This window comes from Python bivittatus, unplaced genomic scaffold (genome assembly GCF_059951505.1).
Source record: "Python bivittatus isolate LINGU-HERP-01145 unplaced genomic scaffold, Pbiv_v1 ctg000220_np1212, whole genome shotgun sequence".
NCBI classification, from domain to species: Eukaryota; Metazoa; Chordata; class Lepidosauria; order Squamata; family Pythonidae; genus Python; species Python bivittatus.
The window spans coordinates 33,381,755-33,504,297 of NW_028277048.1; the positions used below are offsets into that span (position 1 = coordinate 33,381,755).

The window sequence follows — 122,543 nt, forward strand, 5'->3', positions numbered from 1 at the left end:
CATTCAGTTTATGGAATTCATTGCTACATAGATTCAGAAAGTTTATTTATTTATTTATGTTGCACCTATATTTAGTATAATTCCAGATGGTATGTATGTGTGTGTGTATCCCTTCTTCTATTTTCCCTTCAACTAGAGCCCTATGAAGTGGGTTGGGCTGAGAGAGAGTGACTGGCCCAAAGTCATCCAGCTGGCTTTCATGCCTAAGGCAGGGCTAGAACTCAGGGTCTCCCACTTTTTAGTCCAGCAGCTTAACTGCTACACCAAACCAGCTTTTGAGAGCTCTCATATCTCACAGTCAAATTATGTACATCAAAATAACTCTTTAACAACTACACCAAAATAATTCAGTAGCTCAATTTCTATGAAATAGGCATGGGCTTCACATCAGCCTTACAGTAGGTCTGAGCTCTTTTGGTAACCTTCTCCCGCTGGACTGTTGGAAACTTTACCACAATTGTGCAACATGGCTTCTTGCTTGCCATAGCCACCAACTCCAATCCTTGGGTCTTTGTTCTTCAGAACTTTCTTGTGCTTTCTGCTCTTTTTCCTTTCAGGTTGGGTCTTTCCCTAGCTTTCGCTAACTACATTATTTCCCATTCAACTTTTTAATAGTCAAACTGAAGACTCCTTTCCATTGTAAGTGTAACTGGTACAGACAGCTCTCTTGCACCCAGTGCCCAATAGCAAAGCCATGTTTCTAATCTCCCTGGTTATAGTATAATATTGTACACTCATGAGATATAAGAAATAATAAATAGCATTACTATTGGTATAGCACTGTCACTAATCTTTCAGAAGAAGCTCTAGCATACATAATGCATAAATGGAGGTTATGTCAACATTTTTTTTAAAAATCCATGATTTTAATGCTTTTCACTGCAGCAAATTGCCTGGGGAGAACATAACACATAATGCTTCCATTGTCTTTTAGCATGACTGCTAACAACAACCTACTCCAAGTTAGATAGCAAAATGTGTAACAGAAAATAAAGCCTTAATATACTGGCAACACTGACAATACCAAGATCTTTGTGACAAGGAGCCTGACAACCTTCCTCAACTCTCCTATTGATAGAGATTTGTTTTTCTTTTTTAGAATCACCAGATGCCCAGTAGTTGTCGATCTGACTACAGCATTTACAAATCATTTCAAATATTTTAAATGGAAGAATTGGAGAATGTATGTTAAATATGTTTTCTAAAATTTCTTCTATAGATGAGAATAATATGTATGCATGCATGTATTTAGAAGCATACAACATGTTTCATTCAGTAGCTCAAGGCAACACACTTAGTACTCCCTCCTCCTATTTTTCCCCATAGCAACAACCCTGTGAAATAGGTTTGTACACTTTTCCATTAATCTCTGAAATGCATCAGAAGCATTTATGAACTCAAATGGGATCCTAACCCATTCTTGTAGTCTCCAAAATATAATAAACTGTGAGAGAATTAATTACAGTATTCACAAATCTGTGTCAATATTCCTGACAACGATACAAAACAAAGAATGGTGGATTTCCCACAAGTCCATTTAACACACCTTCAACACAAGAGAATGATTATCTGATATAGCATTTTGGTTAAATCCACAATATAAAGCTGTAAATTACCACTCTGCTTCCCTACACAAAGCAGTGGTGATAAATAAAAGAAATGACACCTACTGATCGTTTCGGTGTTCTGGACTAACGTTAAAGGACAGAGAGAAGTCAAAAGAAGTGTCTACTAAGAAGCTATTAAAAAAGTGTTAGGCCTACCATATCTGGGGTGTAAAACTCCAGACCATATCTGGATGATAGCCAAAAGATACAGAAAACCCAGATTTTGGTGGCCCAGATATGGCAGTCCTAAACAGTCCATACATGACACCACCAGGACGTAAATAAATAGCTTATCTGTCTTGGGAGTCAGGAATTAATGGATCCAGCAGATCCTCATCAGATGAAAATGACTTGTGTTGGCCACAGGTTTAATAAATAGCCTGAAAATTAGGTAGAACTCCCAGATCCCAAATTGGATTTGGATCTGGAGACACTTGGTAGCCATGCGTGATAAGAGTTGGACCAGGAAGTAGTTATGAGAGGTGATCTGATTGAAGAATCAAGTTCGCATATTCATATTCAACTTCAAATGGTGGCTGGACATACCTGGAGTCACCTTTAAGGTATTACAACATGGAAGCCCAAACTTCTTCCGAACAAAAAAAAGATAGGCTAAATGTCTTACCAGCTACTGGAACAATGTAGAAAGAGAAGAAAAAAAACCATCCCTGTGGCACATTCATGGTGAGGGGAAAGGATAAGAGCCATGAAGAAACAACTATGGCCACCAAAGAACAGCAAGACGGAAAAAGGAAAAAAGACAAAAGACAAAAAACAGAACCAGAAATTCCCAGAGATGCCAAGCAAAGCAGGACAATTTGGTAATCAAGGGTATAAATACTACAGAAAGATACGGCAGCAGCCCCAAAAAGACTCTGGTCAATGCATTTTATCCAATACTTTCTCTGCATGTTATGAAATAATTACAATTGGATCCACCTTAGCGTTATTTAAAGCTACAAGGTTGGCTAATAATCCCAAATTGTCAGCTAATCCTATACAACTTCTTCAACCTCCTGATAAAATGGAGGCTCTGCACATGGTCATGCATGTCTTAGTCACTTCCTGTCCAACTGGATTACTGCGACGCACTCCCCATGGAGCTGCTCTGAAAAGTATTGAGAAGCTTCAATCTGTCTCGAATGCAGTGGCGTGTGCGGCACTGAGCGTGTGTGGATTTGCCATTCAACACTATTGTTGCGTGAGCTGCACTAGCACCCAGGAGGCTTCAAGTAGGCTTCAGTTCAAGGTGCTGATTATCACCTATAAAACTCCACATGGCACAGGGCCAGGTTACTTGCGGGATTGCCTTTCTCCAGTGTTTTCAGCTCAACCTTTCTGTCATGCCCCTGAAATCCAGATGGCCCTAACCCTGCTGGCCTTCTGGAAGATCTGGGTTTTCCCTCAGGCACTAGGGCCAGGTTAGTAGAGCCTAATATGCATGCTTTGGAGGGCCTGAGTCATTTGTGAGATGCCTCAGCTGTTGTCTTTTATTACAACTGCTTCTAATAGTATTTTTCTGTTGTTTTTATATTGGTTTTTGTATTGTTGTTAGCTGCCCAGTTATTCGTTTAAATTGGGAGGCCATAAAAAAATTCTAAACAAACAAACAAGAGGCCTTGGGATTGTTGCTTTTGTACAAAATTGGGATGATTGTGTTTGTCATGCATATTCAGTTCCTCAACATAGCTGTTACTCTATTGTTTTAGCATAAAATAGGCTAATGAAAATGTTGCTATCTGTTGTTGGCATAGCATGTTCTAAGTCCACTTAGAATTAATATCCAATTAAAGTAATTTAAATGATTTCCCCCAGCTCTGGTATGGCAGCCCACAATTTCCATTGGAAAGGCTACTGAGAAATGCCTATCAAGGACTGAAGGAAATGCACCGATTGATTTCCTCATGACATACAACTACAGTAATAATATCTATAAAATTATGCCTAATAATAGCATATTATTCACTTATGAATAATGACTGATCCATGAATAGTAACTGAGTATTGATCCTTTGTCCTGAGAGAACCTGGACTTCAGTCTATCATAAATAGGAACAGTAGTACAGCTAGCAGCTTTAAGCAGTGAAGTAACTTATTTATTTCAGTACATTTTCCTTAGGAATATTTCAGGAAGGGTAATAATAATTACCAATTACAAATGGTACCTCGGTTCACAAACTTAATTCGTTCCACGATACTGGTCGCGACCCGAATCAAATTTTCCCATAAGGTTCAATGTAAATATGGTTAATCCATTCTGAACCATATGTATTTTTTTTTAAACCACAAAAATATGAAACAAAGTACAGTACAGTACAGTATGAAGAGAGAGAACACTAACCTTGCTTGAGGCGACACCAAAAAGCTTCACAGCAAGTGTCTGTCTGTGACCGCGATCTCGCCTAGAGGAAGCCACGACTACGTGTCAGAGCAGGGAAGATGGCTGAGGGTTGTGTTCATCACCCGATGTGGAGTTCGCGAACAGAAGCAAAATTTTGCGAACACTGCTGTTCGCAAACCGAATTGTTCGAGAACAGAAGCGTTCGTGAACCGAGGTATTACTGTAACTGATTTGGTAATTTGCACAGCTGTAGCCCAGTATCCCTTAAAGCAGTGATTCTCAACCTTTTTGAAGCTGCTGCCCCCCTAAGGAGCGGAAAATTTTTCAACGCCCCCCTTTGTGAAAATCCTGTAATTTAGGGTATGGGGGGGGAGTTACTGAATTATAAAAGGCAAAAATTTTAAGTAATTTTTTTCAGTATACTTACACACCAAATTTGTTCAATTTAACTCAATACTTTTGCCCTGGAAGGTAATTGTATTCCTTTTATTAAAATTAAAATGACTAATGCAAAAAAAAATGCTTAAATGCTCTTTTATGTAAATATGTTTATTTCAAAATGCTGTAAATACATTTATTTTTTTGATGCTCGTTTTTTTAATTTTTTAATTTTTAATTTTATTTTTTTATTTTTTTTGCAAATGCTTTTTTAATGTTTAAAAATTCTTTATTCTTAATTAGATAATTAAAAAAACAGCAAAAAAATATGCTAAAAAGTTTTTTGATGATAGTCCACAGTCCTGGGTAGAGGCGATTGATGTTACTTTGAAGCCAAAATTCTGTGAGATGATCACCATTCTGGAAGCTGGTTTTCAAAGTTTCATTAGTTTCTCAAAATTAATCATTCACGACCACGATAAAGAACTAATAAGCGCACTTACCTAGCCAACTGGCCAAATAAACAATGAAAGTAACTCGAAACTGAGGGGAAAAAACAGAAATGAAGCGAACGAAAAACAACTCAAGAAACACGGGTCAAATCAAACATTCATATTGAAAGGACGCTCAATGCATGCACTGCGATTAATCGCGCAGGAAGACAGCTGACACACGCGCTGCGATTAATCGCGCGGGAAAACAGCTGACGCATGCGCTGTGCTGGTTGGGATCGGAGAAGAATCATAGTGTCGAGTTCTTCAAGGTCATCCTACCTAGAATACAAATTCGTCTCACCATTCTTAGAAGTGTGTGAGGGCAGCCGTCGCGTAAGTTTGTTTTGTTGCTGGTAAATGGTGTAAACCGGATAATCGATTTAATAAATTTTTGGGGAAGTTTTAAAATTAAGTTCGAATGCCAAAACATGCTCATCACTCCTCTACCGCCCAAAGCATGCCCACCGCCCCCCTACCGCCCAAAACAAGTTCACCGCCCCTCAGCATCCTCCCACTGCCCCTGTTGCGAACCAATGCCTTAAAGTCTTCATATCTACATCTTTTTTTTTTTAAGTCTTAAACTATGCACCCCACTTTTATCAGTTTCCTTTACATGTTACACATATGTCAATGAGCAATGGAATTATCACATCATGTGGCCCAGAGAAATAAGTAATTCCATGTCCCCTTTTTATGACCTTCAGATTCCCCACTGACTATGATTGGTGAAAACTGACAGCACAGTACTGTATAGTATTTGAGGTGGGAAATGCAAAAAAAAAAAGTAATATAAACTGTATCTTACTGCAGTTTTAAAAACAAAGAAATCAGCTATCTGCCTTTGTACTTAGACACCGACCCAGTCTGCAGACTATCAGTTCCCCAGAAAAATGATAAGTGCAACTCAGCCACCAAAAGATGGCTTTTCGTTTCATACATTAACAAGCACCATTTTCCTGATAAATTACTATTTAGTCTACCACTATTTTGATTAATAGATGCTCTGCCCTTCCCCTATTTCTGGATCTCTTCAGAGTGTGTGGTTGTGTCCACAGCTGTTAAACTCCTCCACCAAGAGAGACATCTGGTCTGATGATGCTCCCCATTCCCATACAGGTAAAAAGAGTTGTGATTGCAAACATCTAGCTTCATTGTTGTTCCTGCCCCCGCCCCAACACCCTTTTGTAATTTTTTTTCTTTTTTTTTTTGGACAATGTTGGTTTCATCTCTGTCTCCTCAAATGCACTCCTTTGAGAGTATCCTTGACAGCAGCAAATTTGCCTGAAAATCAGTCATTTCTGCAAAGTTTATCTTGGTTTCTCCAGTGTCTTCTATTAGACTAGCTTGCATTCTTTCTTCTTCATGTTGCTCACTACTTCAGGAATTCTCACGGCATCATGTAATACGTACAGCTAGTCAATATTCCCTTATATTTTCATGCTTATTTTTTGCTGTTTTTCTCCTTTCCCAGTTCGTAATAGTAGTGAGGGCTTCATCTTTGAGTTAATCACCTTTCAAGCAAAGCTATCCAATGTATGAATAAAGTCATCATGCATTTCCATGGAAACAGAATAAAGAAATAAAAATGTAGAATCTCTCTTCAGTCAAGCTCAGTTCCTGTTGACTACATGGAGAGGTCCATGTTGCATTTGTAGCAACGATATAAAAGGAACTTGCTATGGCTTTCTTCTGGAATGCTTAATGATCCCACTGTCTATCCTTCAGCCTTGGGATTTCCAGGTTTTAACCACGTCTGATACTACCTTTCTTTCTCAAGATCAGCCAAAGTTATGTCGATGCTGCTATGTGCTCTGATGCTAGACAGGGTTGATAATTGAAAGAGGAATTTTCCTCCTGCAAGCAGGGTCTCTCAAGTCTACATTCATCAACAAGAAATCTTGAGGGTTCCCTAGAACTCAACAAACAGGATGGTATGCCACTCTATGGCATTCTTCTTTTCATCATAAGTTCATAGAATCCTTCTTTATTTAGGCAGGCCCACTGTGCAATTTCACACAATGTACATTTTCAGACCAGTTTGCGGGGAATTGCTTCAACTGCCGGATTCATTGCCACCATCTAATTTATAAGACCAAAAAATTTTATTCCCTCAGTTTTACTCAGGGGCCCAAGATAATCTTAAGTTTCTTCCTAACAGATATCACCAGGAAAGCCTTAGCTTTTGTTAGTTGCCACAGCTTCCAACTTAACACTCAAATTCCCCACTGTGATGCTGTGGACTTACACATACAGTATGTCTCTCAGTAGCTGCCCAATTCCTTGCTCTATTATTATTATTATTATTATTATTATTATTATTATTATTATTATTATTATTTCCTAAATATTATTTTCTCACTTGTTGCTACTGTGACCAAACTGCAACATTAGGAATAGGCAGTACCACTCTGGGTACATTCTGGGTTGCTTTTCCTGCTCTTCCTTATGGTAGCAGAATTAACTATGGTCTTAGCTACTACCAAGACTTTACATAATCAATTTGTAATATGTAGGTACCCTTTGCACATCCAAATTCAATGCCCAGATTAAATTGAACCTCTCATGGGCACAATGCATTCTATGACATGGCCAGGACATATATGGAATTTGTTTGTTTGTTTGTTTATAGTCACCCATCTCACACAAGTGACTCTAGGTAGCTTACAAGATTAAAACAAACAACGCCCCCCAAGCATTACTCCCCAGTTCCCAAAGATAAATTGTTAACTGTTAACCATCAATAGTAGCAGAGTTCATCTACCCCTAACTCAAATGCCGGGGAAAACAGCCAGGTCTTCAGTGCCTTACAAAATGCTAACAGGGTTGGGGTCACCTGAATTTTCAGGTGAGATGCTGTCCACAGGGCAGGTGCTGCCACTGAGAAGGCACAACTCAGGGGTCCAGCAAGATGACATTGTTTCATAGAAGGGACCTGGAGCATGCCCTCTCTACTAGAACTGGTGGAATGAGTAGCAACAATAGGAGAAAGGCAGTCCTGCAAGTAGCCTGGCTGTAAGCTATAGGTGATAACCAGCACCTTGAATTGCAGCCAGAAGCTCATTCACCATGAGCAAGGCCTCCCAGTCCAGGAATGGATGTAATTGGTACACAAGACAAACCTGTGGAAAAACTCCCCTGGCCATGGCTCTTTGAGCAGAAGCCAAAAGTCCAGAAGGACCCATAAATTCCTCTGATTGAGGAAGTGCACCCCCCATGCAGAGTTAAAGATGGAAAATCCATGGAACTAGGGGGCCTTAAAAACCATCTTGCCAGGGTTGAGCCAAAGCCTGTTCTCCCCATCCAGACCTTCACAGCCTGAGGCACTGGGAAAGGACCTTGACAGCATTGTTTGGTTGGCCTAGGGAGGAGATGCACAACTGGGTATCTCAGCATACTGATGATGCCACACCCCATGCTGATAACGACCTCACTCAACAGCTTCATGTAGATGTTATATAGGAGTGGGGAAAGGGTAGAGCCCTGAGGCACCGTGCTTGACCTCTCCCCTCCTACCTACACTGACTGGAATGAGCCTGGAAAAAGGAGTAGAACCACCATAACATGGTGCCTTCTACTCCCAATTCCCTGAGCTGGTCCAGAAGAATATCATCATCAATGGTACTGAAAACTACTGAAAGATCAAAGAGGGCCAGGATGGATGCAATGGAATCCCAACTGAATATAGATAAATTTGCTTCTCCCAGGTCCCTCTGTAGCTGTAAGCTAACCGCCTTCTTAACAACCTTCCCTAAAAAGGTAAGGTTGAAGACTGGATGGAAATTGTCCAGTTCTGTTGGGTCCAGTGATGGTCTCTTGAGGACGGGGCAGGCAATCATCTCTTTCAAATCAGATGAAACCACCCCTTCCTGGTTGATTTACTGATTAATTGCCATCAAGTTAGTGTCAACTCTTAACAACCACAAAAATTTTTCTTCAGGGGGATCTGTCTCCAACTAAGTTATTCAGGTCTTCCAACATAATTGAGTCCATCCACCTTGCTGCTGGTCATCCTCTTCTCTTTCCTTCCACTTTTCCCAACATTATAGACTTCTCCAGAGAGCTAGCTCTTCACATTATGTGTCCCAACATACACATTTGATAACCAGGTCATTTCTGCCTCAAGTGGGAACTCTAGGTTGATTTGTTCGATGATTAATTTCTTTGTTTTCTTGGTTATCCATGGTTTCTTAGGAGTGTTCTTCAACAATCAAATGCAAAACATCAATACCCTTTTTGTCCTGCTTCTTCAAAGTTCAACTTTCACTTCCACAGAAAAACTATTTCCTACACAATTCTGACCCTTGTAGGTATAGACACATCTGAGCATCTGAATATCTTTTCCAAGGTTTTCGTGGCAACTCTACCAAGTGAAGGCTAGTGCTAGTCTGCAGTGTATTTCTTGACTGCTGGTATTTTAATGGTTAATAATTGATCCTAAAAGGCAGAAGCTATCCACCATTTCAATATCTTCACTGTCAATTTTAAGGCTGACTCTTGTACCTGTTGTCATTAGTTTGGTCTTCTTTATATTTAATATTAGTCCCATTTTTTTCATTGTCTTCCTTGACTTTCATTACTAGAGCTTGGAGATCATTTATATTTTCAGCTGTCAGTAGTGGCTAGCACATCTTTTTCCATGTAGAGCTCTAATTTGTTTGGGATGCATTATTTTGCTAGCATGTGAAATTAAGGATATTGTATGATAGTTCACACACATTGTTAAGTCTCCTTTCTTTAGTACTGGTATAAAGATTGACCTCTTCTAATCTGTTGGCCACTATGTCATTCTCCAGGCATGGCTTGGTTAGAACTTCTTCTGTTGCTTGCCATGTTTCTGTAAATATTCCATTAATTCCTGTAGCCTTCCAACTTGGTAATGATTGGAGTGCTGATCTAACTTTATCTTTTAACCCTAGAGATTCTTGGAGTCCTTTAGCATCCCAATTCGAGATTGGAACCTCCTTATTTTGGAGAACTTTTGGAAGATTTTCCCTGTTTTTCCATGTTTGTTTACATCTTTGATATACATCTTAGATATTATTGTAATGTGTTTATGTGTGTGCCTTCGAGTCAATCTTGACTTCTAGTAGTTGCCTTCTTTTCTCTTCTAACAATTCTCTGAAATTCTTTGTTAAGTTCTTTCCTGAGGTATTTGTCTTTTTTGGCTTTGGCTTCTCTTCTTGGCAATTTCCACCATTTGCTTTCTTCTGTTTCTTCGTCTCTAGCAATCTCCTTTCACACTTATCCTTAGTTCATTCCAGAGTTTCTCTGGTTCACAATCAACAATGTCCCAGACTTCAAAGCAATTCTTGATGTTCTCCATGAAGATGGTGGATTTATGCTTCAGATCGTATTGTGGGAAGCTTACTTTTGCTTTAACTTAACTTGGAACTTGCACATGAGCAATTTGTGATTTGTTGCATATTCAACTACTGGCCATATCTTTGCTGTTATAACTGTTCCATCTCCTTCTACCAACAATATTGTCTATTTGATTTCTGTGTAATGTACCTGGTGATGTCCATGTATATATTGTAGGCATTGGTCTGGTTGTTTGAAGACTGTGTTAGCAATAGAAAAATTGTTGGATTGGCAGAAACGAGTAAGTCATTCTCTGCTTCATTTCACTCTCCTATGCTATACAATCCAACTATATTTTGCTCCTTAATATTTCCAACTTTGGCATTCCAGTCTGCATGCACAAGAAGCAGATTTTGCTTGCATGTTCTGTCAATTTCAAATTGAACTTGATCATAAAACTTGTCAACTTGCTCTTTTTCTAGGTCGGTAGTTATAGCATAAATCTGGATAATCATCATATTATAGGGTTATCCACAAAGTCTATTTGATATTATACCCTGCATAACTATTTTACCCTTCGTACCTATGAAACAAGGTTCCTTGTTTTTCGTGCCCTGAGTAGGAAACAATGTGATCTTCTGACTGAAAGTGTTCAATTCCAGTCCATCTCAATTCTCTGATGTCTAAAATGTCAATGTGTAATTGATTCATTTCATCTTTCACTATGCTGACCTTTCCAATATTTATGCTTCTTGCATTCCATGTTCCCACTGTAATTCTCTCTACATTTTCGGGTTTTCTTTTCCTGCAGCATGGCAACATCAGCAACTAGACATCCCAAAGGCTTTAATCTAGCCATGTTATAAACATCATTAGCACTCCAAAAGTTCCTCACCACTTCCTCAGTAGCATGCTAAGTGCCATCTGATCTGAGGGGCCCATCATCCAGCACTATGTCATCAATCATTTTATATTTTCTATCCATGTGGGTTTCTCTGTAAAATACAGGAGTGGTTTCCATTGCCTTCTCCCACACAGTGTAAAATAATGCCTATGCCATTGTCATTAAAGCGATCTTCCACCTCCAACATCTTCCTATAAGCACTGCTGCCCAGTATGTAGGTGCCTGCTTGCTTTAGCTGGACAGCTGGGATGATCTTCATGCCTTGGGTGACCCTGATGGGATAATATATTCTTGACGTAAACTCCCAGCATTCTCCACTCATCCCTCCCAGGAACACCCCACCATCACTACAATGAGGCAGCACAGCAAGACTTGAGGGACACGTATATAGATACAGGCTGTTAAAAGCTACTTGATTTTAAAGTTGCCAATGAAACTATGCTCACCTCATTCCTGTACTTCAGATAAGATTGGTTGCTTCTCCAAGGCAGTTACATTTCTACTTGCTATTTGACTTTTATCGTTTTTATTGAAAATAGCTGTCTGGGGGGGTGGGAAGAGTGTAATGCATTTCGTCAGAGAGGAAGGAATGCCTACATGATCACCCAATTTCTACTCCACGCTTTTGAAATCACGTTGCCCAGTTGAAATCTCAAATGATGTCTTTGTGCAGCTCTCCACCTGCACTATTGATATATAATATTGACTCACTTTACTAGGCTGCCATAATGATTATAGAGATAAATTGTACATAAAGTGCTTTGAAGTTTGTAAAAAGCAATATAAACACAAAGTATTTTTATGGCTAATATTAATACCTGCATTTGTTATCAGGATTTACATCATCCATAAAAAGCATTGTTTTTCTCCAGTTTTTAAATTTCCCCCCAATATTTTTGCACATTCTGGTAAATGTTTCTTCCAGCCAGAGTGAAGAAGAAGCACAACTAAAAGAAAATGAAGTTTTTCTTTAAAAACAAAATCTCTAAATCATTTTGCCAGTGACACACAAATATTTATGATCAGAATACTTGCATCTGAACCAAGGCCTTCAGCAAGCACTCTGGGCAATACTTACCAAGTCTGTGTATTATATGAGTGTTTCTGAAAGATAATCTGAAGTGGGTTAGAATTATAAACAGTGGTTTCAACCTCCAATCAAGTATTCTGTGTCATGCTCTCCTTTTTAAGATTAAACTGGTTGATTTCAAACACTATTTGTGACTTTCTGACCTTCTCTTCCCCAGTCTTTCTATCTACCCTTCTCTCTATCTGAGTCTATATGTGTTTGTCCTCCTGTCCTCCATAGCCCCATTTTATGTCTACCCAGTGCCTGCCTTCCTCTTTCTGTATCTTTCTTTTCTATTTCTGGATGTGCATATCTGTCTCCTATTTAATAGGTATTCATCTTTGCTCACCTGCCTGTATGTCTTTTCCTAGTGACCTATGTGTCTATGTGTGTGCTCTGACCTCATGTCTGTTTTCTTTCTGAAAGTAGAGACAAACCATATAGAGTAGATTTTGTGAACTTTTTGTGATTAGCCATATCACCCAGGACAGTCAATATGTATTTAGCCATGTCCCCACAAAAGGATTTGCACCTGCAACACTTCTGTAAAATGCCAGTTAAGTCCATGGACCCCAAAGATTGGGAGCTTGTCCCTTAATGTAAAATTACTCCAATGATGACAGGCTAACCAAGGATACAGTGGAACCAAGCCTTGATGAAATTGGAACAGGCCTGGGCCAGAACCATTGTGGGAGGCAGTTAATTCAAAGAGACAATTTGATCACAGATCAAGATATTCAAGTGTGGATTTTGTGGGCATGGGATTATACCTGGTGCTACCCCTTTTATCCCCTCGAAAAACAACGATCCTAGTTTTCTTGTGAAATAAGACAAAACTAACATTTACTCACATGAAGTATTTTTCAGAACAGCAGTTACAGTAGCAACTATTAAATGGCAAATTTAAAGTATTAAGTAAATTACAAAATTAGGCCATAATTAGTCTCTGAGCTGAATAGCTCAGACATGTGCTTTCGCCTTGAGAGCACAGTGGAGGAGGAAGCGGAAGTGACCTCACAGAGTCTCCGCCTCCTTCCATGTGTCTGTCTAGGAATACAGGAGCTGTGGGTTTTTGACTGCATTATCCTATAGATTTCAGTAAACAATCTATCTGGGGGCAGAGAGCTGGTGTGAGAACCGTACATTAGGCCCATTTGGCCATTCAGCCCAGTATTACCTGGTCTGAATTCTAGCAATTTCTCAGGCAAGAAATCTTCCTCATACTATTTGCTATCAGATCCTTGTAACTGGAGGTACCAGAGATGCAGCCCTTCTCTTCTGCAAAGTGAAATTCTGCCTGTCAACTTTTCAAAATTGTCTGAGAATATCAACAGCATAATAGTCATTATGTACTTACATAATCATTATGTATTCTCACTGAACATAATTGTACCTCATCAAAGCTGCTGAGAAAGCCTAGTAATATAAGGAGTTATCATCATCATCATCATCACCACCACCACTACCATCTGGCAGCAAGCAAGCATTAATTTTTAAGCACTATTTAATTTTTGAAAAATAAGCTGAACTGTGCAGCAAGGAAGGAAGACTGTTTACACACTAAGCATTAGTGTGGAATTGCCACACCTCATTTTCCAGTCAGGTCCCCATGATGGCATCATCCATGATTTTTCAAGTCTTTTCTTCAATATTTTCCATTATTCTTTCAGTCTGTACAGGCCTGGGCTTATTTAATATTTCTGTCTTATCTTTTACTATTGCAGTCCAAAACGTGTGGAGGAAACCAGGTTGCCTACTATATGTTAACAGCTCAGTCCTGCACTTGTTTACATGGGAATGTGAACAAAGCCTTCCCTACATTTTCAGCAACAAATTGTTTTATAAAGGCTTAATGGATGGATGAAAAAAAAAAATTGCTCATTTTGAAGAGTTTATGCAATCTATTTGAGATACGTACCAGCTGACTAGTTCTGATTAGTTCTTTTGTTGTTATCTTTTTCTCTAGACTCCAAGTCCTCCTTTCTCAAGTTTTAGCTCTAATGTTGGTATAAGGGATGAGACAAGAATTCTGCCAGTACAACCCAATGGAATTCTTGTCTGAGGGTTTTGTGAGGGTCGGGAAGAGAGTTCCACGCTACCCTATGACCAATCCCTTCTTTTATTCATTCCAGCAGCCCTGGAGAGAATCCTAGATACAACCAAAAACTCATAAAATCAAATGCATGCAGCCTATTCTCAAATTCCATCGGACCTGAACCTTATTTTTTGACTTGAGGGGCTTCAGAAAAATCAACATGGATGTTAGATTTGTTTTAATGGCCAAGACAGCTGCCTTCATATTATTAAACAGGAATCTCTCAAGTACTAATTATGTAAAATGAAACAAGCAAAACATTCTATAGCCATCATGGATGGCCTCTTTTTCATATTCTAATTTTGTTGAGGGCAAGAATGCTATCATTTTTGTTTTTTATTTTGTTCATTTTTTTTTCTACTGCAGTTCCTTACACGTTCTTTCTCTCTCACACACACATCAAGTATTGTAAGGAGAAAAAAGGGACCACCCAAGTGACTGAGCTGAGAAAAATGGAATGGCTTGAAAATTATTCTCTTTTTAGTGGTTTCCAGTGAGAATTGCACAGTATTGTCTTATATAAAATGAGTTTCTAATGAGGAAATCTTGTAGCAGATACACCATTTGCTAATTATAGCTAAGCAGACAGCATAAAGTCACACTTTATGGAGCTTTTCCAAAAGGGAAGGTGGGCTTAACTCAGCCCACAATATAAAATACAGATGCTCACTTGAGAGATACTAAACATACCATATTACATGCAAATTCAGCTTCCAATGTTCTGAACCATGACAAGGGGCAAAGGACCAAATTTAATCAGCCATTATCTAATAACTCAGAAAGGTATCAGTAAGATACATTATTTAACATGATGGTATTGTATGGAGAATTAAATTTATAACAGGAATTTCCCAATTGTTAAAATCCTTTTATTATTAAAAGAGTCAAGCTCCTGGAATGAACAACTCAGGTGATTTATCCAGACAAAATCCTGTTAAATCCAATGGAGTTGTGGGTAATTCATGTGATTAAAATTCTAACTTAGTCCAAAGGCTGTTAATTGTATGGGGACCCATGCAGTTTAATATTCCAGTCAGTTCCCTTCAGGGTTTTAAACATACTGGCTGTTTATTTGAAGTTGTATTCAAATATTATTGTAGCAATTTGCACTCCACATATTCTCATAGAATTCAAATATTTTTGGTGAAGTAGGAAAAATCTGTTGTCAGATGTGACTAGATTGATGTTCCCAAATATTATTAAAGACCATATTGAAATAGTGGTACAATGGCAACTGCAATCAGTATAAATTGTATGACTTAAGGCTCTGACAATATCAGGTTTGGCTTGGTTCGTGGTTCTGACATTCCCTCATCAAACTTTGCTTTTGCCCCTGGGTAGATGAGCAGTTGGGCATCTTTTGTCTTTAATTCAACAAATCAAAAGCACCAGGGCCATTTGTGTTTGTCCTCTTCTCCAGTAGCTCATTGGATACCTTCCAATCTAAGGGTCTTGTCATCCTGTATTGTGTTAACATTATCTTGGTTGTGGATGTCCATTTGGTTTTCTTGGCAGAATGTTGGAGTGGGTTGCCAGTTCATTCTCTAGTGGATCATAGTTAGTCTGATCCCTGGTCTGTGACTTGTCCATCATGGAAGACCCTTCTAGGAGTGTACACCTTAACTGAATCGTTCATTGCACCTGATTTGGGAGCTATAGACCTAGTAAGACACTGTAATTCTCTGTACTCATTTGAAGCAGTTTTCCCCAACCTGGGGATATATATTGAATTTTAATTTGCATAATTCCCTGCCACCTTGGCTAAGCAATGTGGTATAGAAATTATACAAGCTAAATGATTGCAGAAGGTAACATTGTAGCTATGTGTTATCCAAATGGCTTTATCATAGAAGCTAACGTAAAATTGAAAGAATTTTTACATCTCATTTTTAAGTACATAAAAGGGAAAAGAGGTCTTTATTACTTTTATAGATTTTTCATTTCTATTAGCTTTGATGCAGATTGACTACAACCAATATAAATAAAAATTTGTTAAGGTTTATTTAGTTATTGTACCATCTTTGGCAAATAGCATTCAGCTTGGATGGTACCTCCATGGGAAAAAATGTATGCAGCGGGCAATGAAATAAGATTATATTCTAGCACACTTCCTATTCACTATATATGTTAATATAATACTTCACAAGATGGAACTTTCCTCATTCTTTCCATTTTGTGAACTGTACAGTTGTGGTTCTACCAATGACACGGCATGGCATAATGACAAGGTTTGATAACCCAAAATAGGGTAGGAGAGCATCCTGAACATGTTAACTAGTTAAGCACTTTTGCAGAAAAGAAAAACTATTTCTCAACTATTCCAAAACCAAAAGAATGTTATTTTGGAAAACAACCCAGAATTTTAGATGGCTACTAGTCAGTCAGTCTCAGGAACAATTTTATTTCTTTAGATATGTGGGGTTCAGTGTTGATGCCATTTTTTCTTGGAAAAATCTACTAGCTCTAATCTTTTTTTTTTTTTTAATCAGAAAGATGGTCAGTCCTTTCAGTGAAGGCTATTTCTTAGATGTGGTATGGGGCAGACATTTTGGATGATCGGTCTTCCAAAGCTATAATTGCCAGACTTTAATACATGTTAACTATGGGATTGCATTGTTTGTCCAATCTGTAGCAAACCTTCAAAATCAATTTTTTAATCATTTTAAAGAGTTATAGGTGTTATATTTTTATTTACTGTTTATTTCATTCATCTGGATTTTAAATACTATGTAACAAGTGAATGTGTTTGCTTCAGAGAAGGGTTTCCACAGAATAGCTGTGGCTGGGCCTTTCCATAATTTGAATTGACTGCTTGGAGGAGGATGTTGTAAACAGTAACACAAAACACTTTTACTGCCAGTTAACAGAAAAACATGTTTGCTCCCTGTTCTCCCTATACTTGGAAGACAGTAGTGTTAAGTTTACAGTCCATTACAGTGATAAATCTCGTGATAGCAAAAGAGCCCAGGGTCTGCTTTCAGCAGAAACAGTGGATTTATTAGAAACTGAATGATTTTCCACTTTGTTCCTTTCCATCCACTTCTAACTTCACTACAGCAAGATAAAAATATGTCAGCAATAAGGGCAGTTGTGTTATCTTAGCACAAGGCTGACTGTACAGTATATTTAGTACTAAACCTTCTCAAACAGAATAATCTGTTGGGCAATTGGGATATGCACAGGAGAAACAGTCCTTGGAAATCTGCTTTGACTACTTAGCCTCAGAGCTCAGACCACAACGTGCAAAAGATCATTAGGACCAGCTGTGCTGAATAGGGCCAAGGCCCATCAGATTCCAGCATTTTGTTCCTTATGGTAGTCTACCAGATGTCTCTGAGGTGCTCACTAGTGGGAGATGGTGATCTAGCTGGCTCCTGCCATTGTACCCCTGCAACTAGTATTTGGAGGCATGCAGTCCCTGACCTGGAATGAACATCGAACCTTTGAGACTTTGGCAGACTTGTCTTCCATGAATTTATATAATTTATTTTAAAACCATTCAGATTAGTGGCCATCCGCACATCCTGAGGTAATGAATTCCACAGGTTAATTATGTACAGCATGAAGAACTTCCTTTTGTTTCTTCTAAACCTCGTTCCAATAAACTTCACTGGTGGCTCCTGGTCCTTGTGTTTTGAGAGAGGGAAAAACTTCTGTGTCCAGTTTATCCATGCCATGCATGATTTTGATCATGTCCCCCTCAGACAGTTTTTTCCCCCTAAGCATGGCAGAAATTGGGTAAATAAGGGCACTTGGGAAACAGCAAAATACCTACAAAATCTAACTTTCCCCAAGCTGAGGATAGCATTTTTCAAAGCCAGGCTTAACATCTTACCATCCGCACTGCTGCAAGGCAGATCCTTCCAAACCCCATTAACTGAGCATACAGCCCATGTGGTGACAAGGAGATCAAAACCATTTTGCATGTATTATCACACTGTAAATTCTACAGGGGTATTAGGTCTGTTTATATTCTGCCCCTAATATGTAAATTCCCAGGAAGGCCAGACAATTTCTATGTGAACTATCTTCTAGAAGATTCAAAACCCTTTATCACTTGTGGAGTAGCCAAATTCTGTGTTGCTGCGATGAAAATAAGGTATAACTGGTCACAGGAATAATCACTTCTGCTTCATCAGTTCAGGTTTATTACATGTTAGCTATCTTGTTTTAGGTTATATGTATTTTTACTTCATAGATTGAAATATTTTATATTTATACTTGCACAGGTAATTAACATACCATCATAGTAGCTTATGTTACATTTTTATTATAGAGACTCCTTATTATGCTAGTATTTTATCTCATCCATTTGATTTTACTTTGTGTTGTATACTTTCAAATCTTGCTGGTCACTGACCGAATAAACATCATTTCAATAAATGTACTTGTTTTTCTTATAAGGGAAGTATTCAAGCCCCTTGATCATTTTGCTCACCCTCTTCAACACTTTGTTCAGCTCTGTTATAACTTTTCTCAAATGGAACAAGGAGAACCATACCCAGCATTCCAGATGTCGATGTGTAGATTTGTATAAGAGTATTACAAGGTGGGTAATTTTACTTTCACTCCCTCTCCTTATGATCCCTCATACAGAATTTGTTTTTTTCACATTGAGTTGATGCTTTCATTGACCTAGTCAGCTTATGATCCCAAGAACCCAAGATCTTTTTCCTGGTTAATTACAGACTGCTCAGCCTCCGTTAGTGTACATGTGATTTTTGGGCAGCGGGGGTGGGGTGACCAAAGTGTCAACTAACCTGCATTTCCTACATGGATGCCCATTTTTCACAATGGCATACCTAGTGTATTTGATACTCAGAGCAGATCATTTTTTAACATCCCCCTCCTCCATTGTGGCTGCACCACATCAACCACCAAACAATTGATCGGCCTGATTCAATAACCACCACCAACCCTCTGGATAGCCTCCTCATTGTCCCCAAGTTGTCAGACAATGCATTCCCTTATTGCCTGCATCCAGGGCAGATTGCCCCCTCTGCCCTGCCCTACCTTGGTAAGATCCTTCTTCACCTCTTAATTATCACTTTTGGCTTTCATCACCTTGAATATTTGGATGTTGTGGACAAACCTGGCTGGCTCACTGCTTATCCCTTAATCAAGATTATTTATGGACAAGCTGGAAAGCATTGACCATGACACATTTCCTTGCAGGACTCTACTTCTTACTTCTCTCCATTGAGAAAATTGTCCATTTATTCCTCCTCTTTGCTTTCTGTTTTTTAACCAGTTAGTAACTCATAAAAGGACAGATGCAACATGAGAGAAAAGCAAGAGCGCACATGAAAGCACAGGCCCTTTTTTCTCATGGCTGCTAGCTTCGCTGAAAAGCCTTTGATGAAAAACTTTGTCAAAGGCATTCTGAAAGTCTAAAAGCTGCTCTGAGCTCTACTTTGCTAAAAAGTTGAGGCAACACCTTATTTCAATCTGCCACAGCTTCAGAGATCTTTCTACAGAGTATAATGGGAAAATTAATATACAGATAGCACCTTTACAGATTACATTGTTGGATGAAACTTGCACAGCTATTGGCCAATTGGCCAATTCAGAGAGGACAAAGCTTAGCAGACCTTTAATAAGTTCTGGGGAAGCGGGAGGAGAAATGACTTGCCATCTTGATAATTGTTTGCAGGAAGAATGGATCTTGCCATTTCTGCCCACCCCCTCCTCCTAGAAACTCTCGGGAATAGACCATGAGAGAAGAGCTGGAGCACACACTCAAACACATACAAAGAAACAACGCATTATTCATAACACAGAAGAAAAGCCATATGCCTCTTACAGAGGATAGAAAGAATTACTGAAATCATACTCTGCATGCTTTCTTTAACTTTTTAAAATATCACTTAGGCGCCAAGTAAAAATTGATAGATCTCAGTGTTATTTCACCATTATTATTTTTTTTTTTTTGTGGTAGTGGTGGGAATGCTACAAATTTTACTTGAATGGCTCAATCTCACTATCATCAAATTCATGAGTTAGAAGGAACCTTACAGGTTTTCTAATCCAATTCCCTGCTAAAGGGGCATTTAGCACATCTAACTGCAGTAGCCTATGCTCCCATCATTCTCCAGGTAACAATAGATATGTGCACAGAAGCCCTGTTTCTGCATATGACCTCTGTATAGACTGGGATGTTTTAAGTTATTGCCGTTTCATTTGTTATTATATGTTGATTTTGATTCTATAGAACTTTCAGTATGCCTGGTAATAACTTTCTAATCAAGATCAATTCTAGCCACCAAAGCACCCCTTTGCTTTTGATGTGGTAAATGTTTCACCTGAAACAGCTCGCCCGTATCTCTTTTTAATAAGGAGTCAGGCTTCCATGCATTAGTCAAGATGAGTCATGAGGGCATCTATGTAAGACAAAGGCCAACATCTAAAACAAATCTTGCTGATATAAGCTGATGTAGCTAGAAGCAAAGTTCAACTTTCCATTTTGCTTTGAAGTTCTCTTATGCACTTGACTTTACAGAAATTGAGTTCTATTCTGGTTTAGCCAGATAGCCTGCAGCTTCAAAATACACAATCTACGGAGTTGATCAAGGAGGGGTTGCGTAAATGGGGTCTTTTGGTCTCTTTTCTTAGAAGCTTCCCAGACAGTATCCTCATAAAATTCTTTTCTCCACCCTGATAGAATTGTGCCACACTCTCCTGACTCCAGGCTAATCTTTGGTCTAAGGAAACTGGTTGCAGCCTTCAAAGCAAATGGACTGCATTTCAGATCTGAATGCAATTCCTGTCTCTGTTACAGACTTTGTACGTGACCTTGATTGAGTCACTTAATCTCCCAGAGCCTCACTTCCCCAGCTGTAAAACAGGGATGTTGCCATGTCCTTCAGCTAATCCTTTTTTCTGTTTATATAGCTGGCAAGTTCTTTGGGGAATAGCCTTCATCTTATTGATATGTTGATATACTGCATTTAGAACAGGAGGAATCCATTTCAACTTAGTTCCTGACCAATCATCTTTAAATACAAACCTATATATTCTGAAGCTATAGAGTGTGGCAAATATAATTATGGTGAATGTCTCCAGCTAAAAGACATATCACCAACTGTGGATGAAGGACTGACCCTGACCATAGGTTTGTAAGCATCATCGTCATCATCCAAAATGCTACCTCTAGTTGACAAAGCTGGAGATAGATGATAGATAAATAATGATAGATAGATAGATAGATAGATAGATAGATAGATAGATAGATAGATAGATAGATAGATAGATAGATAGATAGATATTGCAAATACTTAGGAATCAGGTACATTTTCTTACATTGGCAAGTCAGTGTGAAACATGAAATATTAAGATTTCATGTACACATATACACACATATTTACTGTCTCGCTGGGAGTACAATAATAATCAACTTAGTAATACTTACTGTTTTCATGGCACCCTAAATCATGCCACCACAAAGCCCATGGAAGGGCAACCATTTGGCATCTGGGATTCACAATTTAAAAATTTCTATTTTTAATGATGACAGCACAAAGCAGGCAGGGTGAGATAATGTTGCTGTAACTTTGGGTAGGGGCGGAATTCCTGGAAGAAATCTATTTTTTCAGAGTTGGGGATGTTGGTTTTGTTTTTGATTACATGCATTTTCACTGATGTTTCCTGTGGAAAACCAGCGATTTCTTATCGCTCTTCTAAAACTAGGTGGCATGATTTCTGGAAGCTGCAAAAATGGGTTCAGAGGGGTGGCATGCAGCTTAGAAACTGGATTGTCTACCTCTGCAACAGACATTTTTCATTCAAAACAACGTGGCTTCACTTACCAATTGGCTGGGTTCCTGAAACTTGGCAGCCAACTACATCCCTGCCAAAACTGGGTAGTGCTGCAAGTTTGGATGGCAAATGAGGCTCTGGGACCACACCAAAGCCTCAGGAGAAACTGTAAGGCCGTGAAGTTGTACCCAGCCCTTCTTCAAAAGAAAGGCTGACATAGTGGACACACTGCAAAAGGACACAGAGTTTGAGTTCTGACAACACAGTAGGTAAGAATGCCCAGGTTACAGACAGACCATAGTTAAGGACAGAGCCTACTGTAGCAAAATTTGAGTTAAATACACAATGGTTTGAGTTAAATACACAATGGTTTGAGTTCATTATACAATACTACTTATACAGTATTATACAATAATACTGTTCTGGCTTATGTACTGTACAAATTTGACTTAAGGCCAGGCTTTGGGAACAGAACTCGTTCTTAAACTGGGGACTACCAGTATATTAAATGGTGGTGGACTAATTAGCAGCTCAATTTGTTGTGCAAACCCAGCCAATGAAGTTAATGGATGGTTTAGTCTGTTGTGTGAACACAGCCAAATGGATTAATTCAATAAGCTATGGTTAAATAACCCCCTTTTGATGTTCATTCCTCCACAATTTTTTTAAAGTCCTTAAACTTGCATTTAAAAATTCTTTCACTAAGGATTGAAGGAAACTCACCTAATGTTGTAAAACCTGTCAATCCAGAGGTTCCTAATAGCTGAAAAGCAATTAACAAGCAATTTCCAAAAGTGATTAGAAAAGGAAGTATGCAAACCCAGTGTCCTGGGTCAACTGGCTGGCTGGGGAATTTGATCAGTTGAAGTCCACATATCTTAAAGTTGCTAAGGTTGAGAAACACTGGTTTAGACCATCACTGATTAGTATGAGCAAAAATGACATTCCAAGACCTCACTTTTTCCCAGAGTTATGAAAAGAAATAATAGGATTACTTCTATTATATAATCATAAGAAGCTATTATATTATTATATATTCTATTATATAATAATAGGAAACTCACCTAGTGTTGTCTGGATAGACTCCAAGAGACAACATCAACTTGATGGTACTTAATCAAATCAATCATTGAGACATTTCCCTACCATTGTGATCTAATGTTACTTCAAAGACTGGAAGCCCAATTAATTTTATTCGTATGTTCTGAGACCTGTAAAAACTATAAACAGCATTGTCTCCCTTCTATTACTCCTCAGATGGTAGGTACCAGTAGATAGTCCTGATTATCATGACTCTTGCTGACACCTTTTGGTTGTTAGAAAACAACAGGAATTAAGGATGCTGTAAGTCCAGTCATTTCTGTAAAGGCAAATAACAGAAGATTCAGGGCCCGCAAACTCATTCCTTTCTTTAACTGTGTGAGAAATAGAGCAGCTTAGCATGTTTCATAGAAGCTCTAATCCTGATATTAGCTTTATCCAACCTGGCACCTTCAGATGTGTTTGACTCTCAGAATTCCATACCTAAAGGCCATGCTGGCTGAGAATTTCAGGAGCTGAAGCCCAACAAATCAGGAAGGCACCAGCTTAGGGGATGGTGTTTTGTGTGGTGTTAGATCATTGGTTCATTTAGACCAGTGTTTCTCAACCTTAGCAACTTTCAGATGTGTGGACTTCAACTCCCAGAATTCCCCAGCCAGCATGGAGAATGGCTGGCTGGTGAATTCTGGGAGTTGAAGTCCACATATCTTAAAGTTGCTAAGGTTGAGAAACACTGGTTTAGACCATCACTGATTAGTATGAGCAAAAATGACACTCAAAGACTTCACTTTTTCCCAGACTTATGAAAAGAAATAATAGGATTACTTCTGGAACTGGGACATCATAAATGCTAACTGTTACAGATTTCTTGCCCTAAAAAGAATGCACCCATGTTATCTTATGCATAGTACCACAATCATCAAATTCATTCCAATAGTCACCCCCAAAATGGTTGTTATTACACTTGTTCAATTATTAGCAAATCATGAAGCCACTGGAAATATTTGTTAGAATGAGCCAGAGGGACAAGACTAATTTCCAAAAACTCGATCAGATTTTTTTTTTTAATTACAAGATATGTACATACTATGTTTTGGCCCAACTGGCTTATATGTTGAATGATTTCCTGTGAAGTAGGAGCTTCCAGGACCCTTTCAAAGTCAGATAGAAACCCGATTCTTCAAAACAGCAACAAAAACAGTTCTTAAGCCTTCCCAAACAAATGAGGCTTTCTTCTAAAGTAATCTAGTGTAGAAGAAAATGATTAGTTTCCTTTTCAAGTCAGCTGCAGAGAAACTGACTTAAATTGTCTTCTATCTGCTTAGCCATCCCTGAGTTGAGAAAAAGCAGTTTGAAATCCAAATTTGAATTCTGGGCCTGTTCTTGCGAGAGGAGAAATTTCAGTACATTGATGAGTTGGACTGCTTGTAGTTCTACCACATTTTGGCAGCAATGTTATTAGTTGCCATAAAAAGGTCTGGTTTATTTTGCCCAGAATTCACCCCCTCATTTTTTTCAAATAAAAGTTCTCAGCTTATCTGTGTCAATCTGTAATTTTTCTACCTTTTATCTGCTTTCTTTTTCAGTCAAACTCTAATTGGGAACTAGCATTCAATTTTAAGCTTTGAAAGAGGGTAGGGTTAAGGTTATTTACGTTCAGTTTTAGGCTTTGAAAGAGGCAGTGATTGTTACTGTGTGTCCTGTTTATATTATTCTACCTTCAGAATGGCTTCTGCTAGCATCAAGGGAGTTCTTTCATCTATAAAAGGGAGTTGTGAAAGAGGAAGTGTAAGAGGCACATAGTTCCTGGTTTTGGACTTCAGCACTTGTAATGTGGAATAAGGGAATGTACATGTAGATTCCATGGAGACATGTGTGTGCTCCAGATGCAGTAACAGTCTATGTGTGGCCCATGAGGGAGCAAGCTGGCTTTAGGGAAGGCCCATCCACCATTGATCAGTCCCTAGTACTCCATCATCTCATTGAAAAATACTCCTCCCACAACACAACCTCTCTTTATGCTACTTTCATAGACTTCAAAACAGCTTTTGATTCCATATCCAGAACTAAATTATGGGAAAAACTAGAGGCCTCCTCAGCTGACTGATGTCTACTTCATCTAATAAGTATGCTACACGAAGGGACCTCACTCAAAGTAAAACGTAACCCCCAGGGCTGTATCAGCAGTGCTACTGAAACTGACAAAGGCATCAAGCAAGGCTGCATATTGGCTCCACTCTTATTCAATTTCTATATCAACTCCATGGTGGGCCATCTCCTCAACACAAACTTTCACTCCCCAAAACTTTCTAGAAGACACATCTCTGTTCTATTCTATGTAGTTGATGCAGCAATACTTTCAAGAATACCTATTGGCCTTAAAAGAGCACTGAGAGCACTCACACAGTATTGCAAGGAAGACCACCAGAACTCAATTATCAGAAAACTAAAATCATGGCATTTGCCAAAGGCCCAAGAGTCACTCCTGGAGCATAGATGGTCACAAATTGAGCAGGTCTCCAGATTCAAATCCCTGGGGATAGTCCTTCATTCTGCCAGCAGTAGGAAAGCCCATGGGGACTATATTGCTGAAAATGCACAGAGGAGCTCATCTGCCATCCTTAAATTCCCTAAGATGTGGCTACTATATACCTGCAGCATTCAAATTATTCAAAGCCAAGCCAATAGCATAACTTCTTTATGGAGCTCAGCTGGGCCCCTTCTCCAATTTTGCCATAAACTAGTCTTAATGAGCATCTAGTTCATCATACCAGAGTGCTCTGTAATTTGATATAGTCTTCCACATGCTAACCTTTATGTTCTCCAGCACTCATCTAATGCTCCTACCCTTTCAGAATCTTGTGTTCTTTCTCTTTTATATCTTTTAGCTTTTCATAATTGTTTTTTAGACTCTGATGTATCTTCTACATTTTTTAATTAGCTGTACCCCACCTTCCTCATGCTGGTCTATGACCGTAGTAAAGATTTGATCTGAACACTAGAGGGGATTAAAGATTCCAGGCAGAAAGGGAAAAGGGGAAAAAAAGTGAAAAGCCTGTCTCTTGTCTTTAATCAGCATTGGAACTTGGAATTAATCAGCACTGGAAAAACTTGGAACTTGGAATTAATCCGCATTGGAAAAATGACAGAAAATGCTTTGACATTTGAAATACTTTAGGAGATTTTTGAAGAATAGAGTCAAAAAATAGCAGCTTTAGTCTCAGCAGTGATGCATGCTTCTATGAATAGATTATGTCCCAAAGTTATTAAAGAAGAAATTATTGATGTGAAAGAGAACATCTTGGAAGATATACAAGATAAAAGGTGAAACAATTTTTTCCTCATGCAGAAATATCAGAACATAAAGAATTTGCAAAAGTACTAGAAAATTATAAAATTATGGACTATAAGACAGAGAAAACAACTATAGTGGAAATACAAATGACAAGCCAAGAAATTGACCAAATAAGGACTTTTTACTAGATTTACAAAAGAAGTTGGTTAAAGTCTTGAAGAAATCTTTGCGATGGGAAAAAGAAAAATGGAAGAGCGATCAAATCCTATAACAGCATCTGAATGAATTAAAGATTAAAATTGCTAGAAGCAAAAGGAAGGAATACAAAATTGGTTTGTTTGATCAATGTTAAAATAAGACATGTAAAATAAGACATATAAATCCAGGATCCTTTTATGGACTTTTTGCTGACATTAGGACTGAAATGTTAATGATTTATGGATTTGAGTATGAATAAGGGATGTGTTATAGGAAGAAGAGATATCTGCATGTGACATTATAGGGGGTTGATGAATGATTATGTTTGTTTATACTTCTTATGATGAAGATCAGAAGCTACTTCTTTAAAAATTTCTTATTCTTTTCTCTTTTTTTCTGTACACTTTTATTTTCATTCTTCTCTGTCAGCTCTTTCCCCTAAGTAAACTTTAAATCAGTCTTTAAATCAGTAAATCTTTAAATCTTTAGATCAGTCTTTAAATGCACATGCATGCTCTCAGATACCAAGTTTTCCCTTTTCCATTATTCATGTATTATGTAATACTTTCATCATTAAAATTAAGTTTCTAAGCATGACTTATTTAGAAGCAAGTTGTTTGGAAATTTGGTTTCCATTAAATGACCAGTGAGTAGTATAATTAGTTCATACCCTGGCTCAACATTCTCTATAAGTGAAGTGATGTTTTATTTGTTGAATATTTTAGTATAAAGGAAAGTTGCTCCAATGGTAAATGAAAATTCTGTTGGAATAGTTCTTTCATATGTGAAGCTCTTGATTTATATTTTATTCTGCTTTGAGGTATTTTATAAAGTACATATTCAAATGTACTGTATGTCAAAAAAGTAAAGTAGTACACATATTCACAAAATGTGTGGGTAAATACAGTCTTAACTCCTCTATTTAAACAATTCATGTTAAGGCCTAATTGGTAAAAGCAACCCTTTACTACACATCCATGTAGGTAAGTAGCTTAATATGGAAATGGTTTGCCGTTGCCTTCTTCTAAAATGTTTGCTCAGATACATAATCCAGACTACAGGCTTGAACTTCCCAGATTATCTTCATTCAAGTATTCACCAGGAACAACCTCAGTTAGCTTTCTAGATTGACCAAGGTCAGATAGGTGCTGCTATTTAGCTGGGAAATATTAACTCTTCAAAAACTTAGCCTAGTAACATACATTAAAAAGGTGAAGACACCTTCAAGTCAAGCTCAGTTACTACTTACTGTTCCATGCTTTTGCCTTGTCAGTGTTATGGAACTGGATTGCCACTGTTTTTTTCTGCAATGGTTTTCAACTTCCAAGTCTAGCCAGAGCCCTGGAATTCCCATCCAAATATTAATCACAGCCATCCCTGCTTAGCTTCTGAGATCAGCCAAGGTCAGCTAGGCATTGTACCAAACAACCTCTGAACTCTGTAGCTGGGATCCATTAAGGGACTATCGCCTCAGGCCAGGGGAAGAGAGCCAGACAAAAGATGAGGGTTCAGGTCTTGCAGGACTCATAACAAAGTGGCCTCTCTAGAAGGCTATAAATACAAATAAAGAAGCCAGAATCATAAGTAGTTGTTTTAAGGGACCAAAAAGGCACTGGTCAATCCTCTAACCCAGGGTTCCTCAACCTTGGCAACTTTAAGATGGATGGCTGGCTGGGGGATTCTGGGAGTTGAAGTCCACCCATCTTAAAATTGCCAAGGTTGAGGCACCCTGCTCTAACCCATACACTGCTCTAACCCATACACTCAGAGCACTGTAAACCCATTCTTCAGATTTATACCAGGCCTGGAAAAATTATGCTTTGGCTACTGCTTCTAATAATTAGTTATACTCCAAATGGTGTCTAAGAGACCTTCAAGAATACTAGCTATGAAGTGGGAAAGGGGGTCTAGCCTTGTTCTACAGTGCCAGATCATTTTGGCTAGGGTAGATGGTCAGAGAAGCTTTGCCGGGGGTTTTAGCCCAACAGTTTTTTCAAACAAGGTTCCAGTTGGAATTAGCATGGTTTTAGGAGTGCTATTTCTGCCTTGTTCTGGAATCCCTTCTTTCAGGACCCCTCATCAGTAGGAACACCATTGGCACCACTGAGAAAATCTCCCCTCCTGTCAGCAGAGTTTCTCTTTGTTGCTGGAATGGCTTGTCCTAATCTCTGCCAACCAGCACAAGTAGAATTTTAAATTGCCTGTACCATCTTATTTAGATATTGCAATTCTTGTTCCAATAGCCTTAGTGTTGACTATTTTCTATAACATATGTAAATATATAATATTTATGCATCTTCATTCTATACTGAATTTCTGTGAATGTCCTGAACTGTACAAAATATTCAATAAAAATAATATGTTATAGTAAAAAGATAAATACAAGTTAAAATGTTAAATGACATTACCATTATATTAACAGTTGATAGGGGGTATGCATTACTTTTTCATAATCCTTTCTCTGAATCTCAGGTAAATTACACTAATTTGTGATTGTTATGAAGAAAGTAATGACCACCTCCCTAAGTGTCATGTCTACATTTTGGCAAGCCTGGAAATAACACTCAAAGCATTTGCTTAATCTGATTAGCTGTCATATATTAATACTTTGGAATGTAATGTCTGGCATATGACAATTTATTACACTACAGAAAATGTAAACAGAAAGTGACCGACAGTGCTAGATAAAATAGTGTAGAACTGAAATTATATACAAACTAAAATTCTGGATAAATAATTGAACTATATGTGTGCACGTGTGTGTATACACACACACACACACACACACATAATAGAATTTAGAGACTGTAGTTTACTTTTAAACTCTCAGTATCCAACCTTTGATATCAGAATTTTGAACATGGAAAAATAGTTTAATTAATAAACATAATATTGTGATTTTTCTAAGCAAATTTAGTCTCAGCGGGTGAGATTGCCTAGGCTGGGAAACCTAGCAGGACCAAGCCCACTAAGAACTTGGATGGGAAACCAACAGAAAATATTATGGCTGTAGGCCAGACTAGGAACCTGAAGCATAAAGAAGGCAACGGCAAGCCATTTTTACACTGGTATCAGGAACTCTACTGACATGTCAGAAAGTCAGCAGGACTTGGGCTCAGCTTGAAGGAGATTTTGACTTAGGCACATCTGACTCGGAATTGTCGCTTGACTTTTTCACCTCCCAAATTCATTTCAGCCTCCATGTGAAATTCTTGGCGTTGCTGTTGATCTCTTGCCAGTACTCCTAAATCTCACTCTGGGTATGTGAAATAGTGCCATCCTGTGGACGCATCATGAAGTGCTGGCTTCCAAAATTACAGAAGAAAAGAATTATCTCAGAAGGAGGGCGGAATCCCATTACTTTTTCGCTATATGACAATATAACTGTTAATTGAGACATGCATTAATTACGTGATTCACTGAAGCTTTTTAACTTTGGTAGGAGCGTATTTATTGCAGACTCAGCCACATAGCTGCAAGAGACATGTTTTATTCCAGTGTGCAGCTTGTTATGGGACTGCAATACCGTTATGCCTTTCTTTGTCTCTACTTTTTCCAAAGTACAAAAGTCAGTAAGAAAAGCAAACACAGGACCTATTGTAAATGGGTGACTTCTGTTTTAAAATGATCAAAGCATCTTCCCTGTGCATGTGAAGCTCAGAAAAGAAACGGAAAGTAAATAAATAAGAGATTGCGATTCTTTTTTATTATTATTACTGAGATGCAAATTCTGAAAGAAAAATCTGCCTGACTTAAACTCAGAAGCAGTGCAGGGTAGTTATTCAGAAATCACTGTCCTTCTCTTTGTGCAATTCAGCTTCCCTTTGCATATGATTTCTGAAGCCATGTTTTCACGTGCATGCCTATTTTGCTATTCTGACAATGTGCTACTTAATATCAATATATTTGCTGAGTAGCTGGTATCAGTAGTTGGCTGACTTGAGGACTTGCTGTCATTCTGTTCTATAAAGCAGCCAACTGCGCAAGCCAGTTCTGTATCCAGCTTGGATGCATGAGAACCCTCCCAGAATTCTCTGCAATGGAGTAGGGGACTGTGGGAGAATGCTGCCTGGCTGATTTGGACAAATCAGTATATAAATGGAGTTCAAGAGTTTGAGGTGGAACTTCCAGGTTCCAGATGCTTCTACTGAATGGTTCAGAGATGGAAGAATAATTAACTTGTGGCATCTTAAGGACTAACCAATTTATTATAATAAATACGTTTTCATGGACAAGAGATTTCTTCATCAGGTACATGAAGATTTATGCAAAGTCGGCAAGTATTTATACACACATGCAGAGAGAGGAAAAACTCTGTCTTTCGACTGAGGGCAAAACTTCAGTGGATTATGAGCTTCGATCAGAACAGAACTCCTTAAAAACCCAGAAGGGCTTTTCTAATTGCTGCTGCCAAAAACACGTAACACTGCTACTCCTCAGAAGGGTAGTAATTGAATTTTCATTGAAGAAAAGTATTCCGATTATAGCCCTTAGAAAGCCAAAGTTAGTGCAATAGCTCCAATACAACCTTTCTTTTATCACGCTACTTATAGTCCAGGCGCACCATGAATTAGGGGGAAAAAAGCCATTGATCTCCAGGCACTGTTTTAATTATGTTGGTTCCCATCCATATGAAATTATGTAATTCATTTTCCGTATTTTGGGACAGAAGGAGCAGGCTTCTAGGGTGGGATGGCAAAAAGAGGAGGTGTGGCTATAGATATCCAGTTGTAAGGATGGAAGAAGTTACAGTTTAGGATCAGGCCCTTGATTCCTATGAGTAGAGCAGAGCACAGCCTCCCACAAAACTCCTTTTGATTATGTTTCCTCCTCTGCTTTATCCTTAATGATTGCTGATGTTTGTTCCATCATACTGTGAGCAGACCTAGTAGATCAAAATAGCCAGCCTTCTTTTTTAAAAAAATGGGGTTTTTTTTCTTTTGTACTTTGTTCTTCAAAGAAACCAAATAATCTCAAGCTTCTGAAAACCTCAAAGGGTGAAGGCAAAACATCAGGGCTGAGAAGAACAATGGGGGTGTATCCCCCAATGGAGATCCATGTCTACATCTCTGCATGGTTATTACAATAAAAAAGAAGAAGAAGAAATACGGCCCTTGTACTAAAAAAATCCTGGGTCAATTACTGTCACCCCATGGAGATTTCCAAGTTGTTGTTTAATGATCCTGTGCAGCCCACATATACAAAAAGCAAGTTTTCACATTGCATTTTCTGCATCCTGAATGACAGATTGCGGTGGAGAAAACATTTTAAGAGTGCTTAGATTGCACGTCTATGACTAGTTGTAGAAAAGATCTTGTCTGTTACAGGCTTCAACACTGTTCACTGCTTTAGGAAAAATAATTAACTGATCAGAATATGAAGACTTATACTATAGTCATACAATCAACCTAACTGTGAATTTCTGTCCAATTAAAAGAAAGTTTGAAACCAGTGGAAACTTCATCTCAATTCTTCATATTTGTGCTGCACTTTTTTGACCACCAGTATTATATACAATTCTAGGGAAAATCCATGGCTGTCCAAACTCTTCCTCAGACACACATGACTCATGGCAAGATGGGAGAATATCAGTGAAGGGAAGGCCCTAGCCTAGACAGGGGAAAGTACTTAATCTGTACTCAGCATACTTTTCTGTCATAGTATTAGTGACCACAACACAGGTAGTGAACTGGCAAAATCTTCTGAAAAGGGGGCACTGGTATAATTATATTCTTCTGCCCACATCCCTGGCAATAGCTTCAGCAATGAGCTTAGACCATCAGTAGATGATCCATTCATAGCATTTCATAGTGACCTCATTCTGAAACTTCATTATTTTCCATAACCCTAAACATCAATGTGCTGGCTAACTTCAAGGAGTATAGGAGGATGGAACTCTCATGGTTTCACGTAAAAACAAATCCTTATTGCAGAATGGGTTGTGTTTCGATGAATCACAACTTTTCTTGCTGGCTTATGGCTCTGTTCTCAATATTCTCTGTCTTCAAGATTTGTGCTGTTAAATAAGTTCAGGGATGTATGCCAAATTAATTTAAATATCAAAACTCGGGTCTGTTCCTTAAAATAGACAATACTGAATGGGGACATGGTTATTAAAGTTGAATTGCATCTAGCTATTTAGTTAAGCCTGGAACTCATAAAAAATAATGCGGCAAGTTTGTTCTGATTCAAGTCCCTTTGGTTTCAGTGGGAGCTAAGTTCATTAACTAAGAGCCCAATTGGTAAGAGCCTGCTCATAAGTAAGTTCCAAAAAAGGCATGTAGGATTGCAGTTTGGAACCAGCCCATTGTTACTTATAAAGCATTTAAATGTTGTAGCTGCTGTACCTCTGGAAAATGTTACAGTCCTACCTTCATGCTCTATGTTTAGACTAAGGAATTACATAAGGAGAAAGGAAAGGAGAAAAATCACCAAGAATAATCAGCTGGGCCCCAACATGAACCACTGGCAAAACAAGATCTTCCAGAATGTCTGTACACAAAGGATTGCAAAATGGTTTGAGTATATCTTGCAAACTGCCATTCCCACTCTGTCAGCCTCGCGAGGTAGACTAGATCAGGAACTCAACTCTCCAGAAAGGCTAAAACTACCTTTACTGAGATTGGCTACAATAACAGAATCTAGCAAGTTTGTGTTGCATCTCCTCCATCTTCTTATACTCCAGTGAATCAAGGAGGTCTGTGCTGGAGCTGCTTCCCAATATTATCTAGTTTCTCCAGATTTAAACCTATTTCAGCTCCATTTGCCTAGGTAGCGGTTCTTGTATATTTCCATCAAGGTCATATTCCTCACTCTCTGCACACTCCCAGATTCAGAGAATTTCATTGTGAGGGTTAACTGGGTGGTCAGACCTCAAATGTCACCATACATGAATGGTCACAGAGCCTTGTTCACAATAGTTAAACTATGGGACAGGCTGCCAAAAGTATGATGGATAGTCCTACCTTAGATGGTCATGAAAGGAGTTCAGACAAATTCATGGAGGTTAAGGCTACTGGTGTCGACGAGGCCTGATGACTATAAATGAATTTCCTCCAGAACTAGTGACAGATGCCTCTGAGTATCAAGGATTGGAGAGCAATAGCAGCAGTTTCTTATTGACCTCCTTTCCTCCTCGTGGGGAGCGCGTCTTGAACTCTAGAGCGTTGAAGGTTTTGATCTAGCAAAAGTCCATTTAATACCAGCTCCTCTAAATGGGCCACAATCACACTATATGGATATGAAGTTAGAGGAAATTGAATCATGGCTATCAAAATAACACTTTGATTACAGGCAGTCACTGATTATTTACACATCAAAGATGCAAGCTTAGCTCAAGAAGGCTCCAAGCCAGTCAGTGAAAGAAATAGGACTGGCTGTATTTTTATAACTTCAAGAAATTCAATCATTAAAGAAAGACCAAAAAAAAAAAAAAAAATCATAGTTAACCTCCTGAGGGTAGCTCTGTCTTTTGCTCAGACAGTTTATGCACGTCTTCTTCAGCCTATTGCTCTGCTGTTCTTCAAGTAAAGTGCTGTCTTCATTTCTAAAGTAATCAAGGAATTCTACCTTTTTTTACCCCTTACAAAATTATCCCCTAGGATATCAACTCTATTATTTACAGCCTCGTCTTAAAGTTGCTATTATAGACTTATCAGAGGGCTGTAGCTTGAGAAAGCTTTTTGGAATCTATGTCTTCCCAGGGAATGCACTTTGGAGGCCCAGGACAGGTGGAGAGAATTTTGTCTTTAGCCCCCTTTGTATCAGGGGATGGGGATAAAAGCAAAATGAAATCTTATTATGCATAGGCAATAATAAATATAAATATACATGAACACATACAATATAAAGACTTTAAGATAGCGTGGTTTCTTTAAGGATCCAGAGAAAGCCTTCTATAAGGTCAGAATAAATGTTACATATCTCTCAAGAGGAAAAACAGCTACAGAAAGCAGCAGTCTAGCTAAAGTTCCTATTGGTTGGCTGGCTTGAGGCTGCCAGTAGGCATTTTCTGTTGTGTTCAAGCAATTCAGGCAATCCATCTGTCTCTTGATGTGCATTATTGTACCATTTACGTGGCAGTAAGCTCTCCTGAACTGAGTGAGACATTTTAAGGTTACACATTCAGAGACCAAAATTATACCAACAGGCCTGTACATTAAATATGTTCGTTTGAAAGAAAAGTAATTGGAATCCTGTGGCAATGGCCGCCATTTTGGATGCATGGATGTGTGTGCGTCCTGACTTTTTTCAAGCTTCTGCATGAGCCTGAAAAGGGGTCCTATCACTTTAACAGTCGCATTAATTTTAATGAGTGGGTTCCTTAAATAGGAGCATTTGTTTTTTTCCCCCCAGCTCAGGCAGAAGCCTGAAAAAAAGTCAGGATGATTTAATGAACAGCAGAGTAGCGCTGCACTTGTGTGAACTCCAAAACATGTACAGCAACCCTTATTTATACATATGTTATATGTATTTTCATATGTTATCTTATTGCATTAGACAATAATAGTATATTCATAATAGTAGGTCTTATTTTTATAGCATTAGCCAACTGTTAAACTGAGAAGCAGCATCTCCAGATAGTGAAGACAGTCTGCCGTGAAAGACCATCCACTCTGCGCCTTCCTCATGAGGCTCCAGGACTTGTTCTGATCCAACAGGGCTCTTCTTTCCATCCCTATGGCCAGATCCTGGGCACTCTTGTTCAGAAGCAAATCCTACAGAGGATAATAGGGATTACTCCCATGAAAGGAGGACTAGGGGCACTTCCACTTGGCCACTACTCCTTGCCCAAACTCTCCCCAAATCCTCAGAGCTTGCTTTCACAGAGGCTCACGATCATACTCGCTATTCTCATATTCACGACCATACTCGCTATTCACCATTGTGAGAATAGCCGGAGGTGGTTTGTGGTCTGTTCATTAGGGAGTACATCTCTCCTTTGCTTCCCTGTGTCGAAGGAAAGGGAAGAGCAAGGAATTCCCCTGTATTCTTCAATCATGGTATTTTGTTCCGTGCAAATGTGAGTGGAGCCACAGAAATGCAGTGATTCTATCCCTGTGTACAGACAGCTTCAAACAATTAAAATACTGGGGTGGGGAGCCTCTTTTATTGGTATTGGTATTGATGGCATGGCATGGTATTGATGTTATAGGATTCCACAAGGTTCCACCTTTTTCTTTATGCTTTTTAACCGCTGTATGGGCCATCCCGTCCTGCTGAACTGAACCGTTTTCCACCCAGTCTTGAGTTGCTGGAAAACTCTCCTGACATGAAATTTGTTCTCCCAACTGCCAATCCCTAACCTGTTTCCTTGCTTCAGTTGCCAGTCAGTGCAGTCTCCCAACTTCCCTCTGAAATAATGGGTGACCAAGCTAACAGAGTTTATTCACCATGAAAATGTTATTCAGCTGTGTCAGAATGGGTGGGGGGTGGGGGGGGGGACACTACTTTAACATTGGTACAGCAAAGGGTGACTTGAGGCCCTCTCACTCATGGGTTGAGGAGGTCTGTTGGAGGAGATGAGGATAAACTGTGTACCTCATAACAGGTATCAAAACTGTCATGGGACTCTCGAGCCAAGTACTTTAAACAGGGATTGGAGACACAGAAATATCTAATAACATGTTGCTTTGCAGAGTCAAGGACCACAATGGGTGATGAAATGTGCTGGATCTGTGGACTTTGTTTCTGACTTGAGTGGGAGTTTTGCACACTCTCTCTCTTTTATACTGGATTTCAATGTTCTTATATTTTCCACCTCTAAAGGAAGCAAAGGAAGTGAAATGTAGCAATGAAGTCAGAAAAGTTCTGGGATCAAAAAATGATCTTTAGAAGCTCATGTAGCACGAGGGGTTACAGATTGCCTATCCCTGATAAAATCCTTCTTAGCCTGGAACAGCTAAAACAATCAGGAATGTGTTTTCATAACTTGCCAGAATATACCGTACATGGGTCAAAAAAGCATCTCTGGTTTGCTGAGCAGAAATATCTGCAAATACTGGGCATAGCATCAGCTGCCCATATAAACACATTTTCAATTTTTACATCTGCCTTTGCAGGCAATGTCTCTGCAGGCTGGGAATGATGGAAGCTGTAGTCTAACACATCTGGAGGTCATAAAATAGGGATAAATTGCTTTAAAATATCCTGAGTAGTAAATGGCTAAAATAAACACATGACCCTTTTATTCCATATGTTGGCAGAACCTCTTGCCCGTGCTGACTAGAAGTATTTCTAGCATTGCATTCTCAAGCCATTAATAAAACTGCAAAATTACAGTTTATTTAGTCATGCAAGTTATATTCTTTGCTAAAAATGCAGTGCTAAATAATTTAACCAGGAGAGCTGTGTAAATGAAGGTGAGGAGAAGATGCAGCAAGTCCCTTTCTGTCTTTGTATGTATGCTTGCACACGATGGAACTCAGTCTACAAGTCAACAAACAGATCAGCTTGTCACCAAAATTAATAGATTTCCCTGTGGTCTCTAATAATCCATGGCAAAACAGAACAACTTCAGTTTTGCTTATATTAGAAAGCTCTGGGACTGCTTCAAACAGAGCCTTTTTCTTAAGTCCCATTCATTCAACACCTTTATAAGGGTTGCAGTCATAAGGAGGGGGCAAGTTTACACAGATGCTAATGTCTCTGGGATCTGCTAGCAGGTGCCGCTTAACTTTTCATAGACCACCCTCGCACTGAACAGACTCTTTCTTACTTTGAGCCCTTTTTTCTAAAAAAAAGAAAATCATGACGGTGGTCTCTTCACCTCTTACATAGCCAGTGATTTATGACCTTCTTGTGGATAATGGTGCTGAGAGAGACATAAAGAGAGAGAGAAATTATATCTGCAAAGCTGACTGAATGCCTTCATAAACACCAGATTTGACAATCGCAATTTTACAGATGGAAAAATAGTGCATCTATGTATGGTTTCTACAAAAAGAGCAGGAATATAAGAAATACAATTGCCCATAGTAGTTAAATGTACCAAGGTTATGAGTTTTTTCTTTAGAATGAAGATGCAAAAGGGTTATAGTCTGGGTGGCACTCAACCTGGGAGATAAGATTCCAACATACATAATCCTGTTTATAAAAATCTGATAAATATTAAAAATCAAACTTGGCTTACGTCTGTTATTCTCTCCCTCTCACGCACACTCACAGAAACATTGATTATACTATTACCCTTTCTGTTTTTTAACATTGCTGTGTGGAAGAAGGAGGAGGAGGAGGAGAAAGGTTCATAGAAGTCTCAGTGATGCATCTTACACATTATTTATACAATTTTCTCTTCTGGATTCCCTTATACAGTAACCTTAATGTAAAGGCTAATGGATACTTGTAGAAAAAGTCCACATAGTGGGTGAAGCTCTGGGGAATGAGCATTGGCAAAAGAAGATTAAAGATCACAGAAGAATTTAAGCACTCCCTCCCCCAACTGTTCATTCTTTCCTATAAGCCCCACATATACAATAAGCCCCATACATCACCTCAGCCAACATACTTGCTTAGATGGTTCCATTCTGATTGTGATGAGAATAAAAACTGCTAAGAGCTACCAAATCTGGGTAGCAAAGATCCTGATGACCACTAGATTGCACCAAAGATATACAGAAACATACTTTGCTGCCCTCTAGTTTTTGCAGCCCAGAATTGGGGAGCCCTAAATTTTACAGTACTTAAAATGCTGTCCCTGTGTCATTAAAAGAAAATAATAGGAACAACAACAAATATGACATCATCCTTCCCTAGTAAAGTGTTGGGTGGTCCATAGTAATCGCTAAAGAGCCCTACTCTGGATGGCCTTTCCCATTTTCACAGACCGTGACCTAACTCATTATAAGCTTTTCAAAGGAAAAAGCAAGAAATGGATGGATTATTTCAGGAAGTCTTCAGAGAAATGGTACTATTTCCTTTTCACTGTTGCTACGGGTTACCATTTTATAAGCATTCATTACTTCCAACCCTGATCTTCCAGAAGATCTTCCTCATATTCATATTTCTGTATTGCTATTGATTAAAATGTGTTCCATGTCTTTATAGATACAATTTCATACAAACCAAGTAGGGCTTAAATGACCATGTCCTTTCAAAATCAAACTGATGATTGTGGTTTGCTGAGGACATTGTTCTTTCACAAATTCCATTCCCTTTCTAATAGATAGATCACTTTCCTCCATCACACTTATCCCAAGCATCTCAATTCTCTTTCTCCTTCAATAAATTTCTCCTTGCCTGTAATCTTTTTAAAACTTTTCAAATTAAAAAAACAACAACTAGTAACTAGTTTTATGTGAATGTGATTAAATACAACAGATTGAATTCAAATTAAATGGCATAATTATAAAATGTTGGTTGTCTCAACACAGAACATACAAGTACAGAATACAGTACCTCCTCTTTGTACATATCTGATCTCAGAAATATTTGGTTAATACACACTAAAATAAACAGCTGAGATTTGTTTTAAACTCACCTCATCCCTTCACTCATTTCTCCCCTTTATCCAGAGAGAAAAAATGGCTTACATTCATTGGCTTTCTCTCTTAGCTAGGTCTGCTCAGTTTCTCCAGAGTTTTATTTGTGTGTCTCAGTCTCTAGTTTTCCTCTTTCCCCAGCTGTCCCAACTAACACCTTCAACCACCCTCAACCCTTGCTTACATCTCAGTTCTATAACTCCATTACCTCTGCTTAGGTAAGGCCCAAAGCATGCCCACATGGGAAGCTTCAGGACCCTTCAGAAACACTTAGCCAAAAACAGATGAAAGAAGATGAAAAAGACCCCCCTTCACTCCTGAGCCAGCTGATGTTCCCCTAGCCGTGTGTGTTAAATTACAACCCAGTCTGCTTCCTTTGAATGTGTCACACAGGTGCAGGCAACAGCTGGGGGCTCCAGCATATTCCATTTTCCCAAAGTATTACAATTACAGTTCTCTCAGGTGGAGCCCTTCCTCCTCTCTGTTCTGGGAAGAGTGCCTTGGTGGCTGTTTCCTAGGTTTATTGAGGAAATGCTAAATTACTAAGAGCAGAAAAAATGTATGTGTGTGTGTTTCGGTCAAAGGTGGTGAAAAAGGAGAGTTTTGTTACTTTATAGAACTTTCAAAAAATGTCAGATCGTGGAAAGAATCGAAAATGTGGATTGAGTACCCAGGAACAAAAGTATATATCTAGAGCAGTGTTTCTCAAAATTGGCAACTTTAAGATACCTGGACTTCAACTTCCAGAATTCCCAGCCAACATATAGTCCTATTTGTATATTTGGACAGTGTTGAGCAGCAATTTTATTTCAGATGGTGTTTTCCATACAGCTTCAGATCATCCATGTATTATTATTATTATTATTATTATTATTATATAAAAGCTTCTAAGAGTTGGTTTTAAAGCCCTAATATCAATGTATGCCAGCTGCCACTACTTCACAGGCATTAGTTATGTTCATCACAACTGCACACATGACAAGTAAGCATAACCTGTCTTTGGTAGACAAAGCAATTTTTCAGCTGTATTCCTGCCAAAGAGAAGCTCTGTCCCACAGGTCTAATCTAACTACTGATTATGACATTTATCAGGTTAATCAGATTAAGCCACCATAAAAACTTCATTTCTTAAGGTGAATTGATGTGAGAGGCTGTTAGTCATTCCAATAGGACATTCCAAATATTCAGAAAAAAATTGTCTACAGATCAGCTGATGAAAGTAGCTTTAGCTATCACCTCTTACTTCCCCATGTTGGCTCTAAACACAATTTGCACCTCTGCAAACAGCGGTACTGACCATGTGCCTGCTGTTGCTGTCATACCTGTGGCTTTTGGCCGAATTAACTGTTGGATTTACCAGAAACCACTAATGTCAATGCCACAGGAATTTTATTCCAGTCTTATTAATGTAAATACTGAGAGCAATTTTCACCTTTAAATAGCTAAGCTATGTTTTGGCAAATAAATAGGCACCAGCGGTAAGCCACAAAGAAAATTGGATTTAAGTTTAATGGTTGCTTATAAGCCCAGTCAACAAGTAATTTTGCTGGATGTCCCTTTTGAGACAGGAACTTGAACTGGGGAAGAACCCAACTTCTAATATCTATCCTATCCTGAAAATGACCTGCGGCTAACTCACATTGCTACAGGAAGCTGTGCCACCCACCTTCCCATTTGCTTAAGATGCCCCCTGAGGCAGGAACTTCAGGTTAAACCCCTGCTGGCAAAGGAGCCAGGCTTGGAGTGGTTGGGTTGCTGCCCCCCATCTGTTGAATGATGGACTTGAACAAGTTGCAATGTTTATAGCTACAGGTGATGGTGAACTGAACTGAATGGTTAGTTGGTTTGCTGCTGCTACCTCCTGCCTTTCCTTCAGGAGCTCAAAGCAGCATAATAGCACTTCCTCCTCCCATTTTTCTCCCACAGCAACAATCCTGCAAGGTAGGTTTAAGCTGAGGGAGAGTGACTGGACCAAAGTCCCTGAGGAAGGCATTAACTACATCGGTGCCATGCCTCCCTAGGAGAAACAGTACTGATGTAGTTCACATCCTCCATGATTCTTTTACACAGACGGTATTAAATTCAGCCTAAACTGAAAAAGGAGGTAAGCCCCACTGACTTCAGATGGAAGTATTTCCAAGCAAATAGAAACAAGATCCTGAGCATACTTAGAAATAAGTTATGTATTGCATTAGTAATTTGTCAATTGCATCACGCTTGCCTTCTTCCTTCTTTTTCTGTTACCTATAGCATTAAGCACTACGCATTGGGGGCCATACTGTGTATTCTTATCACACAAAGTCTAAAAAAAATTATCTCTTATATTTTAAACATTACTACAAGTCCTTGAAACCCCAGTTGATTTTCTGCCAGCTATCCCCTTAACCAAAGCTTACCAAATAATTTCTCCTGCTGAAATAACTCAGCAACGTGTTTGAAATTCAGATACAGGCTTGTTTTTCTGTTGAAATGGCGTCATGGCAAATGAAGAGGGGATTAAATTTCACTTCAATCAGCTCAGGCCCAATCCAATAGGGAATGAGGTCCCAGTGGAAAATAGGCACAGAGTTCCTTGGCTTCCTGATTTGAATCACTTTGTTTTCCTTCCAGATAGAAGGGGGTAAAGGCGGGGCAGGGGGAGGAAGGGGGGGGGAAGGGAAATATAGAAGGGAGAGGAGATAGAATCTGGCCTCAAATTAAACATTTCCCCTTTAAGTTGGGCTGTTGAATAGGGCTCAGAGGAAAGAGCTGGAATATTGTAATACCAGATACTGAGGACTAAATGAGAGGCCAGGACGTTTGCTTTGGGGGGAAGATAGAGATGTGGGGGAAGAGAAACCAGAGCATGAGTGACAGGGTGAAAACAGAATATGCAGCCCCAAAGAAGGAGGAGATTTGCTGCGTTTGATCTCCTCAGTCATTGAAACTTACTGATGAGTTCCACTGGGACCTTCTCATTTCAACTAATTCTGGTGGGAAAAGAGGCAGGTGACTTTAGGAACAGACACAGCATCTTGTCCTAGCAAAAGCCAGCTCTGGTGTAATGTTTCTCATACTGCAGCCCTCTGAAGTAATCCCACCGGCTAGTGTTGTATTTTGCTCCTTAGTTACAGCGATAGTCAACTCTGGCTCAATGTGCCCCCTGTCTATCCTACGGCAAGCAAGACGTGTCAGGCCTTCATTATCATTCATTCCCACGTGTAACCACACCCACGCATACACACACCTGTTCTCGTGTGCTGCTGCTTTCTGATTTCTCAGCATAGTTTGCCCTTTCCCTTGTCAGAAACTCTGGTTTCATGCTTAGTAGAGTGTACACCATCGGTGTACCCGCTGTCTGTGGTTCCTTGCCTTCCTTTATAACTGGGACTGCATCCTATCTACACAACACTCACTTTCATGATGGGGCTGCTCAGGCTAAGTGTAAGGCCAGCCCTTCCTTTAGCTGGGGAGAGATAACAAACTTAAGGAATCATGGCACCCTGGGATTCAGTTTGTGGTTGTTACTACTAGGATAAGTGTAGATTTTGGAGTCTGGCAGAATTTGTATTCAAGTGCCCAAGTAACATGCCTTGGTCTGGGTGCTCTGCATCTTCATTTGGATGGATATAAAAAGGTAGCAATTCCCTCAAATCAAATGCTGCTCCTGCAGACTACATGGATAAGTCCAAGTAAGGATTTTTTTTTTAAAAAACCATACAGAATTAATTTGCCATTGCCTCCTTTTTTTGACGTCTCAGTCTAGCCTAGGCCCTGGTTAGTTCCTGATGGGCTCTTATCCAAATACCAACCAAGTCTGACTGTACTTAGCTTTTTTAGATCAGCCAGCTATACCAGACTCTGCCACCTGCTACTTCAGATGAATGGGAGGATGCTACTGGCTGTTCTGCCTTAAGCTGCAAAGCGTCTGGGGCCGACTCTATACAAGCAGGGTCTTGTGGTTTTCTTTTCCCATTTCAGTCATACCTGTTAGTTCACAAAGTGCCTTCAAGGTACCCAGTTGTTTCAGAATAACCTTAGACAGGAATTGTTGGCTGGGGGGGGGGGGTAGAAAGCAGGACCCAGGACTGGCCCTATCCTGAGAGAACATGTTTTGTCACAGAAAGTGGGCCAGGCCTTAGTTATTCCATTTCTTCTTGCTTTTGTGCCAAGCAGGTGGAAAGTGTTTGCAGGATTTTTCTTTTTAGTGCAAAAACAACTTAGCTGGTCTTAGTACTATGTACCTTAACGGAGATGAGTGTGTCTGGGGAGGGTGAGTACCCTAACCCAAGCAAAGAAACTTGGATTGACCCTGGCAACAGCAGTCATCGGTGGTTCTTATTTTTCTACTTTTATGCCCCAGGGAAAAAGTATTGCACAACCCAGTCACCATCTAAGTGCATTCTGAGAGAAATGTCAGGACAATATGCAAATAGCCCTTCAGATTGGGCTCCACTGGAATCCTAGCAAAGAATATATCTTCTTTTGAAACTCAATTTCTTATGCATTTTCACCCCCAAGGTAATAGATATTACCAAGTACAGCATTTTGAGAAATAAGGGAAACAATAATTCCCAAGAAATTGTTCACTACCTTTGTTTTACATCTAAGATGTTCATATTGCAACTCACCTTTCCAGTGCAGACATCAAGGAGAACGTTTAGGAAGGGAGGAAATCAGGAGCTTGGTGTCCCAGTCTGTACAGCCTCTCCAGATAATGAAGCCTCTGAAAAAGACACGTGCATTTAAAGCATTTCTGAATAAATGTGGCATTTCCAATAGCTATGGAATTGTCACTTTGAAATAAGACATTTTTTCCACTTTTCTTTTTTTTTAAATCATTTTCTTAGATGGGCCATAAGTTCTAACCCATAGAAGAAAGAGATGTTTCTGATGCAAATGAAATTGGGGGCACAGAGTGGGGGGGGGGAGGAGGAGTGTCTCTACAACAGGCACACATTTCTGCAGAGAATGTTTGCGATCTTTATTAAGACTGAGAGCCCATTCACAGCCAAATGAATACATGCCACTTTTGCACATGTCTCCTAGGAAATACTACAAGAGTTTGAAGGAGAGCTCTCTATAGGGTTGCCAGCTTTTTCAATCACCTTCTGGCCACTTAATCTGCAGGAAATGACAGGTGAAGTTTATCATAGGACGGAAGTAAATGCTGTCCCAATGCTATCCACAGGACAAGGAGAAAGACAGGCAAGATGGCAGACATACATGTACAAAACTGACAGGGCTCATATTGTGACTCCACATGCACCATTTTGCCTGTTTTCACACACGGACACATCACAGATTATACTGTGCTAATTTCTGCAGGGCAAAGTGCATTTAAAATCACAGTTACAGCTGAAAAGTTGATGCGCCTACCTCTGGTCTGTGAATATCACTTAGAGTTGCTCACGACTGAAATGGCATATAAACCTATGTAAATAAATATGGTGAATGCACATAGGCCACAGCTAGCAATAATTTCCCCAGATTTTATCACCTTAGGTGTATTTACTGATACTATCTTCTTCAAAGTTTAGTATTTGAAGACAATAACTATCTACCTTGATAGAAAATGCCCAGCTGAGACTCCACATGGACAGGGGATCAAGGCTGGACAAACTTTTTCCCTTCTGAATATTGGCGCTCCCCAGTTCAGAAACACTGCCTGAAATCTTTTGACGATTCTCATGAGATATTGATGAACTCACTCTAGGAAGCCATGAGATCTTGCCCAAGAATGCCCAAATGATTTTGTTACCTCCTGAGATGTCTATTTTTTTAAATAATAATTTTAATTGATTTGGGCTGGTGTACTGCTACTTGGGAAGACCATAGATTTTGGAACTTGTAGACAACTTTTTACTGGGTTTTTCACTAGAGACATTTAAGTGCATTTAGTTGCTCCTACATAAAGAGGACAGTGAGAACAATGACAAGGAGATGGTGGCAATATGCCTGTTTCTGCTTCCTCCATGTATATGTAGGTCCTACCTACATTTAAAGTACCTGAAGAGAGCCTGTGAGTGATGATAGCAGCATGTTTGTTCCCCACCTGAAGTCATGTATGTGAACAGAGAGATACACAAATGTCTCGGCTCCTGTCAACCCTTCAAGGTAGGCCAGGTCAAGAAACAGACACTGCAGGGATTCCAGCAATGCTGTTTTATTGTTGTAGGGTATATTAACAGAATCTTTTTTAAAAAATTAAAACTTTTATTATGATATATAAAAAGCACAGTTAAAATACAAATCGAAAAGTATAGTGAAGAAAGAAGAAAGAACTAAAAGAAAAAGACAAAAAACTGAAATAGTGAAAATAGAAAGATAAACCAGAAAATGACTTCTGACTGTCTCCAATACAGATATAAATACAAATTTTAAAAAAGTTAATCTCTTACCACTATGTAATCCAAATTCACATTATTTCTATCAGCACAAACCATCTAATCATTAAATCCCACAATCAAAGCTTCATTTTTTTCCCACTCAAAGATGTAATCTAAGAAGGGTTGCCATGAGGAGACATATTTAGAAACAGTATTATCTCTTATTAACGGTGTTAATTTCGCCATTTGAGCCAAGTCCATTAATTTAATAATCCATTCTTCCACTGTAGGTATTTGTGAATCCTTCCATCTTTGCGCATATAACAGTCTTGCAGCTGTGATCATATATAAAAGCAAGCTTCCATGTTGTTTCTCCAGTCCTTTCTCCATCAAACCCAATAGGAACAGTTCTGATTTTTTTTTTGAATGCTCACTTTAAGAATCTTTTGAATAACAATACATATCTGATCCCAAAATTTGTTAGCCTTTTCACAGGTCCACCAAAGATGATAAAAGGTTCCTTCTCCCTGCGAACATTTCCAACAAACATTTGTTATATCAGTATACATTTTTGATAACTTATCAGGAGTTAAATACCAACGATACATCATTTTATAAAAATTTTCTTTTAAATTATAATTCAATGTAAATTTCAAACCTTTGTTCCACATATTTTCCCATTGTTACAACATGATATTATATCCAAAGTTTTTAGTCCATTTAATCATACATTCCTTGACTTATTCATCTTCTAGATTCATCTGTAACAACATCTTATACATTTTAGCAATAACATGTTCATCATTTGTACAAAGTTGAGTCTCAAAATAAGATGTTTCATTAGCAAATCTATAATTCTTTTTGTCCAACTTAAAACATTCAAACAATTGCATATGAGTAAACCAATGACATATAAAACCTTCTGATTCTAACTGTTCTCTTGTTTTAAAACTTGGTTCACCCTCCTCAAAATTTAACAGGTCTTTATGTTTTAACCACTTCATTTCTCCCACATTTTCTCATCTAGTAAATGCTCCCTGAGATGACAGCCACAAAGGTCCATTAGGAGACAGTCTTATCTTACATTTGTTCCAGATCCACAGTAAGGCGTTCCTAATATAGTGGTTTTTAAAATCCTTATTAACTTTAACTTTATCATACCACACATAGGCATGCCACCCGAATCTTAATTCATGACTTTCAAGTTGTAATAATTCTTTATTCTCCAAGGTTATCCACTCCTTCATCCAAAGCAGACAACAAGCATCAAGAATATATTAACAGAATCTTGATTTGACTGATTGATTGAGTGAGTGATTATGTGCTATCAAGTTGGTATTGACGCTTAGCAACCACGTAGAGTGAAAGCCTGTTCAAAATCTTCACTGCTTCCTTTTTAACAGTGTTGTCCAAACCTGGCCACTTTAAGATGAGTAGACTTCAACTCCCAGCATGGCTGGCTGGGGAATTCTGGGAGTTGAAGTCCACTCATCTTAAAGTGGCCAAGTTTGGACAACACTGCTTTTTAAGGACAACAAAATCTGAGAAAGAGACTCAGAAGGCTGTTCTGAGTCTCTTTCTCATGCTTTCTGCCATCCCAAGGCTGTGCAACCATTTTACCTCTCCCGCCTCCTCTCAAGGCCAGAGCTGAATTCCTCTACAATTCTAGAACCACATCTAGAGGCTGCCATAGGATCCTACACACAAGGGCAGTGCTTCTTTGAGGTTCACACCATCTTTGTGTTTCTCCACAGTGCCACAGAGCTTCTGGCAGTCTTTTCACACCAAGCTGCTTCACTTTGGAACTTAATCAGCTCAGCTGATGCTCCAGGGAAATGCAGCAAAGTGAGATTTGCTGTATTTCCTCAGTAGCCATGCAATAGATGGCTCTCCTTTGGAAGGAACTCCGCCCTTCATCCTGTGCTCTGGGACTTCCCTTAAGCAAAGTCAGTGCCTTGCCATCATTCTTTCATATTATCCCCACCCCAATATGTCTGGATTGACTATGGAGTCACTTGCACAGAGGCTGATTTTTCAGAAACTTTTTTCCTTGTCAAAAAAAGGCAAATGCAACCAGAACAAGAAAAGGAGCGTAACACTGACTACCTGTCATTTTTGATCCATCTGGAAGAAATGTTGGTTGATTCAACAGGAGGAAGAAATGGACATTGGTGGAGTGTGAAAGTGTGGATAATGATTTAGGGAGTGAAACTGATGGGTTTGCCTATTGACATGCTCCCCACATAAATATTCCTACAGATGGTTGGTCTTCCTGGATGATAGGAAGGTAGATCACAAATTTTGCATGTAGGAAATTCCAGGTTGAATTCCCAGCATTTCTAGTTAAAAGAACTTCAGATAATAGGACTGGAGAAGCTATGCCACTCTGAATCCCAGTAGACACTTTCAGGCTAGATGGACCAAAGACTTGATTGAGAATAAAGACCAGTGTGATAGATTATGGTCCACAACCTTCAATAAAGGGCCATATATCCTGAGATGGATTGATTTGGGCTGACTCTACATAGGTACAGTAGGTAGGTGGGTAGGCAGGTAAGTAGATAATCAGCAACTGACTGGTGAATGGGCAGGACCTACAGTGCTATCATCCCATCAAATACAACCTAAGGAATGATCATATACTGTAATATTTTGTAAGCCATAACAATGCGGCCTTCCCAATCTCAAATTTTAAGTCTCGGCATTCCCCAGCCAGGGATATAAATGATGAAGAAAGCAGAGACACCAGATTTCTATTCTTGGTGATTGTACAACATATGCATGTGGACAAAGAGGTGAGTCCCAGGAAATTCAATAAAATTGGATTCCTACTTGCACGGCCAGCAAATGAGAATAGATCAGCATGTTTTCTTGGAAGTTAAGTCCTACTGACTCCAACAGGGAGCAGCATCTGACCAACTCTGACTGGCCTCAGAATCTGGGGTTAGGAGCAGTTTCGAGTCAGTTTTTGTCTCCTGGAGAGTGCTGGACCAGTCCCTGTGGTTTTCTTGGCAAGGTTTCTCAGAAGTGGCTTGCCATTGCCTGCTTCCTAGGGCTGAGAGAGAGGGATTGGCCCAAGGTCACCCCGCTGGCTTTGTGCCTAAGGTGGGACTAGAACTCAGGGTCCCCTGTTTCTAGCTTGGTGCCTTTATCTACTAAATCAGACTGGCTCTGGCCTCAGAAGCTAGTTAGTTAATAATTGGATGAGAGACCACCAGAAAATCCCAGGGTTATCATTTGTAAGTAGTTTGGGAAGTAAAAAACTATCAAGAAGACAGTGGCAAACCACTTTTATATTGTTGCCAAGGAAATTGTGTGGTGGTATCTGTTGAAAAGCAGGAGTCAAACTCAATGTGAAAACATATTTACTTTTTCTGGAGTCAATGGGGCTTTTTTCCAAGTAAACAGGGCATAGGTATGCAATTCTGAAGTAGATTTGAGAGGGCTTTTTATAATACCACTTTCTCTGTGAAGCAGATACCATGCAGAAAGAAGTAATAAAATAATAAATCTGAAAATACCTCAAGTAAACATGTCCATGCAGACAAGTTTGCCTTCAGAGCCTGTGATAAAGCAGATAACGATGGGAGGGACTGTTCTATGGGAGGCTGTTTTATATTTTAACTGTGATGATCAAAGAGGTCACCTCTCTTCTTCCAGTCACTGAATGTGTGTCAGTGGCAAGATCACAAGAAGGCCTCAGAGGCTGCGGGAAGCCCCTGAGCAGGATCATATGGGAAGAGATGAATTCAGAAATTGTCTCTGATCCCAGGATGTTAAAAGCTAAAGCCAGAAGCTGAAGTTGAACAAACTAGAAAGCAGTAAAGTTGGCACTAGACCAACATGGTGCATTCTGCCACTGGCAGACCACAGTCAGATGGACATCACAAGATGGATGAATAGAAGTCTCCAGGGTAGCTCCACAGAGAGCGCATTACAGTAATCCAGTCAGGAATTGGCCGGAGCATGAATGGCTAAGATCTGGACTTACTTCTTCAGGAAAAGGCCATTTTTCTATATCCAGTTGTTACCTTCTATTGCCAGTTGGATTAAGAAATGTTATCAATGTCTTAATAAAGCATGAAGACTGTGAAAAGAAATGCATGGATGTACATGGGTCATCTATTTATCTATCTGAACAAGCGCAAAGTTACTGAGAGGTGTCTAATGAACTCAGAGGAGACTATGAATAATTCATATACATATATATCCACTTAACAAGCAAATTCGTTAATAAGCCAACCACCTGTTGCTTGCCCAGCAGAAAGAGAAAACACCTGGTTCTGTTCATGGTTTGATAAGCCAATATGTTTAATCTCCAGATCCTCTCCCAGCATTTTGCCTCAGATAACTGAAGTACAGACTCTGAGACCCTCTGCTCCAGCCACACTAGTAATAGTGACAGAGCTTTGATGTCCCCCTCATTCAACAGAATGTTGTTTAGTTCAAAGCCAAGAACAGAGGCACTTCTTTGCTTTTAAATTATTAGCTCCCTAAGTCTTCTATAATGATATAGTTTGACTGAAGTGTGCAGTTTATTAACTACATAAAGATGATATTATTAGAGTGGAGAAAGGCAGCTAAAAGTTTTGCCTTTCAGTTCAGCAGCAGGGGTTTTAAATACTTTGATCTCAATCGATGCTAAATGTCTTTGTGTGAGAGAAAGAGAGAGAGCGCGCATGAAGCTGAAATTACTTTTGGCACAAATACTGCATCAATTATTTAACTCTTTTTCTTACAAATTAAAGTCTTCGACTTGTCCCCTAATTCCTGCTTTAATTTCCTTCCCTGCCTGCTTTTGGTAGACTGGTGGGAGGAGTACAAAGTGGAAGACATCTTGGGACAAGGGCTAATTGTATCCAGGCTGACCTCCTCCAGTTCTTGGCAGAGGACAGCACGCTCTGGTTTGAGGTGTGCTTTGGGGATGGGTGAATATTAGCAGACCTCTCCATACAGTGACAGCTTTCAGTCCACCTCATAGTCATCTTCACTGCTGCCAAGCTGGACACTGAAAGCATGGCGTGTGTTGAGCAGTGGCCTCTCCAGCTGACCAATGACAGAGCACCAAAATTGGTACCCAGCTGGTACCACAACCCCCCTCCATGTCATTTCTCCATGTTCTGCCTGCAACTGGAGCAATTCCTGAAAAAGGGAAGTCTCAAGCCACTCCTTGGCTCAACATAAAAGCCAGACAAAAGGATAGCTGGATATCTCCCCTGCAGGGGATCCAGGGGTAGCTGGCAAGAGGGACACGTCTTCTATGGCAAGAGCAGTTGGCTTAGTTTCCTGCGTGTTTCAGAAAAACAGGTCAGCCAAAAGGCAGTAAGTTTTCTCTCCATCAGCCCAGGCCAGAACATTTGAGAACAGGGAGGCTGTTATGTCTATGTGCCAAGCTTCATAAAAAAGGGCAGCACAATAAAACATGGTAACAGATGCAAGTTCCTCCAAGCCATAAGGCCCAGTTGATCTTTGATTAAGGTAGAACTGAATCTCCTTTCTGACAGCCCAGAAGGCAGGGAGTTAAATCTCACCAAAGAAAAGGCTCTTTACGGTGAATTCCTTCTATTAAAAGTTTGGAAATTGCCTTGGAAATTGTAAAGCCAATCTCTCTTTTCCCCATTGTTTCCTGTCCAACTCTGTACCAGAATTGTGCAGCATTTTAAAAAAGGCTTAGGGCACATTCACAGCCCCAGGCAGCGCTCCTGAGCACACACATCAGCCGGCCTCATTCTGTGCGTTAAGTTATAAGCCATGAAATGGCCCTCCCTGGTCACTGTGCCTGCCACAACTACACATTTCTTTTCTCCCATCTCCCAAATAATGAGCTTGCCTTTGCAAGCGATACTGCTGCAGATATTACTTATTCATGCGTGGTCACTGAACTGAGTGGGAGGATAGTACAAGCTTCAGCGTAGCCAAAAGCTTTTCTGCCAGCAGGTCCTCCACTTTGGATCTAGGAATTAGGTAGGAGTATGTTGGTTGTTGCTTGCTTTTGCATCTGCTACTTTAACAGTGGGCTACTTTTCATGAAACCGTTTGCAAGGAGTTATGATTTTCCTCTGTAACCTACAGTATATATCCCTGCCACATAATACTGCCTTATCCGAATAGCCTGAGTGATTCAGCTACTGCACTGAACTCATTATGCCCATGATTCCCTGCCAAGAACTTTAGGCTTACGAAGAGTAAGGGAACACGTTTGAAAAATTATCCAGTCTGCTTTCCTGCATAAATCTCCACATAGTGAAAGAGAGGGTAAAGGAGATATTCATTTTAGGGCATGTTTTCTAGGGCTTAGCAGTAGCAACATCTTTCCAAACTCATAAACATTTTAAGGTGAGACTGAGACCCCCTTCCTTCTAGGTTAAAAAGCAATAGGGGTGTTGCTTCTCATGATCTTTATGCCTGTGCACCCCACTTCTGAGAAGGGAAGAGTTTCAGGAATCCTGGCATTTGCCCAGGCTTAGGTGTATTGGCAGGGAATCATTGGAAATTTGTGATGTTTCTGGATAGGCTTATTTGCCCAAAGATACAGCCTGGGAATAAAATGAGGGGTGTACAACATTAATACTGCTATCCAGTCTGGTCCTCATCAGATTTTTTGGGGGGAGCACCTAATTCCATTCGGTTCTCTGCAGAAAGCCAGTTCAGCTCTCACCGGTTTTTCCTCAGTTTGCATGAGAGCACAGTTACATCTCCCCTCGTTGTGAAGATGGACTCTGATAACTCCCTGTATTTGCTGTTCATATTTGTTGCCATTATTCCTAACTTTTCATTTTAGGGAACAGGTGACAATATTATTTTAGCTTTATTGCATCATCTGTTAATGTATTGGAACACTATAACTATTTTCAGTTGAAAAGGCTGTCTTTAAATGAGCTGAAATGAACTCGACCCTACCAGAACCCCTGCCTCCATCCGATATCCCTTCACGCATACACAGATATGCATGATTTAAATATGCATATGCGCCGATATGTACACAGATATGTATGATAAAATTTTCTTACAAAACCACAGAAAGGTTTTGTCACAGATCTCCTGCATATCATCTGGAATTTCTCTCCTCTAAATATATCTTTAAGATCTTTAAAAAGCTTCTTAACTGCTGTGGCATAGGTGCAGATATGTACAATAATGAGATGGACTAAGGCTATGACTATGTAGAGATTATTATTTCTGTGGAGCAAAGAGAGTGATTTTTCCCTAAATGTACATTAGATCCACCGCAGGGTTTGTACTTGATAACTATCTGAACAACCCTGGTTTGGTATAAGCATGTAACCTTACAAGGAGACTTTATTTGATAAGTTTGTCAAATTGCAGGGGCTTTGCCCACTCCTGTGATTTATTATTACGATGGCAATGCCTAGAAGACTTGGCTGATCTTGGAAAGCTAAGCAAAGTCAGACTTGGTTAATACTTGGATGGAAGATTACTTGCATTGAAGTGAACAAAAAAATTATTACCGTGATGGAGGATGTCATATCTTTGAGAGATGCTGCTGTCTACAAGTCAGTTAACCAGACTGAACCACAGGTAGCTTTACTTCTTGCCTATTTCACTCCTCTAAAAGATGGGGCCTTGTGCCTGATAGAAGGAGGAAGTCTGGATTTAAACTTCAGCACTACCGTCAGTCCTTCCTCTGCAAACAATTAATCAGCATTATCACCAACAGGTAATTCTGGACCCAGGATTTAATAATATAATGGTGATATGGGCAGAGTGTTTTAGCTTGTAATTGGTGTCACAGCATGATAAATCAGACTTTTGAGCTTCAGACCTCTGCCCTAAAGTCCTACCCTCAGAGCATCATAATTATTTGATCAGTGTTATATATAAACAAGCTTGACTATTGCCTGTTGGTTCAAAGTACAACGATATGAAAAATGAAGTCATATCCTACCTAATGAAAGCTTTTCAAGCCTACTTTGAAATCTCTGGCAAGTTGTTTGAGAAGCAGTAACAATCTATATGCTTTGCATAGAGGAGGTTTCAGATTCAATTCCACATTAAGATGTTTCTGCTAAAAAACCATTTCCAGCCTTGGAAAGCAATTGCTAGTCAGAGTAGACAATCCTGAGCTGGATGAAATAATTATCTGATATAAATCAGTTTTATATTTTCATATTGCCTCTGTAGAGTTCAAAATTCATCATATTATCTTAAATAGTCCACTGTTGTTTTTCAACATAGGTGGATACATTTTGCCAGTCAGGGAGCACATTTTTTAAAAATGCTTTGGGTATTGAGAGCCACAGAAGAAAGATTGATGATGTGATGTGATACTAGTAGGCAAAGCCTAGGATTTTGAGGATTATTCAGAGATTGGTAAATTGCTTTGTGGTGTATTAGTGACAGTTTTAAGGGACAGTTGCTTTTTTTTTCTTCTTCAAAGAAAATCTGTTTTTCAAAGTTGTTTTCTTCCCATATGCATCTTTGCTGTTGAGTTTTCTGCCAAATTTTGACAGTGTGATTTGGGCCTGCAAAAAACAGAAAAAAAAGTTTGTTGGGGAGCTGCAGATTGCCCATGCATTTGACAGGGTGTGGTTAATCAACCTCTTTCTGCTTTCTTCCAGATGAATTAGATAATAATGCCAGTGATCAGTTACCAACAAGCCTACTGATTACTGTTGATAGAAATGTTAACGCTATACATGTGAAAGACAACAGTTTGGGGAAGTGTAATTGGAGCAATTCTTATAATTTGTGGATAGGTATAGGGGAGTGAGAAACCAAGTAGCCTTCATATTAGAACCCTCTATGTCAGGGGTTCTTAATCTTTTTGTGGCATACACAGTCTGGTGAAAGTATGGAAAAATAAGTGCATAAAATAAAATAGTGAAAATAACCAACCCCACCCCCAACTCTGTCATTTTCCTGACAGAGAACAAAAAAGAAGGAAAAAGACAATACAAAAAACACTACCAGACAAATTCATTTTTATTTGTAACATTAAAAGCTAACATACTTGAAACAGGTAAATGAAATAAGTTTGATTCTTAGGAAATCAATCATTGCACTAGAAAATCTGTTTATCAGGAAAACAGTCCATTGAAAGCATCCTTTTCTGAAACAGGTACATTCATGCATGCTAAAACTTACTTATATAGCAATATAATGTAACGTTTGGTTAAATCAGTTGACAAGGGCAACAAAGGAGTTATCAGTCTTCAGTGTCAGTCAAACAGAGCACTGACTAGTGTCTGGGCTAGGTTATTTGAGGTACTATCTATGTCCCATGGTTTCTGCCTGTCCAGTAAGATCAGGCAGAGTTGTTGTACTTCAGGTCCCTTCAATCAAACAATGTCACCTATGGGGACCTAGGAAGCGTGTCTTCTCTGTCGTAGCATCTGTCTTCTGGAATTATCTCCCCCCAGAACTTTGTGTGGCTCTTACCCTATGATGTAATGATGTCAAGTTGTACATCCAGGCCTTCAGGCAGGGTGGCTATGGAGCCCTACTGATGTTTTGTTAGGTGGGATATTTTTGTCCGAATGCTCTAGTTCCTTTTTATTGTTTTGCTGTTTGAAGTTGTGAGCCACCAAGTGTCAGACAGATTCCCAATGCAACCAATAAATAAATAAATAACCAGGGGCTGCACACTGGAAAATGGTTCATGCAAGGGCAAAGACGTCTATACACCGGGACAACAAAAAACTATTTAACTGAATTTTTTAACTTTAATTAATTACTTTTAATGTATTGAATTATTTTCTCTTCTATCACATTAAATATTATGGTAAATTGGTAATTTTCGGATGGGGGCTGCACTCAGAGTTTTGGCAGGGGACATATGCCACCCTGGCCCTGAAGACTATCCACCTCTCTTCTATTCGAACAGACCCCAACATTTCCACCAATGCCTGAGTTGCCTGTTGTTTGTCTTCTCTGGTTCAAACTCTTTTTTATATTATAGCTAATTTTCTAATGTTCACTACTGGAAAACATTTGTACTTGTATGTACATGTATTTAGGAATTCAGCCATTAGGGTATTTCCTCATTGCTGAGATGAAGTAGTCTCCCCACATCCTTTACTCAGCCAAAACTATACCAATATTGGTTGTCCCCCTTGCTGACCCCTATTTTTTCTGTTCCAACTCATGGCAACCACCCAACTTCCTTCTAAAGTAAGGGGTGTCAAAACCTAACAGATTTTCTACACCTTCATGCTGCCTTTAGGTAGCATTGGAATAAAAGGGAAAATACTATTTTAATACTAATAAAGCTAAGGATGTCTTAACCCTTCTCTCCTGGCTGGGGAAGAGATGAAAGCAAGATGATGTTGCTGACGGATATTGGTGCCATAGTGAGGTGCAATTGGAAAACGCCCTATGTGTGTGGCTTCTGCGTGATTTCACCTAACCCAGGTGCCCAGTGATGTTCCACTATTGAAGTTAGAAAGTTGTTAACTTGATAGCAGAGCATTAGGAGATGCATATAAAATTGTTGGCCCTTCTAAAGGAAAAAACAGTATATAATAAATCCAGATACAAAATACAAAAGTTCCAAAACACTGATCAAATATAAGAATTTCCTGGTATATATTTAAAGCAGTTAAGCATTACGAAGAAGCCAGTACATGATAGGGCCAATTTGCCAAGACAGTAAATGCTGGACAAGAGGCATTGAATATTGAAATAAAAATGTTTGTTCGATCATTATACCTCACCCAAGTGGTTTTGACCCTGGGTGGCACTATTTTATTTTATTTTATTTTATTTTACTTTATTTTACTTTATTTTACTTTATTTTACTTTATTTTACTTTATTATTTTGTGGCATATTTCGGTATTAAGTTTCTTGACAACTACCTGATATTCTAGGATGGAGGGTGGGATCCAAGGTCCCCTCCAACCCTATGATTCTATGATTAAAAAATACTTTATTTAAATAAAACCAATAAATAAAAAACTGTTAATCATTCCAAAGAATTCTTATTAATAGCATTATGGATAGATCAAATGGTAAGTGATTAATACCTGCCAACTCAGGCCCAGGAAAAATTACTCATTTCTAAGTGGCTCACATCTTAATAGCTTCAAAGTCTTCTTCTTATCCAACTTGTCCTTCTTCGGTTAGAGTTTCCCATGGGCAGATCACTTCTTTGGCAGAATCCTTGTAAGGCCAATGGTGGTGTTCTTCTTCCACTCCAGAATCCACTGGGTGGATTTTGCTCTCCAGAGAAATCTGAAAGAAGCTAAGCAAAAAAGAAACAAATCCAAACCTCACAATTTGGATATCTGGCAGCAATTTTTCAGATATTACAGAAGTAAACAAGCCAGCTGCTTGGTACTGAATTTTGCTGTTGTGCAACTATTAAAATAGGGGCCCCTCTTGTACATTTGCCTACCAGTTCCTACAGCCGTTCTAGATTGTTTTGGTGCAAGCCTGAAAAGGGTACAAATTTAGAAGCAAAGGTTTGCATTTAGATTCTTAAAATATTGGTTGGAATTTAACTGTTACATACTTCCATGCCAACAATTTGGAATGAAGGTGTTGAGAAACTGATCATTTATTTGGTGTATACAAACATTGTATAACTCCTTTTTCATTTCTGCAGCAGAAACTTCAAGGTGGCACACCGTATGAATAAAGCAGTGACCAATAATACCGTACCATTTAGAATCAAGAGAATAAATATTCTCTCGTGCCTTCTTTTCTGAAGCATAAAACCTTGTTTCTAGAAATAAGTGGGAGAAACCAGTGGTGGATTGCTGATGGGCAATGAAAATGCCCATATTCATATTGGGTGGAGTCTGCTTTGCTGTGAGGTCATGAAGCATAGTGAGACAAGACTGGGTACTTTCCCCTTATTTATTCAACCTATATGCTGAATATACATATATTAAGGGAAACTGGATTGGAAGAAGACAACTGTAGTTTTAAAACTGTGGGAAGAAACATCAATAACCTGCATTATGCTGATGACACTATCCTGATAGCCAAAAATGCAAAGGATTTGCAAGCTCCACTGATGAAAGTCAAGGAGCACAGTGAAAAAGTGGGACTAAAATTGAATATAAAGAAGACCCAACTAGTAGCAACAGGTAGAACAGCCAGCCTTAGGGCTGACAACGAAGATATCAAAGTGGTAGGTAGTTTCTGCCTTTTAGGTCAACTACCACCAGTAAAGGAACAAGCAGTCAAGAAATATGCCACAGGCTAGCACATGGCAGAGCAGCCATGAAGGCCTTGGAAAAGATATTCAGATACCACAATGTGTCTATACCTACAAAGTTCAGAATCATTCAAACAATGGTAATCCCTTTGACACTCCATGGAAGCAAAAGTTGGACTTTGAAGAAGCAGGATAGAAAGAATATTGGCACTTTTGAAATATAGTGTTGGAGAAGATTCCTGAGAATACCACGGACAGCTAAGAAAACAAACAAATGGATCATTGAACAAATCAATCTAGAATTCTCACTTGAGACACAAATGAACAGGCTCAAATTATCATACCTTGGACACATTATGTGAAGACTTAGCTCTGTGGTAAAGGCTCTAATGTTGGGAAAGATGGAAGGAAAGAAAAGAATAAGACAACCAGGAGCAAGTGGATGGACTCAGTTACAATGGGAATGGGTGCACAGTTGGAAGATATGAAGGGCTGGGTTAGGAACAGATTGTCATGGAGAAAATCTACCTATGTGGTTGCTAGGCACATAATCAATCAATCATGAAGCATGCATAGTTGTTGTTCTGGGGAATAAGATATGGCCACTAAGCCCAAGTAAAACAACCCACAGGGATACTCACGTGGATGTTTTTTTGGATTTTGGTTGCAGGTGTTGGCTCAGATCATCTAAGGGTTGCACTTTTCCATGTGCCACTGCAGGATGCTTAGGTGAAAGTGTGGCAAACACTGGTGAATTCAAGCATCCCCATTTCAAGAACCTGCCCAGTGACAAGGCCACCTTTGATTTTTGTGGCACTTTGGACTCAGAGTTGATAGCATTTGGAGAACTGTTGTCCAGTTCAGAATCCATGGAGATCTCAGCCCTTTCCAGGAGGGAAGGAAAGGGATCAGAACTAAACCTGTTAGCCTCTAAGCTCTTCTCCATGACAGATGTATTGCCTAAGGCTACCTTAATAGGTGAGGAGTAGCTGGTGCTGTTTGGCAGAGAGAGTTGCTCAGGGCACTGAAAAGGAAATGCACTTAGAGCAGGGCTGGAAGAAGGAAGAACACTGGAAGGAGGCAGAGGATCAGAGGTACCAGTGTAAACAGCCAAATGGGAAACAGGAACAGTAAACTGACATAACTGCAAGGAAAAAAAGAGAGAGAGAGAATGATTATAGCATAGACAATTACATGGAATTCTTACGAAAATTGAGGTCTTTATTACACTTGATCATCTGTACCCATCTTTGCTAGGTTCCACATTATGGTCTTCCCAGTATTCACAGGAAGTCTCCATCATTTCTTTCTTTCTGTCTTTCTACATTTCAGCATGAGCAAGGCAATGCTACTGCTGATTACAGACATCATGACATCAGGCCTTCCAAAACATTCAGTCTTGTCTGGCTTCTGCCAGTAGGTAGAAACCAGCCAGACCAGCTTGCTTTTCCCTCTTCCCCCAGGTTTCCTTAAAAAAAAGTTCTTTCTCATTGAAGTCAGTGGAAGGAAATTAATCTGTACCAACTGCAGATCTACCATAGACCACTTTGGGACCTAACCGGGGGTTCAGAGGATCGTGGATCTGCAGCTTCTAGCATGCAGAATGAACAAATTCTGTGTACCTCCTTTCCATTGTCAGAAAAAGTATTATCAAATGTTCTGTGGGAGCCAGGAGAAGCATCTGAAGTTTAATCTGCACATTTGATCTCAAATTAATTTTTGGGAGTGGGGGGAATTCTACATCTCTTATGGCCCCTTAGCTGCCCTATCAAGGACCACAATGTTGCAGCCTCAGATACATGGCCAGTGCTAGAAGTTACAAACATAAATATATATCAGACAGATAGGGATAGTCCTTAACCAACTCAGCACTAAATATGAAGGAGTTGTGTTGGTAAAGTACATCTCTATATAGAAAACATTTTAGGATTTTTGAACTCATCTTTTTTGTCTGTATGTATACACATAAATATGTTGTATGTGTGTGTACATACAGACAAAAAAGATGAGTTCAAAAATCCTAAAATGTTTTCTATATAGAGATGTACTTTACTGACACAATTCCTAAACACAAATAATTGATCCATCGTTAAAGAAATTTATGCATCAAAACTGCAGTGTTAAGAACTTAGGTGGCCAAAGTGTTTCAGTGTATTCCTTAAAACAATAAACCCATTCCCCCAGCCCAAAGTAAATTACTGTAGTGATCTCTCTCCTCTTCAACCATTCCCCCCCACCCCCAAAACCAGAAGGGCTACAGCTCAGTTGTAAAGCACATACTTCACATGTACAATGCCCCAAGTTTAATCTCTAACATTTTCGGGTAGAGCTGGGAAGAATCATGCTGCCAACAAAATATTGAGATAGATTGATATGACTCTAATTAGAGCAGTTTTCTAGAGTCCTAAAATGATATAAAACTTTTTTTGTCTGTTTATAGGGACAAAAGTGCTTGGGTACTTGATAGATGCCAGTATTTGCCTTCCTCAATGAATTCGTCTCTTGAAAATTCCAGTGCATCCTAACCAGGTCATAGCATCAGTGCTGGCTTTCTCCACCTGCCACTTTTTAAATATTTTGAGAATGTAACTCCCAGAATTCCTAGCTTGAGTATGCGGACTGATCGTTCAAGGAGCCACACTTTCAGAAGATAGGCTATTGGGGAGGACAGCCCTAGGATGATAATGGAGGTTGTTAGTCATTCCATGGATTAAAATGAAGATTTTAATTTCCTACTCTATGGTTACCCAGAATATGATAAATAGGATTGGCATCTATTGTGGCTTCTCACAGAAAAAAATCAGTTTCTTTAACTGTAAGAGTTTGGCTCTTCAAATTTGGTTCCAATCTGTCAAAATTGTTCCCCAGTGGTCATGACTACATTATACAATTGCATATTCCTAAATAAATCCCTTTAATAATAGTATCTATATAGTGTGGGCACAATAGTCCAGGAGTATATTGGCAGAGTGGAACTAAATTTTGTTCATTCTACTCATACAACACAAAAAGATCTGTTTTTACTTGGCTAGCCAGAAGGAAAGGCAGAGGAAGCAAAAGTTGGTTAATTTGGATTTTTTAAAAAATTGATCACCTTAACTAATGCTGTGATTTGATATAATATTTCACAGAGAAGATGAACATTAGCTGTCCAAGCACTGGTGCAAATTCCTTGAAAAAAGCCAACTAGTACTTGTGAAAATTTTTGTTTTCTGACAATGCATAACAAAAACCTTAATGATGTATATCGGGGCATGTTACGCATATTTTGGTTAGGGTGAAATGTGATCTGGAGCACGCAGGGAAACCTGTCAAGAAAAACTAAAGACGCCTTTTCCTAGGGCAGCTGCTAGGAAACACAACTGCTTTGAGGGAGTTCACAGACATGCATCTCCAAGTCACATTTTCCCCTTTGAATCCAGGTCTTTGCACAGTTTTAGTTTCTATGTTGAGAGGTGCATAGTCCAGATATTAAATGCATTTTTAATAGAAACACATGATGATGCTCCATACAAACTTCCTCGAAATGAAATGCATTACAAATGCATGTTTGGCTACGGAGGAATACTACTATTTAGTCACAATCTAAATACATTGTGATAAAAAATAAGACCTATTACCTAGAACTTTCTATATACCTGAAATGGTTTAAGGTTAGGGTGCTTTACCAAAGTGTTGAGCAGCATTGCTCCAACAACAAAAGGACGCTGGGGTCAAATAAATGAACTTCCAATTCCCATTGTACTATGAGGGAAAGGAAAATATCTGGATCTGCTTCTGTGTGGATAATGCCAGTTATTCTTTCCAAATTCTTCATAGCTCTGTTTCTTAGTTCAGTTTTATGATCAGGATCAGTGGAATCCCACTTGGGTTTACATAAAAAGTATCCCAAATCAAGATTACAGCCTTTGCCACCATGATATGCTGAAGTTCCTGCATTTCTGTACACTGGATTGGATTCAGACAGGCTTATTTTACTGCTTGTAAGCAAAAATGTACCTGTTACATCTTTCCTGGCCTGAAAGATGCAGCTTCCAATTTCCTTACCTTGAAACTCTCACATTGTTAAGTACGATGGCCTCAAATTGTCTCATTTTGAATTACCAAAAGAAATGATGCAGTTTCTTGGTGCTTTCTATCAAACTTCTGCATCTTGTCAAGCAGGTGCCTTTTCTGTTGTGTCTGTCATGCTTTTATTTATCTTCCTTGATCATTCATCCTGTAGAGTGTGAATTCCCTGGTGCATTTCTTTTGCCATTGGCACGATATGTCTTTGTTTCAAACATCACCAAGGAGCAGATCATAGAATGCTACTTCAGGTACCAAACGGGGTTCCACAGAATGGTACAAATGCTTTCCCTCCAGCTTTTCACTGATTGCTACAGCACTGAAGAGGGAGTACCTACATTTAAGCACTATCACATTTATCCAGGGAGTTTAAAGGAGGTAACCACTGTACGAAACTCTCAAATGCAAAGTACCAATGTATATTTCCATACATCTTGAGACACATGACTTCCTATTGCTTTATATAATAGCAGATTCACTGACGGTTCCACTGCAGTAAGAGCGGGCGACGTGTGTCTGCAGACGGTGTTGCAATTTGCATCATCTCTCACTAGCGGCCATCCAGGTTAGGGTAGATAGAAAGTGGAGTTCAACAAAAACACACTACCCATCCTTGAACTGACAACAGTTTTGTGCTGTGGCAGTAAACAAAACTGTTGCTCTGATGAAAGATGTATGAGAAAGGTTACTACAACAGGATTAGTACTGCATATCAAGTAGATATACATGACCTTCCTAGAATACTTTTCTGTGATGCTGGGCATTTGTCTGAATTTCTTTAGCTGCAGCAATACAATATACAACTGAGATTTCAGATGCTTTTGGATCCAACCCACCTTCTGCCATAGAAGAGATTTTAATACAATCATTAGCTGTTGTATTGATTTTTTTTTTTTTTTTGGTAACAGGGTCCTGAAACTCAGGGCAACATCCAAATATTCATGCCAAGTTAATTCCACTTGTGAGACTGTGAAACACATTTTGGTAACCTTGCTACTTGTTCCAGGTAGCATATAACCATAGCAGTTGCTTCAAATAGTTAGTTTGTGGCATTCAACAGTCAGTGATGATGGATCATTCTTAACTCCATTGAAATATGGTTTCTGTAGGACTTGGGCTGACCTAAGCTCATTCACAACCATCTTTTCTACCTATTACAGTGGTACCTCGGGTCATGAACACTTCTCTTCATGAACAATTCGATTCATGAACAGCACTGTTCGCAAAATTTTGCTTCCGTTCACGAACTCCACATCGGGTGATGAACAGGATCCGCGGCCATTTTCCCTGCTGTGACACGTGGTCGTGGCTTCCTGTAGGGAGGGGGACTCTTCCTCCAAACAATAACCGCCTCCCCACCCGCCTTCCTGTCCTCCATGCCAGAAGTCACCTCGAGCAAGGTTAGTGTTCTCTCTTCATACTGTACTGTACTGTACTTGGTTTCATATTTTTGTGGTTTTAAAAAAAAATACATATGGTTCAGAACGGATTAACCCTATTTACATTGAACTTTATGGGAAAATTTGATTCGGGTCGTGACCAAAATCAGTTGGCAACCAAATTCATAGGGGTCAGAATGGATTAACCGTATTTACATTGAACCTTATGGGAAAATTTGATTCAGGTCGCGACCAATTCGGGTCGCGACCAGAGTCGCGGAACAAATTAAGTTCGTGACCCAAGGTACCACTGTATGTCTATTCCTGGCATAGTAGCACCATGCACAATGACACTAAAGCAAGAATGTGGTTTGCTTAGTTTTGACTTAACCTGTATTAGCTCAGCTAACTGTGGCTTATTTAACAAATCATGGTTCAGCAAAAAATATTGAGATAAAATACATAAATCTCACAGAGGACCATTTCTTGAGGTTCAGATATATTATTTAGAATATCCCAGAACTTAATCAGAACTTCTTACTAGTCCTCCTAACTTTATAAAGTTCTTATTAAAAAAGAACTGCTTACTAGTCCTCCTGTAAGTATTAAATAATTTACAAGGTCAATATACTGTACCTCCGAAATGGCAAGATAATATATATTTTCCCAAAGAAGTCCACATTTATGCAGTAAAAAGATTATTATATTCTAGGCATACTATTTTTAAAAATGTAAAGTGCCACAAATTCTTTGGGAGTGTGGCAGTACATATAGTAAATCAATAAATACTTAGCCATAAAGCCCACACTACAATATGCAGATCACAATACGGTTATTCTTCAGATTTTGTATTTCTACAAATTGTGCAGTGCAATTCTTATTTCAAAAATGTATCAAAATGCATATAAAATGTAAATGGAAAATAAAAGGTTAATAAATGTCTATTTACACACAGACACACACACACAAACCCAACCTTAATCAGCAATACATCTTTTTTGCTGAAAATAAAACTGTGTCCAGTATTTCCCCTGAATGTCCTGGGGGTAGCTTTATCCAATCAACATTTTATTTATTTATTTTTATGTATTTATTAAATTTTTCAACCGCCCATCTCCCCCCAATGGGGGAACTCTGGGCGATTCACAACAAACATTAAAAACATAAAATATATAAATACATAAAACCTTAATTAAAAACATTACTAAAAAGGAAAAGGAGAGTCCAAGAGGATGAAAAATCTGAGGCTGAAGGATGAGGCCTCTATGGGGCTAGCCATCCCCATGCTTGAGGTATTCCCACCCCACCCCAGGCCAGGTGGCAGAACCAGGTCTTCAAAGCCTGTGTGGGGGCCAATCGCACCTCTGGGGGCAGAATGTTCCAAAGAGCAGGGGCTACTGCAGAGAAGGCCCACCTTCTGGACCCCGCCAGTCGAAGTTCTTTCACCGAGGGGGTCCGAAGCATGCCCTCTCTGTGTGATCAGGTGGGACGGGTTGAAGTCATAGGGGAGAGGCGGTCCTTAGATAATGGGTCCCTGGTCCCATGCCATGTAGGGCTTTAAAGGTGATAACCAACACCTTGAATTGGACCCGGAAGCAAACTGGCACCCAATGCAACTCACGGAGCAGAGGCGTTAGATGGGCCCTCCTTGGGGCTCCAACAATAGCCCACGCGGCTGCATTCTGGACCAGCTGTAGCTTCCGGGTACTCTTCAAGGGTAGCCCCATGTAGAGTGCATTGCAGTAGTCTATCTGGGAGATAAGGGCGTGAGTGACTGTTCGAAGGGCATCCCGATCCAGGAAAGGGAGTAACTGATGCACAACCCGAAGTTGTGCAAAGGGCCTCCTTGCCACAGCTGCCACCTGCTCTTCAAGCAGGAGCCGCGAGTCTAAGAGGACCCCCAGATTACGCACTGGGTCTGTCTGGGGCAGTGCCACCCCATCCAGCACCAAGGATGACAAAATCCCGGATACAGAGGAGCCATTAACCCACAGCCACTCCGTCTTACCAGGGTTCAGCCAAAGTCTGTTGTTCCCCATCCAGACCCTCACAGCCTCCAGGCACCGCGAGAGGGCAGAAACAGCATCACTTACCTCACCAGGGATGGAGATGTATAGTTGAGTATCATCAGCATACTGATGATACCTCATCCCATGATGACGGATGATCTCGCCCAGCGGTTTCATGTAGATGTTGAAAAGGAGCGGAGAGAGAACCGAACCCTGCGGCACCCCACAAAGGAGGGGCCGAGGATGGGACCTCTCGCTCCCTATCACCACCGATTGGGATTGGCCCCGGAGAAAGGAGGCGAACCAACACAAGACTGTGCCGCCCACCCCCAATTCCCTGAGCCGTCCCAACAGGATACTGTGGTCGACGGTATCGAAAGCCGCTGAGAGATCAAGGAGAGCAAGGATGGTCGCACTGCCACCATCCCGTTCCCGCCAGAGGTCATCCATAAGTGCAACCCATGCTGTTTCCGTTCCATATCCAGGCCTGAAACCTGACTGGAAGGGAACCAGATAATCCGTTTCCTCCAGAACCCTTTGGAGCTGTGATCCCACTATTTTCTCAACCACCTTCACCAAAAAGGGGAAGTGGGAGACTGGACGAAAATTGTCCAGCACAGAAGGATCCAGGGAGGGTTTCTTGAGGAGGGGCTGCACCAATGCCTCCTTAAAAGCAGCTGGAAACACTCCCTCCTGCAAGGATGTAGTAACCATCACCTGGATCCAACCACGTCACCTCCCGAGCTGCTTTCACCAGCCAGGAAGGGCATGGGTCAAGATGGCAAGTGGTGGCCTTGACAGTCCCCAGGATCCTGTCCACTTCCTCAGGAGCAACAGGATCAAACCTGAATATATCCTGAATTGTGAGTTCCAAAGGGACTTCATTTCACTTCACTTCACTTCCAGAAAAGTAAAATTGCTGTTTCCCTTACTCCCCGTCCATGTTTTCAATTCACCTGGTCTTTTTGTTTGGTTTTTTGCAAAAGAAATATGAGAGTTGCTGTGAGGGCAATCTGGTTGCAAAGATGCCATTCACCTCTCACACTTAACTCTTGTAATTATTGTGAAGGTGAAATGATAACACTTGTGTAGAGAAGTCTTTCTTGAAAGACAATATTATGACAGAAGGAGATGCTTCAGTAGCAGGCTGCATGATTTTAAAAAGCTGTAATTAGATGGATAGAGAAAAGTAACAGAGGCCCAACTACACTCACTACAGCAATGGGTAGCTTTAAGTCTCACTAGATTCCACACAGGCTTCTATTGTGAAATTGCAAGCAAAGGGTGGCAAAATCTCATACAAAACCTCCCACACCCTTGCTTCATCTCCAGTGCAGGATTACTGCAGACAGAATCATGTCAGCTAGTTTTGATGCACTAACAAATCCAGCCATCCGCCCTATTTCACCCCAAAAAGAGCATACATAGGCCATCTGTTTTCCCCTATTATTACCAAGCAGTTTATCCCACTCGATATTTCTTTTATATATATAGTTATTTTTTTCCACATGATATGCAAAAGGATGTTCAAAATAGAAAAGAGGACTCAAAGGCAATAAATACTTACAACCAAACATAAAAAGCACTGTCAAATAAAGTTAAAAGCTCTCAGGAACATAGAAATGTATTTTCCTGGTTGCAGAAGTAGAGTGTGAGTGGGTGGGTGGGAGCATGTGTATGTGTGCATAACCAACAGCTATTAGGAATAATAGATATTTGTTTATATTCATACCACCTTTGATAAGTTCTAAAGTATAGTTCAGCACTGGGAGGCCTGAAAGAACAGGTTAGGAATAGATTGTCATGGAGAAAATCTATGTGGTCATTAGGAGTCGAAAATGACTTGATGTCACATAATCAGTCAATACATAGTTAAATTATTAGGTTAATCTAGCCCCTGGACCTAGGTTAAAATATTCCACCTTGAATCTTTTTTTCGTAATAATAAAGCCAAATAAATTCAGCATCAAATGATGAACAAGGATTAGCTGATGGGCTATAATCATAAAATATGGAAGGTGGAGGGTAGATTTATGCACAATCTTGAAACAAGTTAGAATAGGGAAAATAGTAAAATACTATAACACATGTTGATGCAAGTGCAGCTATGAAATTATGTTTGCTACGTATTCAGGGTTGTACAAAATCTTCAGATCTTGAGAAATTCCCCCAAACAGATATGGAAAGTATTTGATTTAATTTCTCTAAACTGCTGTTCAATTTGTTTATTTTTTGGAGAGCCTATTATATCTTAATCATTTAATTTTGTACACTGTATTGCACACCTAAAATACATACATATGTACAATGAAAAATTAAGAGGCGATAAAGGATTGTAGCATTGTTTCATCAAGCTGTAACTGAATGGTGCAATCTGACACAGATACTAAGTTGGTGATAACTGAAAATATTTTTCAAAATATTGAAATGGGGTAATGTTTAGATATCTTGGAGAACAGGTCCACTATATACACTACATTAACACAATCATGCACTCAGCAAATCTGATTTTCCTAGTGAGGACAGGAGCACATAATGACAGAATTATAAATGTTCTTTTAGGATATTTTTTTCACATTTACATTCAAATGCTCATATATGTAGAAGTAGGTCTCACAATGCAAGCTAACTTATTTCTAAGTAAAAGTTCTCAAGATCCGGCTGTGTATATTTCATATTAAGCTTTAAGTAAGGGACTTTAGGAAACAGTTAGATATTACTGCTATAAATACACCTAGTTGAATAATGCATTTAAACTACTGTATCCAAGTATGTTTTTAGAATATAATACTATATGTTCAAGATACGTAATAAGATTTAATGCTAACGTATTAAGTAGATGCCTAGTTAATTTTGCACTCATGAACTAAGCCTTTTCAAGCTTCCTTGGAGCATTTCACTTTCTACATGTACCAATTTCTAAAGAAGAAAAAGGATTCAAATTAAAGTGATAAAGGTAAACACATGGACAAAATAAAAATGTATGGAAGGAGACAAAGACAATGAAAGACAAGCAGAGTGATTTTTCAAGTTCTATTTTTATTTAACTCAGGGAAATGAAGGAAAAAAAGTATGACAAGTCTGGGTAAATAATTAAAAGACACCCCTTGTAAGGTGTTGCTTGTAAAAGACACCCCCTGTTGCTTGTAAGGTGAAGCTCATTCTATTTTGGACAGAAAATAAAAAGCAATAACAATATACCATCTTACAGATTATATATGCTAACCAAGCCACAGATGGAAGACAGCATGGAAGACTAGAGGCCAACAACATGGTTTCAGCTATGTTATTTAATTACTAGAATATACTGTATTTTAATTATACAGTCATTCCACCTGAACTAGAACTAGAACCCATCATGTGCACGCCATTGTAGAAAAAAACATGGCATGGTGGTTGATGAACAGCTTCTCAAGTGGCTACTACTGAACTGAGACTAAAAAGCTGAAGGGAAACAGATTCTTGCTGTCCTTCCTTAGAAAAAGTGAAAAGAATCATGGCAAGAGGTAGATCAGTCTGGCCCCCATTCCATGGTCAAACAAGCAGGCGTAGAAATAAAGGTAGTATCTTATCTCTGCCAGCAGGAATGCTGAATTCCTACTGTAGTTGCATGAATTGGAGAGCAAAAAGAAAGCACATTCCTGCTTCAGTTAAGGGTCAGGAAATCAAGAGCTGCTGGGTTGTGTGGTTTGACATTGTGTATACACATTATATGTACTGTAGTCTTACCACACACAAAGAAATTGGGCTGCCATAATGCCAGCTACAATCTAGCATTAAGTCATTAGAAGCTGCCAAAAAACCTGGACTACTAAGAAGCTTCTGCAAACTGGGTTGTCCCTTCCTCAATATCTCTAGAGGAATGTGCATTTGCACATGTGTCTCTAGACCTTAGTTTCTTCAATATTCTTAACTGGGGAAAAATGACCCTCACCTTGCTGCCTGACATCCAGCCTAAGGCTTGTGAACAATGCAGCCAGGTTTATTCTCTATCGGGGTGGCTTGCAATTCCTATGATTGTAGTACGCTAGAGCCGTTATCTATTATTAGTCTTCTTTAAAACATATTCAGGCATAGGATATACATTTTCTAAATAATTAATTTATTCCTAAAGAACCCTTGAAAAGATTCTAAGGAACCCTGAAGTTACCCAAAAGAGTTTCAAAACATTATTTTGGTGTATTATATAGCTACAATGTTGACTTTTCTAAATAGACAGAACATTTTAATTAATCTCCATAGTTGCATTTTCAAAGCTGAGAGTCTCATGAAGCTCTGCCTAAATTATAGCAGTGCTGCTGGGCTACATTTAGATTTCTTTGATCTAACAGAAATTATCACTCCTAGAATTATTTTAAGATCACATCCTTGGTATTTTCTCATGGCCTTTTTGACTATGGTATTCTAGTCTGCCAGTATCACAGAGATTCTCAAACCGTTCCTTGTATTTTGCAAGAGATGATGAAAAGCGCTGACAAAAAGGTCAAAACTGAAAGTCAACCTAAGCACAGCTAGATCAAATGATAGAAATAGTATCTGTGTAACTGAACTAACTTGCCTGAAAATAAATGAAACATACTGAGAAGTTATATGAGCCCCAATTCCACTTAGTTGTTCGTATACCACTGAAACTCAAACTCATACCCATGATTAATAGCTGAAAATTATTTAAACAAAGAGTTGATCCTGCAATTCATCTTCACCTTTCTACTAGGCAAGCTTTTAGATTTTGCTGATGTTGCTCATGGTGAAAGTAAGAACTAATACATTTGTTCTGGCGTTTCCAATCAATACAGTTCAAGGCCCTCTGACCTGTGCCTGCTTGGAGCCATGTGGCAGTCAAGCCTAAATGACAGGCATATACTTAGCATACCACTCAATTGGTTTGCCATGATTACTACAAGTTTAAATGCAGAGAAAGTCATCTTCAGATCCTCAGGCTAGAAAGATTTGAAAAGGAAAATGGCTCCCATGCAGGCTGCATGGAAAGGAGCGCTCCGTTACAAACTATCCAGTCTAGTTTTCTTCTAGCATAAAGTTCTATTCATGCTGACACTGTGAGAAATTAGTCGTGTAGAATACCAGTGCAAATGTCATGCCTGATGAAATTACAAAGAACTGCTCTCTAGAAAAGTCCAACAGATACTGTATGGTTCTGTAAGCAGGTTAGAAAAATTCTTCTTATACTACTCCATTATTGCATTGTTTTCACTCCAGCACCCTCAAGCTTCCTCTACCCCTTAAGAGATTAGGTTTTCCATTCTGGGGTAACCATTCTGCACTGAGAAACTAATGGTATTTTCACCTCGGAATTTGGTGGAGGATATTGATCTTCTCCATTAGACAGCATATCCTTTAATAGAAAATAAATTCGTCCAGTAGAATTGTAAGAATCCATTTAGGGCTTTCCTTTAAATAGTCATCAGGCAAATGATTACGCACCTGAGCAGCTAGGATCTTTAAACTGTTCAGGAAATCTGAAATATATGCCGTACAGAAAGATGTTATCCTACTACTGCATATTAACCTAGATCACACTTATTAAAGCTAAAAAAGAATCTGTACATTACCTGCACACATTTTCTAAAATGAAAGTGAAAACAACCCATTGTAGGTCAATATCTAACCATTCTGAATATGAAAAGATGGTTAAATGATATTAATGGGTATACCAACCAACATAAAGTAAATCTGGAATATGCACCATTATTTAAATGTGTCATCTAGCCTCCTTCCTCAGTGTGTCTCCTTATCAAATTCCTGAATTGTTCTCTAGGCAATGGCCAGATAGTTTATATCTGGAAAGAAGATTCAGTTCTGGTGGACGCCTTGCAATAGGATTGTTCAGCCCTTTTTCTTTGTTATTTACAGGCACAGAGAGGCCAGGCAGCTGGTTGCCATGGTATCCAGACTTTAGAGTTTGTAGATGTGGGAGGGAAGTTTACAGAACACAGAGTGTAGAACGAGCTCAACTAATATGGGAAACGTCACTGCCACGCTTGCAAGGTGACTTTTTTGCCATCTGCGTTCTAGGGTTCTATCAGCAAGGGCTGATGAAGTGACACTGTTCTGGATGCCATGACAACAGCCGGCTGTCGCTGGGAGGGAGGGAGGGAGAGAGAGAGAGAGAGAGAGAGAGAAATGGATTGCCAATGATGAAACCCCAGTGGCACCTGCAGGCTGGGGGGAGGAAACGCAGCCCTACGTGCAGCCAGCATCCTCGTGGCTCTGTGGCCTTTCTCCTGCCCTGTGCTTTACAGCACCTGGGCCCTAGTTAGCGGGCGGGGCCTCCTGTCTGAGCTGGCTTCTACGGTCCAGCTTGCTCATAACCTGGGTGATGTCCACATTGGCTGCAGCTTCCTTAGCTCTGGCTTCTTCCTCCAGCTGCCTCAAGAGGATGGGGCTAGGACTGGAGCGGAGGTGCTTGCGGACAAACGGATTATTAGAGCTGGAAGCAAAAAAACAAAGCCGAGGGTTACTGCGGAGGACCAGGAAAGACAACACAACGTCAACAAAAGCTTCCTCTTCTCTTAAATGTTAACATTTTAATTAAGAAAGAATTACTGGGGAAATTGGTATACAAAGGCCAGCCTCCTTTGATCATCTTTATTTCCAAGCTTGGCTCTGGATCCTATAAGAGTGAGTGTGTGTGTGTGTGCGCGTGTGTATGAAACATGTATGAAGTATGTGTGAACGAACTGTTTGAAGTGTGCATATGTGTGTGTATGAAGTATGTATGAAGTGCGTGTGTATGAAGTGTGTGTATGAAATGTGTATGGGTGTGTATGGAGTATGTGCATGAAGTGTGTATGTGTGTTTAAAGTTTATGTGTGTATATGACTGTGTGTGTCTGTGTGTACAATAAATATGGGTACATGGGTACACACACACATTGTGGGAGCATAGTTAATCTGTGCATTTTTCTTTATGTCCTTTCTCTGAGCATCACTAGTTTGTTTCCTGTGAACGGGTATATTCTGTTGTACTTTGTAGGTGGAAAGCATGATTTGGCATCCATGTTGGTCTTTTACTTCACTTCTTGGGCATGTTGTTTTGCTTAGACCAACTGGGGTTTTAGGACTAGCCAGAGCTACCATGGCAGACATTGCGTAAATAGGCACATTTTCATTTGGCAACCAGTTCATAAAAGTGCTCACAACATGCTTCCAAAATTCCAAATGTACCCACCAGCTCAAAGACATTTGAAACTCCTACTTGCAGCCTATAATATTTTGAAAAGCTAAAGAACATGGCGACTTAAGGAAATGAGTGATACAAAATTAGCATATATCAAAATAACATGGAATTAAGATACACAGTTTGCTTCACATTTTCTCTTGCAATGGTGCCTGCCATAATTGGACAACCATAGCTCTGGTATTTCTGGCTGTAAATATGTAACATATGAAGGGCAGGGACATAATTCTCAACATTCAGGGTCATGCATTGGGAAATATCTACACTGCATTGGGAAATATCTACACAAACAAATTTGTGTTTACTGCATATTTAAACATATGCATCTGCCCTTCACACTTCATATTAATGAAGACATCGTTGTTTTATCACAACAAATACAATTGTTGTATAAAATGCAAATTCCTAAAATAAAGGTATAAAATACTCCAAGTTATACTTAAGTATTCAAACATGCACATAATCTGCTTTTGCTAAAATCTAGTTTTAATTATGCTTCAGCAATTCTCTGTCTGGACATTCTTTTTCACAGAGTAACTCTGAACTCTCTTCAGTTAAAAAGATCCAAATTGCACATTCCAAGAAGGTCCAATTATTGTCAGTACTATCTCTACCCTGTTAAAATATTCAGATGGCTTTCTTAAAGTAAGGCCATTCAAATGGATATTAACAGGAATATAATACTCGCCTCCATGGCTCGTAACAAAGTTATCTGCCTAACTGTGTAAATGGTAATAATAATAGTGTGCTAAAATATTATAGCACTTTACTACTTTTCCCCCCACTGCCTCCAATCCAGTAATGAGCCCTGTGGGGGCAAAGAGATTTTTCAGGAGGAAGAAACAAATCTTATCTTTGTGCTTCTTTTATACAGCATAAAACAGTTCCAGATACCCATTACCCACTGGTTCTGTTTGAAACTGTTCCACCCCTCCCTACTTTAAATGTTACCCTATTGTCGTAATATCTAGTTTGGCCTTCATATATAATAATTACAATCATTATGATCATTATTAACATATTTCTACTGCCTTTCAATAAAAAGAAGAAAAAACTGCAAAAGTGTCTTACATCTGTAAAAGCATTGTATTAGAACTAGACAATCAGATTTTAGCCTCAGTTAAATCAATTAATTTAAATCAGAAGGAATTCATCCAGTCCATGCATCTCAGGAAGTGACCTATAGCTCACAAAGGCTTATGCCTTTTAATACGTTTGTTAGTCTGAAAGAGTGCTATCAGCACTCCTCCTGATTTTTGGCTACCATAGACTCCTCTCTTCAATCACAATGTCTACAATTAGTTTTAAGTTTACATTCCAACTGAATTCAGCATATGCCTCACAGTCTAGATGCAGCCTCATATAAAACTAAAACAATGTGGAAAGAGCAATGAAACTCAATTAGTAGAAAGCAGTTTTCATGAAAAGTAGCCAGAATATCCAGCATTTGTGTGTGTTTGTGTATAGCCCTAAACAAATCCACAAACATTATGTCTTCATCCAAAAATGATGGGACTGCTTCAGAATGGGAAATTCATCACTTTTCCACCTATCTAAGTGCCTGGCCCCCAGTATTTTATGGAAAGTTGACAAATACTCTAAAGTAGAAGGGAGAAGGAAACTGAGCAAAACCCTGTTGTGCAAGCAGAAATTTGTTTATATTATCACTATAAATATCTATAGTTGATCCCCTTTATTGCTCATTGTAAATATTTGTTGCAACACTGCCACATGGATTACAGATAAGTATCTCAAAAAGATGCTAACCAAATAGTATTCTGCAAGCTCAGTATTTTGCAAAACTATGGATAGGTACCTTTTTTATTCTGTTCTATTTTATTATGTAAGGCACTTCGTACAAAACATTAGGTGGAAATAAGCTCAGTAGATGTATTAGTAAAATTATGATAAATATATTTGGATCAGATGCTAGAAAGGTTCACTTTAACTCTCAACTGATCTTTAATGAGATTTTTCTGCCCCTATTATATGTTGAGGAATATTGGGAAATCAGAAGGAGGCTGTCATGGCTTTGACTCCTTGCATGTTGGGGCTGTGCAAATTCCTTGAAAGAAGTGCTTTGGAACACCCAGGACCACATACAGAGCACCCCCTTTTTAATCATTATGCAGGCATGTCTTCTTCCAGACTTCCATGGCTCCTTCAGAAGCTGCTTCTGTCTCCCCTGCATGGGAAGTGGCTATGCATGTGCAAAATGAGATTGCTATCTTATGCAAATGATGTAAGTTAAATATACACATGTTATATTTTATTAATATGGAGTCACTTCCAAAGGCTATTATGGAAGCATCTAAGTTCTAATTCTATGACATCTTGAAATTGTAAAAAGAAAGTATACAGGAAAAAAAGAATCATGGTTTTCTCTCTTTGAGGTATCTTCATCTTCCTTTTATGAAATCTTTATTGATAAGTACTGTAATATAAGTATTTAAGAACATGATGTATCTGATTATCTGGAAGTCAGATATTTTTCCCCAGGGAAAGACCACCTTAAATTGTGCAAATGTCTAAATCATAGCCATTTTCCCTTAGTCCCTAATTTAAACCAATAGTGAAGAAACCATAATTAAACCTCAGATGACTTGCCTTTTTTTAACTGCTTCTTGTGGTGTGATTGCCTTGGACAACATTTCTTTGTATATTGGAGACTTTAAATAGCGACCATAAGAATCCTACAAGGGAAAAGAAAGGGAAACTGGTAGTTGTAGATTACAAGCATCCTAATTAAAATCATCTCTCTTTACAGCTGTTTAGGAGTCAAAGAGGCTGGGAGTGGAGGCAACAAGAGAATATTCTCACCAAGTAGCACAAGAAAACAACTCTTCTCAATGTTAAATAGGCATCCTGAAAACCACTGGTTCAATTAAAGCTTATGTGGTTAGAATTCACAAAAAAGCAAGGCAAGGAAGTTGTTTTCTCAGATGCTGAAATATCCAGTAGGGGCTGGGAAATAAGTTGTATATTGTTGTTGTTAGGTTCTATTGAGCATTGAGCCCAGAGTTGCTGTTGCAAAATGGGTGGCCACATAAATTGACTGAAATGACAACAACAGTAATAATAATTATTATAATAATTATAATAATAATATTGTCACCCGAAGGTTTTAGTATGCCATTATCAATTCCTCTCCTTTGTTTTATGACATGTTTTAGCTGCATAAGAATAAAAAATGGTCTATTCAGTGTTCACGGGCAAAATGCATTAGTATGACTCATCCAGAGTTATTATTACATAACCAGCTTGTAGGTACTTTTACATGTGCGGCCTGTTGAAAATGGATTTGTATAGATTGATCAAGGTTGGAAGAAGAATGATTAAACTGACTCTGTATTTGTCTTTAGGCTACATGGCCATTTGGTGTCTTCAACTGTGCAGATCTATGGTTATATAACCACTATAATAACATAAAATGAGTTCTTTACTCAGATAATTGCTTATATTACTATTACTTTAAAATCAGCCATGCAAGCAAAAGTGGAGTACAGGAAACAGTTAAAAAAAACAACACTCTAGCTCTGTGTTACTTTAGAGGAAAATAGCAACAGTTAAAGATATTCTACTTTTCTGATATTTTCAGAATTGTTCTCATTGTATTTTATTTTATTTTATTTATTATTTAAATTTATTGGCTGCCCAACTCCAGTGGACTCTGGGTGGCATACAAAACTGAAAAACATAAAAACAGTGAGAAAGATTAAATCATGAGGCAGCCCAGACTAAAATACTCTGCTAACAAACCCCACAAAACAAAACAGGAGCCACTAAACAATGACAAACATCAACCCCAGGCCTGGGACCAAAAGCCAAGTTTTCAAGGCTTTCCAGAACCCCAGGAGAGGGGGTGCCATCCTTATCTCTGGGGGGATGCTGTTCTAGAGGGTGGGGGCTGCAACAGAGAAGGCACACTTCCTAGGTCCCACAAGATGGCAACATTTAATGGAGGGGACCTGGAGTGCACCCACTCTGCTGGAATGCAGGGTGGACAGAAATGATTGGAAATAAATGGTCTCTCAGGTATCCAGGCCCTATGCCATACAAGGCTTTATAGTAATAACCAGCACCTTGAATTGCACTTGGAAGCAAACTGGCAGCCAATGCAGCTCGCGTAGCAATGGTGACACATGGGCACACGGAGAGGCGCCCATTACTGCTTGCAGTGCTGCATTTTGAACCAGCTGTAGCTTCGGGTGGTCTTCAAGGACAGCCACATATTGAGCATATTGCAATAATCCAAATGTGAGGTGACCAGGGGATGAGTGACTGTCTGAAGGGTCTCCCAATTGAGGAAAGGGCACAACTGGCACACAAGATGTACCTGTGCAAAGGCTCTCCCGGCCACAGCTGCCACCTGCTCTTCGAGCAGTAGCTGCAAGTCCAGAAGGATCCCCAAATCTTGACTGGGAAAGTACAGCCCCATCCAAGACCAAGGATGGTGATGTCCCCAACCTAGGGGGTCCAAACAGCCATACCCACAGCCACTCAGTCTTGTTAGGATTAAGCCAAAGTCTGTTCTGCCCTATCCAGACCCAAACAGCATCCAGACACTAGATCAAGACATTGACAGCTTCACCTGTGCCCCTCGGGGTTGACAAGTAGAGCTGGTGCCAATAGAAGAGAATATATGTAGCTCAGGGTCAAACTGTGGAGTCCTTAGGGTTCTCTGAGCTTAGTTGTTTTCTTACAGATATTTCATTACTCTTCTAGCACTCAAGATGTTACTTAGATGGATAACAAAACGTCTGCAAGAAAACAACCAAGCTCAGAGAACCCCAAGGATTCCACATGTAGAGCTGGGTATCATCAGCACACTGATAATACCACATCCTGAACTGACAGATGACCTCACCCAGTGATTTCATGTAGCTGAACAGGAGAGGGGAGCGTATTGAGCCCTGAAGCACCTCACACATGAGGGGCCTCAGATGCAATCTCTCCCCCACCATCTCCAACTGGAACTGGCCACTGAGGAAGGAGGTGAACCACTGGAGCATAATGCCTCCCACACCTAAACCCTGCAACCAGTCCAGAAGGATACTGTGGCTGACAGTATCGAAAGCCGCTGAGAGATCAAGGAGCACAAGGATAGATGCACCACCCACATCTCGGCTCTGCCAAAGGTCATCAGCAAGTGCGACCAACGCTGTCTCTGCACTGTACCCTGGCTTGAAGCCAGACTGAAACGTGTCCAGATAATCTGTTTCCTCCAAGATCCTCTCTAGCTGTCATCCAACCAACTTTTCCTCAACCTTCCCCAGAAAGGGGAGATTGGAAACTGGCCAATAATTCTCCAACAGGGAAGGGTCCACAGATGACCTCTTGAGCAGGGGGCGTACCACATGAAACCACTGCATGAATCCACCCTGTGTTCAGCCCCCCAGTTGCTTTAATGACACAGGAGGGGCCAGGATCTAACAAACAGGTGGCTGGACTAACAGACATAAGGATCTTGTCCACTTCAATGCCCAGGACATCTCAGTTCCTGACTCTTAAAAAACTTATTCTGGTATGAAAGTCATTCATTTTGTATGATCAAAATCATGTGGAGTCAATCCCAAATTCTCTTTCCTTATAAAGAGCTGTTTGAGTGCGTTCTGTTCGGAGCAACAAGGAAGAGATATCTTTCCATATCTGTGTCTGTGTGTATATATGTGTTAATATTGGTTTTTCCCCCCAAAATACCTAGATGACTGGTATTTGATTTGGAACAGAAATCCAAATTGAAAAGCAAAATGACCAACCTTTTTCATGAGCATATAAATATGAGTCTGTGCAGCATCTAAGACATAACGGTGAGGGTTTTTGAGACCTCTGACTGTAATACCCATAGTGGTGCTATCAATGTTAATCCAACGTCTTGCTCCTGGTGCCAAGAAAGTTCTGGAATTTAAAATTATAAAGAGGAGAAATATTTAATAAAATCAGGGAGATTTTTTTTCCTATCAACAAAATGCCCTTTTTTTTTTTTGCTTTTTAAACATGAACTGATATTGCCTCAGTTTCACATCTCTCAAATATTACGCTAATAACTAATAATGTGCAGAATTAATATTACTAAAGATAACAACTACCCACTGGAATCTTTGAGAGTATTTTCACCAGCTCCAGCTGACATTTCACTTAGGATATAGTCTAGACTTCTTCAATGAAAAAGTTTCACACTCTACGGCTGGTTGACCAAAAATAAAGGTGGCATAAAAATCAAATAAAATAAATAAGCCACAGGGTAGAATTCTGAATACTAGTCTGATAATGTTGGATTCTACTGTTGGATACAGTACTTTATTTCCAGTATGGTATGATATGATTATATTCTTAGAATGTATTCACATGACCATTCCTTTCACTGCTTAATCACAGAATACAGAAATGGAACTAAACAGAACAAGAAAAGACACTAGAAATATTTCAAACTATAATATGCTCACTTGTAAATTTCTTCTGCTTTTTCTTTCACTTTGGATTGATCTCCATACTTCAAATCTTCACAAGCTTCCCAAAACCCCAGATTCTCTCCTGAATTAAACGGGAAGGAAAAATAGCATTGTATGATATGAAATCTTGTAATACAATATTATAAACAGAATTAATGTACAGGTGAAACTCGAAAAATTAGAATATCGTGCAAATGTTCATTTATGTCAGTAAGGCAACTCACAAGGTGAAACCAATATATGAGATAGACGCATTACATGCAAAGCGAGATATGTCAAGCCTTACTTTGGTATACTTGTGATGATTATGGCGTACGGCTTATGAAAACCCCAAATTCACAATCTCAGAAAATTAGAATATTACATGACATCAATAACACAAGGATTGGAAATAGAACAATATCGGACCTCTGCAAAGTATAAGCATGCATATGTACTCAGTTCTTGGTTTGGGCCCCTTTTGCAGCAATGACTGCCGCAATGCGGCGTGGCATGGATGCTATCAGCCTGTGGCACTGCTGAGGTGTTATGGAAGACCAGGATGCTTCAATAGCGGCCTTCAGCTCCGCTGCATTGTTTGGTCTCATTTCCCTCATCTTTCTCTTGGCAATGCCCCATAGATTCTCTATGGGGTTCAGGTCAGGCAAGTTTGCTGGCCAATCAAGCACAGTAATCCCATGGTCATTGAACCAGGTTTTGGTACTTTTGGCAGTGTAGGCAGGTGCCAAGTCCTGCTGGAAAATGAAGTCAGCATCCCCATAAAGCTCATCTGCGGAAGGAAGCATGAAGGGCTCCAAATCCTCCTGGTAGACGGCTGCGTTGACCCTGGACTTAATGAAGCCCAGTGGACCAACACCAGCAGATGACATGGCTCCCCAAATCAACACAGACTGTGGAAACTTCACACTGGACTTCAAGCATCGTGCATTGTGTGCCTCTCCATTCTTCCTCCAGACTCTGGGTCCTTGGTTCCCAAATGAGATGCAAAAGTTGCTCTCATCAGAAAAGAGGACTTTGGACCACTGGGCAACAGACCAGTTTTTTTTTTCTGTAGCCCAGGTAAGACGCTTCTGACGTTGTTTGTTGTTCAGGAGCGGCTTGACAAGAGGAATACGACATTTGAAGCCCATGTCCAGGATCCGTCTGTGTGTGATGGCTCTTGATGCACTAATTCCAGCCTCAGTCCACTCCTTGTGAAAGTCCCCAACACTTTTGAATGGCCTTTTCCTGACAATCCTCTCCAGGCTGCGGTCATCCCTGCTGCTTGTGCACCTTTTTCTACCATACTTTTCCCTTCCACATAACCTTCTATTGATGTGCTTTGATATAGCACTTTGGGAACATCCAACTTCTTTTGCAATTACCTTTTGGGGCTTTCCCTCCTTATGGAGGGTGTCAATGATGGTTTTCTGCACAACTGTCAGGTCAGCACTCTTTCCCATGCTTGTGATTCCTACTGAACCAGCCTGAGAGACCATTTAAAGGCTCAGGAACCCTTTGCAGGTGTTATGGATTCATTAGCTGATTAGAGTGGGACACTTTGAGCCTAGAATATTGAACCTTTTCACACTATTCTAATTTTCTGAGATTGTGAATTTGGGGTTTTCATAAGCTGTACGCCATAATCATCACAAGTATACCAAAGTAAGGCTTGACATATCTCGCTTTGCATGTAATGCGTCTATCTCATATATTGGTTTCACCTTGTGAGTTGCCTTACTGACATAAATGAACATTTGCACGATATTCTAATTTTTCGAGTTTCACCTGTAAGTCTAGAGTGACCAAATGCATACTAAGACCATGAACAGACTTCCAGAACATTAGCAGGTGCAATTTTTCTGACTCCCTTCTCAAAATCAAAACAAACAATTTCCCATTACCAAAATGCTAAAAACATGGGAATTGTTTCCCCTGGTACACAGGCATCAGATTACACCCCTTTCTTATTTATGAGTGTCCCAAACCAGGGGGATTTATAAAGGACAAAAGATTAATGCCTTTGAGCCCTTTTCAAGCCCACGAAGATTCTTTTGTGCCTTAAGTGTATAATGGCTTCTCATCTCACAGACAAAATCTATGATAAGTCACAGCTTTATTCTCATTATGGATAGCTGCAATATAATCCCACATCACTTTACAAATAATTAAGGGATTAAATCACTTTCTGTACATAAAATTCCTCTCAGCTTGCTGTGAGTGACATCGGTATCCCTTCCCGCTGTATAGAAGACCTTGACAGATGGAAAAGCAGGCACAACTTCACACCTACCACTAAATTCCTTTTTCAGGAAGAGCTGGAAACTCTGGCGGCCTTTGGGATCCTTCATCAGCTCGCTAAAGTTTAAGGCCCATTTCTCCACTCGTGCTTTGGTGGGGATTTCTACCCTGCAAACAAAGAAAAAGTCTCCTTTAAATTAAAGATTGGTTTCTGAAGACATCATGGACCTGCCCACATAAATAAACAGTGCTGTTTCTCCCTGAAATCAATTATTTTGAGACTATCTATTTTGTTTTGAGTTTTGACAGAAAGGAGAACACTGCCTGTCCCTCCTGCGCAAACATGTATTCACACTTGAATATCTTGACTGCTTTTGACTGATTTTTCCTCTGTCTTCTAATATACTACGATAAAGCAACTCAAATCAGGATGTTGCAGGTAAGACAAAGTGTCCCTCAGGTCAAGCTTAACTCCTGGTAACTACATGGACTTGGAAATATTATTTTCTTATCAGAAATATTGTTTTCTTAGCAAAAACCAAAAAATGGTTTGCCATTTTCTGACAATGATTTCCCAGCTTCCCAGTCTAGTCTATATCCTGCGATGATCCCCAAGTACTATCTAGACCCATCCTTGCTTAGCTTTTTCAAGATAGCCAAAGTTGGCTAAGTATTGCCATATGAAATAGCCAGTGATTAAGTATTGTAATATATGTTAGGATCATTATAGGAACATATTCCCCTTTAATTCATACAATTACTTCACTTTGTTTGTTGTTCTTGATTTTTCCACCATAGATAAAAGCATGAATCCTAATTACATTTTGGAGAATGCACACTGCAGGCAGAGGAAGTAAATTTTGTGGTGGCATCTGCAATCAAGAGCAAAGTGTGCACTGATAAGATCTTCCCCCATATAAACATTAAAATGGCTCATTCTAAATTAAAATGTAAATTTAGAGTTTACATTTGTCAGAATGTTTATTCAAATAACATGTCTCCTCTCCTTTCCAAAGATGTAGATACAGTTGACAAAACCAAAAGGAAGATATCATCAGGATCATAAGATCTTCAACCAATTGCAATCCTTGGCTCCTTAACAGTTTCAAAGGGTGATAACTGACTACTTCTACAACACCCACTATTTTATTTTGCCCATTCTTTTCTTACCTTCTGCTTGCTAAAGCAGGCAGAAAAATAGCAAAACCAAAATGGATGACGAAAGCAAGAAGCACAACAGCACCTTCTTGCTTTGCCCTAAAACTTTAAAAAAAGAGCAGTATTGTCTCCAGATAAAGTAATGTAAATTCCCACTGGCCCTGCCCTATTAAACAGGAAGATGAAGGAAACAGAAATTTATAAACAATTGAAAGTTGCTCTTATACGAAAAGAAAAGAAAGGAAAAGAAAAGAAAAGAAAAGAAAAGAAAAGGGTTAGAGTCAATGTAGTAATTCAGAAGCTGAATTAAATGCAATACGTACAGTTTTGCATTGAGTTCCCAAAAATCCACATCATCGGTAAGCCAAGGGTTGCTGGGGAGGCATCCTGAGATTATGGGGTCGTTGGAGCAGAACTGCTCACAGTACTTCACTATTCTGAAAATATTGGAAACAAAAAACGGAGGATCATCTACATGCAATATTTTAACCCAGAATAAATAAATGAATTAATATTATTCACATTGGTTTCCAATGACTTTCCAGCATGAAGAACATTTCATTGCTGATATGATGTAAACAGTAACACTTGCAGTTTCATAGTTAGCTTATTATTGATGTGCCAGTGATATTGTTCCAATATTGTATACAGGGTTGAGATATGGCACTCTCTGAGAAACTAGCTTCAAAAGACTAATTATACTACACTTGAATCTCTGCAGGTAGCAGCATTTGGCCAACCTTATCTGGACTCAGAAGCGAGACATGTTTGGGCCTGATTACTGTTTGGAAGGGAGACCTCCAGGGAATAGCAAGACTAGATTAGGAAGTTGAAAAAACACTTTAGAAGAAGGCAAAGGCAAACCACTTCCATGAAGACTCCAGGAGTCACGCACAATTTTAAGGAGACTTTATTGTTTATATTATACTAATACCTATATAGGCTTTGTACAACTATAGAAAAATCAGGTCTGAAATACACATTTCAAAATACTAAATGGCACATTCTTAGAAGGCTCCACTTTAGAATGATACAATGGAACAGATGTTTAAATGCATTCCCACACCAAAAACAACCAGCCATAGAAAGCTTGCATGATAGAAAAGGTCTATCTTAATTTTAACCCAGATACAGCAGTTCTCTATGTGGAAGATTTTTGTTTTGGCATGGGAGGTAATTCAAATATGGGTTCCCTCACTTGCTGTTTGAAGTCTAGGAAGAGATATACCAAATAATATTTCTAGACAAGTTCATTGAGAATTTAGCTGTTGAGAATTGGGCTTCTATTGGCAGATGCTTGGTCTGGCAGATATTCAAGACCACCTTACATTTTTAAAACAGTCAAAAACTTGGCTAGAATCCTGACATTTACATGTTACAGTGCAGGAATGCAGCTGGGATTTTCTATAATCACCCTCCAAAGTACCTTCCAGCAATACTTGCTTATACAAGCAACAAACCACAGCATTGGTTTTGCTGCAACCCCATGGTAAGTTCCTGCTTATAGATGTTTCAGGTGAAGATGATTATACCCACAGTAGAGCATATAAACTCTTATGCATACAACCTCTGGGACTGCAAGGTTATATCATAAAGAAGAAGAAATAACAATTTGTTTAGCACCTAATATACAATAAATTCAAAATAGCTCCTCAAATTATATCCCTCTCAACTCACCACAGTTCAGAAACATGGTAAAATATGCTGAAGATACAGAAATAATAATAAACAGTACAAAAATTCTATTATTTTCAGGTATTGCTCCCAGAACAATGAATCGGGAAAATAAATGTACAGATTTAAAAAAGGATGGAATTAAATACAGATGGAGCTTCCCTGCCCAATGTTCAATGTGTTAAAAGTATAATAATAATTGTGGTTCAAAACATGTATGACTCAGAATCTTAGATCACAGCAGAAATGAGAAACTGATCACTAAAGAGAATTCATATACAGATAATAAGCTTGATCCTTTTAAAACAGGAAATTCACTCACGCATTTGGCAAATATCCTAGTTGCTCTAAAAACTATTATTATATAGTACTATTCAATAACTTTCTTTCAACAGGTTGCTGGATTAGAAATAATGGTAGTTAGGAATCAGAGGGACAAGCAAATAATGGAAATCTTAGAAGTGTGCATGGCTTATTTTTCAGTGATAGGTTTAGCTAAGATTTGGGGCTGAACTCCTCCGAGAAAAAGGATCTTGTAAATCCGTTAAACAATGCTGCCCTGGAAAACCTAGGAAATCTCAACCCCATCTCAACCTTTTTAAGTAGCTTTCTGATGCATCCCCTACAAATTGGCAACTGAAACTATGGAACTGAAGTTCCTGCTCAAAAGTCTAGCTGTAGAAAGCACGACTGTTCAGCTTGTTAAAGATCCCGGGGAGGATCTCAGAAGGTTACAAATTTATGAATGTTGGGAAACGTGGGAAACAAGCCCATAGGGGGAAGGAGGGATGTATACATGTATGCCAAAGATGCACCACTTGTGAGCCTTTTTGGACTGAGATGTCCTTACAACATGACTTATGCCCTCATCATCTCACAGTTAAACTACTGCAACACATTTTACATGGGGCTACCCTCAACAGTGATTCAGAAACTGTAATTGGCCCTGACTGCTGACAAGAGGAGAGAGGTTTAGCAGTGTGACACCTCTGTTGAAGTTGCTGCATTGGTTAACTATAAACTTCCAGGTCCAATTCAATTCCAGTTTTAAAATCTTACATGGCTTGATACCCGTGTGCCTTCTCCCTGAGAGTAACTACTTCAGGTCCCCAACTGAGCGAGGTTAAGAGGGTGGGGCCCAAAGATGTGTCTTCTTGGTTGAGGCCCCCATGCTTCCTGAAGTAAGGAGAGCCCCCACCCACCCTCAAGTTATGTTTTACAAAGCAGCAAAAACCTTCATATTCTGATGGGCTTTGGGAAGGACAGTAGACCTGAGATGCTTTTATTATTTTTATTGGTGTTTAATATTAGTATACAATCCACCCTAAATCGTGAGAAGTTACAATCATATAGAAATATTGAGATGGATGGATGACAAGACAGGGTATGTGTGTATGTGAGGTAAGAATGTAAAGTGTGTCTGTAACAGAGGGACACAGAGAGAGGGAGAGAGGGAGGAAAAGGGTTTCTGAGAATGAAAGACGGAACAATTATACGCTTCTCTGCATATCATGACATTCTGCTTACTGTCAGCTATAGCTTCCACTAATACTAGTGTGGCTTTCTTAAAAAATCACATCTCATTACTGGATATTTATATCTGTCAGTTTAGGGATTCTTTAAAAAAAGGCCTCTGGACCAAGCTCAAGTATCATAGCAAGCCTTTTCTACGTTTGAAAAGACAATCTCTAGCTAAATCGCTTGATCAAAAGCATCAGTTAAAGAACATACAAGGTGTCAGCGCTTACCCTCCCAGAGAGACAGATGACTTTACTGTAGTCTTCATCATGGCCTGTTGGTAGTACATGATCTGTAAAGGCAGAAATTTCTTGTGTATTTTAGCAGAACATCAGATAATTGAATTCAAGTTTTATCCACTAAGACATTTGTGATATTGTTCCATAATATTGTGTGACCCTCTCTTGCATGAAGTGAATGCCAAGAAGACAGCTTCCTGAATTATAATCTAAGTCTTTATGAAGTTTCTTGTTTTGGAAATATGAGAAATAAACTAAAGGGACATTTTATTACAAGCTCATTTCCATCACCTGCCATCCCTGGGTTGTCACTATCCTTTTGTAAGACTTCCACTTAAAAGACAGAGAAACAGGAACGGCCATGAAATCAGCCCAGAATGGAGTCACATATGTGTGTGGGTAAACTGTGAGGGTTAGACAAGTGTACAACCTTTTTTGGAGGCACAACAGGAACCACTAACCTAAGCCTCACATGTCAAAGCACCAATTTAAAATTATTTTGAAATGATTGCATGGATCAATACTTTACATCCAAGAAAGTAAAACAAATCAGTTAAAATATACCAAGTTTTATTTCAATATTTTGGATTTCTTCACACACGCTTCCATTTATTAGACCACTGATTTCAATGGACAAAAATAATGACAAATGAAAGTGCACTGATGTAGTAAGAAGGAAGGGTGGGGGCTACCCTGAACATTCAGCCCCCAGGCATTTCAGTGTATTAAATAGATCCAATGACTGTGTAAATGACATGGCATAAATGTACCCATTGTGATAATTTGGGCTGAGAATTGGCAGCTGAGGGAAAAGAAGTCAAAGAGCTGGTTGTACTGTCAAGCAGAATAAAGTGATTAATGAGAACCAAAAACAGGCATTGTAGGGGGGCAGGTGATGAAATGTGCAATATGCCATCGTGATGCAAATACTGTAGTGCAGCTTACACACTTGTTTCAGGCATTGCTACACAAGTAGCTGATGGCAAGATTTGTGACATGGTGTCACCGTGTGTGTAGAAAGTTAAGGAGATGATCTGGGAGAAACAAGGCAGAGGTGATGTTTGCAAACATGCTTTAAGCCCAGGAAAGAGAGAATTCAGTCAGGGTTTCAAGATCCTGTTACCACAGCCTATATCAATAAAGCAGAGTTCCAGCCAGAATTGTGGAGTCTGTTTCCTGACCTGGACCACCTTGAGGAGCTGACAGTGTATCATCGTTTAGATGTCATCATGGTTTGCTATGGATGCCTGTGGTAGCTAGTAATAAATTATTAAATGATATACGATTATCTTTTACTATGGCCAGAGAAGGAATTGGGATGTTCTACCTTAGGCCATATCATCTCTTAAGCCATTCTAAAATACTTGGTACCAAACCATGGATGCAAGGGAAGAAGCCCTAACTGAAGGAAGCTACCAGGATTTTACTTGCCTCCTGACAGCAGCATTCAATCTGGCTAAAAATGGAATTTGGATGATATGCTTTTATTCATATATTAAAACAAAAGCAAAAAGACACCCAAGATTTTAAAGTGTTCAGAGAGTGATTCTGAACAATCTCTGGCCTGCTAAAGTAAGATCTTTATATGTGGTATAATTTTTAATGCAGACTACAATTACACTAATAGCATACATTACAACAAAGGAATTACCTCTCTCCTATATACATCAATTGTTTTTTTCTGTAAAACAAAGAAACACTGCATTTGAAAAGAGTATCACAGCCTCTTTAACAATTAAAACAAAATTTAGATTAGCATCAATCCACTTCATTAACAAAGTGTGAAGAACTTCCATGGACTGTATGATTTCACTAAGTCTTATTTAGTAGCTAGTAGTGCCTGCTTCTTCTCAGCCTATACAACTGTATGCATTTAATTACAGATTTATTGTAATGGAGCTAAAGTAGACTCATTTAAGAGACAGAAATTAGATCATTCAGCATTAGTGAAAAGCAACAGGAAACAATATATTGCAACACATAAACATTGCAATTAAAAGCCCCAGAAACAATATCTGCTGTGGTTATGCTATGATTTAAATAGCTCTGATGATGTTATATGACATCCGCCAGCCAGCCAGCAACTGAAGGCTAGAAATTAACTGCAGGTTGCTTGTGCCTGCAGTTCCTTTTGAAGTATCATGCATGACTTTGTTTGAAATAAGCTGATGGAAACAGAGGGAAGACATGTCAAGCACAGGCTTTCAGCAAAACCCCTAAGTTTTATGGAGGCCCTTTTGCTTCTGTGACTCTCATTCAAGCCCTCACTAGATCACATTCCGCAAACCCGCAAACCTGAGAAGTTACTACATGCATGCAAATGTACACAATGGGGTCTGGATACCACTTTCCTTTCCTTTCCTTTCCTTTCCTTTCCTTTCCTTTCCTTTCCTTTCCTTTCCTTTCCTTTCCTTTCCTTTCCTTTCCTTTCCTTTCCTTTCTTGTTTTAAAATAATTTTATGAGAGGATGCATTTCAAATACAAGAGCAATTGGGGGAAAGGTCCAAAGTACCCCCCCCTTTTTTTTGCCAGTTTTGGACGAAAACTGTTCTTTTCTTTATGTATGGGATTCAAATGTATGTCTATTAATGAGGAATAATTTTTCACAAGCTGATTCCGCAAGATGACTTTGGGCCAGTCATTCTCTCTCTGCCTTGCCTACCTTGCAGAGTGCTTGTGGGCATAAAATGAGGGTGTAGTCACCTTGAGTTCTCAAAGAAAAGTGGAATATAAATAAATTAATAACACATGCTCTCAGTCCAATCTATAAAGGACCACCGATTACCAAATACAATAGCATCCAACTTAGCCATAGTTCATTCAGTATGACCTTGGCATTGCTAGGATACTAGAATATCCATACAGTACCAATAGAATTGTATCTGTATACTGTACTTTGCTCCTCCAGAGAAATATCAGTTTCAGAGGTGTGAGCAGTTTTAATCAGAAAAGTGCCATTGAGGGAAACATTTAATCCCAGTTACCAAGTACTGCAGTCCAGCTGAAACCTGGGCCACCAGTGGTTGCTATTATACTTTTAATGGCATCTAAGCACAAGCCCTCCCAAAATCTTGTCAGACTCATGCATTGTTAGAATCAAATCCTTCTCCCAAAGAAAGTGCAAACAGACGTTGCTTCACGCTACTACACTATTATTTTTTGAGCTTGTATCTATACTGCAAATATTTAAGACATTTATATCCCAATTTTTCTTACAAACATTAGGGACCTAACAATGAGAAAACAGCAAACAAAGGAACTAATCTTTGAAACTGGACCCTACAGATTACTATCACCTCTATCCAATGTGAAGGTACTCAATAGCACTTCTGTTATACAAGATACAGGCTTTAAGAAAATATAGATGAACTTTGGATATGTTTGTTTATTTAATGTCTCCTGATACTATTTTATTATTGTAGATAATGCATTATAGGATGGTATGATAAATCTAAGGCAGACCAGTTAAAAAATAATATAACAATACAGTATCACAGTTAAAATGAAGACTTCCTTGGAAGTTATTTTTTCTTGCCAATTTTAAGGGTCACTTCTAATTCAGTAAACAGACACCAGCAAGTTCATCCTTTAATCAGTAAAAAAATCTACCTCCTTGCTTGTTTACAGAAAAGCTGCTAGAAAGAAATTACAAAAGTCTCCACCCTCATGTCTTAGGAAGATAAATTGGTTTTAGTGGGAAGTAGTTAAGCTGTCAAAATTCCTGTAGTCTATTTATCTCTTTCACTTCAATAAATCTTGTTAAGATGACTGATTCATGCTTGGAAAAGGGTTACTTTTGGTATGAGTCAACTGCCCAAGAGCCTCATATCAACAAGGGTATAAATGAAAGAAAGTCTAAAGATGCACAAATCAAAACTGGTAGGTGATCTGTGTTTCAGTAGAGGTTGCCTGATGGTTTGCGTTAATGATCTTGTGGCTGCGTCACTGTATAATGGTTGCTGGGAAGACTTGTCTCCAAAAGAATAGATAACTGTTCACTCATACTCAAGACAATAAAAGGATGTACCAGGATAGACATTACATCTGGCTTGCTTATGTAAACCATTTAATTTGTTAGGACAGTTTCTTATCCCACTAGACAGTCTACAATTACAATGAAATTCCAACTGAGTTCCCACCAATCAACAACAACAGTATGGGGGCTAATGTAGGAAATAAAAAAGGCTTACAGTCATAAACATTTTTTTAAAAAATCAGCTGAATTAAAGTAGATCCAACCCTCATTCCAGTTGATTTCCATATCCCAGGCATAAATATATAGTAATGTATAAGGAGAACCAAATAGGATGAGATTCACATTGAAATGACAGCATATTAGTCTTCTATAGAACAAGCAGCCAAGTACTTCACAGAGAATGAAGTTCATACACATCAGAGAAAAACAGACTAGAAAGAGAGAGAAAACAAAAGATAGGAGGGAAATGGTTAATTAACTATTTTGCACACAAAGTACTTCATGAAATCAAAGTTATATCTGCTATTTTAAACTGGAATTTTTCCCCCTTTGTTTTTCGACAATTTTTTTCATCACTGCATTATTAGTTATTCATTCTTCATTTAGAATTAGTCTAAATGCAACCATTGATTTCAGGCTGTTACACTCAGTTTCTGTTATTCCCTACATACTTGGAATTGACTGATGACCATAGTAAAACTCCAAATGACCAGAACTGAATCTAGAATTTTACCATTTTTTTGCAATTTTTTTTTAGTCATCATAGAATAGTTTATGAAATATTCTGCATCCATCCTTGCCCTACTTGGCCTCTCTGCAGCTTTGAATACGATCAACCACGGTATCCTTCTGGATCAGCTCAGAGGTTTAGGGATGGGCGGCACGGTGTTGTGCTGGTTCACCTCCTTCCTTTGGGGCAGATTCCAGATGGTGGTGGTTGGGGAGAAGAGATCCCGGCCCCGGCCCCTGTTATGTGGGGTGCTGCAGCGTTTGGTACTCTCCCCCTCCTATTTAACATCTACATGAGGCTGCTGGGTGGGCTCATCCATTGCCATGGGGTGAGGTATCATCAGTATGCTGATGATACCCAGTTACACATCTCTGCCCCTGGCAAATTAAGCAATGCTGTGAATGTCTTATCCTGGTGCCTGGAGACTGTGAGGGTCTGGATGGGGACCAACAGGCTTCAGCAGAACCCTGGCAAGACTGAATTGCTTTGAGTTTTGGGGCCTGCCGGTTCTAGGATTATGCCATCTTTGGTGCTGGATGCCATGGCACTGCCCCATACAGACCATGTGCATAATCTGGGGGTCCTCCTGGACTCACGAGTCCTGCTCGAAGTGCAGGTGGCAGTCATGGCCTTTGCACAGCTTTGTATTGTGCACCGTTGCACCCGTTCCTAGATCAAGGGGCTCTGCTGACTGTCACTCATGCCCTAGTCATTTCCCGTTTGGATTTCTGTAATGCGCTCTACATGGGGCTGCCCTTGAAGAGTATCCAGGAACCTCAGCTGGTGCAAAATGCAGTGGCATGGGCAGTTATGTGTACCCTTAGAGCAGTACACGTTATACCTCTGCTGCATGAGCTGCATTGGTTGCCAGTTTGCTTCCAGGTCCAATTCAGGATGCTGGTTTTCACCTTTAAAACCCTTTATGGCATGGGGCTGGGTTATCTGAGGGACCGCCTCTCCCCGATTACATCTGCCCATCCTATCAGATCTGGCAGAGAAGACATGCTGTGGGCCCCGTCTGCCAGGGAATTACATCTGGCAGGTCCCAGGAGGTGGGCCTTCTCTGCTGTGGCACCCACCTTGTGGTATCTTCACCCCCCATTAGTGAGATTAGCTTCATCCCTCTCAACATTCTGCAAGTCCCTCAAAACCTGGCTGTGTCATCAGGCCTGGGGGTCCCAGGGGACCAGGGAGATTTTGCGATGGCTCTCTTATTGTGCTTAATATCATCCTGTTTTGTGTGCTTTTTATAGTTATTTTTAATTGTGACTGTTTTTATGTATTTATTGTTCTTTAAGTGCTGTACGCCACTGAGAATCACTTTTATGTGAGATGGGCAGCTGTATAAATACGATAGATAAATAATCTTCTGTATTCAATGTCATTTCTCCATTTGACATTAATCACTAGATTAATGTTTTCACTTTAGATAAATAGCAGTATCTCCTCTAGGAGAAGAGTGCTATACCACCCATAATACTTCTAGATGGTGCCCAACGACCCTCTCCATATTTTTGAAATGATTTTTTTTCATTAAAGATATTCAATTTGTCATGAGATACCCAATCTTTGAAGATCTCTGCATGCTTACAAGTACTTATTGAAATTTGGTCCTTTATTTCATTAATCTTTTGGGTTTATTTTAAAAAAGTTTAATTTTGGGTATCTATGACATTACGCAAAAATCATTAGATGATGTCCACTATTAAAAAAAAAAAGTTCATCTCCACTATAGGACCTGGGGTAGGGGATTTCATATATTGTATACATTAAAATGTATTTCTATTTTAAACATGTTTAAACATGCTTTTTCACCAAAGCTGTTTATTAGAAACATAAAACATAATAATTTAAGTATGAAATAATATTTATTTACTAGGTTTTATACTGTCATATTTCCCAAGGACTTATGGCATTATACAAAGTTTCATTATGATTTCATCACCTCTTTACAGATAAAACATTATAATATACATTGATAGTCACTTTTGTACAGCCATGTCTTTGTGGGAGAATATCCATGGCTGAGAATGAAATTCAGTCCACTTGGCCTATAACATCCTACCAGTTTTTATATGTACAGTATACAGTAGATGGGAAAGCCTCATTGAACTTCCAGATAAATGTTTCACTTCTCCATTCTAATTAACATTTGTAATGAAGGATTTCTATATGCATTTTCATGAACATGTTTATTTAAGGCTGGGGTCCCACTACAAAAATGATGACTCCAGAGCCAATTTGGGAGGTGGGATTTAGGAATACTAAGGAGTGAAATGGGAGTTTTAAGCATATATAAGAATCAGGATAATAATTTTGCCTCTGCAAACCCCCAACAATCCCAAATATGTAAATAAAAAGACCCAAATTTTGGCCCCCTCTAATCTGTGAAATTCTGAAGGCCACAAAGGCAATGCTGATGGAAGGTCACATCCAGGCTTTGGGCCATTTTTTGCACTTTTAATTTAAAGGACATTATGCCAAGAAGTGCAAACACGTTTTACTTTCAGGACTGCCTTTACCAACCTATAGTCAGAGAGGGATTTTCTATATTTTCTATATTCCTAATATAACCCTCATATATGACCTTTGGCCATATATTAATAACCCTCATATATCACCAAATGACCCTTCCAGCCAGTACAATACATACACCATGGCAGAAGTCAGCCATCTGTTTCTCTGCTACCCTTTCAATAGTCATGAACTAAAGTTTTCAGCATTCAAATCAAAGTTTGCTCTTGCTGGAAACCTTTCCCAGCTACTAATCCTAACATCCCCAATGCAGCAGGAGGAAAAAACATAAATCTTTCCCTTCTTCCCCGCTTTCCTGCCTCTCAGCCATGAATGAGGCTTCCATCTCTCTAAGATATGTGTCTCTCACAGCTCAACACTGTCTCTCATGTGGTCCCTGACTGCAGTCTACACCCTCTCCTGATTAGAGTTTTCCCCCGAGACTGGAAGAAAAGAGGGTGCTCCCCTACTAAGGGGAGCAGAGATTTTGAAAGGGCCAAAGGCAGTGGGGAGCGGGAGGGAGGGTGAAGGCAGCATGTGGTGAAAGTGATATCACTCGTATGTCTTAATCCAGGATTAGGATCCAGTTTTATAACCTATCTTTGGGTAGCACTGGAAGTACTGTAAGTGAGCAATGTAGCTTGCCCTGGTGATATTTTCCCCTTCAAGTCCCTTGGGCTGACAAATCTTGGTTCTCTTTTCAAGAAAGATCTATCAACCACCTCCTCTTACAGGGAAAAGGTAAGTCCTAAACTCCTGCATTTATATCTCCTCTTGAGTCTCCATGGCAACAAAGCCCACTTGCCACTGCGATTCCCTGCCTCTGAAAGCTGCAGTAGTGGAGAGCTTGATTCAGATGAGAAGTCTGTTAGCACTGCAAAGCATCACATGAAAACAGTGCAAGATGTTTGGTTTATATCAGCTGGATATCAATCAAACATTGTCCAAGCCTCACCTTCCACAGGGGTCCCACTGACCTATTAATATCACTCCAGATTTTCTGTCTCCCTTATTCCTTCATTCTCTGTAGAAAGTTTATTAATGTGGTTTTGTTATATTTTTTCTGTCATTTGTATCTGTCTTTTTATCTGATTGTTGTACGCTGCCCAGAGTCGTTTTGGTGAGATAGGCGGCTATGTAAATTTGCTTAATAAATAAAAATAAAAATAAAAGCCCCATGATGTGACTGGCATAAACTGCCTAGCAGTGTTATACAAATCAGGTACAACTGAAATTAGGTATGAGCTTAGAAGGGCTTAATTCTCACAGAGCTCTGGATGCAGTTCAGGTCAAACTAATAGGATTTCAGTTTCTTTAAAATCTGTTGCTCCTTGTGAATTCATCCCATAATGGAATGCCAAGGAAGGGAAGAAGGAAGGGGGGGAGAAAGAAAGAAAACTAAAGACCCTCTTACAGAGAAAAAACTTAATATTTCAGGGCAAAAATTACGTTAGAACCTTTTTGTACATCATGATCAATTTGCATGCTCGATTTGCTTTCAGCTTAATTATAGATGGTGATCTATAACGAGATCTCCCATCTCTTTACATTTTGATTTATGACAATCATAGGAGGGGTTGCAGTCCACCCTGAAATCCAGGGGATGGCCCACATATACTTTAAATAAAGGTATAAATGAAATAAACATGTTTTATTTCAAATGTTTGAACTACAGCACCATAGAAGCGGGGGGGGGGGATTAACTAGTCTTTCGGATGAAGACTGATTCCTACCATTCCTAAAGGTCTGTTTAAAAATAAAAAAGCCAACCACCTACCCCGTGCACGTATAAAAGTTCAGTAACAGTACACTGCCAACCATTTGTGCAATAAAATTAATTACAATGTAAGTTTACAAGACTGTAATCAGAATATTATTAAAGCTTACCTAGTTTACCTTATTTTCACAGGGATCAGTCACTCGATTCAACCCATACTCAAGTGCGTCTTGCATTCCAGGCTATAATATAGAAACAAAACGAAAATGTAACCAAGATGTATTTATGCCATATAATTTTTTATAATAATAGGTATAGTTAGAGCTATGATTTAACTAGCAAGTACAGGATGCTCTAGCTGCCATTTTAGCTACCAAGCTAAATCCAAAACAGGCAAGAATTTAATTCATGTTTTATGAATATTTATTACAAAATTTACACTCTGACCTCTCTAAAGACATTGGCTGCCTTACATCTTTTAAAACATAATGATACTATCCATTAAAACAATAACTAATCACTATAATTAGGAATTATAATATAGAATGTAATCCAATCTCAAGATAATGAGGGCAACAGTGATCTTTGCCAAAGCTTTCTGCTCTCTAAAAGGCTGCAACTGGCGCATCAGTCTAAGTTGGGCAAAGGAGCCTGACCATGGTCTCCACCTGCTGATGAAGCAGAAGCTCTGAATCCAGAAGAACTACCAAGTCACGAACGTGCTACGTCACAGTGGGAGTGCAACGTCATCCAGAGCTATCATAAGAGCTGTACTGAGTCCTAGGGTTTCTGGACAAATAGCAACTCTGTCTTGTGGTGAATCAGCCTGAGTTTGTTTAGTCCCACTCAGTCTCTCACAGCCATCAAACACCAAATGGAAATACTGACTATAGCTCTGATTTGGCCATGGGAACTAATATGCACCCTGATGATACCTCATCCTAACTGATAGATAGGTAAAACATAATGAGACTTGCAAGATTGATGTCAGCCCCAATATGTAGATCAGACCAAGAAATTAAGACTAAAATTACTTTTATTAAGATTGGCTATAGTAAGAGAATCTTGCAAATGTGATTATGCTTTATCTACTCCTCTTCTCTTATACTAAGGTGAATTAGGATGGTTTTGCATTCCCCTTTCATTGTGTGGGCTTAAGCAATATTGATTGATGGTACCAAAAACTGTTGACAGGTCTAAAAGGACCAGCAAGGATAGTCTCCCTCCATCCATATCCCAAGAAAGGTGATTCACAAGAGTGACTAATGCAATTTATGTCCCACAGCCAGATCTGAAGCCTGACTGAAAGGGATCCAGATATTCTGCTTCATTTGAGATTTCTCTGCAAATATATATCTCTCCCACCCCTTGCCAAAAGATCATCTGAGACTAGATGGAAGTTGTCCAACATGGCAAGATCAAGGAATGGCTTCTTCAGAATGGTGGTGGTGGGGTGTTTAAGAATCAACCCCCATCCTCAAAGAATCATTAACTTAAAAAAAAAAGAAATTAAAAAAAGGGGGGGTATCATCAACAAAGGAAAAAAAAATAATAGTGACTATACAGGGAAGAAAAAAATATATTTTATTTATGTATTTATATTTCAAATTTGTCACTGCCCATCTCACTGTGGATATATTATAGTGATTAAAATAAAGTAAATGTGACAAAAAAGACTAATTAACAGAAAAAAGGATCCATATAATAGCTGTAATTAACTATGTAAAATCAAATCAATCCTGAATTAACCGCCTCTCAGATCCAGCCAGAAGGGCATGAATCCAGGTATCAGAGCTCATGTTGCAATATTCTAGCATCCTGCACAAATTTATTATATATAAAAACATGTATAATGTATTTTATATATCCAAAAGTGTTATTATCAGGCTGAAATGCATTGGACTTATAATTAAATATTTTATTAGATTCCTGAGCTTTTGTGTCTTTTTCTCATGATTTTGCTGAATATTTTCTTGCTTCTGAGTCCTTGTGTACATGTATGCGTAATTTCAAAACAGAGAAAAACTCAGATTCCAGTGGTCAGGATTAGAAGTTACCATCCTCTGGAAATCTATCCTTAGGATTAAGAGAAGTAAACTAAATTCAGTATTTTCCAACTGCTAATTCGCTATGTAGAACACATAAATGCATATTTACTTCTGCAAACATTTTTAGAGGCCAGAGAATAGCTGAGACCCCGCTAACCTGCAGTCGCTCTGCAGCAAGATGAGCAATGACAAATTTGAAATTTAAACAAATAAACCTAGGAGAGAGACTATGAATGCTTTTTTAAGAGCATCTCTAGCTATAGCCACAGTACTACATGGGCTGGAAAAGAGGCAGTAGCAATATTCTCTTTGCTATGTACCAATATGAACTGCGTCCATTGTTGCATTGGGTAACTCTAACAACAGGAGCATTTTTCTACACGGTCTAGCAAAATCTGGGCACGGGAAGTTGACTCATAAAGAAAAAAAAGTACTACCCGGCGGAGAAAGGAACGCTTTGACATAATAAACAGATTGGTACTGCTATCACATCTGCTTTGAGCACAGCTGAGTTTGGATCTGCTATCTGATGTCTGCTGAAGTTTGGCCATTAATAATTAAACCTCAGCCAGTGCTATCTTAAAAGGGGAAAAAAAGGGCGGGGTGGGGGGGAAACAGCTCAAGAACGAGAAGGATCCAAAAGCAATTCTGACGTGATCAAAGAGGTTTCAGCAGGAAAGATGAACTGGGACCAAAGGGGCTGTTGTGGTGTGTAGACCTTTGCTACAGATGGTACTTTTTTCCCCCAAGCCAAGCTCCAATTATAGTCTGACATTTGCCGGAGGCTTATACTTTTCTGTCTGTTAACTGCTGGGCTCTCAGTGGCCATTTACACTGTGTGCACAATTAAAAGTGGATCTTTGATTATGATTTGGGATTAGGGAATGTAGCTCCTTGGCAAGTGTCAGAGTCATACAGCCTGCTGTGATCAGTGTAGTACTGCTCAGGAAACAACCCCCGGCATCTGCCAGAAGTGCCTCCCAAATAACAGAAACGTGGTGTTGTTGCGTGCCCAGCTTGACGTCTTTTTCCAGCATGGAAAAGTCTCCAAAAGCACCCTGCAGAGCAGCTCAAGGCATGGAAGATGAATGAGAGGAAATCAGATAATAAGGAGGCAGAGATTCCACGAACCTGCATTTAATTTTTTGGCTTTTGGCAGTAACTTCAATTGGTTTTGAGTGAGATTACAATCACAACCCTGTAGAAATATGAATCATTCAAGTCAAACTACAGCAGCTTTGTGCATGGAATCAAATATAAACAATACAGATTTTTGCACAATGCACACCTCTCAAAGATGCAGGAGTAACCTACTACTGGTTCCTGGGCAAACTTGTCCCTGACTGAAGGAAAAACACATCTGGGCTTCCTCGTCTCTTTATTGAAAGAGCTGTCCATTTTTTACTCCTGCAACAGTCCCCAAACTGCATGCTTGCGTGAGCGGTGAGAAATTAAATTAATAACTCTCAAATGTAATGCTGTAAACCCACACATAAATGTTCAGCATTTATTATTCACTGTTTATGAACTAATATAAGTACAAAACCACCAGTGACATAGGACTCTGGGCTGCTTATAGCTAAAGTTATAAAATGCAGTATCATAAAATAATTATTAATCCAACAGAATTTAAGATGGTAAGCCAGTGTAGGAATGTAGGTTAGTCACTTGGAAACCTAAAATGACCATTCCAAGTGGAGGTTATCAGCTAGGTTTGATTCATTACTCAGGCCTTGTAATCTTCTAATCATCCTTCTCAGGGTAGGGAGGAAAGAAAGTAATTTCTATGCATATCTGTTTCAGGAATAAACAAAGCAACCCGTCCTTTATGAAGCAAGAACATTTGTCTGTCTGGTTTGCTTCTGTCTAGGTCACCGTTTTATGTTTGGATTCAATCTGTCTTGAGAATCAGTGACTCATGAGGGCAAGTAATTCTTGTTTTCAAACTTAGTACGTGAATCATTTTCACACAAAAGAATGAAATGTCCCATTGATTTAAATTGGGGAGGGAATATGGTCAGGGGAAAGCCATTCAGAATTTCTGTAATTTTGCTTCCATGTATAACAGTGCATTGTACTCTTCTTGGGTTGTAGCACAAACGTATTTATTTAAAAATTATTTATTCTTGCTTACAGGAGCCCGCTGCACCAGCCAATAGGCTTTTTCTTGACACTCCAAAGTATACCGGTCTTCTTTCTTTCGTTCCTTTCCTGTCCTGAAAATCCAGGAAAATAATTACTTTTTAATAAATCAAAAGATGAGATTACAATTATTTCTCAGGATGATTTATACATTCTGACAGGAAATAACAAACATGGCATGGAATTTTCTTGCAGATCTTTAATACACATGATAAAGAAGAATCCACCGCTTCATTCCATAAATATTCCCTTCCTTGGATTCAGGGACCGCTCCTTATATCTTTCTCTCTTAACCATAGAAATAGTCCATCCTTTAGTGACTTAAGAAAATGGCAAGTAAGAAATTTTCTAAAAAACATTACAATAAGGCAATAGCATTCTCCCCATTTTACAGCTAGGGTTGAGAAGGTTGGGAAGGGTTGCCTGTAGCCATTTATAGAGTTCTCAAGCTGAGATACAAACCAACCACAAACTTTACTGCAGTATTATGAAATCGGCTATGGGTAGTCACTAAAAAAAGTTCTCCAAAGACCGATACCAATGTAAGCATCCCCTTACCAGAGAAAAAGAAAATAACATCTATGCCTCTCAAACAGACCACGCGTGCTCCTGTCCGTGAATTTTATTTATGTGCAAAACTGCAAGTCAGTTATTGATGTCGAGGTACCAAAGCAAAAACAGAGCCATGTCAATTTTTGATGACTCTTCTTAAAAGGAGGGAGAAGGTAAAATAAAACTACTCTGTTACCGAACACCTGTAGCTGCTTATTGCTTATTCCTTTGCTCCAACAAAATATAACCTCCCCAGTTAAGAAATGGCTCTTACCTGTACTGCTCCTTGGCCTGCATAATAATGAAGTCCCATTTGTGATTGATGTTTTTGTTCAATGTATTATAATGTTCCTGGAAAACCAACAGGGAGAGAGAGAGAAGCAAAGGCAACCCTTACGCACTCACAACAGAGGAGGTGAGAAAGAGCTGCAACACTGACTTTGTGGGCCAAGCATAAAACAAGCATAGCGGATAACATTTTTCACCTGAGCTTCTTAACATTGATCACAACGACAATAGTGAAGCGGTCAATACTTAAAAGCGATAAAGGTTTTAACAGATATGTTTTAAAAAAAATAATGAAAAAGAAAAGGCAACATTTATTTGATTTTACATATGTATATATCGCTTGTGGTTCAAGAGATCCCCAGGTAGAGGACAGAATTAAAAATACATTGAAGCATGTACAATACGATACCATAAAAAAACATATAAAACGTAATAAAAATGCATAATAATTGTACGGAGAGATGTGTGCACTTCAGATTGAAGCCAAAAAGGTGCTTTGGAGCTGGCATGGATGTGTACCCTCCATCTCCTTAAGAAGCGGTGAGCACAGGAAAATATCTGCTCAGAGGCACCTTATTGTATCCCACCAGTGCCTCCCTAACTCAAGTGCCTACTTTCCTGCAATTGTGCAGCCACTGGGTGAACCCAGGAAAAGACGCAGCTTTCTTTAAAGCTGAGGTAACAGATCTAATTTGCATGCCTGTGCTCACCCCAAAGACCCTTTTGGCTTTGGCTTCAAAGTGATACACCCCAGGTTGCAAGGACGGTAGTTCAGCTGCATCGTCATGAGCTCAAACTGCCAAAATGAATCCAAAGTTTTTAGCATCCACCCAGATCACAGCAAATTCAGCGAAATGGTCTGACTTTATGTGGATGATAGTATATCTTTGCATAAACTCAGATCCTGCTAATCCTGGTTGTTTTGTTGAATTAAAAGAACACAGGAAACTGTCTTGCTACCTTAAGTCAGTTTGCTACTGCTGCATTCGGAGACCTTCCTGATCACACTGCCAAATATTGGGAGCAAAACGTAAAAATTCGGTGGTGTATTTTTGGCCTCCGTGAAAATATAGAAAGAAGTCTGTTTAATCTCTGTAAGGCTTAATGCACCTATTCTCCCCCACAACCAAACCCCCACATAAAACCCTAATCCCCAAAATTAACATTGTCCCTTCAGATACATTACCTACCCTAGTCTGCATTATCAAGTAGTGTTTCCCCAAGAACCTGTGCCTGCAGAGATCTCCCTTGGTGCATGCCAGGATGCAGGGTCTATCTCATTTTATTTTTTGAAATTCTTTTAATGAAAAAATAAGTACAGCCGCAGCTACCATACCTCAAAGTAAGTGCCAACTTGAAACATAACCTTTATTTTCAATGTTTCTGGGCTCTACGTATATTCCTGGCCTGAGAATAACTCATGCCCTCCTCACTTCTAGGATAGGAAGATCTCCTGCTCTGCCCTATACAAATTCCAAGTGAGCATCTTCCAGTGGAAGAACAGGTGGTAGTAATATAACCATCTGCCCAAGCAAAACTCTTTCCCCTGAGAGAATGGCCAGATACCCCATTCAAGCAAAGGGGGTAGGAGGATGGGGATCCCAGAAGGAATCAGGCAGGCTTGCCTTTGTGGTTGTGGCAGAATTCAATTCCTTCCTGCTACAAGGTAGTGGAGATCAATCTTACCCATTTGCTTTCTGGTAAATGAATGTTTTGTGATTAACCATGACCAGACTGGTAGCCATGTTGGTCATACTGTTGGGATGCTGTTAGCCAATGCCAGTTCAAACTAGAAGACAGCACTCATCCATGGTTTGCATCACTGAGATCTGGCGTGAACAAGCCAGTGGTACGGACCTGACCCCACTCGCCCAGCATCAGCATCTGTCAGAGGGGTGGGAAGAGCGGTCACAGCCCTTGATTAAAATTCTGCCTCACCAAGAAACTAATCTGTCTGGGAGCTGGCTGTGATAGTTTGTACCTGGCATTAGATCGCATCTGTCCTGCTTCTTAAGATTTTCTCTGCCTGAGCTGGTGGAGGCCATCTCTGGGGTGGACATGTAGAATCCCAGGACAGTTGTCCTGGGAGACTTCAGTATACAGTGGTACCTCGGGTTACGAACACCTCTGTTAACAAACTTTTCAGGTTACGACCAGCTCCGGCTGCAAAAATTTACCTCGGTTTGCAAACTCTGCCTCGGGTTACGAACCGGATCCACGGGCATTTTCCCTCCCGTGACATGGTCTGCGGCCATTTTTCTGCCCCTGACACGTGCTTCGTGGCCATTTTCCGCCCCTGACATGTGGTCTGCGGCCATTTTTATGCCCCTGACACGTGGTCCGCGGCCATTTTCCGCCCGACATGTGGTCCGCGGCCATTTTCCGCCCCTGACACGTGGTCCGCGGCCATTTTTCTGCCCCTGACACGTGGTCCGCGGCCATTTTTCCGCCCCTGACACATGGTCTGCGGCCATTTTCCGCCCCTGAGATGTGGTTGTAGGGAGGGGGACTCTCCCTCCAAGCAATAGCCGCCTCCCTGTCCTCCACGCCAGAACAGATTAACGGTAATTACATTGAACCCTATGGGGAAATTTGCTTCGGGTTGTGACCAATTCGGGCTGTGACCAGAGTCACGGAACAAATTAAGTTCGTACCCCGAGGTACCACTGTATATGCCAAGGCTGCTCAGTGAAGTCTTCATCGCCACCATGGGGCTGAAATACAACACTGTAGGCCCGACATATATTACAGGCATACTCTTGATCTATTTTTCAGGCTGGCAGTGAACCAGTGATTGGTAGGATGTAAATCTCTCCATTGTCAGGAGTAAGATTTTTGCTGATTGTGGTTGACCACCCCTATGTAAAGGTGTAATAGTAGTTGGGAAAAACCTTGGGAGATGGGGCAAAGAGATGCTTCCTAGGGAAGGTCAGATAAGAGACAGCATAGCCCGCAGCTGCATAGTGGGTGGAGCAAAAGGCTCAGAAGGGATCCTTCATAAGTTCCTGGGCTGTACGGGAGAATCGTACTTTCAGACTTGCAGATTCTGTTAATGTAGCTTTACAATAAAGTAGAATTAGCTGATCTGGTCATGTTTCCTGTCTGGCCTACTTGGTAAGGCTGACAAAAGGAATGTGGAGATAACCTTGATGATGGAATGGATGAACTGTTAAGGGAGGACCGATGGCAACTCATCATCAACAACTTTTCTGGGAAAGTAGAAAGTAAAAGAAACAAACTAAACTAAAAATAACTTTGTTTTTATATTGTTTGGTATATGAGGGGGCACAGAAATTCTGGCAGTCTTTCAAGATTCTATTATTATACCCTACAACAATAACATAGCATTCCTGTAATCCTTCTGGTGTCTGTTTTCTGACCTGGCCTACCTCAAAGGGCTGACATCAATCTTGAAAGCTGCCAAAGGTTCTGGAGAACTACTACTCAGTTGTGAATATCTGATACTTGGCTATGGTTCTTAGAAGCAGCCAATTATCTAGTTCTATAGAGTAGAGTAGAGTAGAGTAGAGTAGAGTAGAGTAGAGTAGAGTAGAGTAGAGTAGAGTTCAAAAAACAAGATATGCCTGTTAATCCAATCATATATGGGATGACAACTACTTTGAACAAAACTACCTTTAAGTTCACTGTTATTTTGCTTTTCTCTTTTTAAAATGAACTGTTTTTAACTTTTATTCTAATTGTTTTTAAACTTTGTTAGATTTATTAACAAGATTTTTTTCCCCCTTATCTTATAAACCACTTAGGGCTTCTTTGAGAAGAAAGTGGCATATAAATAAAAGAAATAAGCAAGCATGCTCTTAAGCCTCACGTGCTTGTCACATCTCAATAAAATGATCTGGCAAACTTACCAAGTATTGGAATAATGGTACTAGGTAAGATGCTCAGACAGAATCTTGCGTAAGAAAACAAAGTATCTTCCTACCTTTTCATATTCTTCTAGAATTCCTTTCCTCTTAATGTTTTTCTTTGCTAGGTAGATGGCTGGGGATTTAAAAAAAGAGACGATACATTGTTTGCACAGCTGCAAAAACCAAATGCATGTGATTAATGACTAACAATGTTATACAGTATTTTCCAAAGGGAGGCTCTGCCCCAGGTACATCCAGCAAAGACAGATGGCATTCTAGGGAGCCAGGCTCCAAGAGAGCATGGCTGCCGGTGTTTTCTCTAGACACATCATGCTGGACCCCACTATAGGTGTGGAGGAGGCAACAGCAAGTGAGGGGCAGATAGAAGTTTAGATGGAAGCATCCTTTAAGTAACAGAAGCCAAATATATGTGCAAGGCATACATACAGCAAAGATCAGAACTGCTGTTTTCTTTATGTTCCTAGTCAGCAAATACTTTTACCAATGACTTTAAAATGGGAATGACTTTTAATACTCTTTGAAGTCCAAGGGTTATTTAGGAACAGTGCTGCATTATGTCCAATGAAGACACTGTAGGATTTCTTGAAGCTATATATATCTGGTATTTTCTTAATGGTCTTTATTTGTTGGTGATAATAAGCTGACCTTTTTAGCTGCCTCATACTCAGTCAGATCACCAGTATATTTACCCCACATCTAACTACCATGACTGATTATGGGTTTCGAGACCTTCTTCTCCTCACCAGAGGTCCTCTCGACTGTAGATGCCAGAAATTGAATGTAGGCCCTTTTGTAAGTAAAGCTGGCACCTTACCACTGAATTATGAGAATCATACACGTTACCCAATAAAAAGGATGACTGCAATTGGCAGCTGGCATACAAGAAGCAGTACTGAAAAGGCTGTGTAGAGTGACTGACTGAAACTTATTTGGCTTCAGAGCATTGTCTCTATGCATGGACATCTTATTTCTTTCCAAGAAGCTGTATCTGAACAAAGAGATCCCCAAGAGAAAAACTGACCCTGTCTTTGCTGTCCTAATCCCTTCATTCAGAGAAAGAGACATGGAAAAAAAGATAGTCAGATAGTAATACAGTCCTAATCTTTCAGTTATTTTTGCGTACCTGTTCTTCTACATTTTGAACAGCTTTCACGTCCTTCTCAACTTTTTCCAGTACTACTATATCCTTTCTGCACTGTCTTTAACAGTACATAGGATTCAATTGATTGATGCACCACATTTGAAGGAATCAGTCTGAAAGAGGATGAGCCTAATTTCTTGTATTATAATTAGTATTTGCTTTAAAAATAGACAGCTTTCCTTATTTTTGTTTTGCACAGGACCCTTGCTGAAACTATCTGACAATTAAGTTATCTCACCATAAAAATCATGGCTCCATTCCTAATAATAGTCACAAATTTCTTTAATTTGAAGAAATAATCAAGGTTATGCTCTTGCAGATATTATTTTCTACAATCCAGTGCCTCAGAAGCAGCATGCCCACATGACAAGAAGGCACAGAAGAATGTAACACAGATAAAAGTAAGGCAGACAGTCCTTTCCATGTATACCCTAATTACCTGCATAATGACCCTGAAGAAAGTTGTACTATGTTCAGTGGACTAACTCCCAAATAAATGTAAATACCGGGATTGTAAATTTAGCCCCAATGTATTTCTTTATTCTGCTCTTTTAATTTACAGCTTCAAATTGTTAGATACTGTTGTTCATCTCCATCCACCAAATTGTTTCCTTTATGGTCCAAAATAGAGAAGGGACCACCTGGCTTTCTACTTTCCAGCTCTAGTCTGCTACTGTTATGCATAAAAAGGCTTAAGGCTGGGATAACAGCTATTTACTAGTTTACTTCTTTGGTGAATACACCCATCTTCCATTTCCTACACAGTACAGTCTCTTTTAACTCATTCAGAGACTTCCTGGGCATCCACAATGGTTCCTAAGCTGCACAGAATTGTTTTTCTCAGTCTTTTATTTTTGAGAAGTTCCCAAGCTTCCTCTGCTTTTGACTTGACAGTTCTTATCTTGGATCCGACCCAGAACTTCTTTAAACTTGTTGAAATTGGATCTCCTGAAATCTAGCGTGTGTGTTTATGTTGTGAGCCGCTCAGAGTCGATTTTGAGTTGGGCGGCACCTAAGCTGATTAAATAAATATTTAAAAGCAGGGTATGAACTGCTATTTGAAATAACATTTTAAATAAAAAACGAGTAATGGGGTAGACTCCCTTTTAAAGACGGGAATGTATTTTTCTCCATCAATGATTACCTATATGAAAGTTATTAGAGTAGGAGACATTTTGAGTTTATATGGTTTTTGCTGACATTAAAGTTTCACCAAGAAAAAGGAGGTAATATGTTACCATAATCTGTATCTTCTGCTCCCCACTGCTGGGTTGGCCAAAAGTAGGGTGTCTGTAGGAAGGAACACAAAAACTAAGAATCAAATTATTGATCAATTTCTTAACAAAGTTCTTCTAAATCATTCTTATATTTAGTATATCACTGCTAGCCAATAAAGCATAAAATGCTTTTAAATCATTTTGACATGTTTCTTCCCTATTATTCCCAATTATTTTAGAACAACTTTGAATAATGCCTTAACAATGAGGGTGAAAAGCCAAAAAGTGTGGAGGCAAAGCCAAAGATGCTAAGAATAACAACATTAGTAAAATTAATTAAGCTTTAAAACTGCAGATTCTTTCTTAGTACTTGCATTTCATGGTGAAAATGTTATATATGGTACAGGTAGTCCTCATTTAGTGACCACAATTGGGACTGGCAACTCAGTTGTTAAGTGAAGCGGTCGCTAAGTGAAACAGTGACTGTGTTTATCATCTTAATTCAGCTTTCCTTTGCTTTACAGACCTGCAAAGGTCGTAAATAAAAGGATTGGTCGTAAAGTTATTTTTCATCACCATTGTAACTGTGAATGTTGCTAAACAAGGCAGTCACTAAACGAAGACTACTATAATTTATATATTAAATTATATAATGAGGAAAATATGCACATGGAAGAATAGATCAAGGAAGGATAAAAGCAAAACATGGAGACTGGAGGCAGAAAAGGTGGGGGCAACTGAGATATGAAGGTTCCAGTGGGGTAAGAGAAAAAAGAAGAAAGAACAGGATGACTTGCATAGTCACGTTCTGCTGTCAAATCATCTTTCCATGAACCACGGTGTAACTCTCAAGTTGGAAGAAGTGGCAGATTGGTCAGGGCAGATGCCCTGTCTGCTATACCTCTCTGGCTCTCATTCATGCCACTGCTGTTGCTGGGCTGATACTAGTGAGTCTTGCCCTCTGCTCTGCCCAAGAAAGTTGGGTGATGAACTTCTCCTCTTGTCACATATGGGAAAGCCACATTATTTTTCCCACCTGTCCTTATAGCATTTTAAAGTGGGGTATGCCCATTTGAGTTGTTCCACCTTGGCCTTATATAGGTAGACATCCTTGGCTGGCTGTAGCTGGACTGCTTATTTACCAAGTCATGTGACTACAAATCTTTCCATTTAGTACTATTTAACAAATATGGTAGCAATTCACTTTTTAGATGGCATGGTCCAGATTATTTTGAAAAAAAAAAATTTAGAATGTTGCTTGATTAGAGCCTATAGAGTAACATTCACACATGAATGGTCACAAGAATCCGTCTAGTATGACCTAGTATGACCAATTGCTCCAATAATCTTTAGACTCAGCTTTTGGGGCACCCAAACATCACTGCTGGAGGTGCGGCACATGATCAACAAGGCCTCTTTATTAGTGGCATTCAGACTTAAGGTGTTCCTCCTTAAGGAAATCTACCTCCTTTTCCATTGACTGGTATGCTAAAGCTCTACTTTTTTATAGAGCTTTTGTGAAGGAAAATGGATAGTTTTTTTTCTCTGTGCAGCTTGTCCTTACTCCTGTCCCAACTTCCATGATAGAACTCAAGGCAAAAAGTTGTCCCACTTTTACTGTGGCAGAGCCTTCTCCAACCTGTATTAGGATTACAATTCCCAGAATTCCTAGCCAACATAGCCATCAGAAGTCCTGGCTGGCAATTCTGAATTTTATAATATGGCCTGAAGAAGCTGGGGAGACATGTGCCTTTGCATCATGCCCCAAACCACTTTTTTTTTTTACCATCATTTTCTTAACCATTTTCAAGGTTTTTATAATTTGTTGCTGTTTCTTTCCAAGATAATTTTTATGACACTTTAAGGAAGCACCTTATGGGCCATTGTGATTGAAAGGCTTTAAGAAAATAAATAAAGCTTTACAAAAATAAATAAAAATGTATCATTAGTTTAAGCCATGATGCAAAGTAGGTTAGAATAAACTAATTGGGTATCAATCCACCCACCTGGAATCGATAGAGACTGCTGTCTGCTCTGAGAGTAAGATTCTTTCGTTCTTGAAGAGGATAGATGTACCCACACTTGATGATCATACTTCCTAAATTTAGTGCCTCTTAAAAAAAAAAAAAACCACAGGTCAGTTGCTTTCACTGGGATACACACAGTAAAGTCAAGTAATCAGAAACTACCCACTTTAGGGGGACAAAATACATCAGTTAAAAAATAATTGTATGTCCCTACCTTCACTGGTAATCTGCAAACGCTGCATAATCCATTTCAGTATATCAGAACCTGGAAGGCAGAGGCAACAGCAGACAACAGCATTAAGTCAACCCGAGTTTTATTCCAGCATCTCTTCCCAGATAGTAGGAACTACTATTTATCTATAGAGGCTAGGAGAGAAATGTAAATCAGAGGCATAACCAGCAGCGCCAGGAGTAGACAAAGCTTTTCTGGTGATCTGAAGAGATTTTGAAAAGGGATCACTGCTTATCACTCTATACTCATCCCATTTTTCATTAAAACGGGTTTTTGTATTATTCTAAACACTTGCATATAATATTTGGTCAAAAGGGAAAGTCAGTCTACAGAATATGTACGTATGCATGTCCTGCTTGGACAGAAATGTGGCAAATAATACCAAAAAATTACATATGTTGCAGGAAGCCTTTACAATTCTTTTAAAAGAATTAAAAGCCTTTCCTTCTTTTGAAAACAACACAAGCCCGTTACCGCAGGGATCTGCACCATGGTGACTCGTGTAGAAATATGCCCATGACTATCTTCTTGGCACTTACCAAGCTACCTTGCTTAATCTGACTCTTAAATTCTTTTAGATTCTCTTAATTTTACACAAATGGGAAGCTAGTGCGCTGCCTCAAAGGAAAAGGATGATTTCTAGCATCGTTTTCGTTTACAAAAATGTCTTTCAGCTTCACCTAAACTACCTAGGAATTCTTGGAAATTAAAAATGGAAAGTGGCTGTAACCTAATGGCTTTGTCTGCAAAGGAACCTACTTGCCCAGACAGAAAGAAACAAAGGTAATCTGGGAGTGTTAGAGGCTGTTCCAGGATGCTAGTGAGTGGATCATTTGCTTTCTAAGAAATGTATATATTGGAAGAGAGTAGGTTATCTTTGGATACTTTGGGAGTAGGCAAAGACATAAGACCATTTTGTGAAAGTGTCACTTTCATAATTCCAAATAAGTTCAGTGGCGCAAAATGGCTGCCTTCATCTCAGCCACTGTAATCTTCTGAGGAAAGACAAACTGGTATGAAATAAGAGAAAGAATAAGAGCGTGAACTAAGAAAAAAAACACCTGTTACTTGGTCCTATTTTCTGATCCTAACCAAAATAATTGTGCAAGTCCCCAAATTATCCCTTGGTAACCTTGAGTTCTACGGCACTTTTAAAGACTTCAGTATTTCTTGTGTGTCTCTAATGCTTGAAAGCTACTTGCTTTTTGACAAAAGTATTGACCTCTTTCTTCTGATTTCCAAAGCATATGTTTTGCTACATTTAGCTTTTAAAAGCTGATGAAAAACTAAATTGTATTACAACATATGGGGAAATGGGAACTGCACTGTATTCTCTCAACAAGGTGACTCACTGGGAACATATTATTTCCTCTACAAAAGAAAACAGCAGGCTAGCCAGGAGTCATGTATTTCAACTAAGGGGTTACTTGGAAATTAAAAATGAATATATGCATCAGATTTCAAAGGCTAGAACTTATACCCTGGCCAGTAAAAGAGTATTCATGGAACTTACATGAATGGGCATTATCATCATCTTCAAGTACATTTAATTAATGGAAAATTGCCAGTAGAGAGGAAAATGATGAAGACGCATTTGTGGTTTCTAAGAGGTTTTGTTTTTGTTTCTTAAATCTTACTTATGAATCAGAAATGTAATGCACATTTTCAGGCACATCAAAACCAGAAATCTGATTTGGGAACATATGCATTTCTCTGGGCATGGATTCATGTTCAGTTCTAAATGTTGCCAAAATGCAATTCAAAATGCTACCCTTTCCTGACATGTGGCTGACTGCTCGAGATGCACACCAGCAGTCAGGAGCTGTTATCCCTATTACGAAGAGTGCTTCCCAAAATAGATGAAATTAAAAGATTAACCTGTCACTCAGACCCTCCTTAGGTAACCTTATCTGCAGCTGCTCTTCCCTTTGAGAGATTATGCTTATTGTCACAACCCTGAACTCACCATGAAGCTACACCTGTTATTCAGAGGAACATGGGGGCCTAAGGTTTCTATGCTTTCTTCCTCTTAAAATATAGAGCCACTACAATTCCGACTATTTTTTTTCATTGACAAATGAGTAAAATATAAGGTAGGCAGGGCAATTAAATGGTTTATAAATTGCCATGAAACAATTAATGTATGAAAACAATACCAATCAAATTGCCTTTAAGAAAACCATATCTTATGCACATTACAGGTGTTCAAAGTTCAACGAGCCTTGACATCCATGGAAGAGGACTGGAAAGAGTATTTCACGTTAATGACTGGCTATGAAAATGGTGTTGATAGGACAGAAATATTTTCTGGGACTAGCATCTGAATTAGATTGACAGACTGCTGACACAAAATGGGCTGCGCTTCACAAGGACTGTAAAAATGGGTTCAGCCAAAGCATGGCAAGTTGGATCAGGAGGGCTTTAAATGGAATCTGGGGGTTGGGGGTTGAAAATGAAAATCCTGAAGTATTTCAGATAAAGTCTTGTGCACTTTAGGAAGTGAGACTGTTGCTGAAGGATGCTTCTTAAACTACTCAAAGAAAAATGAGAAAGAACACTAGTTCTTAAAGTTCATGACCTGTGTTGTCTACACAGTAAGGATGAGAACAAGGGTGATGGGATGATGGTAGACTGTTACTATAGTGGACTGCAAATAAAGGATTAGACACTTCCTTATAAAGAAAGGGACGGAAAGCTAAGAGAAGGGAAGAGGAGAGAAGCAGCTGACAGTGTAAAACAAAACAAAACAAAACAAAAAGGAAATAAAAGGGACAATCCATATATATTAAAAGAAAAGAGACATACAGATGGATTTCCTGGAAAAGTGAACAGTCACTGTAAATAAGCATGGGATTTTCCTGCTGTACCTCTAAAGAGAAAGGTCTTATATCCTATATTATTTGTTGATATAGAATCAGTATTAGAGTTTTAATTTTTTGCAATCAACTCTGAGTAAATGGGAGGCAGAATATAATCTCCACCCCATGCCCAAGATACTATCTTCCATGATAAACTTATAGTTCTTATACTGAGGTTGTTATTTTGGAGAAATGACTAAGTGTTTATACAGATGGTTCTCACCTAACTATTCGTTCAATGACTGTTCGAACTTGCAATGGTGCTCAAAGTTCTGCCCATTGCAATGTCCCTGCAGTCACGTGATCGCAATCCCAGCGCTTTGCACCTGGCTCGCAATTATGATGTTACAGCATCCCACAGTCACATGGTCACCATTTGTGACCTTCTATGCCAGCTTTCTACAAGTAAAGTCAATGTGGAAGCTGGCAGGAGGTCGCAAATGGCCATCACATGACATCCTCACTTAATGATCATGCAGAATTCACTTAATGATGGCAACTGGGAAGTACCGGAACTGCCATCACTAAGCGACACAGTCATGTGACATCGTACTTCATGACTGCATCATTTAGCAATAGAAATTTCAGTCCCAATTGCCATCATTAACCAAGGACTACCTGTACATTCCCATCACACTATCCCCTTTTGAAGTAAGCAATGTTACACAAAGCTCAGAAAGAGTAAGCTATGGTAAGCAAGATAACAAGAGTTTTCCTTAGCACTGACAGATCTTAACACAGGTACTGAAAGCTTCTAGTACTACCAATCAAAAGTATTACACAGCTAGTCTGTCTTTCTGTCCTTAATGGATTTTCTGTGGCAATTAAAATAGTGGAAGAAATGGTGGGAAATCAAAGGTCTACAAATGGCAGACAGTAATGTCAATATTTTTATAGGGAAGGTTGTTGCAAGGGTGGTGGAGAATCAGCTGCAGAATACCCTAGAAGAAGCAAATTATCCGGATCCGGATCCCAAAGCTGAGATTTGGGTCTGGGTCCAGGACTGAAATGGTTTTGGATGCATTGGTGGTTTAGACCTTTCAGTGACTTTCAACACCACCAACCGTGGTATTTATCTGAACTGCCTGCATGAACTGGAAGCGCTGGTTTGCGGTGATTCTGCTATTTCCCTAGTGGGCATTTCCAATCAGTGATTATAGGGGTAGGAGAGGTTAGAGATTCAGATTCCCCCCCACCATTGTTTAATACCTATATGAAACTTCTGGGAGAAGTAATTTGTTGGTTTGGGATTGTGTTATCATAAGTATCCGATATGCTTGTGATATTCAATTGTACACTGTCACCCTGGCTGACCAGTGATGCTGTAGAGATCTTGTCCCAATGTCTGGAGGCTGTAAAGGCCTGGATGGGTCAAAATAGGCTGAAGTTCTCTTAGGTGGGAGGCTCTACCCCTAAGGGAGGTCTGCAGCTTGGGAGTCCTCCTAGACCATAGCTACTTCTGGATGGTTAGATGGAGGCCATCACCAGGAGGGCTTTGTTCAGCTTCAACTGGTGAAATAGTTGCAACCCTATCTGGAGTGTGAGCATCTCACAACAGCAGCTCATCACCGTGTGACTTTGTTGCTGTTGTCCAGATTATTGCAATGTTCTCTACACTGGGATCATTTGAAAGCAACAGAGAAGGGGCAATTGCTGTCAAAAGCATATAACACTGGTGCTGCAAACCCTACACTGGCTACCAGGTGCAATTCAAAGTGCTGGTGTTGTTCTATAAAGCCCTATTTGGCTTGGTGCCTAGTTACTTGCCAAACCACCTCTTCCTACCTGAATCCACCTGTCTTGTACAGTCATTCTGGGAGTCTGATTGTTTCCTACTTTTGTGATATCGGGAGGTGGAGTGAGGACACACAAGGCTAGAAACTGTTCATTGCTTATGGCGCCAGCCCTTGGAATGATCTTTCTTTAGAAATCAGATTGGTCCCTTTGCTAATTTTCCAGAAGAAGGATCTCTTTCAGAGGATATTTGATAATCAATATTTATCATAATATTTATTATTATGGTGCTATTTTTGCTAGACTGAATGATGTAGCTTTGTCAAAATCCTGGGATTATGTTTAGATTTAAGTCTTTTACCTACCTTGGCCCCTTTTGGACTTTTTGCAGGAGACAGAAAAAAATGAAACCATGATTTATGGATTTGATGATTAGTTAAAATAATATGTTATACAAAATATGCATGTTAAGATATAGTTTAAGAGATCACTATATGATTCATTTATATCTGCTGTATAAGAAGTCAGAAGTCCTTCTTTTTGTAATTTTTCCTTCTTTCCTTTTTCTTTAATTTTCATCCCTATTGTATTCCTTCTTTAACTCTTTTGTTCTCTACTTTTCTTCTTGATTATTGGTTCTTGTTTGCTTTCACCTGTATGCTTTTTATAACTTAATAAAGTTCTTATAAAAAAAAAGTCTTTTACCTACCTTGGATAATTTAACTGTGTTTGTATCATGGATAATAATGATGATGATTGTTATCTGTTAATTGCAAACTGCTGGGGTCCTTGGCAGATTTGGCAGGATTCAAGCAAAGTTAATAAATAAATAGAGACAGGCTCAAAACATCAGTACTGCTCCCTGTCTCTCCCCTTAATTTTTAGAATACAGACTGAGTATTTACACTTACACATATGTGTATGCACAATTTAATACAGCAACTTTACATACTTTGGGGAAAAACAATCTTTATTATTCTTTTTCTCCATAGTGTCAGGATGGTTGTCTCTGTTGTCATCTTCTTAGACTGCTGTTGTGGCTGTTTTCCAACATCAAAGGCAGGAATAAAGTGACTGATGAATATTCAGTTATACCATATAACAAAAACCTAATGGTTGAGACTGCCTTCTATTGTCCGGTACATCTGACTTACCAGTCATAGCATGTGGAATGCTGGTGTTTATGATCTTCTGGGTTTGTATTTTGATGCCAGAATGTGGGTCTTGCATCTCTACCAACAAAATCTCCAACTGCAAATTATAGTAGAGACATATTAAGAATTATGCAAAACAAATAGAAACAGCTATAGTTTATTTTCATTCCTTGTCTTAAACGCACCTATAAGAAAAAAATGAATAATTTAACCACTATGTTTTCAAGTGTTATATTACTGGAGACATTGGTTCTAACTGTGGCTAATTAATGGCAGATTGGTACACAATAAGACCATCTCCAACCACAACACTGTGATGGATGAACACATTAACCTGCTGTGCTTTGCTGTCATCTGGCTGGGCAGTGATGGGGATGTACAGGTAGTCCTTGACCTACAACCATTTGTTCAGCAACCATTCAAAATTACAACGGCGCTGAACAAATGGTGGTTATGACTGGTCCTTGGAGTTCTGGCCATCCCAGCACCCTTGCAGTCATGTGATCATGATCTGGTGCTTAGCAACTGGTTTGGACTTACGACCAATTGCAGTGCCCTGTGAACACGTTATTGCTATCTGCAACCTTCCCTGCCGGCTTCCCAGGAAAGTCAATGGGGAAGCCAATAGGGAAGATTGCAAGTCGCTGGGACAGGCCTCTCAAACCCGCGTACCCTCACCCAGCCCTCTGCACTCGCACTGCGACAGCCACTCCCACACCCTCCCTGACCCGCACCATGCCTCTCATGCGCCTTCATGCACCCTCCTCCACACTCCCATGCATCCCCCCACCCGGCAGCAGCCACTTACCTGCCTGCCAGCCTGCGGTTTGCAGCTTCCTGCCAGCTTCCCCACTGACTTTGGTTGTGGGAAGCTGGCAGGAAGTTGCCTTGCCAAACAACCGTGGGATTCGGTTAACAACGGCAACTGGGACTACAGGGATTGCTATTGCTAAGCAATGTGGTCGCACTTTACAACCGCATCGCTTAGCGGTGGAAATTCTGGTCCCAATTGCCATCATAAGTCGAGAACTACCTGTAGTCCTATAAGAAACCTGCAGGTCCTGCAGCAGCCACGATGCCAAGGATGGGGTGGTTGTGGTTGTCAAGGCAAGAAGCACTGCTCCAGAAATGACTGGGCATGAGTGCCTTTGTGTGGAAGTGACCTGCACTGACAAGTTTGGCCTGCTGGTGTGTACCACCTACTACCTTCCATAAGCTCCTAGACCTTATCTTGGGCTGGTGGTAGAGTTCCTAAGACTGTTGATCCTGGGGGATTTCAACTCCCATGCCTAGAGGAAGGCTCCAGTGTAGCTTGTGAATTCATGCCCTCCATGGTGACCAGGGGCTTGCCATGGGTAATTGCAGTCCTTATACACTGACTGGGCATATGCTAGACCTGCTCTTTACTTCAGAGCAGATAGGCACGATCTGATGATGGACACAGATATGTATCCTTTGCTGTGGTCAGATCACTTCCTCATCAATATGTGGATCATGGCTGCTCTGAACCTGTGTGGGTGTGGCATTATTTTGGTTTGTCCCAGATGCCTAATAGATCTGGATGGTTTCCAGAGGGCACCTGGGGTTTTCCCCAACAATATGGCAGACTGTAGAATGTGGAGATGGCCTGAGAACTTGATACAATTGCCCCAGAGTAGCCTCTCTCCATTTGCCAATCCCAGCCTGCTCCTTGGTCTACTGAGGAGCTGAAGGAAACAAAGTGACTCAACATACTTAGAACGATCTTGGCGTAAAACCATAAACAGGCATGACTAAGCACTATAAGAACCCAAGTTCAGTGCTACACAGAGCAGAAAAATATCAGTCCTTCTCTGTGCTTGTTTTATCCATAGTCTCTCAAGAGGTGGTCCTCTGTGTAACGTAGGATTAACTCATGTCCTTCCAGGCAGGTCTTCCTGTTGGCTTCCATGCCTAATGGGGGATTAAAACCTAACTCTCCCTGCTCCTAGACCTAGACCAGATCTTTAATCACCACACTATGCTACCTGTCCAATTTAATAGTTAAAAAACAAACAAACAAGGAATCAGGTGTTAATTACGTAATGCCAGTAGTGGTTGCTTACCATACATACATGGAGATGTAAAGCTTCCATATCTGCACAAGTTAACTGGAGGCCTCTGGAAGCCATTTAAAAGCTTTGGCTGAATGATAAAGAATCCACTTCTAATTCTGAAGCAGATCTTCTTCAAAGTATTAAATTTTATTAAATCTACTTCCAATTATTAAATTGTATAATTACATTTATTTTAAAATGGATAGTGTACACTAGGGGAAGGGAACCTGTCATCTTTTAGAAGCTGCTGAACTATAACCTCTAGCTATGCCATTATGGTCAGTGGTATGGAAACTAGGAGTTGTAATTCAGCAACATTTGGGATCACAAGTTTTCCTTCCTTGTAACAGAAAGACACAAAAGAATAATTTTTCAGTCTAAAAATCCTAGTGTAACCCTATTCAAGTGAATTTAAATAGGTTTTTTTTTATTATTATTATGGAAGCCTTCTAAGTTGGAAACTATCTTTTCTTCCATATTATTGATGTTAGGTTTCTTGTAGTTTACCAGTTTGGTGTTATCCAAGTGGTAAGTAGATATTCTAGTGCTCAAAGCTTATAAAATGTTTTTTGCAACATTTCCTGAGAAAGAAATTAGACTTCTCCAAAAATATTTATCATCTGACTCTATACTGCTGTGGAAATAGGCTATGTTTTGTTTCTGGCAAATTTCTGATTGCCTCCCAGGAATTTTATTTATTTCATAATTGGAAACATTGTTTAAAAATTTTATATGCTGCCAATGGCAAAGCACAAGCAAAGCAATAATTTTAAAATGCAAAATATGGTGTGATTTTGCTGAATAAAGGATAACTATAGGTGAAAGAGATTAAGAAGATTGCACAGAGGCTCTGAAAAAATGTTTTTATAAAAACGCTTCTCTAAATGACTGAAGATAGGCCTCTCCTGTTTGGTTAAGAAATTCCAGAGAACTTAGTCCAGAATTGCCAAGGCAATGCGTCTCCTCTGCTAATCTGATCCATTAGAAGGCATTAGAAAACCACAGTAAGTATAGAAAATAATAGTTTATTTGCTGTGTTATTTCAGAAGTATGGAATCCAGATACACTACACTACAACTTCCAGGAGACCCAGCAAATGTAACCAACAGTGAAGGCATTATAACAAGTATGAAAAATAAGGAACTATAGCTCAGTAACATAATATATTCCTCATGGTTGGCAACCTTTACAAGCCTCTGATACCATCACAATTTCATAGTTAGGAAACAGGCATTGCCACTTCACAAAAAAATTGGTCAGATTTTACACAAAAATCTTATGAGATTATCTACATCTCATAAAATCAATCAAGATCTAATTTCTATAAGATCTTGTGGGAATTGGGTGGTTCTTTCTTAAAAGTGTGGAGTGGGGTAGGATACTACCAGGTACCAAGTTCTGACCCTCCACTATCAGCTTTCAAAAGAGCTCTAGGACAAGGTTGGTTAAGTAAAATATGAGTCCTACGCTATCTATTCTAATCATCCTGCCTTTTTCTCCTATTGTCCTGACTCTTCCACATTTATTTTAGAATGTGATTCAGATTCCAATCAAGAGCCAGCATTTTTTTTTAAAAAAAAAAGGACAATGAAGAAAAAAGAGCACACCTGGATACCACAGAAAACTTCTAGTTATATAAATTAGCTAGACTATCCTAGCTACATAATTGGTTTCAAGGAAAATGGATAAATCTCACATAGATCTTTTGAAACTCTTTAGCAGAATCGTTTATTTACTACATATCATTTTACACCATCATTTAATATCACATACACAAAATTATATACAGTTGAAAAATACAAAATGCATATAAAAATAAAACAATTTCAAATTAGCAGTAAGGGCTTTAAAACAGTATGAAATCATGTTTTTAAAAAAAATAAAATAAAAAGACCATGCTAGATACTAAGCAAAGACTCTCTGAAAAGAGCATGACTTAATAGGGCTGTGTACACTTCAAAATGATTAGGAAAAAATGCTTTGGAGTTCATGCAAGCATAGCACCTCTCTGCTATTCATGCATCTGTTTTCAGAATTCCACATAAGCCTGAAAAAGAGACATGGCTGCTTTAATGAATGGCAGAAAAGGGTTATGCTTCCATGAGGTCCAAAACACTTATTCCAAAATTTTTTTGAAGCATGCACACCATATTACTTAACTGAACCCAGCAGAGAGGTAGTTTGTCTACTAGCTCTCATCTCATTATACAAAATTACACAAAAATCACATCAGTCAAGTGATAAAGCAGTAATTGCCCTGATCTGAAACCAGCTTCTAAAATAGCTTTTCTATAGAAATGGAACCTTTGCAACAGCGCTTCACTCAGAAGTCCAATAGAATTAGAAGGATGTGGAGTCCTTGGTGTTCTCTGAGCTTGGTTGTTTTCTTGCAGACATTTCATTACCCAGCTAGGTAACATCTTCAGTGCTAGAAGGAGGTGGGGCTGAGCAGTAAGGATCATATCATGGGTATTATAACTGTTCTGCACAACTTCTGAAAATCTCCATCCAAAGCACCATAATATAATCCAATCAAGATATTTGTCTTCCAAGATAAAATGATAGTGGGTAACTGTCTTATTTGCTACCAATCTGATATTAAATCAGCAAGAGTTTGATTTCAGAGGCTTTATTAAAGAGTGAGGATAACCTGGAAATATTGATGACCTTTTTTCCTAAAGCTGTAATTATATAAGGCCATCAAATTATGGCCACATCTCTTGTCTTCTCTTTAGATAAGTGACCTGCAGATAAGTGCATCTGGCATTGCACAAGGCTATATTGTGGCTTGTTTGGTTTTGGCTTATTATGAAACCAAGCACCATGATTTATAAACCTAATATATGACTTAGATAAATATGATAGGCTGCTCTCAGTCAGTTGGCCTCCAGTCATCCCTTAATCTGTCATCTGGAGAGTTCTTAAGCCTAGCTACCTAAAATTCCTGCCTTTAGTTCAGCCCTAGGTAAGCTAAAAAGGAAATCTAGAACATTTTTTTGCAGTTGGCTTATATTTTCAAAAAAATAAACACAGTGAATCTTATTCTGTTTTACCAATATTGTAAGAGCATGTAACAGTAAAGCCAAACAAGTCTTTAATTACAAGAGTAGGAGTATATGATCTCTATTACCAGCACTCACCTTCGCCATCCCTGGACATTTGAAATGTATTTAATATCATGTCTATTGTATTTTTGTACAAGGAAATCACATAAAGAAAATTTATTTTATCTGTGGCAAAGGTTTATTATTTTCTTCTCTCAAAATGTATCTTTCTATAAAATGTGGCCTGTAGTTCACAAAATGATATTTTCTTCCCTCCAAACTACCCGAGCAGAAATCAAGTAAGAACATGGTGAAATTGGACCTTTAAAGTAATTATGTCAGCCTTGTGAGGTAGTCCAGACAAGAAGCACACCCGGATGAACTAATCCTACTTTATTGTAAGGTTATATTAAACAAACTTGCAAGACTGAAAGTATTTCTCCCCTCCTCTCTTTTTAGTCTCTGGAAAACTAGGAAGAGTCCCTTCTGAAATGCTCCCACGCTTTCCCCCCACCTGCGGATTGAGCTGCCTTTTAACAGACGGTTGCCTACTTTGTGGGTTTTCCTCCTCTCTCCCAAGGTCATTGCCACATACCATCACAATTATGACAACATCTAGGAAGAGGGAAACACATTGTGGTATCTCATTTTGAGCATGTCAAATACATATATTTGCAATGTGCAACAAATATTGTGACACAGAAAAAATTTACATTCCCTCTCCCTGCTTTTTTTTAACCTGTATTTTTGCCAATTTCTCTTAACTGCTGCTCAGCGAAAACTGTTGCGATGTGAATGTACTAGACTATACAGCACATACACCTGAAGTAGTAGGATTATCAACAACAATCCAGAGAATCACTAGAGGGCAATGAGGAGCTACAAGGTAACTAATTCTTTGTTGCCCACTGGTGGTTGACTGGACTTTTGTAGCCCAGATCTGGTACCCTAGAAATGGGCAGCTGTGTGTGTCTCTGTAAATTCAAATTATACTATTCATCACAATAAACCTCAGAAAAGGGGAGATATGCATAGGAGAAAATTGAGCTTCATGCCTTGCCCGCTTAAAATTTTACTACATACTACCACTATTATTTTCTGTAGATGCTTTGGGAAAAGGAGATCATAGTAAATCCATAGCTTAGTTATTTATCAACATGTTGGTTGGAAGGTGATGAAGTTTGTAGTCCATCTCCCTTAAAGGTTGAACATAACTGCGGCCAATAAAAAGGAGTAGTCTGCCACTTCATCAAAGCAGCTATGAATAGGCAAGGAATAGATCTCTATCAATTATTTCCTTTTCAATTTATATACCACTTTTCATTTCCATAAAAAAATACCAAAGTAGTTTACAACATCATCATACTACTACTACTACTACTACTACTATATCTATTATACATATTAGGCTTACTGGCAAAACTGCTAGTCAAAAGAATGCTTAGCAATCAACAAGTCTTATACCAATGGCAGAAACACTCCACACCAGCAGCCAGCCAAGTCTCAAAAAAGAGGGAATTGTGCATATTAGATATCATGGTAAAAATGTCCTTTTTTGCACCAAGGGCAAATAAATGCATACTGTGGTATAATAAGCAATGAATCCTCTGCAAAACATGAAAGGTTATATGAAGAAAGGAGTTCCTTAAATAAATTGGTCCTGGTCTCCTTAGCCTTATAGACCAACAATACCCCTATAAACATGGTTTCATAACCAGTGCAGAGATATCAACAGGGGGTCCTACTGAGAAACCTAACCAAGTTTACTCCATACTTTTTTTTAAAAAGGGCATCACTGATTTGTCATCCCATACCATAATTAACTCTTCTTTCAAAAAGGAAAATCTCCAAGCTGGATATCAAGAACAAAGTGACAAAAATAAAATGTAGACAGAAGCACAAAATAACATTCCATCAAACAAATGAACAAACAAACCATGGGTAGGGAAAAACAACCCTACTTGACCTCACTGGCCACTAACCAGAAATGAAAGCCAGGTAAACCTTGGCTGGGTTCAACATGATGTCCTTCTTCTTGACATTCCACAGTAGGAGTGCTGCTACAGAGAAGTCCCTACCTCATGTCACTACCTGTTGTATTTGATCTAAAAATGGGACGGTGAGCATGAGTAGACTGGTATAGGGGAAGAAGCTCCTTCAGGAGTTTCACATGAGAAGGGAAGGGAAGGCAGATATTTTGGCTTCATCACAGCACAGAAATGTCTTGCCAAGGGGGCTAGGTTAACCTACAGTAGTGAACTACGGTAGACTGAGATTGGTGGGGGTAATTACCAGGTGATGATTTCAGGAAGAATTAATGCTGTAAACTTCAAGAATTATGGCTTTTATTTTTTAAATTACTTACAGCTGAAGGAGGGTGAGGAATAAAACTGTTTTCAAACACAGAAAACAGAGAACTTTCAGAAGTTCTGAACAGAAATAAAGGTAGCGTGGATGAAGCAAAATAGCAGTGGTTAAAATTAACAAGAATAACGCAGCCTTTAAAAAGCTTCTAGGCACCCATACCTGTCAGTGTTATTTTAAGCAGCTTCTGGCATATCTACAAAGGTGGCTCTGTAACAGGTTGCTTTCCTTTTGAAATTCCAAAGAATACCAAGACATTTATCTCTAAGCACCCTACAGCAAAGGACCAGGCAAGGAAAAGAAAACAGAGGGAAACAATCACTATTAGAGACTAAACTAATGACAGGATTTTTTAAGACTGTAACGGAGCACACACCTAGTCAGATACAATATCCCCTTCTCTCTCACAAGCCAACCTTGGTGATACAGCATTCCAATCAGATGTTCTGAAGATGTGCCCAAGGTTTCCTGACCTTCCATTTATAAGATAGGTACTAAAAAATAAATAAAAATTGAAAATAAGACTGGCTTTGTTACCTTTTTCAAGAATGCCATTCTTGGCCTGTAACGCTGTCCTTGATCTATGTGCGTGATGGTCATCGTGATCTACTTAATTAAGGCAGAAGCTACAAAAGAATTAAAAATAATAATAATAATAAAGGGGCTTTCACCAACTGCAGAAAAAAAGGTGGTGCTACTCTTAAGTGATTTCAGGCGAACTGCATTACTCAAACTCGCCAGGCTGCCGGATAAAGGCGGCGGTGGAAGCAGGCACAGTCTCGCTCTAGCCAATCAGTGCGGAGCACTCTGGTTTTATTTGCATGAGCAGCGCGTGCTTCCTACCTGTCAGCATCAGGGGGAGCTCTTTCATCTATTTACAGGGCTGAGCTGCTAGCAAAGAAAATTTGCATCGCGTTGGCAAATTGCACATTACCGATAAGACAAAATTAGAAAAGAACATTCTTCTTACAGCCTGATTGAATAGGTTCAGAGACCAAACTTTTTTATAAATCTGAAAGATTTAAATATGATGTGACAAGTTACAATTTGTTTTACTTATGGTTCGATTTACTCAGAGTTGTGGAACTGATACAGACTACGAGACCAAAACAAACTAACCATTTGTTATTTATTGCATGTATTTCCTATCTTTCTTTAGAAAGCTCAAGGCGATTGACATATGGGTCTCCTCCAATTTTATCCCCACAATGGCTTTGTTAGGTTGGGCTCTAAGAGAGCAATAGGCCCAAATCAGCCAGTCCAATACTTCAACCTACTACACTAGTTTACCAGATATGGAAACAAACATATATAACTGGAAATGCTGAAATAGGTGAGATTATTCTTTCAGGCATTGTTATAACCCACCCACCCCCTAAACACTCATGGCTTCTTTAACTTATGGCTTACTGAATAAACCATTGCGACTGGTTATATGGAACACAAAGCTAAAACCACTGAACAGCCACTGTGCCTAGCATATGTATATCCAGCAAAGAAAAATATGTTTAGATAGCAATACAGACACATACAGAGAGA

The 122,543-nt window shown here is 39.3% G+C and overlaps 1 protein-coding gene across 1 annotated transcript; it reads right to left on the minus strand.

Moving 5' to 3' along the window:
- Positions 1 to 56,321: 56,321 nt before the first annotated feature.
- Positions 56,322 to 121,663, minus strand: RGS9 (regulator of G protein signaling 9). The gene is made up of 19 exons (XM_007421612.3): positions 121,542 to 121,663; positions 113,522 to 113,618; positions 107,758 to 107,808; positions 107,523 to 107,629; positions 105,538 to 105,589; positions 103,212 to 103,270; positions 99,255 to 99,331; positions 98,421 to 98,502; positions 94,418 to 94,480; positions 86,953 to 86,982; positions 85,293 to 85,354; positions 82,194 to 82,307; positions 80,765 to 80,880; positions 78,487 to 78,574; positions 77,800 to 77,938; positions 74,648 to 74,733; positions 71,174 to 71,291; positions 58,029 to 58,531; positions 56,322 to 56,466 (listed from the first exon to the last, which is right to left on the minus strand). The coding sequence occupies exons 1-19, from the start codon at positions 121,602 to 121,604 to the stop codon at positions 56,322 to 56,324; spliced, it is 2,052 nt and encodes a 683-aa protein (XP_007421674.2). The 5' UTR covers positions 121,605 to 121,663.
- Between the last annotated feature and the right edge of the window lie 880 nt (positions 121,664 to 122,543).

What these genes read in the sequence shown, in the direction of transcription:
- RGS9 (XM_007421612.3), bottom strand. Translation starts at nt 121,604, where the DNA reads ATGACCATCACGCACATAGATCAAGGACAGCGTTACAGGCCAAGAATG. An exon ending in CAAGAAGCAGTTAAAAAAAG is followed by an intron (nt 71,292 to 74,647) that starts GCAAGTCATCTG and finishes TTTTGCTTCCAG; the next exon opens with CTCTAATAATCCGTTTGTCC. An exon ending in CCAATGTGGACATCACCCAG is followed by an intron (nt 58,532 to 71,173) that starts GTTATGAGCAAG and finishes TTTTCCTTGCAG; the next exon opens with TTATGTCAGTTTACTGTTCC.